Raw genomic sequence first — 144179 nt, forward strand, 5'->3', positions numbered from 1 at the left:
TGATACAATAGGCCAAAAGCCTGAAGACTGAAGCTCAGCTTTGTACAGTGAAGGACAACAGAAGGGAGCGGCAGAGACCGTTAGTAGGCCTCAACCAAAATAGTAGGGCAACTGCACTGTTATATTAACAACAACTACTTAATGAGAGCCTGAAGATTTAAGCTCTGGCAAGTAAACCAGGAGAACACCTTGGAGCGGCAGACACCGTTAGTAGGCCCCAACCACACATATTAACAACAACTACTGAATGAGAGCCTGAAGATTGAAGCTCAAGAAAACCAAACAGGAGAAAACCCAGGAGCGGCAGACACCGTTAGTAGGGCCCAACCAGACAAGTAGGCCAAATGCAGTTTAATATCTGATACTATAGGCCGAAAGCCTGAAGACTGAAGCTCAGCTTTGTACAGTGAAGGACAACACAAGGGAGCGGCAGACACCTTTAGTAGGCCCCAAGCAAACTAGTAGGCCAACTGCACTGTTATATTAACAACAACTACTTAATGAGAGCCTGAAGATTGAAGCTCAGGCAATTAAACATGGAGAACACCTTGTAGCGGCAGACACCGTTAGTAGGCCCCAACCACACTAGTAGGCCAACAGCAGTGTTATATTAACAACAACTACTTAATGAGAGCCTGAAGATTGAAGCTCAGGCTAGCAAACCTGGAGAACACCTTGGAGCGGCAGACACCGTTAGTAGGCCCCAACCACACATATTAACAACAACTACTTAATAAGAGCCTGAAGATTGAAGCTCAGCTTTGTGCAGTGGAGGCCAAACCAGGGAGCTGCAGAGACCGTTAGTAGGCCCCAACCAAACTAGTAGGCCAACTGCACTGTTATATTAACAACAACTACTTAATGAGAGCCTGAAGATTGAAGCTCAGGCAAGTAAACCAGGAGAACACCTTGGAGCGGCAGACACCGTTAGTAGGCCCCAACCACACATATTAACAACAACTACTGAATGAGAGCCTGAAGATTGAAGCTCAAGAAAACCAAACAGGAGAAAACCCAGGAGCGGCATACACCTTTAGTAGGGCCCAAACTAACTAGTAGGCCAACTGCACTGTTATATTAACAACAACTACTTAATGAGAGCCTGAAGATTGAAGCTCAGGCAAGTAAACACGGAGAACACCTTGTAGCGGCAGACACCGTTAGTAGGCCCCAACCACACATATTAACAACAACTACTGAATGAGAGCCTGAAGATTGAAGCTCAGATTTGTGCAGTGGAGGCCAAACCAGGGAGCTGCAGAGACCGTTAGTAGGCTCCAACCAAACTAGTAGGCCAACTGCACTGTTATATTAACAACAACTACTTAATGAGAGCCTGAAGATTGAAGCTCAGGCAAGTAAACCAGGAGAACACCTTGGAGCGGCAGACACCGTTAGTAGGCCCCAACCACACATATTAACAACAACTACTGAATGAGAGCCTGAAGATTGAAAGATTGAAGCTCAGATTTGTGCAGTGGAGGCCAAACCAGGGAGCGGCAGAGACCGCTATTAGGCCCCAACCAAAATAGTAGGGCAACTGCACTGTTATATTAACAACAACTACTTAATGAGAGCCTGAAGATTGAAGCTCAGGCAAGTAAACCAGGAGAACACCTTGTAGTGGCAGACACCGTTAGTAGGCCCCAACCACACATATTAGCAACAACTACTTAATGAGAGCCTGAAGATTTAAGCTCAGGCAAGTAAACAAGGAGAACACCTTGGAGCGGCATACACCATTAGTAGGCCCCAACCACACATATTAACAACAACTACTGAATGAGAGCCTGAAGATTGAAGCTCAAGGAAACCAAACAGGAGAAAACCCAGGAGCGGCAGACACCGTTAGTAGGGCCCAACCAGACAAGTAGGCCAAATGCAGTTTAATATCTGATACAATAGGCCAAAAGCCTGAAGACTGAAGCTCAGCTTTGTACAGTGAAGGACAACAGAAGGGAGCGGCAGAGACCGTTAGTAGGCCTCAACCAAAATAGTAGGGCAACTGCACTGTTATATTAACAACAACTACTTAATGAGAGCCTGAAGATTTAAGCTCTAGCAAGTAAACCAGGAGAACACCTTGGAGCGGCAGACACCGTTAGTAGGCCCCAACCACACATATTAACAACAACTACTGAATGAGAGCCTGAAGATTGAAGCTCAAGAAAACCAAACAGGAGAAAACCCAGGAGCGGCAGACACCGTTAGTAGGGCCCAACCAGACAAGTAGGCCAAATGCAGTTTAATATCTGATACTATAGGCCGAAAGCCTGAAGACTGAAGCTCAGCTTTGTACAGTGAAGGACAACACAAGGGAGCGGCAGACACCTTTAGTAGGCCCCAAGCAAACTAGTAGGCCAACTGCACTGTTATATTAACAACAACTACTTAATGAGAGCCTGAAGATTGAAGCTCAGGCAAGTAAACATGGAGAACACCTTGTAGCGGCAGACACCGTTAGTAGGCCCCAACCACACTAGTAGGCCAACAGCAGTGTTATATTAACAACAACTACTTAATGAGAGCCTGAAGATTGAAGCTCAGGCTAGCAAACCTGGAGAACACCTTGGAGCGGCAGACACCGTTAGTAGGCCCCAACCACACATATTAACAACAACTACTTAATAAGAGCCTGAAGATTGAAGCTCAGCTTTGTGCAGTGGAGGCCAAACCGGGGAGCTGCAGAGACCGTTAGTAGGCCCCAACCAAACTAGTAGGCCAACTGCACTGTTATATTAACAACAACTACTTAATGAGAGCCTGAAGATTGAAGCTCAGGCAAGTAAACCAGGAGAACACCTTGGAGCGGCAGACACCGTTAGTAGGCCCCAACCACACATATTAACAACAACTACTGAATGAGAGCCTGAAGATTGAAGCTCAGATTTGTGCAGTGGAGGCCAAACCAGGGAGCGGCAGAGACCGTTAGTAGGCCCCAACCAAAATAGTAGGGCAACTGCACTGTTATATTAACAACAACTACTTAATGAGAGCCTGAAGATTGAAGCTCAGGCAAGTAAACCAGGAGAACACCTTGTAGAGGCAGACACCGTTAGTAGGCCCCAACCACACATATTAGCAACAACTACTTAATGAGAGCCTGAAGATTTAAGCTCAGGCAAGTAAACCAGGAGAACACCTTGGAGCGGCAGACACCATTAGTAGGCCCCAACCACACATATTAACAACAACTACTGAATGAGAGCCTGAAGATTGAAGCTCAAGAAAACCAAACAGGAGAAAACCCAGGAGCGTCATACACCTTTAGTAGGGCCCAAACTAACTAGTAGGCCAACTGCACTGTTATATTAACAACAACTACTTAATGAGAGCCTGAAGATTGAAGCTCAGGCAAGTAAACACGGAGAACACCTTGTAGCGGCAGACACCGTTAGTAGGCCCCAACCACACTAGTAGGCCAACAGCAGTGTTATATTAACAACAACTACTTAATGAGAGCCTGAAGATTGAAGCTCAGGCAAGTAAACCAGGAGAACACCTTGGAGCGGCAGACACCGTTAGTAGGCCCCAACCACACATATTAACAACAACTACTGAATTAGAGCCTGAAGATTGAAGCTCAGATTTGTGCAGTGGAGGCCAAACCACGGAGCGGCAGAGACCGTTAGTAGGCCCCAACCAAAATAGTAGGGCAACTGCACTGTTATATTAACAACAACTACTTAATGAGAGCCTGAAGATTGAAGCTCAGGCAAGTAAACATGGAGAACACCTTGGAGCGGCAGACACCGTTAGTAGGCCCCAACCACACTAGTAGGCCAACAGCAGTGTTATATTAACAACAACTACTTAATGAGAGCCTGAAGATTGAAGGTCAGGCAAGTAAACCTGGAGAACACCTTGGAGCGACAGACACCGTTAGTAGGCCCCAACCACACATATTAACAACAACTACTTAATGAGAGCCTGAAGATTGAAGCTCAGCTTTGTGCAGTGGAGGCCAAACCAGGGAGCGGCAGAGACCGTTAGTAGGCCCCAACCAAACTAGTAGGCCAACTGCACTGTTATATTAACAACAACTACTTAATGAGAGCCTGAAGATTGAAGCTCAGGCAAGTAAACCAGGAGAACACCTTGGAGCGGCAGACACCGTTAGTAGGCCCCAACCACACATATTAACAACAACTACTGAATGAGAGCCTGAAGATTGAAGCTCAGATTTGTGCAGTGGAGGCTAAACCAGGGAGCGGCAGAGACCGTTAGTAGGCCCCAACCAAAATAGTAGGGCAACTGCACTGTTATATTAACAACAACTACTTAATGAGAGCCTGAAGATTGAAGCTCAGGCAAGTAAACCAGGAGAACACCTTGGAGCGGCAGACACCGTTAGTAGGCCCCAACCACACATATTAGCAACAACTACTTAATGAGAGCCTGAAGATTTAAGCTCTGGCAAGTAAACCAGGAGAACACCTTGGAGCGGCAGACACAGTTAGTAGGCCCCAACCACACATATTAACAACAACTACTGAATGAGAGCCTGAAGATTGTAGCTCAAGAAAACCAAACAGGAGAAAACCCAGGAGCGGCAGACACCGTTAGTAGGGCCCAACCAGACAAGTAGGCCAAATGCAGTTTAATATCTGATACAATAGGCCAAAAGCCTGAAGACTGAAGCTCAGCTTTGTACACTGAAGGACAACAGAAGGGAGCGGCAGACACCATTAGTAGGCCCCAAACAAACTAGTAGGCCAACTGCTCTGTTATATTAACAACAACTACTTAATGAGAGCCTGAAGATTGAAGCTCAGGCAAGAAAACAAGGAGAACACCTTGGAGCGGCAGACACCGTTAGTAGGCCCCAACCACACATATTAACAACAACTACTGAATGAGAGCCTGAAGATTGAAGCTCAGATTTGTGCAGTGGAGGCTAAACCAGGGAGCGGCAGAGACCGTTAGTAGGCCCCAACCAAAATAGTAGGGCAACTGCACTGTTATATTAACAACAACTACTTAATGAGAGCCTGAAGATTGAAGCTCAGGCAAGTAAACCAGGAGAACACCTTGTAGTGGCAGACACCGTTAGTAGGCCCCAACCACACATATTAGCAACAACTACTTAATGAGAGCCTGAAGATTTAAGCTCAGGCAAGTAAACAAGGAGAACACCTTGGAGCGGCAGACACCATTAGTAGGCCCCAACCACACATATTAACAACAACTACTGAATGAGAGCCTGAAGATTGAAGCTCAAGAAAACCAAACAGGAGAAAACCCAGGAGCGGCATACACCTTTAGTAGGGCCCAAACTAACTAGTAGGCCAACTGCACTGTTATATTAACAACAACTACTTAATGAGAGCCTGAAGATTGAAGCTCAGGCAAGTAAACACGGAGAACACCTTGTAGCGGCAGACACCGTTAGTAGGCCCCAACCACACTAGTAGGCCAACAGCAGTGTTATATTAACAACAACTACTTAATGAGAGCCTGAAGATTGAAGCTCAGGCAAGTAAACCAGGAGAACACCTTGGAGCGGCAGACACCGTTAGTAGGCCCCAACCACACATATTAACAACAACTACTGAATTAGAGCCTGAAGATTGAAGCTCAGATTTGTGCAGTGGAGGCCAAACCAGGGAGCGGCAGAGACCGTTAGTAGGCCCCAACCAAAATAGTAGGGCAACTGCACTGTTATATTAACAACAACTACTTAATGAGAGCCTGAAGATTGAAGCTCAGGCAAGTAAACATGGAGAACACCTTGTAGCGGCAGACACCGTTAGTAGGCCCCAACCACACATATTAACAACAACTACTTAATGAGAGCCTGAAGATTGAAGCTCAGCTTTGTGCAGTGGAGGCCAAACCAGGGAGCGGCAGAGACCGTTAGTAGGCCCCAACCAAACTAGTAGGCCAACTGCACTGTTATATTAACAACAACTACTTAATGAGAGCCTGAAGATTGAAGCTCAGGCAAGTAAACCAGGAGAACACCTTGGAGCGGCAGACACCGTTAGTAGGCCCCAACCACACATATTAACAACAACTACTGAATGAGAGCCTGAAGATTGAAGCTCAGATTTGTGCAGTGGAGGCTAAACCAGGGAGCGGCAGAGACCGTTAGTAGGCCCCAACCAAAATAGTAGGGCAACTGCACTGTTATATTAACAACAACTACTTAATGAGAGCCTGAAGATTGAAGCTCAGGCAAGTAAACCAGGAGAACACCTTGGAGCGGCAGACACCGTTAGTAGGCCCCAACCACACATATTAACAACAACTACTGAATGAGAGCCTGAAGATTGAAGCTCAAGAAAACCAAACAGGAGAAAACCCAGGAGCGGCAGACACCGTTAGTAGGGCCCAACCAGACAAGTAGGCCAAATGCAGTTTAATATCTGATACAATAGGCCAAAAGCCTGAAGACTGAAGCTCAGCTTTGTACAGTGAAGGACAACAGAAGGGAGCGGCAGACACCGTTAGTAGGCCCCAAACAAACTAGTAGGCCAACTGCTCTGTTATATTAACAACAACTACTTAATGAGAGCCTGAAGATTGAAGCTCAGGCAAGTAAACATGGAGAACACCTTGTAGCGGCAGACACCGTTAGTAGGCCCCAACCACACTTGTAGGCCAACAGCAGTGTTATATTAACAACAAATACTTAATGAGAGCCTGAAGATTGAAGCTCAGGCAAGTAAACCTGGAGAACACCTTGGAGCGACAGACACCGTTAGTAGGCCCCAACCACACATATTAACAACAACTACTTAATGAGAGCCTGAAGATTGAAGCTCAGCTTTGTGCAGTGGAGGCCAAACCAGGGAGCGGCAGAGACCGTTAGTAGGGCCCAACCAGACAAGTAAGCCAAATGCAGTTTAATATCTGATACAATAGGCCAAAAGCCTGAAGACTGAAGCTCAGCTTTGTATAGTGAAGGACAACACAAGGGAGCGGCAGAGACCGTTAGTAGGCCTCAACCAAAATAGTAGGGCAACTGCACTGTTATATTAACAACAACTACTTAATGAGAGCCTGAAGATTTAAGCTCTGGCAAGTAAACCAGGAGAACACCTTGGAGCGGCAGACACCGTTAGTAGGCCCCAACCACACATATTAACAACAACTACTGAATGAGAGCCTGAAGATTGAAGCTCAAGAAAACCAAACAGGAGAAAACCCAGGAGCGGCAGACACCGTTAGTAGGGCCCAACCAGACAAGTAGGCCAAATGCAGTTTAATATCTGATACAATAGGCCAAAAGCCTGAAGACTGAAGCTCAGCTTTGTACAGTGAAGGACAACAGAAGGGAGCGGCAGACACCGTTAGTAGGCCCCAAACAAACTAGTAGGCCAACTGCTCTGTTATATTAACAACAACTACTTAATGAGAGCCTGAAGATTGAAGCTCAGGCAAGTAAACATGGAGAACACCTTGTAGCGGCAGACACCGTTAGTAGGCCCCAACCACACTTGTAGGCCAACAGCAGTGTTATATTGACAACAAATACTTAATGAGAGCCTGAAGATTGAAGCTCAGGCAAGTAAACCTGGAGAACACCTTGGAGCGACAGACACCGTTAGTAGGCCCCAACCACACATATTAACAACAACTACTTAATGAGAGCCTGAAGATTGAAGCTCAGCTTTGTGCAGTGGAGGCCAAACCAGGGAGCGGCAGAGACCGTTAGTAGGGCCCAACCAGACAAGTAAGCCAAATGCAGTTTAATATCTGATACAATAGGCCAAAAGCCTGAAGACTGAAGCTCAGCTTTGTATAGTGAAGGACAACACAAGGGAGCGGCAGAGACCGTTAGTAGGCCCCAACCAAAATAGTAGGGCAACTGCACTGTTATATTAACAACAACTACTTAATGAGAGCCTGAAGATTGAAGCTCAGGCAAGTAAACCAGGAGAACACCTTGTAGAGGCAGACACCGTTAGTAGGCCCCAACCACACATATTAGCAACAACTACTTAATGAGAGCCTGAAGATTTAAGCTCAGGCAAGTAAACCAGGAGAACACCTTGGAGCGGCAGACACCATTAGTAGGCCCCAACCACACATATTAACAACAACTACTGAATGAGAGCCTGAAGATTGAAGCTCAAGAAAACCAAACAGGAGAAAACCCAGGAGCGGCATACACCTTTAGTAGGGCCCAAACTAACTAGTAGGCCAACTGCACTGTTATATTAACAACAACTACTTAATGAGAGCCTGAAGATTGAAGCTCAGGCAAGTAAACACGGAGAACACCTTGTAGCGGCAGACACCGTTAGTAGGCCCCAACCACACTAGTAGGCCAACAGCAGTGTTATATTAACAACAACTACTTAATGAGAGCCTGAAGATTGAAGCTCAGGCAAGTAAACCAGGAGAACACCTTGGAGCGGCAGACACCGTTAGTAGGCCCCAACCACACATATTAACAACAACTACTGAATTAGAGCCTGAAGATTGAAGCTCAGATTTGTGCAGTGGAGGCCAAACCACGGAGTGGCAGAGACCGTTAGTAGGCCCCAACCAAAATAGTAGGGCAACTGCACTGTTATATTAACAACAACTACTTAATGAGAGCCTGAAGATTGAAGCTCAGGCAAGTAAACATGGAGAACACCTTGGAGCGGCAGACACCGTTAGTAGGCCCCAACCACACTAGTAGGCCAACAGCAGTGTTATATTAACAACAACTACTTAATGAGAGCCTGAAGATTGAAGGTCAGGCAAGTAAACCTGGAGAACACCTTGGAGCGACAGACACAGTTAGTAGGCCCCAACCACACATATTAACAACAACTACTTAATGAGAGCCTGAAGATTGAAGCTCAGCTTTGTGCAGTGGAGGCCAAACCAGGGAGCGGCAGAGACCGTTAGTAGGCCCCAACCAAACTAGTAGGCCAACTGCACTGTTATATTAACAACAACTACTTAATGAGAGCCTGAAGATTGAAGCTCAGGCAAGTAAACCAGGAGAACACCTTGGAGCGGCAGACACCGTTAGTAGGCCCCAACCACACATATTAACAACAACTACTGAATGAGAGCCTGAAGATTGAAGCTCAGATTTGTGCAGTGGAGGCTAAACCAGGGAGCGGCAGAGACCGTTAGTAGGCCCCAACCAAAATAGTAGGGCAACTGCACTGTTATATTAACAACAACTACTTAATGAGAGCCTGAAGATTGAAGCTCAGGCAAGTAAACCAGGAGAACACCTTGGAGCGGCAGACACCGTTAGTAGGCCCCAACCACACATATTAGCAACAACTACTTAATGAGAGCCTGAAGATTTAAGCTCTGGCAAGTAAACCAGGAGAACACCTTGGAGCGGCAGACACCGTTAGTAGGCCCCAACCACACATATTAACAACAACTACTGAATGAGAGCCTGAAGATTGTAGCTCAAGAAAACCAAACAGGAGAAAACCCAGGAGCGGCAGACACCGTTAGTAGGGCCCAACCAGACAAGTAGGCCAAATGCAGTTTAATATCTGATACAATAGGCCAAAAGCCTGAAGACTGAAGCTCAGCTTTGTACACTGAAGGACAACAGAAGGGAGCGGCAGACACCATTAGTAGGCCCCAAACAAACTAGTAGGCCAACTGCTCTGTTATATTAACAACAACTACTTAATGAGAGCCTGAAGATTGAAGCTCAGGCAAGTAAACATGGAGAACACCTTGTAGCGCCAGACACCGTTAGTAGGTCCCAACCACACTAGTAGGCCAACAGCAGTGTTATATTAACAACAACTACTTAATGAGAGCCTGAAGATTGAAGCTCAGGCAAGTAAATCTGGAGAACACCTTGGAGCGACAGACACCGTTAGTAGGCCCCAACCACACATATTAACAACAACTACTTAATGAGAGCCTGAAGATTGAAGCTCAGCTTTGTGCAGTGGAGGCCAAACCAGGGAGCGGCAGAGACCGTTAGTAGGCCCCAACCAAACTAGTAGGCCAACTGCACTGTTATATTAACAACAACTACTTAATGAGAGCCTGAAGATTGAAGCTCAGGCAAGAAAACAAGGAGAACACCTTGGAGCGGCAGACACCGTTAGTAGGCCCCAACCACACATATTAACAACAACTACTGAATGAGAGCCTGAAGATTGAAGCTCAGATTTGTGCAGTGGAGGCTAAACCAGGGAGCGGCAGAGACCGTTACTAGGCCCCAACCAAATAGTAGGGCAACTGCACTGTTATATTAACAACAACTACTTAATGAGAGCCTGAAGATTGAAGCTCAGGCAAGTAAACATGGAGAACACCTTGTAGCGGCAGACACCGTTAGTAGGCCCCAACCACACTTGTAGGCCAACAGCAGTGTTATATTAACAACAAATACTTAATGAGAGCCTGAAGATTGAAGCTCAGGCAAGTAAACCTGGAGAACACCTTGGAGCGACAGACACCGTTAGTAGGCCCCAACCACACATATTAACAACAACTACTTAATGAGAGCCTGAAGATTGAAGCTCAGCTTTGTGCAGTGGAGGCCAAACCAGGGAGCGGCAGAGACCGTTAGTAGGGCCCAACCAGACAAGTAAGCCAAATGCAGTTTAATATCTGATACAATAGGCCAAAAGCCTGAAGACTGAAGCTCAGCTTTGTATAGTGAAGGACAACACAAGGGAGCGGCAGAGACCGTTAGTAGGCCTCAACCAAAATAGTAGGGCAACTGCACTGTTATATTAACAACAACTACTTAATGAGAGCCTGAAGATTTAAGCTCTGGCAAGTAAACCAGGAGAACACCTTGGAGCGGCAGACACCGTTAGTAGGCCCCAACCACACATATTAACAACAACTACTGAATGAGAGCCTGAAGATTGAAGCTCAAGAAAACCAAACAGGAGAAAACCCAGGAGCGGCAGACACCGTTAGTAGGGCCCAACCAGACAAGTAGGCCAAATGCAGTTTAATATCTGATACAATAGGCCAAAAGCCTGAAGACTGAAGCTCAGCTTTGTACACTGAAGGACAACAGAAGGGAGCGGCAGACACCATTAGTAGGCCCCAAACAAACTAGTAGGCCAACTGCTCTGTTATATTAACAACAACTACTTAATGAGAGCCTGAAGATTGAAGCTCAGGCAAGTAAACATGGAGAACACCTTGTAGCGCCAGACACCGTTAGTAGGTCCCAACCACACTAGTAGGCCAACAGCAGTGTTATATTAACAACAACTACTTAATGAGAGCCTGAAGATTGAAGCTCAGGCAAGTAAATCTGGAGAACACCTTGGAGCGACAGACACCGTTAGTAGGCCCCAACCACACATATTAACAACAACTACTTAATGAGAGCCTGAAGATTGAAGCTCAGCTTTGTGCAGTGGAGGCCAAACCAGGGAGCGGCAGAGACCGTTAGTAGGCCCCAACCAAACTAGTAGGCCAACTGCACTGTTATATTAACAACAACTACTTAATGAGAGCCTGAAGATTGAAGCTCAGGCAAGAAAACAAGGAGAACACCTTGGAGCGGCAGACACCGTTAGTAGGCCCCAACCACACATATTAACAACAACTACTGAATGAGAGCCTGAAGATTGAAGCTCAGATTTGTGCAGTGGAGGCTAAACCAGGGAGCGGCAGAGACCGTTACTAGGCCCCAACCAAATAGTAGGGCAACTGCACTGTTATATTAACAACAACTACTTAATGAGAGCCTGAAGATTGAAGCTCAGGCAAGTAAACATGGAGAACACCTTGTAGCGGCAGACACCGTTAGTAGGCCCCAACCACACTTGTAGGCCAACAGCAGTGTTATATTAACAACAAATACTTAATGAGAGCCTGAAGATTGAAGCTCAGGCAAGTAAACCTGGAGAACACCTTGGAGCGACAGACACCGTTAGTAGGCCCCAACCACACATATTAACAACAACTACTTAATGAGAGCCTGAAGATTGAAGCTCAGCTTTGTGCAGTGGAGGCCAAACCAGGGAGCGGCAGAGACCGTTAGTAGGGCCCAACCAGACAAGTAAGCCAAATGCAGTTTAATATCTGATACAATAGGCCAAAAGCCTGAAGACTGAAGCTCAGCTTTGTATAGTGAAGGACAACACAAGGGAGCGGCAGAGACCGTTAGTAGGCCTCAACCAAAATAGTAGGGCAACTGCACTGTTAAATTAACAACAACTACTTAATGAGAGCCTGAAGATTTAAGCTCTGGCAAGTAAACCAGGAGAACACCTTGGAGCGGCAGACACCGTTAGTAGGCCCCAACCACACATATTAACAACAACTACTGAATGAGAGCCTGAAGATTGAAGCTCAAGAAAACCAAACAGGAGAAAACCCAGGAGCGGCAGACACCGTTAGTAGGGCCCAACCAGACAAGTAGGCCAAATGCAGTTTAATATCTGATACAATAGGCCAAAAGCCTGAAGACTGAAGCTCAGCTTTGTACAGTGAAGGACAACAGAAGGGAGCGGCAGACACCGTTAGTAGGCCCCAAACAAACTAGTAGGCCAACTGCTCTGTTATATTAACAACAACTACTTAATGAGAGCCTGAAGATTGAAGCTCAGGCAAGTAAACATGGAGAACACCTTGTAGCGGCAGACACCGTTAGTAGGCCCCAACCACACTTGTAGGCCAACAGCAGTGTTATATTGACAACAAATACTTAATGAGAGCCTGAAGATTGAAGCTCAGGCAAGTAAACCTGGAGAACACCTTGGAGCGACAGACACCGTTAGTAGGCCCCAACCACACATATTAACAACAACTACTTAATGAGAGCCTGAAGATTGAAGCTCAGCTTTGTGCAGTGGAGGCCAAACCAGGGAGCGGCAGAGACCGTTAGTAGGGCCCAACCAGACAAGTAAGCCAAATGCAGTTTAATATCTGATACAATAGGCCAAAAGCCTGAAGACTGAAGCTCAGCTTTGTATAGTGAAGGACAACACAAGGGAGCGGCAGAGACCGTTAGTAGGCCTCAACCAAAATAGTAGGGCAACTGCACTGTTATATTAACAACAACTACTTAATGAGAGCCTGAAGATTTAAGCTCTGGCAAGTAAACCAGGAGAACACCTTGGAGCGGCAGACACCGTTAGTAGGCCCCAACCACACATATTAACAACAACTACTGAATGAGAGCCTGAAGATTGAAGCTCAAGAAAACCAAACAGGAGAAAACCCAGGAGCGGCAGACACCGTTAGTAGGGCCCAACCAGACAAGTAGGCCAAATGCAGTTTAATATCTGATACTATAGGCCGAAAGCCTGAAGACTGAAGCTCAGCTTTGTACAGTGAAGGACAACACAAGGGAGCGGCAGACACCTTTAGTAGGCCCCAAGCAAACTAGTAGGCCAACTGCACTGTTATATTACAACAACTACTTAATGAGAGCCTGAAGATTGAAGCTCAGGCAAGTAAACATGGAGAACACCTTGTAGCGGCAGACACCGTTAGTAGGCCCTAACCACACTAGTAGGCCAACAGCAGTGTTATATTAACAACAACTACTTAATGAGAGCCTGAAGATTGAAGCTCAGGCTAGCAAACCTGGAGAACACCTTGGAGCGGCAGACACCGTTAGTAGGCCCCAACCACACATATTAACAACAACTACTTAATAAGAGCCTGAAGATTGAAGCTCAGCTTTGTGCAGTGGAGGCCAAACCAGGGAGCTGCAGAGACCGTTAGTAGGCCCCAACCAAACTAGTAGGCCAACTGCACTGTTATATTAACAACAACTACTTAATGAGAGCCTGAAGATTGAAGCTCAGGCAAGTAAACCAGGAGAACACCTTGGAGCGGCAGACACCGTTAGTAGGCCCCAACCACACATATTAACAACAACTACTGAATGAGAGCCTGAAGATTGAAGCTCAGATTTGTGCAGTGGAGGCCAAACCAGGGAGCGGCAGAGACCGTTAGTAGGCCCCAACCAAAATAGTAGGGCAACTGCACTGTTATATTAACAACAACTACTTAATGAGAGCCTGAAGATTTAAGCTCAGGCAAGTAAACAAGGAGAACACCTTGGAGCGGCAGACACCATTAGTAGGCCCCAACCACACATATTAACAACAACTACTGAATGAGAGCCTGAAGATTGAAGCTCAAGAAAACCAAACAGGAGAAAACCCAGGAGCGGCATACACCTTTAGTAGGGCCCAAACTAACTAGTAGGCCAACTGCACTGTTATATTAACCCCTTAGTGATGGAGCCAAATTTTTTAAATCTGACCAATGTCATTTTATGTGGTAATAACTCTGGAACGCTTCAACAAATCCCAGTGATTTTGAGGCTGTTTTTTCGTGACACATTATACTTTATGATAATGGTAAATTTAGGTCGATATATTTTGTGTTTATTTATAAAAAATATCAGAAATTTGAGAAAAAATAAAAAAAATTAGCAATTTTCAAACTTTGAATGATTATCCCTTTAATTCAGATAGTCATGCCACAGAAAAACGTTAATAAATAACATTTCCCTCATGTCGGCTTTACATCAGCACCATTTGTAAAATGTTATTTTATTTTGTTAGCATTTTAGGAAGTTTAAAAATGTAGCAGTAATTTTTCATTTTTTCAAGGAAATGTACAAAATTTATTTTTTTAGGGACTTATCCATGTTTGAAGTGACTTTACGGGTCCCATATATTGGGAAACCCCCAAAAGTTATACTATTTTAAAAACAGCACCCCCTGACATACTGAAAACTGCAGTCAGGTAGTTTATTAACCCTTCAGGTGCTTTTCAGGAATTAATTCCAAGTGGCGTGACAGAAATGAAAATGTGTATTTTTACCACCTAAATGTCACTAACTTCTGAATAGGTTACAACAGCCGTCATACTCTGAGGCCGCTATTTGGTTGTGAACTGCCATGACAAACATCAGGACCACACAATCATGATCTGAGGGCTCCAATTGGGATAAAGAGGAAGCCCTGTCATGATCTCCATGGCCAGAGAACTAGCATAAGCCTCTATAGGAACAAGCTCTTGGAAGATGTAACTATACTGACCATGAACTAAACCTACCGCATCATCTAGAAGTAGCCAGGTAGCATGTCCTACTTTTTATCCCTATATGCCCAGCGCCGGCCGGAGAACTAAATAATGCTAGCAGAGGGAAATATAAGACCTGACTCACCTCTAGAGAAATGCCCAAAAAAAAGGAGACAGAAGCCCCCCACATATATTGGCGGTGATATGAGATGAAACAACAAACGCAGCAGGAAAATAGTTTTAGCAAATTTGAGGTCCGCTTTCTAGATAGCAGAAGACAGAAAGCATACTTTCATGGTCAGTAGAAAACCCTAACAAAACACATCCAGAAATTACTTTAGGACTCTGGCATTAACTCATAATACCAGAGTGGCAATTCCTGATCAACAAGAGCTTTCCAGACACAGTAACGAAACTGCAGCTGTGAACTGGAACCAAAATACAAAAACAAAACATGGACGAATGTCCAACTTATCTAGTAGATGTCTGGGAGCAGGAACAAGCACAGAGAGGCTTCTGATAACATTGTTGACCGGCAAGCATCTAACAGAGAAGCCAGGTTATATAGCGACACCCAGATCTAATCAGAACAGGTGAACAGGGAAGATGATGTCACAAGTTCAATTCCACCAGTAGCCACCGGGGGAGCCCAGAATCCAAATTCACAACAGTACCCCCCCCTCAAGGAGGGGGCACCGAACCCTCACCAGAACCACCAGGGCGATCAGGATGGGCCCTATGAAAGGCACGAACCAGATCAGAGGCATGAACATCAGATGCAGTGACCCAAGAATTATCCTCCTGGCCATATCCCTTCCACTTGACCAGATACTGGAGTCTCCGTCTGGAAACACGGGAGTCTAGGATTTTTTCCACAACGTACTCCAACTCACCCTCAACCAACACCGGAGCAGGAGGCTCAACGGAAGGCACAACCGGTGCCTCATACCTGCGCAATAACGACCGATGAAAAACGTTATGAATAGAAAAGGATGCAGGGAGGTCCAAACGGAAGGAAACAGGGTTAAGAATCTCCAATATTTTATACGGACCGATGAACCGAGGCTTAAACTTAGGAGATGAGACCCTCATAGGGACAAAACGAGAAGACAACCACACCAAATCTCCAACACAAAGCCGAGGACCAACACGACGGTGACGGTTGGCAAAAAGCTGAGTCTTCTCCTGGGACAACTTTAAATTGTCCATCACCTGCCCCCAGATATGATGCAACCTCTCCACCACAGCATCCACTCCAGGACAATCCGAGGATTCCATCTGACCGGAGGAAAATCGAGGATGGAACCCCGAATTACAGAAAAACGGGGAAACCAAGGTGGCAGAGCTGGCCCGATTATTGAGGGCGAACTCCGCCAATGGCAAAAAAGCAACCCAATCATCCTGGTCAGCAGACACAAAACACCTCAGATATGTCTCCAGGGTCTGATTAGTCCGCTCGGTCTGGCCATTAGTCTGAGGGTGAAAAGCAGACGAAAAAGACAAATCTATGCCCATCCTAGCACAAAATGCCCGCCAAAATCTAGACACAAATTGGGTTCCTCTGTCAGAAACGATATTCTCAGGAATACCATGCAAACGAACAACATTTTGAAAAAACAGGGGCACCAACTCGGAAGAAGAAGGCAATTTGGGCAGGGGAACCAAATGAACCATCTTAGAAAAACGGTCACACACCACCCAGATGACAGACATCTTCTGAGAAACAGGCAGATCTGAAATAAAATCCATCGAGATGTGTGTCCAAGGCCTCTTAGGAATAGGCAAGGGCAACAATAATCCACTAGCCCGAGAACAACAAGGCTTGGCCCGAGCACAAACGTCACAAGACTGCACAAAGCCTCGCACATCTCGTGACAGGGAAGGCCACCAGAAGGATCTTGCCACCAAATCCCTGGTACCAAAAATTCCAGGATGACCTGCCAACGCAGAAGAATGCACCTCAGAGATGACTTTACTGGTCCAATCATCAGGAACAAACAGCCTATCAGGCGGACAACGATCCGGTCTATCCGCCTGAAACTCCTGCAAGGCCCGCCGCAGGTCTGGAGAAACGGCTGACAAGATAACTCCCTCCTTAAGAATACCTGTGGGGTCAGAGTTGCCAGGTGAATCAGGCTCAAAACTCCTAGAAAGGGCATCCGCCTTAACATTCTTAGAACCTGGTAGGTACGATACCACAAAATTAAACCGAGAAAAAAATAATGACCAGCGCGCCTGTCTAGGATTCAGGCGCCTGGCGGTCTCAAGATAAATCAAATTTTTGTGGTCAGTCAATACCACCACCTGATGTCTGGCCCCCTCGAGCCAATGGCGCCACTCCTCAAACGCCCACTTCATGGCCAAAAGCTCCCGATTCCCAACATCATAATTCCGCTCAGCGGGCGAAAATTTACGGGAAAAGAAGGCACAAGGCCTCATCACGGCGCAGTCAGAACTTTTCTGCGACAACACTGCCCCAGCTCCGATCTCAGAAGCGTCGACCTCAACCTGAAAAGGAAGAGTCACATCAGGCTGACGCAACACAGGGGCAGAAGAAAAACAGCGCTTAAGCTCCTGAAAGGCCTCCACAGCATCAGGGGACCAATTAGCAACATCAGCACCCTGTCTAGTCAAATCGGTCAATGGCTTAACGACATCCGAAAAACCAGAAATAAATCGACGATAAAAGTTGGCAAAGCCCAAAAATTTCTGAAGACTTTTAAGAGAAGAGGGCTGCGTCCAATCACAAATAGCTTGAACCTTGACAGGATCCATCTCAATGGAAGAGGGAGAAAAAATATATCCCAAAAAGGAAATTCTCTGAACCCCAAAAACGCACTTAGAACCCTTGACACACAGAGAATTAGACCGCAAAACCTGAAAAACCCTCTTAACTTGCCGGACATGAGAGTCCCAGTCATCCGAAAAAATCAGAATATCATCCAGATACACTATCATAAATTTATCCAAAAAATCGCGGAAAATATCATGCATAAAGGACTGGAAGACTGAAGGGGCATTAGAAAGACCAAAAGGCATCACCAAATACTCAAAGTGGCCCTCGGGCGTATTAAATGCGGTTTTCCACTCATCCCCCTGCCTGATCCGCACCAAATTATACGCCCCACGGAGATCAATCTTAGAGAACCACTTGGCCCCCTTTATGCGAGCAAACAAATCAGTCAGCAACGGCAATGGGTATTGATATTTTACAGTGATTTTATTCAAAAGCCGATAATCGATACATGGTCTCAAAGAGCCGTCTTTTTTTGACACAAAGAAAAAACCGGCTCCTAAGGGAGATGACGATGGACGAATATGTCCCTTTTCCAAGGACTCCTTTATATATTCTCGCATAGCAGTATGTTCAGGCACAGACAGATTAAATAAACGACCCTTTGGGTATTTACTACCCGGAATTAAATCTATAGCACAATCGCACTCACGGTGCGGAGGTAGTGAACCAAGCTTGGGTTCTTCAAAGACGTCACGATAGTCAGACAGGAACTCAGGGATTTCAGAGGGGATAGATGATGAAATGGACACCAAAGGTACATCCCCATGAGCCCCCTTACATCCCCAGCTCAACACAGACATAGCTCTCCAGTCAAGGACTGGGTTGTGAGACTGCAGCCATGGCAATCCCAGCACCAAATCCTCATGTAGATTATACAGCACTAGAATACGAATAGTCTCCTGGTGATCCGGATTAATACACATAGTCACTTGTGTCCAGTATTGTGGTTTATTATTAGCCAATGGGGTGGAGTCAATCCCCTTCAGAGGAATAAGAGTTTCCAAAGGCTCTAAATCATACCCACAACGATTGGCAAAGGACCAATCCATAAGACTCAAAGCGGCGCCAGAGTCGATATAGGCGTCAGTAGTAATAGATGACAAAGAGCAAATCAGGGTCACAGACAAAATAAATTTAGACTGTAAAGTGCCAATGGAAACAGATTTATCAAGCTTTTTAGTACGTTTAGAGCATGCTGATATAACATGAGTAGAATCCCCACAATAGAAACACAACCCATTTTTCCGTCTAAAATTCTGCCGCTCGCTTCTGGACAGAATTCTATCACACTGCATGCTTTCTGGCGTCTTCTCAGTGGACACCGCCAGATGGTGCACTGGTTTGCGCTCCCGCAGACGCCTATCGATCTGAATGGCCATTGTCATGGACTCATTCAGACCCGCAGGCACAGGGAACCCCACCATAACATCCTTAATGGCATCAGAGAGACCCTCTCTGAAAGTAGCCGCCAAGGCACACTCATTCCACTGAGTAAGCACAGACCATTTACGGAATCTTTGGCAGTAAATTTCAGCTTCATCTTGCCCCTGCGATAGGGACATCAAAGTTTTTTCTGCCTGAAGTTCCAAATGAGGTTCCTCATACAGCAAGCCCAAGGCCAAAAAAAACGCATCCACATTGCGCAACGCAGGATCCCCTGGTGCCAATGCAAAAGCCCAGTCTTGAGGGTCGCCGCGGAGCAAGGAAATCACAATCCCAACCTGCTGTGCAGGGTCTCCAGCAGAACGAGATTTCAGGGACAAAAATAGCTTACAATTATTTCTAAAATTCTGAAAGCTAGATCTATTCCCTGAGAAGAATTCCGGCAAAGGAATTCTCGGCTCAGATACCGGAGCATGAATAATAAAATCTTGCAAATTTTGTACTTTCGTGGTGAGATTATTCAAACCTGCAGTTACACTCTGAAGATCCATTATTAACAGGTGAACACAAAGCCATTCAAAGATTATAAGGAGAGAGAAAAAAAAGAAAGACTGCAGCATAGACAGACTGGCAAGTGATCCAATTAAGAGCACAGAAAAAAAAAAAAAAAAAAACTCTCAGCAGACTTCTTATTTCTCTCCTTTCTCAGCCAAGGATTTTAACCCTTTAGTTGGCCGGTCAAACTGTCATGATCTCCATGGCCAGAGAACTAGCATAAGCCTCTATAGGAACAAGCTCTTGGAAGATGTAACTATACTGACCATGAACTAAACCTACCGCATCATCTAGAAGTAGCCAGGTAGCATGTCCTACTTTTTATCCCTATATGCCCAGCGCCGGCCGGAGAACTAAATAATGCTAGCAGAGGGAAATATAAGACCTGACTCACCTCTAGAGAAATGCCCAAAAAAAAGGAGACAGAAGCCCCCCACATATATTGGCGGTGATATGAGATGAAACAACAAACGCAGCAGGAAAATAGTTTTAGCAAATTTGAGGTCCGCTTTCTAGATAGCAGAAGACAGAAAGCATACTTTCATGGTCAGTAGAAAACCCTAACAAAACACATCCAGAAATTACTTTAGGACTCTGGCATTAACTCATAATACCAGAGTGGCAATTCCTGATCAACAAGAGCTTTCCAGACACAGTAACGAAACTGCAGCTGTGAACTGGAACCAAAATACAAAAACAAAACATGGACGAATGTCCAACTTATCTAGTAGATGTCTGGGAGCAGGAACAAGCACAGAGAGGCTTCTGATAACATTGTTGACCGGCAAGCATCTAACAGAGAAGCCAGGTTATATAGCGACACCCAGATCTAATCAGAACAGGTGAACAGGGAAGATGATGTCACAAGTTCAATTCCACCAGTAGCCACCGGGGGAGCCCAGAATCCAAATTCACAACAAAGCCCCCACACTCTGTTAACCATTTATAATGATGTAGTCACTATTGACAGCAGCATCTATGGGGTTAAAAAGATTTGGACAGTGCCAACACTGATTGTGGATGATGCAGCAAGTTGTCAGCTATAGTGGACAGCTGACAGCTGCTGGATTGTCACCTGTATGGGGAGGCTATTCTCTTATATCTCAGGTCAGTTAAAAGACGTATTGGCGGTCATTAAGGGGTTAACAACAACTACTTAATGAGAGCCTGAAGATTGAAGCTCAGGCAAGTAAACACGGAGAACACCTTGTAGCGGCAGACACCGTTAGTAGGCCCCAACCACACATATTAACAACAACTACTGAATGAGAGCCTGAAGATTGAAGCTCAGATTTGTGCAGTGGAGGCCAAACCAGGGAGCTGCAGAGACCGTTAGTAGGCCCCAACCAAACTAGTAGGCCAACTGCACTGTTATATTAACAACAACTACTTAATGAGAGCCTGAAGATTGAAGCTCAGGCAAGTAAACCAGGAGAACACCTTGGAGCGGCAGACACCGTTAGTAGGCCCCAACCACACATATTAGCAACAACTACTTAATGAGAGCCTGAAGATTTAAGCTCAGGCAAGTAAACAAGGAGAACACCTTGGAGCGGCAGACACCATTAGTAGGCCCCAACCACACATATTAACAACAACTACTGAATGAGAGCCTGAAGATTGAAGCTCAAGAAAACCAAACAGGAGAAAACCCAGGAGCGGCAGACACCGTTAGTAGGGCCCAACCAGACAAGTAGGCCAAATGCAGTTTAATATCTGATACAATAGGCCAAAAGCCTGAAGACTGAAGCTCAGCTTTGTACAGTGAAGGACAACAGAAGGGAGCGGCAGAGACCGTTAGTAGGCCTCAACCAAAATAGTAGGGCAACTGCACTGTTATATTAACAACAACTACTTAATGAGAGCCTGAAGATTTAAGCTCTGGCAAGTAAACCAGGAGAACACCTTGGAGCGGCAGACACCGTTAGTAGGCCCCAACCACACATATTAACAACAACTACTGAATGAGAGCCTGAAGATTGAAGCTCAAGAAAACCAAACAGGAGAAAACCCAGGAGCGGCAGACACCGTTAGTAGGGCCCAACCAGACAAGTAGGCCAAATGCAGTTTAATATCTGATACTATAGGCCGAAAGCCTGAAGACTGAAGCTCAGCTTTGTACAGTGAAGGACAACACAAGGGAGCGGCAGACACCTTTAGTAGGCCCCAAGCAAACTAGTAGGCCAACTGCACTGTTATATTAACAACAACTACTTAATGAGAGCCTGAAGATTGAAGCTCAGGCAATTAAACATGGAGAACACCTTGTAGCGGCAGACACCGTTAGTAGGCCCCAATCACACTAGTAGGCCAACAGCAGTGTTATATTAACAACAACTACTTAATGAGAGCCTGAAGATTGAAGCTCAGGCTAGCAAACCTGGAGAACACCTTGGAGCGGCAGACACCGTTAGTAGGCCCCAACCACACATATTAACAACAACTACTTAATAAGAGCCTGAAGATTGAAGCTCAGCTTTGTGCAGTGGAGGCCAAACCAGGGAGCTGCAGAGACCGTTAGTAGGCCCCAACCAAACTAGTAGGCCAACTGCACTGTTATATTAACAACAACTACTTAATGAGAGCCTGAAGATTGAAGCTCAGGCAAGTAAACCAGGAGAACACCTTGGAGCGGCAGACACCGTTAGTAGGCCCCAACCACACATATTAACAACAACTACTGAATGAGAGCCTGAAGATTGAAGCTCAAGAAAACCAAACAGGAGAAAACCCAGGAGCGGCATACACCTTTAGTAGGGCCCAAACTAACTAGTAGGCCAACTGCACTGTTATATTAACAACAACTACTTAATGAGAGCCTGAAGATTGAAGCTCAGGCAAGTAAACACGGAGAACACCTTGTAGCGGCAGACACCGTTAGTAGGCCCCAACCACACATATTAACAACAACTACTGAATGAGAGCCTGAAGATTGAAGCTCAGATTTGTGCAGTGGAGGCCAAACCAGGGAGCTGCAGAGACCGTTAGTAGGCTCCAACCAAACTAGTAGGCCAACTGCACTGTTATATTAACAACAACTACTTAATGAGAGCCTGAAGATTGAAGCTCAGGCTAGCAAACCTGGAGAACACCTTGGAGCGGCAGACACCGTTAGTAGGCCCCAACCACACATATTAACAACAACTACTTAATAAGAGCCTGAAGATTGAAGCTCAGCTTTGTGCAGTGGAGGCCAAACCAGGGAGCTGCAGAGACCGTTAGTAGGCCCCAACCAAACTAGTAGGCCAACTGCACTGTTATATTAACAACAACTACTTAATGAGAGCCTGAAGATTGAAGCTCAGGCAAGTAAACCAGGAGAACACCTTGGAGCGGCAGACACCGTTAGTAGGCCCCAACCACACATATTAACAACAACTACTGAATGAGAGCCTGAAGATTGAAGCTCAAGAAAACCAAACAGGAGAAAACCCAGGAGCGGCATACACCTTTAGTAGGGCCCAAACTAACTAGTAGGCCAACTGCACTGTTATATTAACAACAACTACTTAATGAGAGCCTGAAGATTGAAGCTCAGGCAAGTAAACACGGAGAACACCTTGTAGCGGCAGACACCGTTAGTAGGCCCCAACCACACATATTAACAACAACTACTGAATGAGAGCCTGAAGATTGAAGCTCAGATTTGTGCAGTGGAGGCCAAACCAGGGAGCTGCAGAGACCGTTAGTAGGCTCCAACCAAACTAGTAGGCCAACTGCACTGTTATATTAACAACAACTACTTAATGAGAGCCTGAAGATTGAAGCTCAGGCAAGTAAACCAGGAGAACACCTTGGAGCGGCAGACACCGTTAGTAGGCCCCAACCACACATATTAACAACAACTACTGAATGAGAGCCTGAAGATTGAAAGATTGAAGCTCAGATTTGTGCAGTGGAGGCCAAACCAGGGAGCGGCAGAGACCGCTAGTAGGCCCCAACCAAAATAGTAGGGCAACTGCACTGTTATATTAACAACAACTACTTAATGCGAGCCTGAAGATTGAAGCTCAGGCAAGTAAACCAGGAGAACACCTTGTAGTGGCAGACACCGTTAGTAGGCCCCAACCACACATATTAGCAACAACTACTTAATGAGAGCCTGAAGATTTAAGCTCAGGCAAGTAAACAAGGAGAACACCTTGGAGCGGCAGACACCATTAGTAGGCCCCAACCACACATATTAACAACAACTACTGAATGAGAGCCTGAAGATTGAAGCTCAAGGAAACCAAACAGGAGAAAACCCAGGAGCGGCAGACACCGTTAGTAGGGCCCAACCAGACAAGTAGGCCAAATGCAGTTTAATATCTGATACAATAGGCCAAAAGCCTGAAGACTGAAGCTCAGCTTTGTACAGTGAAGGACAACAGAAGGGAGCGGCAGAGACCGTTAGTAGGCCTCAACCAAAATAGTAGGGCAACTGCACTGTTATATTAACAACAACTACTTAATGAGAGCCTGAAGATTTAAGCTCTAGCAAGTAAACCAGGAGAACACCTTGGAGCGGCAGACACCGTTAGTAGGCCCCAACCACACATATTAACAACAACTACTGAATGAGAGCCTGAAGATTGAAGCTCAAGAAAACCAAACAGGAGAAAACCCAGGAGCGGCAGACACCGTTAGTAGGGCCCAACCAGACAAGTAGGCCAAATGCAGTTTAATATCTGATACTATAGGCCGAAAGCCTGAAGACTGAAGCTCAGCTTTGTACAGTGAAGGACAACACAAGGGAGCGGCAGACACCTTTAGTAGGCCCCAAGCAAACTAGTAGGCCAACTGCACTGTTATATTAACAACAACTACTTAATGAGAGCCTGAAGATTGAAGCTCAGGCAAGTAAACATGGAGAACACCTTGTAGCGGCAGACACCGTTAGTAGGCCCCAACCACACTAGTAGGCCAACAGCAGTGTTATATTAACAACAACTACTTAATGAGAGCCTGAAGATTGAAGCTCAGGCTAGCAAACCTGGAGAACACCTTGGAGCGGCAGACACCGTTAGTAGGCCCCAACCACACATATTAACAACAACTACTTAATAAGAGCCTGAAGATTGAAGCTCAGCTTTGTGCAGTGGAGGCCAAACCAGGGAGCTGCAGAGACCGTTAGTAGGCCCCAACCAAACTAGTAGGCCAACTGCACTGTTATATTAACAACAACTACTTAATGAGAGCCTGAAGATTGAAGCTCAGGCAAGTAAACCAGGAGAACACCTTGGAGCGGCAGACACCGTTAGTAGGCCCCAACCACACATATTAACAACAACTACTGAATGAGAGCCTGAAGATTGAAGCTCAGATTTGTGCAGTGGAGGCCAAACCAGGGAGCGGCAGAGACCGTTAGTAGGCCCCAACCAAAATAGTAGGGCAACTGCACTGTTATATTAACAACAACTACTTAATGAGAGCCTGAAGATTGAAGCTCAGGCAAGTAAACCAGGAGAACACCTTGTAGAGGCAGACACCGTTAGTAGGCCCCAACCACACATATTAGCAACAACTACTTAATGAGAGCCTGAAGATTTAAGCTCAGGCAAGTAAACCAGGAGAACACCTTGGAGCGGCAGACACCATTAGTAGGCCCCAACCACACATATTAACAACAACTACTGAATGAGAGCCTGAAGATTGAAGCTCAAGAAAACCAAACAGGAGAAAACCCAGGAGCGGCATACACCTTTAGTAGGGCCCAAACTAACTAGTAGGCCAACTGCACTGTTATATTAACAACAACTACTTAATGAGAGCCTGAAGATTGAAGCTCAGGCAAGTAAACACGGAGAACACCTTGTAGCGGCAGACACCGTTAGTAGGCCCCAACCACACTAGTAGGCCAACAGCAGTGTTATATTAACAACAACTACTTAATGAGAGCCTGAAGATTGAAGCTCAGGCAAGTAAACCAGGAGAACACCTTGGAGCGGCAGACACCGTTAGTAGGCCCCAACCACACATATTAACAACAACTACTGAATTAGAGCCTGAAGATTGAAGCTCAGATTTGTGCAGTGGAGGCCAAACCACGGAGTGGCAGAGACCGTTAGTAGGCCCCAACCAAAATAGTAGGGCAACTGCACTGTTATATTAACAACAACTACTTAATGAGAGCCTGAAGATTGAAGCTCAGGCAAGTAAACATGGAGAACACCTTGGAGCGGCAGACACCGTTAGTAGGCCCCAACCACACTAGTAGGCCAACAGCAGTGTTATATTAACAACAACTACTTAATGAGAGCCTGAAGATTGAAGGTCAGGCAAGTAAACCTGGAGAACACCTTGGAGCGACAGACACCGTTAGTAGGCCCCAACCACACATATTAACAACAACTACTTAATGAGAGCCTGAAGATTGAAGCTCAGCTTTGTGCAGTGGAGGCCAAACCAGGGAGCGGCAGAGACCGTTAGTAGGCCCCAACCAAACTAGTAGGCCAACTGCACTGTTATATTAACAACAACTACTTAATGAGAGCCTGAAGATTGAAGCTCAGGCAAGTAAACCAGGAGAACACCTTGGAGCGGCAGACACCGTTAGTAGGCCCCAACCACACATATTAACAACAACTACTGAATGAGAGCCTGAAGATTGAAGCTCAGATTTGTGCAGTGGAGGCTAAACCAGGGAGCGGCAGAGACCGTTAGTAGGCCCCAACCAAAATAGTAGGGCAACTGCACTGTTATATTAACAACAACTACTTAATGAGAGCCTGAAGATTGAAGCTCAGGCAAGTGAACCAGGAGAACACCTTGGAGCGGCAGACACCGTTAGTAGGCCCCAACCACACATATTAGCAACAACTACTTAATGAGAGCCTGAAGATTTAAGCTCTGGCAAGTAAACCAGGAGAACACCTTGGAGCGGCAGACACCGTTAGTAGGCCCCAACCACACATATTAACAACAACTACTGAATGAGAGCCTGAAGATTGTAGCTCAAGAAAACCAAACAGGAGAAAACCCAGGAGCGGCAGACACCGTTAGTAGGGCCCAACCAGACAAGTAGGCCAAATGCAGTTTAATATCTGATACAATAGGCCAAAAGCCTGAAGACTGAAGCTCAGCTTTGTACACTGAAGGACAACAGAAGGGAGCGGCAGACACCATTAGTAGGCCCCAAACAAACTAGTAGGCCAACTGCTCTGTTATATTAACAACAACTACTTAATGAGAGCCTGAAGATTGAAGCTCAGGCAAGTAAACATGGAGAACACCTTGTAGCGCCAGACAACGTTAGTAGGTCCCAACCACACTAGTAGGCCAACAGCAGTGTTATATTAACAACAACTACTTAATGAGAGCCTGAAGATTGAAGCTCAGGCAAGTAAATCTGGAGAACACCTTGGAGCGACAGACACCGTTAGTAGGCCCCAACCACACATATTAACAACAACTACTTAATGAGAGCCTGAAGATTGAAGCTCAGCTTTGTGCAGTGGAGGCCAAACCAGGGAGCGGCAGAGACCGTTAGTAGGCCCCAACCAAACTAGTAGGCCAACTGCACTGTTATATTAACAACAACTACTTAATGAGAGCCTGAAGATTGAAGCTCAGGCAAGAAAACAAGGAGAACACCTTGGAGCGGCAGACACCGTTAGTAGGCCCCAACCACACATATTAACAACAACTACTGAATGAGAGCCTGAAGATTGAAGCTCAGATTTGTGCAGTGGAGGCTAAACCAGGGAGCGGCAGAGACCGTTACTAGGCCCCAACCAAATAGTAGGGCAACTGCACTGTTATATTAACAACAACTACTTAATGAGAGCCTGAAGATTGAAGCTCAGGCAAGTAAACCAGGAGAACACCTTGGAGCGGCAGACACCGTTAGTAGGCCCCAACCACACATATTAGCAACAACTACTTAATGAGAGCCTGAAGATTTAAGCTCTGGCAAGTAAACCAGGAGAACACCTTGGAGCGGCAGACACTGTTAGTAGGCCCCAACCACACATATTAACAACAACTACTGAATGAGAGCCTGAAGATTGTAGCTCAAGAAAACCAAACAGGAGAAAACCCAGGAGCGGCAGACATCGTTAGTAGGGCCCAACCAGACAAGTAGGCCAAATGCAGTTTAATATCTGATACTATAGACCGAAAGCCTGAAGACTGAAGCTCAGCTTTGTACAGTGAAGGACAACACAAGGGAGCGGCAGACACCTTTAGTAGGCCCCAAACAAACTAGTAGGCCAACTGCACTGTTATATTAACAACAACTACTTAATGAGAGCCTGAAGATTGAAGCTCAGGCAAGTAAACCTGGAGAACACCTTGGAGCGACAGACACCGTTAGTAGGCCCCAACCACACATATTAACAACAACTACTTAATGAGAGCCTGAAGATTGAAGCTCAGCTTTGTGCAGTGGAGGCCAAACCAGGGAGCGGCAGAGACCGTTAGTAGGGCCCAACCAGACAAGAAGGCCAAATGCAGTTTAATATCTGATACAATAGGCCAAAAGACTGAAGACTGAAGCTCAGCTTTGTACAGTGAAGGACAACACAAGGGAGCGGCAGAGACCGTTAGTAGGCCTCAACCAAAATAGTAGGGCAACTGCACTGTTATATTAACAACAACTACTTAATGAGAGCCTGAAGATTGAAGCTCAGGCAAGCAAACATGGAGAACACCTTGTAGTGGCAGACACCGTTAGTAGGCCCCAACCACACTAGTATGCCAACAGCAGTGTTATATTAACAACAACTACTTAATGAGAGCCTGAAGATTGAAGCTCAGGCTAGCAAACCTGGAGAACACCTTGGAGCGGCAGACACCGTTAGTAGGCCCCAACCACACATATTAACAACAACTACTTAATAAGAGCCTGAAGATTGAAGCTCAGCTTTGTGCAGTGGAGGCCAAACCAGGGAGCTGCAGAGACCATTAGTAGGCCCCAACCAAACTAGTAGGCCAACTGCACTGTTATATTAACAACAACTACTTAATGAGAGCCTGAAGATTGAAGCTCAGGCAAGTAAACCAGGAGAACACCTTGGAGCGGCAGACACCATTAGTAGGCCCCAACCACACATATTAACAACAACTACTGAATGAGAGCCTGAAGATTGAAGCTCAGATTTGTGCAGTGGAGGCCAAACCAGGGAGCGGCAGAGACCGTTAGTAGGCCCCAACCAAAATAGTAGGGCAACTGCACTGTTATATTAACAACAACTACTTAATGAGAGCCTGAAGATTGAAGCTCAGGCAAGTAAACCAGGAGAACACCTTGTAGTGGCAGACACCGTTAGTAGGCCCCAACCACACATATTAGCAACAACTACTTAATGAGAGCCTGAAGATTTAAGCTCAGGCAAGTAAACAAGGAGAACACCTTGGAGCGGCAGACACCATTAGTAGGCCCCAACCACACATATTAACAACAACTACTGAATGAGAGCCTGAAGATTGAAGCTCAAGAAAACCAAACAGGAGAAAACCCAGGTGCGGCATACACCTTTAGTATGGCCCAAACTAACTAGTAGGCCAACTGCACTGTTATATTAACAACAACTACTTAATGAGAGCCTGAAGATTGAAGCTCAGGCAAGTAAACCAGGAGAACACCTTGGAGCGGCAGACACCGTTAGTAGGCCCCAACCACACATATTAACAACAACTACTGAATGAGAGCCTGAAGATTGAAAGATTGAAGCTCAGATTTGTGCAGTGGAGGCCAAACCAGGGAGCGGCAGAGACCGTTAGTAGGCCCCAACCAAAATAGTAGGGCAACTGCACTGTTATATTAACAACAACTACTTAATGAGAGCCTGAAGATTGAAGCTCAGGCAAGTAAACCAGGAGAACACCTTGTAGTGGCAGACACCGTTAGTAGGCCCCAACCACACATATTAGCAACAACTACTTAATGAGAGCCTGAAGATTTAAGCTCAGGCAAGTAAACAAGGAGAACACCTTGGAGCGGCAGACACCATTAGTAGGCCCCAACCACACATATTAACAACAACTACTGAATGAGAGCCTGAAGATTGAAGCTCAAGAAAACCAAACAGGAGAAAACCCAGGAGCGGCAGACACCGTTGGTAGGGCCCAACCAGACAAGTAGGCCAAATGCAGTTTAATATCTGATACAATAGGCCAAAAGCCTGAAGACTGAAGCTCAGCTTTGTACAGTGAAGGACAACACAAGGGAGCGGCAGAGACCGTTAGTAGGCCTCAACCAAAATAGTAGGGCAACTGCACTGTTATATTAACAACAACTACTTAATGAGAGCCTGAAGATTTAAGCTCTGGCAAGTAAACCAGGAGAACACCTTGGAGCGGCAGACACCGTTAGTAGGCCCCAACCACACATATTAACAACAACTACTGAATGAGAGCCTGAAGATTGAAGCTCAAGAAAACCAAACAGGAGAAAACCCAGGAGCGACAGACACCGTTAGTAGGGCCCAACCAGACAAGTAGGCCAAATGCAGTTTAATATCTGATACTATAGGCCGAAAGCCTGAAGACTGAAGCTCAGTTTTGTACAGTGAAGGACAACACAAGGGAGCGGCAGACACCTTTAGTAGGCCCCAAGCAAACTAGTAGGCCAACTGCACTGTTATATTAACAACAACTACTTAATGAGAGCCTGAAGATTGAAGCTCAGGCAAGTAAACATGGAGAACACCTTGTAGCGGCAGACACCGTTAGTAGGCCCCAACCACACTAGTAGGCCAACAGCAGTGTTATATTAACAACAACTACTTAATGAGAGCCTGAAGATTGAAGCTCAGGCTAGCAAACCTGGAGAACACCTTGGAGCGGCAGACACCGTTAGTAGGCCCCAACCACACATATTAACAACAACTACTTAATAAGAGCCTGAAGATTGAAGCTCAGCTTTGTGCAGTGGAGGCCAAACCAGGGAGCTGCAGAGACCGTTAGTAGGCCCCAACCAAACTAGTAGGCCAACTGCACTGTTATATTAACAACAACTACTTAATGAGAGCCTGAAGATTGAAGCTCAGGCAAGTAAACCAGGAGAACACCTTGGAGCGGCAGACACCGTTAGTAGGCCCCAACCACACATATTAACAACAACTACTGAATGAGAGCCTGAAGATTGAAGCTCAGATTTGTGCAGTGGAGGCCAAACCAGGGAGCGGCAGAGACCGTTAGTAGGCCCCAACCAAAATAGTAGGGCAACTGCACTGTTATATTAACAACAACTACTTAATGAGAGCCTGAAGATTGAAGCTCAGGCAAGTAAACCAGGAGAACACCTTGTAGTGGCAGACACCGTTAGTAGGCCCCAACCACACATATTAGCAACAACTACTTAATGAGAGCCTGAAGATTTAAGCTCAGGCAAGTAAACAAGGAGAACACCTTGGAGCGGCAGACACCATTAGTAGGCCCCAACTACACATATTAACAACAACTACTGAATGAGAGCCTGAAGATTGAAGCTCAAGAAAACTAAACAGGAGAAAACCCAGGAGCGGCATACACCTTTAGTAGGGCCCAAACTAACTAGTAGGCCAACTTCACTGTTATATTAACAACAACTACTTAATGAGAGCCTGAAGATTGAAGCTCAGGCAAGTAAACACGGAGAACACCTTGTAGCGGCAGACACCGTTAGTAGGCCCCAACCACACATATTAACAACAACTACTGAATGAGAGCCTGAAGATTGAAGCTCAGATTTGTGCAGTGGAGGCCAAACCAGGGAGCTGCAGAGACCGTTAGTAGGCCCCAACCAAACTAGTAGGCCAACTGCACTGTTATATTAACAACAACTACTTAATGAGAGCCTGAAGATTGAAGCTCAGGCAAGTAAACCAGGAGAACACCTTGTAGTGGCAGACACCGTTAGTAGGCCCCAACCACACATATTAGCAACAACTACTTAATGAGAGCCTGAAGATTTAAGCTCAGGCAAGTAAACAAGGAGAACACCTTGGAGCGGCACACACCATTAGTAGGCCCCAACCACACATATTAACAACAACTACTGAATGAGAGCCTGAAGATTGAAGCTCAAGAAAACCAAACAGGAGAAAACCCAGGAGCGGCATACACCTTTAGTAGGGCCCAAACTAACTAGTAGGCTGTCATGATCTCCATGGCCAGAGAACTAGCATAAGCCTCAATAGGAACAAGCTCTTGGAAGATGTAACTATACTGACCATGAACTAAACCTACCGCATCATCTAGAAGTAGCCAGGTAGCATGTCCTACTTTTTATCCCTATATGCCCAGCGCCGGCCGGAGAACTAAATAATGCTAGCAGAGGGAAATATAAGACCTGACTCACCTCTAGAGAAATGCCCAAAAAGGAGACAGAAGCCCCCCACATATATTGGCGGTGATATGAGATGAAACAACAAACGCAGCAGGAAAATAGTTTTAGCAAATTTGAGGTCCGCTTTCTAGATAGCAGAAGACAGAAAGCATACTTTCATGGTCAGTAGAAAACCCTAACAAAACACATCCAGAAATTACTTTAGGACTCTGGCATTAACTCATAATACCAGAGTGGCAATTCCTGATCAACAAGAGCTTTCCAGACACAGTAACGAAACTGCAGCTGTGAACTGGAACCAAAATACAAAAACAAAACATGGACGAATGTCCAACTTATCTAGTAGATGTCTGGGAGCAGGAACAAGCACAGAGAGGCTTCTGATAACATTGTTGACCGGCAAGCATCTAACAGAGAAGCCAGGTTATATAGCGACACCCAGATCTAATCAGAACAGGTGAACAGGGAAGATGATGTCACAAGTTCAATTCCACCAGTAGCCACCGGGGGAGCCCAGAATCCAAATTCACAACAGTACCCCCCCCTCAAGGAGGGGGCACCGAACCCTCACCAGAACCACCAGGGCGATCAGGATGGGCCCTATGAAAGGCACGAACCAGATCAGAGGCATGAACATCAGATGCAGTGACCCAAGAATTATCCTCCTGGCCGTATCCCTTCCACTTGACCAGATACTGGAGTCTCCGTCTGGAAACACGGGAGTCTAGGATTTTTTCCACAACGTACTCCAACTCACCCTCAACCAACACCGGAGCAGGAGGACCAACACGACGGTGACGGTTGGCAAAAAGCTGAGTCTTCTCCTGGGACAACTTTAAATTGTCCATCACCTGCCCCCAGATATGATGCAATCTCTCCACCACCGCATCCACTCCAGGACAATCCGAGGATTCCATCTGACCGGAGGAAAATCGAGGGTGGAACCCCGAATTACAGAAAAACGGGGACACCAAAGTGGCAGAGCTGGCCCGATTATTGAGGGCGAACTCCGCCAATGGCAAAAAAGCAACCCAATCATCCTGGTCAGCAGACACAAAACACCTCAGATATGTCTCCAGGGTCTGATTAGTCCGCTCGGTCTGGCCATTAGTCTGAGGGTGAAAAGCAGACGAAAAAGACAAATCTATGCCCATCCTAGCACAGAATGCCCGCCAAAATCTAGACACAAATTGGGTTCCTCTGTCAGAAACGATATTCTCAGGAATACCATGCAAACGAACAACATTTTGAAAAAACAGGGGCACCAACTCGGAAGAAGAAGGCAATTTGGGCAGGGGAACCAAATGGACCATCTTAGAAAAACGGTCACACACCACCCAGATGACAGACATCTTCTGAGAAACAGGCAGATCTGAAATAAAATCCATCGAGATGTGTGTCCAAGGCCTCTTAGGAATAGGCAAGGGCAACAATAATCCACTAGCCCGAGAACAACAAGGCTTGGCCCGAGCACAAACGTCACAAGACTGCACAAAGCCTCGCACATCTCGTGACAGGGAAGGCCACCAGAAGGATCTTGCCACCAAATCCCTGGTACCAAAAATTCCAGGATGACCTGCCAATGCAGAAGAATGTACCTCAGAGATGACTCTACTGGTCCAATCATCAGGAACAAACAACCTATCAGGCGGACAACGATCCGGTCTATCCGCCTGAAACTCCTGCAAGGCCCGCCGCAGGTCTGGAGAAACGGCTGACAAGATAACTCCCTCCTTAAGAATACCTGTGGGGTCAGAGTTGCCGGGTGAATCAGGCTCAAAACTCCTAGAAAGGGCATCCGCCTTAACATTCTTAGAACCCGGTAGGTACGATACCACAAAATTAAACCGAGAGAAAAATAATGACCAGCGCGCCTGTCTAGGATTCAGGCGCCTGGCGGTCTCAAGATAGATCAAATTTTTGTGGTCAGTCAATACCACCACCTGATGTCTGGCCCCCTCGAGCCAATGGCGCCACTCCTCAAACGCCCACTTCATGGCCAAAAGCTCCCGATTCCCAACATCATAATTCCGCTCAGCGGGCGAAAATTTACGGGAAAAGAAGGCACAAGGCCTCATCACGGCGCAGTCAGAACTTTTCTGCGACAACACTGCCCCAGCCCCGATCTCAGAAGCGTCGACCTCAACCTGAAAAGGAAGAGTCACATCAGGCTGACGCAACACAGGGGCAGAAGAAAAACGGCGCTTAAGCTCCTGAAAGGCCTCCACAGCATCAGGGGACCAATTAGCAACATCAGCACCCTGTCTAGTCAAATCGGTCAATGGCTTAACGACATCCGAAAAACCAGAAATAAATCGACGATAAAAGTTGGCAAAGCCCAAAAATTTCTGAAGACTTTTAAGAGAAGAGGGCTGCGTCCAATCACAAATAGCTTGAACCTTGACAGGATCCATCTCAATGGAAGAGGGAGAAAAAATATATCCCAAAAAGGAAATTCTCTGAACCCCAAAAACGCACTTAGAACCCTTGACACACAGAGAATTAGACCGCAAAACCTGAAAAACCCTCTTAACTTGCCGGACATGAGAGTCCCAATCATCCGAAAAAATCAGAATATCATCCAGATACACTATCATAAATTTATCCAAAAAATCGCGGAAAATATCATGCATAAAGGACTGGAAGACTGAAGGGGCATTAGAAAGACCAAAAGGCATCACCAAATACTCAAAGTGGCCCTCGGGCGTATTAAATGCGGTTTTCCACTCATCCCCCTGCCTGATCCGCACCAAATTATACGCCCCACGGAGATCAATCTTAGAGAACCACTTGGCCCCCTTTATGCGAGCAAACAAATCAGTCAGCAACGGCAATGGGTATTGATATTTAACCGTGATTTTATTCAAAAGCCGATAATCAATACATGGTCTCAAAGAGCCGTCTTTTTTTGACACAAAGAAAAAACCGGCTCCTAAGGGAGATGACGATGGACGAATATGTCCCTTTTCCAAGGACTCCTTTATATATTCTCGCATAGCAGTATGTTCAGGCACAGACAGATTAAATAAACGACCCTTTGGGTATTTACTACCCGGAATTAAATCTATAGCACAATCGCACTCACGGTGCGGAGGTAGTGAACCCAGCTTGGGTTCTTCAAAGACGTCACGATAATCAGACAGGAACTCAGGGATTTCAGAGGGAATAGATGATGAAATGGACACCAAAGGTACGTCCCCATGAGTCCCCTTACATCCCCAGCTCAACACAGACATAGCTCTCCAGTCAAGGACTGGGTTGTGAGACTGCAGCCATGGCAATCCCAGCACCAAATCATCATGTAGATTATACAGCACCAGAAAACGAATAGTCTCCTGGTGATCCGGATTAATACACATAGTCACTTGTGTCCAGTATTGTGGTTTATTATTAGCCAATGGGGTGGAGTCAATCCCCTTCAGAGGAATAAGAGTCTCCAAAGGCTCTAAATCATACCCACAACGATTGGCAAAGGACCAATCCATAAGACTCAAAGCGGCGCCAGAGTCGATATAGGCGTCCGTAGTAATAGATGACAAAGAGCAAATCAGGGTCACAGACAAAATAAACTTAGACTGTAAAGTGCCAATGGGAACGGATTTATCAAGCTTTTTAGTGCGCTTAGAGCATGCTGATATAACATGAGTAGAATCCCCACAATAGAAACACAACCCATTTTTCCGTCTAAAATTCTGCCGCTCGCTTCTGGACAGAATTCTATCACACTGCATGTTTTCTGGCGTCTTCTCAGTGGACACCGCCAGATGGTGCACTGGTTTGCGCTCCCGCAGACGCCTATCGATCTGAATGGCCATTGTCATGGACTCATTCAGACCCGCAGGCACAGGGAACCCCACCATAACATCCTTAATGGCATCAGAGAGACCCTCTCTGAAAGTAGCCGCCAAGGCACACTCATTCCACTGAGTAAGCACAGACCATTTACGGAATTTTTGGCAGTAAATTTCAGCTTCATCTTGCCCCTGCGATAGGGACATCAAAGTTTTTTCTGCCTGAAGTTCCAAATGAGGTTCCTCATACAGCAAGCCCAAGGCCAGAAAAAACGCATCCACATTGAGCAACGCAGGATCCCCTGGTGCCAATGCAAAAGCCCAATCTTGAGGGTCGCCGCGGAGCAAGGAAATCACAATCCCAACCTGCTGTGCAGGGTCTCCAGCAGAACGAGATTTCAGGGACAAAAATAACTTACAATTATTTCTAAAATTCTGAAAGCTAGATCTATTCCCTGAGAAGAATTCCGGCAAAGGAATTCTCGGCTCTGATACCGGAGCATGAACAACAAAATCTTGCAAACTTTGTACTTTCGTGGCGAGATTATTCAAACCTGCAGTTACACTCTGTAGATCCATTATAGACAGGTGAACATAGAGCCATTCAAAGATTAGAAGGAGAGAGAAAAAAAAGAAAGACTGCAGCATAGACAGACTGGCAAGTGATCCAATTAAGAGCACACTAACTACTAGAGAAAAAAAAAAAAAAAAAAAAAAAATTTTCAGCAGACTTCTTATTTCTCTCCTTTCTCAGCCAAGGATTTTAACCCTTTAGTGGGCCGGTCAAACTGTCATGATCTCCATGGCCAGAGAACTAGCATAAGCCTCAATAGGAACAAGCTCTTGGAAGATGTAACTATACTGACCATGAACTAAACCTACCGCATCATCTAGAAGTAGCCAGGTAGCATGTCCTACTTTTTATCCCTATATGCCCAGCGCCGGCCGGAGAACTAAATAATGCTAGCAGAGGGAAATATAAGACCTGACTCACCTCTAGAGAAATGCCCAAAAAGGAGACAGAAGCCCCCCACATATATTGGCGGTGATATGAGATGAAACAACAAACGCAGCAGGAAAATAGTTTTAGCAAATTTGAGGTCCGCTTTCTAGATAGCAGAAGACAGAAAGCATACTTTCATGGTCAGTAGAAAACCCTAACAAAACACATCCAGAAATTACTTTAGGACTCTGGCATTAACTCATAATACCAGAGTGGCAATTCCTGATCAACAAGAGCTTTCCAGACACAGTAACGAAACTGCAGCTGTGAACTGGAACCAAAATACAAAAACAAAACATGGACGAATGTCCAACTTATCTAGTAGATGTCTGGGAGCAGGAACAAGCACAGAGAGGCTTCTGATAACATTGTTGACCGGCAAGCATCTAACAGAGAAGCCAGGTTATATAGCGACACCCAGATCTAATCAGAACAGGTGAACAGGGAAGATGATGTCACAAGTTCAATTCCACCAGTAGCCACCGGGGGAGCCCAGAATCCAAATTCACAACAGTAGGCCAACTGCACTGTTATATTAACAACAACTACTTAATGAGAGCCTGAAGATTGAAGCTCAGGCAAGTAAACACGGAGAACACCTTGTAGCGGCAGACACCGTTAGTAGGCCCCAACCACACATATTAACAACAACTACTGAATGAGAGCCTGAAGATTGAAGCTCAGATTTGTGCAGTGGAGGCCAAACCAGGGAGCGGCAGAGACCGTTAGTAGGCCCCAACCAAAATAGTAGGGCAACTGCACTGTTATATTAACAACAACTACTTAATGAGAGCCTGAAGATTGAAGCTTAGGCAAGTAAACCAGGAGAACACCTTGTAGTGGCAGACACCGTTAGTAGGCCCCAACCACACATATTAGCAACAACTACTTAATGAGAGCCTGAAGATTTAAGCTCAGGCAAGTAAACAAGGAGAACACCTTGGAGCGGCACACACCATTAGTAGGCCCCAACCACACATATTAACAACAACTACTGAATGAGAGCCTGAAGATCGAAGCTCAAGAAAACCAAACAGGAGAAAACCCAGGAGCGGCATACACCTTTAGCACGGCCCAAACTAACTAGTAGGCCAACTGCACTGTTATATTAACAACAACTACTTAATGAGAGCCTGAAGATTGAAGCTCAGACAAGTAAACACGGAGAACACCTTGTAGCGGCAGACACCGTTAGTAGGCCCCAACCACACTAGTAGGCCAACAGCAGTGTTATATTAACAACAACTACTTAATGAGAGCCTGAAGATTGAAGCTCAGGCAAGTAAACCAGGAGAACACCTTGGAGCGGCAGACACCGTTAGTAGGCCCCAACCACACATATTAACAACAACTACTGAATTAGAGCCTGAAGATTGAAGCTCAGATTTGTGCAGTGGAGGCCAATCCAGGGAGCGGCAGAGACCGTTAGTAGGTCCCAACCAAAATAGTAGGGCAACTGCACTGTTATATTAACAACAACTACTTAATGAGAGCCTGAAGATTGAAGCTCAGGCAAGTAAACATGGAGAACACCTTGTAGCGGCAGACACCGTTAGTAGGCCCCAACCACACTAGTAGGCCAACAGCAGTGTTATATTAACAACAACTACTTAATGAGAGCCTGAAGATTGAAGCTCAGGCAAGTAAACGTGGAGAACACCTTGGAGCGACAGACACCGTTAGTAAGCCCCAACCACACATATTAACAACAACTACTTAATGAGAGCCTGAAGATTGAAGCTCAGCTTTGTGCAGTGGAGGCCAAACCAGGGAGCGGCAGACACCGTTAGTAGGCCCCAAACAAACTAGTAGGCCAACTGCACTGTTATATTAACAACAACTACTTAATGAGAGCCTGAAGATTGAAGCTCAGGCAAGTAAACCAGGAGAACACCTTGGAGCGGCAGACACCGTTAGTAGGCCCCAACCACACATATTAACAACAACTACTGAATGAGAGCCTGAAGATTGAAGCTCACATTTGTGCAGTGGAGGCTAAACCAGGGAGCGGCAGAGACCGTTAGTAGGCCCCAACCAAAATAGTAGGGCAACTGCACTGTTATATTAACAACAACTACTTAATGAGAGCCTGAAGATTGAAGCTCAGGCAAGTAAACCAGGAGAACACCTTGGAGCGGCAGACACCGTTAGTAGGCCCCAACCACACATATTAGCAACAACTACTTAATGAGAGCCTTAAGATTTAAGCTCTGGCAAGTAAACCAGGAGAACACCTTGGAGCGGCAGACACCGTTAGTAGGCCCCAACCACACATATTAACAACAACTACTGAATGAGAGCCTGAAGATTGTAGCTCAAGAAAACCAAACAGGAGAAAACCCAGGAGCGGCAGACACCGTTAGTAGGGCCCAACCAGACAAAAAGGCCAAATGCAGTTTAATATCTGATACTATAGGCCGAAAGCCTGAAGACTGAAGCTCAGCTTTGTACAGTGAAGGACAACACAAGGGAGCGGCAGACACCTTTAGTAGGCCCCAAACAAACTAGTAGGCCAAATGCACTGTTATATTAACAACAACTACTTAATGAGAGCCTGAAGATTGAAGCTCAGGCAAGTAAACATGGAGAACACCTTGTAGCGGCAGACACCGTTAGTAGGCCCCGACCGCACTAGTAGGCCAACAGCAGTGTTATATTAACAACAACTACTTAATGAGAGCCTGAAGATTGAAGCTCAGGCAAGTAAACCTGGAGAACACCTTGGAGCGGCAGACACCGTTAGTAGGCCCCAACCACACATATTAACAACAACTACTGAATGAGAGCCTGAAGATTGAAGCTCAAGAAAACCAAACAGGAGAAAACCCAGGAGCGGCAGACACCGTTAGTAGGGCCCAACCAGACAAGTAGGCCAAATGCAGTTTAATATCTGATACAAAAGGCCAAAAGCCTGAAGACTGAAGCTCAGCTTTGTACAGTGAAGGACAACAGAAGGGAGCGGCAGACACCGTTAGTAGGCCCCAAACAAACTAGTAGGCCAACTGCTCTGTTATATTAACAACAACTACTTAATGAGAGCCTGAAGATTGAAGCTCAGGCAAGTAAACATGGAGAACACCTTGTAGCGGCAGACACCGTTAGTAGGCCCCAACCACACTTGAAGGCCAACAGCAGTGTTATATTAACAACAACTACTTAATGAGAGCCTGAAGATTGAAGCTCAGGCAAGTAAACCTGGAGAACACCTTGGAGCGACAGACACCGTTAGTAGGCCCCAACCACACATATTAACAACAACTACTTAATGAGAGCCTGAAGATTGAAGCTCAGCTTTGTGCAGTGGAGGCCAAACCAGGGAGCGGCAGAGACCGTTAGTAGCGCCCAACCAGACAAGTAGGCCAAATGCAGTTTAATATCTGATACAATAGGCCAAAAGCCTGAAGACTGAAGCTCAGCTTTGTACAGTGAAGGACAACACAAGGGAGCGGCAGAGACCGTTAGTAGGCCTCAACCAAAATAGTAGGGCAACTGCACTGTTATATTAACAACAACTACTTAATGAGAGCCTGAAGATTTAAGCTCTGGCAAGTAAACCAGGAGAACACCTTGGAGCGGCAGACACCGTTAGTAGGCCCCAACCACACATATTAACAACAACTACTGAATGAGAGCCTGAAGATTGAAGCTCAAGAAAACCAAACAGGAGAAAACCCAGGAGCGGCAGACACCGTTAGTAGGGCCCAACCAGACAAGTAGGCCAAATGCAGTTAAATATCTGATACTATAGGCCGAAAGCCTGAAGACTGAAGCTCAGCTTTGTACAGTGAAGGACAACACAAGGGAGCGGCAGACACCTTTAGTAGGCCCCAAGCAAAATAGTAGGCCAACTGCACTGTTATATTAACAACAACTACTTAATGAGAGCCTGAAGATTGAAGCTCAGGCAAGTAAATATGGAGAACACCTTGTAGCGGCAGACACCGTTAGTAGGCCCCAACCACACTAGTAGGCCAACAGCAGTGTTATATTAACAACAACTACTTAATGAGAGCCTGAAGATTGAAGCTCAGGCTAGCAAACCTGGAGAACACCTTGGAGCGGCAGACACCGTTAGTAGGCCCCAACCACACATATTAACAACAACTACTTAATAAGAGCCTGAAGATTGAAGCTCAGCTTTGTGCAGTGGAGGCCAAACCAGGGAGCGGCAGAGACCGTTAGTAGGCCCCAACCAAACTAGTAGGCCAACTGCACTGTTATATTAACAACAACTACTTAATGAGAGCCTGAAGATTGAAGCTCAGGCAAGTAAACCAGGAGAACACCTTGGAGCGGCAGACACCGTTAGTAGGCCCCAACCACACATATTAACAACAACTACTGAATGAGAGCCTGAAGATTGAAGCTCAGATTTGTGCAGTGGAGGCCAAACCAGGGAGCGGCAGAGACCGTTAGTAGGCCCCAACCAAAATAGTAGGGCAACTGCACTGTTATATTAACAACAACTACTTAATGAGAGCCTGAAGATTGAAGCTCAGGCAAGTAAACCAGGAGAACACCTTGTAGAGGCAGACACCGTTAGTAGGCCCCAACCACACATATTAGCAACAACTACTTAATGAGAGCCTGAAGATTTAAGCTCAGGCAAGTAAACAAGGAGAACACCTTGGAGCGGCAGACACCATTAGTAGGCCCCAACCACACATATTAACAACAACTACTGAATGAGAGCCTGAAGATTGAAGCTCAAGAAAACCAAACAGGAGAAAACCCAGGAGCGGCATACACCTTTAGTAGGGCCCAAACTAACTAGTAGGCCAACTGCACTGTTATATTAACAACAACTACTTAATGAGAGCCTGAAGATTGAAGCTCAGGCAAGTAAACACGGAGAACACCTTGTAGCGGCAGACACCGTTAGTAGGCCCCAACCACACATATTAACAACAACTACTGAATGAGAGCCTGAAGATTGAAGCTCAGATTTGTGCAGTGGAGGCCAAACCAGGGAGCTGCAGAGACCGTTAGTAGGCCCCAACCAAACTAGTAGGCCAACTGCACTGTTATATTAACAACAACTACTTAATGAGAGCCTGAAGATTGAAGCTCAGGCAAGTAAACCAGGAGAACACCTTGGAGCGGCAGACACCGTTAGTAGGCCCCAACCACACATATTAACAACAACTACTGAATGAGAGCCTGAAGATTGAAGCTCAGATTTGTGCAGTGGAGGCCAAACCAGGGAGCGGCAGAGACCGTTAGTAGGCCCCAACCAAAATAGTAGGGCAACTGCACTGTTATATTAACAACAACTACTTAATGAGAGCCTGAAGATTGAAGCTCAGGCAAGTAAACCAGGAGAACACCTTGTAGTGGCAGACACCGTTAGTAGGCCCCAACCACACATATTAGCAACAACTACTTAATGAGAGCCTGAAGATTTAAGCTCAGGCAAGTAAACAAGGAGAACACCTTGGAGCGGCAGACACCATTAGTAGGCCCCAACCACACATATTAACAACAACTACTGAATGAGAGCCTGAAGATTGAAGCTCAAGAAAACCAAACAGGAGAAAACCCAGGAGCGGCATACACCTTTAGTAGGGCCCAAACTAACTAGTAGGCCAACTGCACTGTTATATTAACAACAACTACGTAATGAGAGCCTGAAGATTGAAGCTCAGGCAAGTAAACACGGAGAACACCTTGTAGCGGCAGACACCGTTAGTAGGCCCCAACCACACTAGTAGGCCAACAGCAGTGTTATATTAACAACAACTACTTAATGAGAGCCTGAAGATTGAAGCTCAGGCAAGTAAACCAGGAGAACACCTTGGAGCGGCAGACACCGTTAGTAGGCCCCAACCACACATATTAACAACAACTACTGAATTAGAGCCTGAAGATTGAAGCTCAGATTTGTGCAGTGGAGGCCAAACCAGGGAGCGGCAGAGACCGTTAGTAGGCCCCAACCAAAATAGTAGGGCAACTGCACTGTTATATTAACAACAACTACTTAATGAGAGCCTGAAGATTGAAGCTCAGGCAAGTAAACATGGAGAACACCTTGTAGCGGCAGACACCGTTAGTAGGCCCTACCACACTAGTAGGCCAACAGCAGTGTTATATTAACAACAACTACTTAATGAGAGCCTGAAGATTGAAGGTCAGGAAAGTAAACCTGGAGAACACCTTGGAGCGACAGACACCGTTAGTAGGCCCCAACCACACATATTAACAACAACTACTTAATGAGAGCCTGAAGATTGAAGCTCAGCTTTGTGCAGTGGAGGCCAAACCAGGGAGCGGCAGAGACCGTTAGTAGGCCCCAACCAAACTAGTAGGCCAACTGCACTGTTATATTAACAACAACTACTTAATGAGAGCCTGAAGATTGAAGCTCAGGCAAGTAAACCAGGAGAACACCTTGGAGCGGCAGACACCGTTAGTAGGCCACAACCACACATATTAACAACAACTACTGAATGAGAGCCTGAAGATTGAAGCTCAGATTTGTGCAGTGGAGGCTAAACCAGGGAGCGGCAGAGACCGTTACTAGGCCCCAACCAAAATAGTAGGGCAACTGCACTGTTATATTAACAACAACTACTTAATGAGAGCCTGAAGATTGAAGCTCAGGCAAGTAAACCAGGAGAACACCTTGGAGCGGCAGACACCGTTAGTAGGCCCCAACCACACATATTAGCAACAACTACTTAATCAGAGCCTGAAGATTTAAGCTCTGGCAAGTAAACCAGGAGAACACCTTGGAGCGGCAGACACCGTTAGTAGGCCCCAACCACACATATTAACAACAACTACTGAATGAGAGCCTGAAGATTGTAGCTCAAGAAAACCAAACAGGAGAAAACCCAGGAGCGGCAGACACCGTTATTAGGGCCCAACCAGACAAGTAGGCCAAATGCAGTTTAATATCTGATACAATAGGCCAAAAGCCTGAAGACTGAAGCTCAGCTTTGTACACTGAAGGACAACAGAAGGGAGCGGCAGACACCATTAGTAGGCCCCAAACAAACTGGTAGGCCAACTGCTCTGTTATATTAACAACAACTACTTAATGAGAGCCTGAAGATTGAAGCTCAGGCAAGTAAACATGGAGAACACCTTGTAGCGCCAGACACCGTTAGTAGGTCCCAACCACACTAGTAGGCCAACAGCAGTGTTATATTAACAACAACTACTTAATGAGAGCCTGAAGATTGAAGCTCAGGCAAGTAAATCTGGAGAACACCTTGGAGCGACAGACACCGTTAGTAGGCCCCAACCACACATATTAACAACAACTACTTAATGAGAGCCTGAAGATTGAAGCTCAGCTTTGTGCAGTGGAGGCCAAACCAGGGAGCGGCAGAGACCGTTAGTAGGCCCCAACCAACCTAGTAGGCCAACTGCACTGTTATATTAACAACAACTACTTAATGAGAGCCTGAAGATTGAAGCTCAGGCAAGTAAACCAGGAGAACACCTTGGAGCGGCAGACACCGTTAGTAGGCCCCAACCACACATATTAACAACAACTACTGAATGAGAGCCTGAAGATTGAAGCTCAGATTTGTGCAGTGGAGGCTAAACCAGGGAGCGGCAGAGACCGTTACTAGGCCCCAACCAAAATAGTAGGGCAACTGCACTGTTATATTAACAACAACTACTTAATGAGAGCCTGAAGATTGAAGCTCAGGCAAGTAAACCAGGAGAACACCTTGGAGCGGCAGACACCGTTAGTAGGCCCCAACCACACATATTAGCAACAACTACTTAATGAGAGCCTGAAGATTTAAGCTCTGGCAAGTAAACCAGGAGAACACCTTGGAGCGGCAGACACCGTTAGTAGGCCCCAACCACACATATTAACAACAACTACTGAATGAGAGCCTGAAGATTGTAGCTCAAGAAAACCAAACAGGAGAAAACCCAGGAGCGGCAGACATCGTTAGTAGGGCCCAACCAGACAAGTAGGCCAAATGCAGTTTAATATCTGATACTATAGACCGAAAGCCTGAAGACTGAAGCTCAGCTTTGTACAGTGAAGGACAACACAAGGGAGCGGCAGAGACCGTTAGTAGGCCTCAACCAAAATAGTAGGGCAACTGCACTGTTATATTAACAACAACTACTTAATGAGAGCCTGAAGATTGAAGCTCAGGCAAGTAAACCTGGAGAACACCTTTGAGCGACAGACACCGTTAGTAGGCCCCAACCACACATATTAACAACAACTACTTAATGAGAGCCTGAAGATTGAAGCTCAGCTTTGTGCAGTGGAGGCCAAACCAGGGAGCGGCAGAGACCGTTAGTAGGGCCCAACCAGACAAGTAGGCCAAATGCAGTTTAATATCTGATACAATAGGCCAAAAGACTGAAGACTGAAGCTCAGCTTTGTACAGTGAAGGACAACACAAGGGAGCGGCAGAGACCGTTAGTAGGCCCCAAACAAACTAGTAGGCCAACTGCACTGTTATATTAACAACAACTACTTAATGAGAGCCTGAAGATTGAAGCTCAGGCAAGTAAACCTGGAGAACACCTTGGAGCGACAGACACCGTTAGTAGGCCCCAACCACACATATTAACAACAACTACTTAATGAGAGCCTGAAGATTGAAGCTCAGCTTTGTGCAGTGGAGGCCAAACCAGGGAGCGGCAGAGACCGTTAGTAGGGCCCAACCAGACAAGTAGGCCAAATGCAGTTTAATATCTGATACAATAGGCCAAAAGACTGAAGACTGAAGCTCAGCTTTGTACAGTGAAGGACAACACAAGGGAGCGGCAGAGACCGTTAGTAGGCCTCAACCAAAATAGTAGGGCAACTGCACTGTTATATTAACAACAACTACTTAATGAGAGCCTGAAGATTGAAGCTCAGGCAAGCAAACATGGAGAACACCTTGTAGCGGCAGACACCGTTAGTAGGCCCCAACCACACTAGTAGGCCAACAGCAGTGTTATATTAACAACAACTACTTAATGAGAGCCTGAAGATTGAAGCTCAGGCTAGCAAACCTGGAGAACACCTTGGAGCGGCAGACACCGTTAGTAGGCCCCAACCACACATATTAGCAACAACTACTTAATAAGAGCCTGAAGATTGAAGCTCAGCTTTGTGCAGTGGAGGCCAAACCAGGGAGCTGCAGAGACCGTTAGTAGGCCCCAACCAAACTAGTAGGCCAACTGCACTGTTATATTAACAACAACTACTTAATGAGAGCCTGAAGATTGAAGCTCAGGCAAGTAAACCAGGAGAACACCTTGGAGCGGCAGACACCGTTAGTAGGCCCCAACCACACATATTAACAACAACTACTGAATGAGAGCCTGAAGATTGAAGCTCAGATTTGTGCAGTGGAGGCCAAACCAGGGAGCGGCAGAGACCGTTAGTAGGCCCCAACCAAAATAGTAGGGCAGCTGCACTGTTATATTAACAACAACTACTTAATGAGAGCCTGAAGATTGAAGCTCAGGCAAGTAAACCAGGATAACACCTTGTAGTGGCAGACACCGTTAGTAGGCCCCAACCACACATATTAGCAACAACTACTTAATGAGAGCCTGAAGATTTAAGCTCAGGCAAGTAAACAAGGAGAACACCTTGGAGCGGCAGACACCATTAGTAGGCCCCAACCACACATATTAACAACAACTACTGAATGAGAGCCTGAAGATTGAAGCTCAAGAAAACCAAACAGGAGAAAACCCAGGAGCGGCATACACCTTTAGTATGGCCCAAACTAACTAGTAGGCCAACTGCACTGTTATATTAACAACAACTACTTAATGAGAGCCTGAAGATTGAAGCTCAGGCAAGTAAACATGGAGAACACCTTGTAGCGGCAGACACCGTTAGTAGGCCCCAACCACACATATTAACAACAACTACTGAATGAGAGCCTGAAGATTGAAGCTCAGATTTGTGCAGTGGAGGCCAAACCAGGGAGCTGCAGAGACCGTTAGTAGGCCCCAACCAAACTAGTAGGCCAACTGCACTGTTATATTAACAACAACTACTTAAAGAGAGCCTGAAGATTGAAGCTCAGGCAAGTAAACCAGGAGAACACCTTGGAGCGGCAGACACCGTTAGTAGGCCCCAACCACACATATTAACAACAACTACTGAATGAGAGCCTGAAGATTGAAAGATTGAAGCTCAGATTTGTGCAGTGGAGGCCAAACCAGGGAGCGGCAGAGACCGTTAGTAGGCCCCAACCAAAATAGTAGGGCAACTGCAATGTTATATTAACAACAACTACTTAATGAGAGCCTGAAGATTGAAGCTCAGGCAAGTAAACCAGGAGAACACCTTGTAGTGGCAGACACCGTTAGTAGGCCCCAACCACACATATTAGCAACAACTACTTAATGAGAGCCTGAAGATTTAAGCTCAGGCAAGTAAACAAGGAGAACACCTTGGAGCGGCAGACACCATTAGTAGGCCCCAACCACACATATTAACAACAACTACTGAATGAGAGCCTGAAGATTGAAGCTCAAGAAAACCAAACAGGAGAAAACCCAGGAGCGGCAGACACCGTTAGTAGGGCCCAACCAGACAAGTAGGCCAAATGCAGTTTAATATCTGATACAATAGGCCAAAAGCCTGAAGACTGAAGCTCAGCTTTGTACAGTGAAGGACAACACAAGGGAGCGGCAGAGACCGTTAGTAGGCCTCAACCAAAATAGTAGGGCAACTGCACTGTTATATTAACAACAACTACTTAATGAGAGCCTGAAGATTTAAGCTCTGGCAAGTAAACCAGGAGAACACCTTGGAGCGGCAGACACCGTTAGTAGGCCCCAACCACACATATTAACAACAACTACTGAATGAGAGCCTGAAGATTGAAGCTCAAGAAAACCAAACAGGAGAAAACCCAGGAGCGGCAGACACCGTTAGTAGGGCCCAACCAGACAAGTAGGCCAAATGCAGTTAAATATCTGATACTATAGGCCGAAAGCCTGAAGACTGAAGCTCAGCTTTGTACAGTGAAGGACAACACAAGGGAGCGGCAGACACCTTTAGTAGGCCCCAAGCAAAATAGTAGGCCAACTGCACTGTTATATTAACAACAACTACTTAATGAGAGCCTGAAGATTGAAGCTCAGGCAAGTAAATATGGAGAACACCTTGTAGCGGCAGACACCGTTAGTAGGCCCCAACCACACTAGTAGGCCAACAGCAGTGTTATATTAACAACAACTACTTAATGAGAGCCTGAAGATTGAAGCTCAGGCTAGCAAACCTGGAGAACACCTTGGAGCGGCAGACACCGTTAGTAGGCCCCAACCACACATATTAACAACAACTACTTAATAAGAGCCTGAAGATTGAAGCTCAGCTTTGTGCAGTGGAGGCCAAACCAGGGAGCGGCAGAGACCGTTAGTAGGCCCCAACCAAACTAGTAGGCCAACTGCACTGTTATATTAACAACAACTACTTAATGAGAGCCTGAAGATTGAAGCTCAGGCAAGTAAACCAGGAGAACACCTTGGAGCGGCAGACACCGTTAGTAGGCCCCAACCACACATATTAACAACAACTACTGAATGAGAGCCTGAAGATTGAAGCTCAGATTTGTGCAGTGGAGGCCAAACCAGGGAGCGGCAGAGACCGTTAGTAGGCCCCAACCAAAATAGTAGGGCAACTGCACTGTTATATTAACAACAACTACTTAATGAGAGCCTGAAGATTGAAGCTCAGGCAAGTAAACCAGGAGAACACCTTGGAGCGGCAGACACCGTTAGTAGGCCCCAACCACACATATTAGCAACAACTACATAATGAGAGCCTGAAGATTTAAGCTCTGGCAAGTAAACCAGGAGAACACCTTGGAGCGGCAGACACCGTTAGTAGGCCCCAACCACACATATTAACAACAACTACTGAATGAGAGCCTGAAGATTGTAGCTCAAGAAAACCAAACAGGAGAAAACCCAGGAGCGGCAGACATCGTTAGTAGGGCCCAACCAGACAAGTAGGCCAAATGCAGTTTAATATCTGATACTATAGACCGAAAGCCTGAAGACTGAAGCTCAGCTTTGTACAGTGAAGGACAACACAAGGGAGCGGCAGAGACCGTTAGTAGGCCTCAACCAAAATAGTAGGGCAACTGCACTGTTATATTAACAACAACTACTTAATGAGAGCCTGAAGATTGAAGCTCAGGCAAGTAAACCTGGAGAACACCTTTGAGCGACAGACACCGTTAGTAGGCCCCAACCACACATATTAACAACAACTACTTAATGAGAGCCTGAAGATTGAAGCTCAGCTTTGTGCAGTGGAGGCCAAACCAGGGAGCGGCAGAGACCGTTAGTAGGGCCCAACCAGACAAGTAGGCCAAATGCAGTTTAATATCTGATACAATAGGCCAAAAGACTGAAGACTGAAGCTCAGCTTTGTACAGTGAAGGACAACACAAGGGAGCGGCAGAGACCGTTAGTAGGCCCCAAACAAACTAGTAGGCCAACTGCACTGTTATATTAACAACAACTACTTAATGAGAGCCTGAAGATTGAAGCTCAGGCAAGTAAACCTGGAGAACACCTTGGAGCGACAGACACCGTTAGTAGGCCCCAACCACACATATTAACAACAACTACTTAATGAGAGCCTGAAGATTGAAGCTCAGCTTTGTGCAGTGGAGGCCAAACCAGGGAGCGGCAGAGACCGTTAGTAGGGCCCAACCAGACAAGTAGGCCAAATGCAGTTTAATATCTGATACAATAGGCCAAAAGACTGAAGACTGAAGCTCAGCTTTGTACAGTGAAGGACAACACAAGGGAGCGGCAGAGACCGTTAGTAGGCCTCAACCAAAATAGTAGGGCAACTGCACTGTTATACTAACAACAACTACTTAATGAGAGCCTGAAGATTGAAGCTCAGGCAAGCAAACCTGGAGAACACCTTGGAGCGGCAGACACCGTTAGTAGGCCCCAACCACACTAGTAGGCCAACAGCAGTGTTATATTAACAACAACTACTTAATGAGAGCCTGAAGATTGAAGCTCAGGCTAGCAAACCTGGAGAACACCTTGGAGCGGCAGACACCGTTAGTAGGCCCCAACCACACATATTAGCAACAACTACTTAATAAGAGCCTGAAGATTGAAGCTCAGCTTTGTGCAGTGGAGGCCAAACCAGGGAGCTGCAGAGACCGTTAGTAGGCCCCAACCAAACTAGTAGGCCAACTGCACTGTTATATTAACAACAACTACTTAATGAGAGCCTGAAGATTGAAGCTCAGGCAAGTAAACCAGGAGAACACCTTGGAGCGGCAGACACCGTTAGTAGGCCCCAACCACACATATTAACAACAACTACTGAATGAGAGCCTGAAGATTGAAGCTCAGATTTGTGCAGTGGAGGCCAAACCAGGGAGCGGCAGAGACCGTTAGTAGGCCCCAACCAAAATAGTAGGGCAACTGCACTGTTATATTAACAACAACTACTTAATGAGAGCCTGAAGATTGAAGCTCAGGCAAGTAAACCAGGAGAACACCTTGTAGTGGCAGACACCGTTAGTAGGCCCCAACCACACATATTAGCAACAACTACTTAATGAGAGCCTGAAGATTTAAGCTCAGGCAAGTAAACAAGGAGAACACCTTGGAGCGGCAGACACCATTAGTAGGCCCCAACCACACATATTAACAACAACTACTGAATGAGAGCCTGAAGATTGAAGCTCAAGAAAACCAAACAGGAGAAAACCCAGGAGCGGCATACACCTTTAGTATGGCCCAAACTAACTAGTAGGCCAACTGCACTGTTATATTAACAACAACTACTTAATGAGAGCCTGAAGATTGAAGCTCAGGCAAGTAAACATGGAGAACACCTTGTAGCGGCAGACACCGTTAGTAGGCCCCAACCACACATATTAACAACAACTACTGAATGAGAGCCTGAAGATTGAAGCTCAGATTTGTGCAGTGGAGGCCAAACCAGGGAGCTGCAGAGACCGTTAGTAGGCCCCAACCAAACTAGTAGGCCAACTGCACTGTTATATTAACAACAACTACTTAAAGAGAGCCTGAAGATTGAAGCTCAGGCAAGTAAACCAGGAGAACACCTTGGAGCGGCAGACACCGTTAGTAGGCCCCAACCACACATATTAACAACAACTACTGAATGAGAGCCTGAAGATTGAAAGATTGAAGCTCAGATTTGTGCAGTGGAGGCCAAACCAGGGAGCGGCAGAGACCGTTAGTAGGCCCCAACCAAAATAGTAGGGCAACTGCAATGTTATATTAACAACAACTACTTAATGAGAGCCTGAAGATTGAAGCTCAGGCAAGTAAACCAGGAGAACACCTTGTAGTGGCAGACACCGTTAGTAGGCCCCAACCACACATATTAGCAACAACTACTTAATGAGAGCCTGAAGATTTAAGCTCAGGCAAGTAAACAAGGAGAACACCTTGGAGCGGCAGACACCATTAGTAGGCCCCAACCACACATATTAACAACAACTACTGAATGAGAGCCTGAAGATTGAAGCTCAAGAAAACCAAACAGGAGAAAACCCAGGAGCGGCAGACACCGTTAGTAGGGCCCAACCAGACAAGTAGGCCAAATGCAGTTTAATATCTGATACAATAGGCCAAAAGCCTGAAGACTGAAGCTCAGCTTTGTACAGTGAAGGACAACACAAGGGAGCGGCAGAGACCGTTAGTAGGCCTCAACCAAAATAGTAGGGCAACTGCACTGTTATATTAACAACAACTACTTAATGAGAGCCTGAAGATTTAAGCTCTGGCAAGTAAACCAGGAGAACACCTTGGAGCGGCAGACACCGTTAGTAGGCCCCAACCACACATATTAACAACGACTACTGAATGAGAGCCTGAAGATTGAAGCTCAAGAAAACCAAACAGGAGAAAACCCAGGAGCGGCAGACACCGTTAGTAGGGCCCAACCAGACAAGTAGGCCAAATGCAGTTAAATATCTGATACTATAGGCCGAAAGCCTGAAGACTGAAGCTCAGCTTTGTACAGTGAAGGACAACACAAGGGAGCGGCAGACACCTTTAGTAGGCCCCAAGCAAAATAGTAGGCCAACTGCACTGTTATATTAACAACAACTACTTAATGAGAGCCTGAAGATTGAAGCTCAGGCAAGTAAATATGGAGAACACCTTGTAGCGGCAGACACCGTTAGTAGGCCCCAACCACACTAGTAGGCCAACAGCAGTGTTATATTAACAACAACTACTTAATGAGAGCCTGAAGATTGAAGCTCAGGCTAGCAAACCTGGAGAACACCTTGGAGCGGCAGACACCGTTAGTAGGCCCCAACCACACATATTAACAACAACTACTTAATAAGAGCCTGAAGATTGAAGCTCAGCTTTGTGCAGTGGAGGCCAAACCAGGGAGCGGCAGAGACCGTTAGTAGGCCCCAACCAAACTAGTAGGCCAACTGCACTGTTATATTAACAACAACTACTTAATGAGAGCCTGAAGATTGAAGCTCAGGCAAGTAAACCAGGAGAACACCTTGGAGCGGCAGACACCGTTAGTAGGCCCCAACCACACATATTAACAACAACTACTGAATGAGAGCCTGAAGATTGAAAGATTGAAGCTCAGATTTGTGCAGTGGAGGCCAAACCAGGGAGCGGCAGAGACCGTTAGTAGGCCCCAACCAAAATAGTAGGGCAACTGCAATGTTATATTAACAACAACTACTTAATGAGAGCCTGAAGATTGAAGCTCAGGCAAGTAAACCAGGAGAACACCTTGTAGTGGCAGACACCGTTAGTAGGCCCCAACCACACATATTAGCAACAACTACTTAATGAGAGCCTGAAGATTTAAGCTCAGGCAAGTAAACAAGGAGAACACCTTGGAGCGGCAGACACCATTAGTAGGCCCCAACCACACATATTAACAACAACTACTGAATGAGAGCCTGAAGATTGAAGCTCAAGAAAACCAAACAGGAGAAAACCCAGGAGCGGCAGACACCGTTAGTAGGGCCCAACCAGACAAGTAGGCCAAATGCAGTTTAATATCTGATACAATAGGCCAAAAGCCTGAAGACTGAAGCTCAGCTTTGTACAGTGAAGGACAACACAAGGGAGCGGCAGAGACCGTTAGTAGGCCTCAACCAAAATAGTAGGGCAACTGCACTGTTATATTAACAACAACTACTTAATGAGAGCCTGAAGATTTAAGCTCTGGCAAGTAAACCAGGAGAACACCTTGGAGCGGCAGACACCGTTAGTAGGCCCCAACCACACATATTAACAACAACTACTGAATGAGAGCCTGAAGATTGAAGCTCAAGAAAACCAAACAGGAGAAAACCCAGGAGCGGCAGACACCGTTAGTAGGGCCCAACCAGACAAGTAGGCCAAATGCAGTTAAATATCTGATACTATAGGCCGAAAGCCTGAAGACTGAAGCTCAGCTTTGTACAGTGAAGGACAACACAAGGGAGCGGCAGACACCTTTAGTAGGCCCCAAGCAAAATAGTAGGCCAACTGCACTGTTATATTAACAACAACTACTTAATGAGAGCCTGAAGATTGAAGCTCAGGCAAGTAAATATGGAGAACACCTTGTAGCGGCAGACACCGTTAGTAGGCCCCAACCACACTAGTAGGCCAACAGCAGTGTTATATTAACAACAACTACTTAATGAGAGCCTGAAGATTGAAGCTCAGGCTAGCAAACCTGGAGAACACCTTGGAGCGGCAGACACCGTTAGTAGGCCCCAACCACACATATTAACAACAACTACTTAATAAGAGCCTGAAGATTGAAGCTCAGCTTTGTGCAGTGGAGGCCAAACCAGGGAGCGGCAGAGACCGTTAGTAGGCCCCAACCAAACTAGTAGGCCAACTGCACTGTTATATTAACAACAACTACTTAATGAGAGCCTGAAGATTGAAGCTCAGGCAAGTAAACCAGGAGAACACCTTGGAGCGGCAGACACCGTTAGTAGGCCCCAACCACACATATTAACAACAACTACTGAATGAGAGCCTGAAGATTGAAGCTCAGATTTGTGCAGTGGAGGCCAAACCAGGGAGCGGCAGAGACCGTTAGTAGGCCCCAACCAAAATAGTAGGGCAACTGCACTGTTATATTAACAACAACTACTTAATGAGAGCCTGAAGATTGAAGCTCAGGCAAGTAAACCAGGAGAACACCTTGTAGAGGCAGACACCGTTAGTAGGCCCCAACCACACATATTAGCAACAACTACTTAATGAGAGCCTGAAGATTTAAGCTCAGGCAAGTAAACAAGGAGAACACCTTGGAGCGGCAGACACCATTAGTAGGCCCCAACCACACATATTAACAACAACTACTGAATGAGAGCCTGAAGATTGAAGCTCAAGAAAACCAAACAGGAGAAAACCCAGGAGCGGCATACACCTTTAGTAGGGCCCAAACTAACTAGTAGGCTAACTGCACTGTTATATTAACAACAACTACTTAATGAGAGCCTGAAGATTGAAGCTCAGGCAAGTAAACACGGAGAACACCTTGTAGCGGCAGACACCGTTAGTAGGCCCCAACCACACATATTAACAACAACTACTGAATGAGAGCCTGAAGATTGAAGCTCAGATTTGTGCAGTGGAGGCCAAACCAGGGAGCTGCAGAGACCGAGAGTAGGCCCCAACCAAACTAGTAGGCCAACTGCACTGTTATATTAACAACAACTACTTAATGAGAGCCTGAAGATTGAAGCTCAGGCAACTAAACCAGGAGAACACCTTGGAGCGGCAGACACCGTTAGTAGGCCCCAACCACACATATTAACAACAACTACTGAATGAGAGCCTGAAGATTGAAGCTCAGATTTGTGCAGTGGAGGCCAAACCAGGGAGCGGCAGAGACCGTTAGTAGGCCCCAACCAAAATAGTAGGGCAACTGCACTGTTATATTAACAACAACTACTTAATGAGAGCCTGAAGATTGAAGCTCAGGCAAGTAAACATGGAGAACACCTTGTAGCGGCAGACACCGTTAGTAGGCCCTACCACACTAGTAGGCCAACAGCAGTGTTATATTAACAACAACTACTTAATGAGAGCCTGAAGATTGAAGGTCAGGAAAGTAAACCTGGAGAACACCTTGGAGCGACAGACACCGTTAGTAGGCCCCAACCACACATATTAACAACAACTACTTAATGAGAGCCTGAAGATTGAAGCTCAGCTTTGTGCAGTGGAGGCCAAACCAGGGAGCGGCAGAGACCGTTAGTAGGCCCCAACCAAACTAGTAGGCCAACTGCACTGTTATATTAACAACAACTACTTAATGAGAGCCTGAAGATTGAAGCTCGGGCAAGTAAACCAGGAGAACACCTTGGAGCGGCAGACACCGTTAGTAGGCCCCAACCACACATATTAACAACAACTACTGAATGAGAGCCTGAAGATTGAAGCTCAGATTTGTGCAGTGGAGGCTAAACCAGGGAGCGGCAGAGACCGTTACTAGGCCCCAACCAAAATAGTAGGGCAACTGCACTGTTATATTAACAACAACTACTTAATGAGAGCCTGAAGATTGAAGCTCAGGCAAGTAAACCAGGAGAACACCTTGGAGCGGCAGACACCGTTAGTAGGCCCCAACCACACATATTAGCAACAACTACTTAATGAGAGCCTGAAGATTTAAGCTCTGGCAAGTAAACCAGGAGAACACCTTGGAGCGGCAGACACCGTTAGTAGGCCCCAACCACACATATTAACAACAACTACTGAATGAGAGCCTGAAGATTGAAGCTCAGATTTGTGCAGTGGAGGCCAAACCAGGGAGCTGCAGAGACCGTTAGTAGGCCCCAACCAAACTAGTAGGCCAACTGCACTGTTATATTAACAACAACTACTTAAAGAGAGCCTGAAGATTGAAGCTCAGGCAAGTAAACCAGGAGAACACCTTGGAGCGGCAGACACCGTTAGTAGGCCCCAACCACACATATTAACAACAACTACTGAATGAGAGCCTGAAGATTGAAAGATTGAAGCTCAGATTTGTGCAGTGGAGGCCAAACCAGGGAGCGGCAGAGACCGTTAGTAGGCCCCAACCAAAATAGTAGGGCAACTGCAATGTTATATTAACAACAACTACTTAATGAGAGCCTGAAGATTGAAGCTCAGGCAAGTAAACCAGGAGAACACCTTGTAGTGGCAGACACCGTTAGTAGGCCCCAACCACACATATTAGCAACAACTACTTAATGAGAGCCTGAAGATTTAAGCTCAGGCAAGTAAACAAGGAGAACACCTTGGAGCGGCAGACACCATTAGTAGGCCCCAACCACACATATTAACAACAACTACTGAATGAGAGCCTGAAGATTGAAGCTCAAGAAAACCAAACAGGAGAAAACCCAGGAGCGGCAGACACCGTTAGTAGGGCCCAACCAGACAAGTAGGCCAAATGCAGTTTAATATCTGATACAATAGGCCAAAAGCCTGAAGACTGAAGCTCAGCTTTGTACAGTGAAGGACAACACAAGGGAGCGGCAGAGACCGTTAGTAGGCCTCAACCAAAATAGTAGGGCAACTGCACTGTTATATTAACAACAACTACTTAATGAGAGCCTGAAGATTTAAGCTCTGGCAAGTAAACCAGGAGAACACCTTGGAGCGGCAGACACCGTTAGTAGGCCCCAACCACACATATTAACAACAACTACTGAATGAGAGCCTGAAGATTGAAGCTCAAGAAAACCAAACAGGAGAAAACCCAGGAGCGGCAGACACCGTTAGTAGGGCCCAACCAGACAAGTAGGCCAAATGCAGTTAAATATCTGATACTATAGGCCGAAAGCCTGAAGACTGAAGCTCAGCTTTGTACAGTGAAGGACAACACAAGGGAGCGGCAGACACCTTTAGTAGGCCCCAAGCAAAATAGTAGGCCAACTGCACTGTTATATTAACAACAACTACTTAATGAGAGCCTGAAGATTGAAGCTCAGGCAAGTAAATATGGAGAACACCTTGTAGCGGCAGACACCGTTAGTAGGCCCCAACCACACTAGTAGGCCAACAGCAGTGTTATATTAACAACAACTACTTAATGAGAGCCTGAAGATTGAAGCTCAGGCTAGCAAACCTGGAGAACACCTTGGAGCGGCAGACACCGTTAGTAGGCCCCAACCACACATATTAACAACAACTACTTAATAAGAGCCTGAAGATTGAAGCTCAGCTTTGTGCAGTGGAGGCCAAACCAGGGAGCGGCAGAGACCGTTAGTAGGCCCCAACCAAACTAGTAGGCCAACTGCACTGTTATATTAACAACAACTACTTAATGAGAGCCTGAAGATTGAAGCTCAGGCAAGTAAACCAGGAGAACACCTTGGAGCGGCAGACACCGTTAGTAGGCCCCAACCACACATATTAACAACAACTACTGAATGAGAGCCTGAAGATTGAAGCTCAGATTTGTGCAGTGGAGGCCAAACCAGGGAGCGGCAGAGACCGTTAGTAGGCCCCAACCAAAATAGTAGGGCAACTGCACTGTTATATTAACAACAACTACTTAATGAGAGCCTGAAGATTGAAGCTCAGGCAAGTAAACCAGGAGAACACCTTGGAGCGGCAGACACCGTTAGTAGGCCCCAACCACACATATTAGCAACAACTACTTAATGAGAGCCTGAAGATTTAAGCTCTGGCAAGTAAACCAGGAGAACACCTTGGAGCGGCAGACACCGTTAGTAGGCCCCAACCACACATATTAACAACAACTACTTAATGAGAGCCTGAAGATTGAAGCTCAGCTTTGTGCAGTGGAGGCCAAACCAGGGAGCGGCAGAGACCGTTAGTAGGGCCCAACCAGACAAGTAGGCCAAATGCAGTTTAATATCTGATACAATAGGCCAAAAGACTGAAGACTGAAGCTCAGCTTTGTACAGTGAAGGACAACACAAGGGAGCGGCAGAGACCGTTAGTAGGCCCCAAACAAACTAGTAGGCCAACTGCACTGTTATATTAACAACAACTACTTAATGAGAGCCTGAAGATTGAAGCTCAGGCAAGTAAACCTGGAGAACACCTTGGAGCGACAGACACCGTTAGTAGGCCCCAACCACACATATTAACAACAACTACTTAATGAGAGCCTGAAGATTGAAGCTCAGCTTTGTGCAGTGGAGGCCAAACCAGGGAGCGGCAGAGACCGTTAGTAGGGCCCAACCAGACAAGTAGGCCAAATGCAGTTTAATATCTGATACAATAGGCCAAAAGACTGAAGACTGAAGCTCAGCTTTGTACAGTGAAGGACAACACAAGGGAGCGGCAGAGACCGTTAGTAGGCCTCAACCAAAATAGTAGGGCAACTGCACTGTTATACTAACAACAACTACTTAATGAGAGCCTGAAGATTGAAGCTCAGGCAAGCAAACATGGAGAACACCTTGTAGCGGCAGACACCGTTAGTAGGCCCCAACCACACTAGTAGGCCAACAGCAGTGTTATATTAACAACAACTACTTAATGAGAGCCTGAAGATTGAAGCTCAGGCTAGCAAACCTGGAGAACACCTTGGAGCGGCAGACACCGTTAGTAGGCCCCAACCACACATATTAGCAACAACTACTTAATAAGAGCCTGAAGATTGAAGCTCAGCTTTGTGCAGTGGAGGCCAAACCAGGGAGCTGCAGAGACCGTTAGTAGGCCCCAACCAAACTAGTAGGCCAACTGCACTGTTATATTAACAACAACTACTTAATGAGAGCCTGAAGATTGAAGCTCAGGCAAGTAAACCAGGAGAACACCTTGGAGCGGCAGACACCGTTAGTAGGCCCCAACCACACATATTAACAACAACTACTGAATGAGAGCCTGAAGATTGAAGCTCAGATTTGTGCAGTGGAGGCCAAACCAGGGAGCGGCAGAGACCGTTAGTAGGCCCCAACCAAAATAGTAGGGCAACTGCACTGTTATATTAACAACAACTACTTAATGAGAGCCTGAAGATTGAAGCTCAGGCAAGTAAACCAGGAGAACACCTTGTAGTGGCAGACACCGTTAGTAGGCCCCAACCACACATATTAGCAACAACTACTTAATGAGAGCCTGAAGATTTAAGCTCAGGCAAGTAAACAAGGAGAACACCTTGGAGCGGCAGACACCATTAGTAGGCCCCAACCACACATATTAACAACAACTACTGAATGAGAGCCTGAAGATTGAAGCTCAAGAAAACCAAACAGGAGAAAACCCAGGAGCGGCATACACCTTTAGTATGGCCCAAACTAACTAGTAGGCCAACTGCACTGTTATATTAACAACAACTACTTAATGAGAGCCTGAAGATTGAAGCTCAGGCAAGTAAACATGGAGAACACCTTGTAGCGGCAGACACCGTTAGTAGGCCCCAACCACACATATTAACAACAACTACTGAATGAGAGCCTGAAGATTGAAGCTCAGATTTGTGCAGTGGAGGCCAAACCAGGGAGCTGCAGAGACCGTTAGTAGGCCCCAACCAAACTAGTAGGCCAACTGCACTGTTATATTAACAACAACTACTTAAAGAGAGCCTGAAGATTGAAGCTCAGGCAAGTAAACCAGGAGAACACCTTGGAGCGGCAGACACCGTTAGTAGGCCCCAACCACACATATTAACAACAACTACTGAATGAGAGCCTGAAGATTGAAAGATTGAAGCTCAGATTTGTGCAGTGGAGGCCAAACCAGGGAGCGGCAGAGACCGTTAGTAGGCCCCAACCAAAATAGTAGGGCAACTGCAATGTTATATTAACAACAACTACTTAATGAGAGCCTGAAGATTGAAGCTCAGGCAAGTAAACCAGGAGAACACCTTGTAGTGGCAGACACCGTTAGTAGGCCCCAACCACACATATTAGCAACAACTACTTAATGAGAGCCTGAAGATTTAAGCTCAGGCAAGTAAACAAGGAGAACACCTTGGAGCGGCAGACACCATTAGTAGGCCCCAACCACACATATTAACAACAACTACTGAATGAGAGCCTGAAGATTGAAGCTCAAGAAAACCAAACAGGAGAAAACCCAGGAGCGGCAGACACCGTTAGTAGGGCCCAACCAGACAAGTAGGCCAAATGCAGTTTAATATCTGATACAATAGGCCAAAAGCCTGAAGACTGAAGCTCAGCTTTGTACAGTGAAGGACAACACAAGGGAGCGGCAGAGACCGTTAGTAGGCCTCAACCAAAATAGTAGGGCAACTGCACTGTTATATTAACAACAACTACTTAATGAGAGCCTGAAGATTTAAGCTCTGGCAAGTAAACCAGGAGAACACCTTGGAGCGGCAGACACCGTTAGTAGGCCCCAACCACACATATTAACAACAACTACTGAATGAGAGCCTGAAGATTGAAGCTCAAGAAAACCAAACAGGAGAAAACCCAGGAGCGGCAGACACCGTTAGTAGGGCCCAACCAGACAAGTAGGCCAAATGCAGTTAAATATCTGATACTATAGGCCGAAAGCCTGAAGACTGAAGCTCAGCTTTGTACAGTGAAGGACAACACAAGGGAGCGGCAGACACCTTTAGTAGGCCCCAAGCAAAATAGTAGGCCAACTGCACTGTTATATTAACAACAACTACTTAATGAGAGCCTGAAGATTGAAGCTCAGGCAAGTAAATATGGAGAACACCTTGTAGCGGCAGACACCGTTAGTAGGCCCCAACCACACTAGTAGGCCTACAGCAGTGTTATATTAACAACAACTACTTAATGAGAGCCTGAAGATTGAAGCTCAGGCTAGCAAACCTGGAGAACACCTTGGAGCGGCAGACACCGTTAGTAGGCCCCAACCACACATATTAACAACAACTACTTAATAAGAGCCTGAAGATTGAAGCTCAGCTTTGTGCAGTGGAGGCCAAACCAGGGAGCGGCATAGACCGTTAGTAGGCCCCAACCAAACTAGTAGGCCAACTGCACTGTTATATTAACAACAACTACTTAATGAGAGCCTGAAGATTGAAGCTCAGGCAAGTAAACCAGGAGAACACCTTGGAGCGGCAGACACCGTTAGTAGGCCCCAACCACACATATTAACAACAACTACTGAATGAGAGCCTGAAGATTGAAAGATTGAAGCTCAGATTTGTGCAGTGGAGGCCAAACCAGGGAGCGGCAGAGACCGTTAGTAGGCCCCAACCAAAATAGTAGGGCAACTGCAATGTTATATTAACAACAACTACTTAATGAGAGCCTGAAGATTGAAGCTCAGGCAAGTAAACCAGGAGAACACCTTGTAGTGGCAGACACCGTTAGTAGGCCCCAACCACACATATTAGCAACAACTACTTAATGAGAGCCTGAAGATTTAAGCTCAGGCAAGTAAACAAGGAGAACACCTTGGAGCGGCAGACACCATTAGTAGGCCCCAACCACACATATTAACAACAACTACTGAATGAGAGCCTGAAGATTGAAGCTCAAGAAAACCAAACAGGAGAAAACCCAGGAGCGGCAGACACCGTTAGTAGGGCCCAACAAGACAAGTAGGCCAAATGCAGTTTAATATCTGATACAATAGGCCAAAAGCCTGAAGACTGAAGCTCAGCTTTGTACAGTGAAGGACAACACAAGGGAGCGGCAGAGACCGTTAGTAGGCCTCAACCAAAATAGTAGGGCAACTGCACTGTTATATTAACAACAACTACTTAATGAGAGCCTGAAGATTTAAGCTCTGGCAAGTAAACCAGGAGAACACCTTGGAGCGGCAGACACCGTTAGTAGGCCCCAACCACACATATTAACAACAACTACTGAATGAGAGCCTGAAGATTGAAGCTCAAGAAAACCAAACAGGAGAAAACCCAGGAGCGGCAGACACCGTTAGTAGGGCCCAACCAGACAAGTAGGCCAAATGCAGTTAAATATCTGATACTATAGGCCGAAAGCCTGAAGACTGAAGCTCAGCTTTGTACAGTGAAGGACAACACAAGGGAGCGGCAGACACCTTTAGTAGGCCCCAAGCAAAATAGTAGGCCAACTGCACTGTTATATTAACAACAACTACTTAATGAGAGCCTGAAGATTGAAGCTCAGGCAAGTAAATATGGAGAACACCTTGTAGCGGCAGACACCGTTAGTAGGCCCCAACCACACTAGTAGGCCAACAGCAGTGTTATATTAACAACAACTACTTAATGAGAGCCTGAAGATTGAAGCTCAGGCTAGCAAACCTGGAGAACACCTTGGAGCGGCAGACACCGTTAGTAGGCCCCAACCACACATATTAACAACAACTACTTAATAAGAGCCTGAAGATTGAAGCTCAGCTTTGTGCAGTGGAGGCCAAACCAGGGAGCGGCAGAGACCGTTAGTAGGCCCCAACCAAACTAGTAGGCCAACTGCACTGTTATATTAACAACAACTACTTAATGAGAGCCTGAAGATTGAAGCTCAGGCAAGTAAACCAGGAGAACACCTTGGAGCGGCAGACACCGTTAGTAGGCCCCAACCACACATATTAACAACAACTACTGAATGAGAGCCTGAAGATTGAAGCTCAGATTTGTGCAGTGGAGGCCAAACCAGGGAGCGGCAGAGACCGTTAGTAGGCCCCAACCAAAATAGTAGGGCAACTGCACTGTTATATTAACAACAACTACTTAATGAGAGCCTGAAGATTGAAGCTCAGGCAAGTAAACCAGGAGAACACCTTGTAGAGGCAGACACCGTTAGTAGGCCCCAACCACACATATTAGCAACAACTACTTAATGAGAGCCTGAAGATTTAAGCTCAGGCAAGTAAACAAGGAGAACACCTTGGAGCGGCAGACACCATTAGTAGGCCCCAACCACACATATTAACAACAACTACTGAATGAGAGCCTGAAGATTGAAGCTCAAGAAAACCAAACAGGAGAAAACCCAGGAGCGGCATACACCTTTAGTAGGGCCCAAACTAACTAGTAGGCCAACTGCACTGTTATATTAACAACAACTACTTAATGAGAGCCTGAAGATTGAAGCTCAGGCAAGTAAACACGGAGAACACCTTGTAGCGGCAGACACCGTTAGTAGGCCCCAACCACACATATTAACAACAACTACTGAATGAGAGCCTGAAGATTGAAGCTCAGATTTGTGCAGTGGAGGCCAAACCAGGGAGCTGCAGAGACCGTTAGTAGGCCCCAACCAAACTAGTAGGCCAACTGCACTGTTATATTAACAACAACTACTTAATGAGAGCCTGAAGATTGAAGCTCAGGCAAGTAAACCAGGAGAACACCTTGGAGCGGCAGACACCGTTAGTAGGCCCCAACCACACATATTAACAACAACTACTGAATGAGAGCCTGAAGATTGAAGCTCAGATTTGTGCAGTGGAGGCCAAACCAGGGAGCGGCAGAGACCGTTAGTAGGCCCCAACCAAAATAGTAGGGCAACTGCACTGTTATATTAACAACAACTACTTAATGAGAGCCTGAAGATTGAAGCTCAGGCAAGTAAACATGGAGAACACCTTGTAGCGGCAGACACCGTTAGTAGGCCCTACCACACTAGTAGGCCAACAGCAGTGTTATATTAACAACAACTACTTAATGAGAGCCTGAAGATTGAAGGTCAGGAAAGTAAACCTGGAGAACACCTTGGAGCGACAGACACCGTTAGTAGGCCCCAACCACACATATTAACAACAACTACTTAATGAGAGCCTGAAGATTGAAGCTCAGCTTTGTGCAGTGGAGGCCAAACCAGGGAGCGGCAGAGACCGTTAGTAGGCCCCAACCAAACTAGTAGGCCAACTGCACTGTTATATTAACAACAACTACTTAATGAGAGCCTGAAGATTGAAGCTCGGGCAAGTAAACCAGGAGAACACCTTGGAGCGGCAGACACCGTTAGTAGGCCCCAACCACACATATTAACAACAACTACTGAATGAGAGCCTGAAGATTGAAGCTCAGATTTGTGCAGTGGAGGCTAAACCAGGGAGCGGCAGAGACCGTTACTAGGCCCCAACCAAAATAGTAGGGCAACTGCACTGTTATATTAACAACAACTACTTAATGAGAGCCTGAAGATTGAAGCTCAGGCAAGTAAACCAGGAGAACACCTTGGAGCGGCAGACACCGTTAGTAGGCCCCAACCACACATATTAGCAACAACTACTTAATGAGAGCCTGAAGATTTAAGCTCTGGCAAGTAAACCAGGAGAACACCTTGGAGCGGCAGACACCGTTAGTAGGCCCCAACCACACATATTAACAACAACTACTGAATGAGAGCCTGAAGATTGTAGCTCAAGAAAACCAAACAGGAGAAAACCCAGGAGCGGCAGACACCGTTAGTAGGGCCCAACCAGACAAGTAGGCCAAATGCAGTTTAATATCTGATACAATAGGCCAAAAGCCTGAAGACTGAAGCTCAGCTTTGTACACTGAAGGACAACAGAAGGGAGCGGCAGACACCATTAGTAGGCCCCAAACAAACTGGTAGGCCAACTGCTCTGTTATATTAACAACAACTACTTAATGAGAGCCTGAAGATTGAAGCTCAGGCAAGTAAACATGGAGAACACCTTGTAGCGCCAGACACCGTTAGTAGGTCCCAACCACACTAGTAGGCCAACAGCAGTGTTATATTAACAACAACTACTTAATGAGAGCCTGAAGATTGAAGCTCAGGCAAGTAAATCTGGAGAACACCTTGGAGCGACAGACACCGTTAGTAGGCCCCAACCACACATATTAACAACAACTACTTAATGAGAGCCTGAAGATTGAAGCTCAGCTTTGTGCAGTGGAGGCCAAACCAGGGAGCGGCAGAGACCGTTAGTAGGCCCCAACCAACCTAGTAGGCCAACTGCACTGTTATATTAACAACAACTACTTAATGAGAGCCTGAAGATTGAAGCTCAGGCAAGTAAACCAGGAGAACACCTTGGAGCGGCAGACACCGTTAGTAGGCCCCAACCACACATATTAACAACAACTACTGAATGAGAGCCTGAAGATTGAAGCTCAGATTTGTGCAGTGGAGGCTAAACCAGGGAGCGGCAGAGACCGTTACTAGGCCCCAACCAAAATAGTAGGGCAACTGCACTGTTATATTAACAACAACTACTTAATGAGAGCCTGAAGATTGAAGCTCAGGCAAGTAAACCAGGAGAACACCTTGGAGCGGCAGACACCGTTAGTAGGCCCCAACCACACATATTAGCAACAACTACTTAATGAGAGCCTGAAGATTTAAGCTCTGGCAAGTAAACCAGGAGAACACCTTGGAGCGGCAGACACCGTTAGTAGGCCCCAACCACACATATTACCAACAACTACTGAATGAGAGCCTGAAGATTGTAGCTCAAGAAAACCAAACAGGAGAAAACCCAGGAGCGGCAGACATCGTTAGTAGGGCCCAACCAGACAAGTAGGCCAAATGCAGTTTAATATCTGATACTATAGACCGAAAGCCTGAAGACTGAAGCTCAGCTTTGTACAGTGAAGGACAACACAAGGGAGCGGCAGAGACCGTTAGTAGGCCTCAACCAAAATAGTAGGGCAACTGCACTGTTATATTAACAACAACTACTTAATGAGAGCCTGAAGATTGAAGCTCAGGCAAGTAAACCTGGAGAACACCTTTGAGCGACAGACACCGTTAGTAGGCCCCAACCACACATATTAACAACAACTACTTAATGAGAGCCTGAAGATTGAAGCTCAGCTTTGTGCAGTGGAGGCCAAACCAGGGAGCGGCAGAGACCGTTAGTAGGGCCCAACCAGACAAGTAGGCCAAATGCAGTTTAATATCTGATACAATAGGCCAAAAGACTGAAGACTGAAGCTCAGCTTTGTACAGTGAAGGACAACACAAGGGAGCGGCAGAGACCGTTAGTAGGCCCCAAACAAACTAGTAGGCCAACTGCACTGTTATATTAACAACAACTACTTAATGAGAGCCTGAAGATTGAAGCTCAGGCAAGTAAACCTGGAGAACACCTTGGAGCGACAGACACCGTTAGTAGGCCCCAACCACACATATTAACAACAACTACTTAATGAGAGCCTGAAGATTGAAGCTCAGCTTTGTGCAGTGGAGGCCAAACCAGGGAGCGGCAGAGACCGTTAGTAGGGCCCAACCAGACAAGTAGGCCAAATGCAGTTTAATATCTGATACAATAGGCCAAAAGACTGAAGACTGAAGCTCAGCTTTGTACAGTGAAGGACAACACAAGGGAGCGGCAGAGACCGTTAGTAGGCCTCAACCAAAATAGTAGGGCAACTGCACTGTTATATTAACAACAACTACTTAATGAGAGCCTGAAGATTGAAGCTCAGGCAAGCAAACATGGAGAACACCTTGTAGCGGCAGACACCGTTAGTAGGCCCCAACCACACTAGTAGGCCAACAGCAGTGTTATATTAACAACAACTACTTAATGAGAGCCTGAAGATTGAAGCTCAGGCTAGCAAACCTGGAGAACACCTTGGAGCGGCAGACACCGTTAGTAGGCCCCAACCACACATATTAGCAACAACTACTTAATAAGAGCCTGAAGATTGAAGCTCAGCTTTGTGCAGTGGAGGCCAAACCAGGGAGCTGCAGAGACCGTTAGTAGGCCCCAACCAAACTAGTAGGCCAACTGCACTGTTATATTAACAACAACTACTTAATGAGAGCCTGAAGATTGAAGCTCAGGCAAGTAAACCAGGAGAACACCTTGTAGTGGCAGACACCGTTAGTAGGCCCCAACCACACATATTAGCAACAACTACTTAATGAGAGCCTGAAGATTTAAGCTCAGGCAAGTAAACAAGGAGAACACCTTGGAGCGGCAGACACCATTAGTAGGCCTCAACCACACATATTAACAACAACTACTGAATGAGAGCCTGAAGATTGAAGCTCAAGAAAACCAAACAGGAGAAAACCCAGGAGCGGCATACACCTTTAGTATGGCCCAAACTAACTAGTAGGCCAACTGCACTGTTATATTAACAACAACTACTTAATGAGAGCCTGAAGATTGAAGCTCAGGCAAGTAAACATGGAGAACACCTTGTAGCGGCAGACACCGTTAGTAGGCCCCAACCACACATATTAACAACAACTACTGAATGAGAGCCTGAAGATTGAAGCTCAGATTTGTGCAGTGGAGGCCAAACCAGGGAGCTGCAGAGACCGTTAGTAGGCCCCAACCAAACTAGTAGGCCAACTGCACTGTTATATTAACAACAACTACTTAAAGAGAGCCTGAAGATTGAAGCTCAGGCAAGTAAACCAGGAGAACACCTTGGAGCGGCAGACACCGTTAGTAGGCCCCAACCACACATATTAACAACAACTACTGAATGAGAGCCTGAAGATTGAAAGATTGAAGCTCAGATTTGTGCAGTGGAGGCCAAACCAGGGAGCGGCAGAGACCGTTAGTAGGCCCCAACCAAAATAGTAGGGCAACTGCAATGTTATATTAACAACAACTACTTAATGAGAGCCTGAAGATTGAAGCTCAGGCAAGTAAACCAGGAGAACACCTTGTAGTGGCAGACACCGTTAGTAGGCCCCAACCACACATATTAGCAACAACTACTTAATGAGAGCCTGAAGATTGAAGCTCAAGAAAACCAAACAGGAGAAAACCCAGGAGCGGCAGACACCGTTAGTAGGGCCCAACCAGACAAGTAGGCCAAATGCAGTTTAATATCTGATACAATAGGCCAAAAGCCTGAAGACTGAAGCTCAGCTTTGTACAGTGAAGGACAACACAAGGGAGCGGCAGAGACCGTTAGTAGGCCTCAACCAAAATAGTAGGGCAACTGCACTGTTATATTAACAACAACTACTTAATGAGAGCCTGAAGATTTAAGCTCTGGCAAGTAAACCAGGAGAACACCTTGGAGCGGCAGACACCGTTAGTAGGCCCCAACCACACATATTACCAACAACTACTGAATGAGAGCCTGAAGATTGTAGCTCAAGAAAACCAAACAGGAGAAAACCCAGGAGCGGCAGACATCGTTAGTAGGGCCCAACCAGACAAGTAGGCCAAATGCAGTTTAATATCTGATACTATAGACCGAAAGCCTGAAGACTGAAGCTCAGCTTTGTACAGTGAAGGACAACACAAGGGAGCGGCAGAGACCGTTAGTAGGCCTCAACCAAAATAGTAGGGCAACTGCACTGTTATATTAACAACAACTACTTAATGAGAGCCTGAAGATTGAAGCTCAGGCAAGTAAACCTGGAGAACACCTTTGAGCGACAGACACCGTTAGTAGGCCCCAACCACACATATTAGCAACAACTACTTAATGAGAGCCTGAAGATTTAAGCTCTGGCAAGTAAACCAGGAGAACACCTTGGAGCGGCAGACACCGTTAGTAGGCCCCAACCACACATATTACCAACAACTACTGAATGAGAGCCTGAAGATTGTAGCTCAAGAAAACCAAACAGGAGAAAACCCAGGAGCGGCAGACATCGTTAGTAGGGCCCAACCAGACAAGTAGGCCAAATGCAGTTTAATATCTGATACTATAGACCGAAAGCCTGAAGACTGAAGCTCAGCTTTGTACAGTGAAGGACAACACAAGGGAGCGGCAGAGACCGTTAGTAGGCCTCAACCAAAATAGTAGGGCAACTGCACTGTTATATTAACAACAACTACTTAATGAGAGCCTGAAGATTGAAGCTCAGGCAAGTAAACCTGGAGAACACCTTTGAGCGACAGACACCGTTAGTAGGCCCCAACCACACATATTAACAACAACTACTTAATGAGAGCCTGAAGATTGAAGCTCAGCTTTGTGCAGTGGAGGCCAAACCAGGGAGCGGCAGAGACCGTTAGTAGGGCCCAACCAGACAAGTAGGCCAAATGCAGTTTAATATCTGATACAATAGGCCAAAAGACTGAAGACTGAAGCTCAGCTTTGTACAGTGAAGGACAACACAAGGGAGCGGCAGAGACCGTTAGTAGGCCCCAAACAAACTAGTAGGCCAACTGCACTGTTATATTAACAACAACTACTTAATGAGAGCCTGAAGATTGAAGCTCAGGCAAGTAAACCTGGAGAACACCTTGGAGCGACAGACACCGTTAGTAGGCCCCAACCACACATATTAACAACAACTACTTAATGAGAGCCTGAAGATTGAAGCTCAGCTTTGTGCAGTGGAGGCCAAACCAGGGAGCGGCAGAGACCGTTAGTAGGGCCCAACCAGACAAGTAGGCCAAATGCAGTTTAATATCTGATACAATAGGCCAAAAGACTGAAGACTGAAGCTCAGCTTTGTACAGTGAAGGACAACACAAGGGAGCGGCAGAGACCGTTAGTAGGCCTCAACCAAAATAGTAGGGCAACTGCACTGTTATATTAACAACAACTACTTAATGAGAGCCTGAAGATTGAAGCTCAGGCAAGCAAACATGGAGAACACCTTGTAGCGGCAGACACCGTTAGTAGGCCCCAACCACACTAGTAGGCCAACAGCAGTGTTATATTAACAACAACTACTTAATGAGAGCCTGAAGATTGAAGCTCAGGCTAGCAAACCTGGAGAACACCTTGGAGCGGCAGACACCGTTAGTAGGCCCCAACCACACATATTAGCAACAACTACTTAATAAGAGCCTGAAGATTGAAGCTCAGCTTTGTGCAGTGGAGGCCAAACCAGGGAGCTGCAGAGACCGTTAGTAGGCCCCAACCAAACTAGTAGGCCAACTGCACTGTTATATTAACAACAACTACTTAATGAGAGCCTGAAGATTGAAGCTCAGGCAAGTAAACCAGGAGAACACCTTGTAGTGGCAGACACCGTTAGTAGGCCCCAACCACACATATTAGCAACAACTACTTAATGAGAGCCTGAAGATTTAAGCTCAGGCAAGTAAACAAGGAGAACACCTTGGAGCGGCAGACACCATTAGTAGGCCTCAACCACACATATTAACAACAACTACTGAATGAGAGCCTGAAGATTGAAGCTCAAGAAAACCAAACAGGAGAAAACCCAGGAGCGGCATACACCTTTAGTATGGCCCAAACTAACTAGTAGGCCAACTGCACTGTTATATTAACAACAACTACTTAATGAGAGCCTGAAGATTGAAGCTCAGGCAAGTAAACATGGAGAACACCTTGTAGCGGCAGACACCGTTAGTAGGCCCCAACCACACATATTAACAACAACTACTGAATGAGAGCCTGAAGATTGAAGCTCAGATTTGTGCAGTGGAGGCCAAACCAGGGAGCTGCAGAGACCGTTAGTAGGCCCCAACCAAACTAGTAGGCCAACTGCACTGTTATATTAACAACAACTACTTAAAGAGAGCCTGAAGATTGAAGCTCAGGCAAGTAAACCAGGAGAACACCTTGGAGCGGCAGACACCGTTAGTAGGCCCCAACCACACATATTAACAACAACTACTGAATGAGAGCCTGAAGATTGAAAGATTGAAGCTCAGATTTGTGCAGTGGAGGCCAAACCAGGGAGCGGCAGAGACCGTTAGTAGGCCCCAACCAAAATAGTAGGGCAACTGCAATGTTATATTAACAACAACTACTTAATGAGAGCCTGAAGATTGAAGCTCAGGCAAGTAAACCAGGAGAACACCTTGTAGTGGCAGACACCGTTAGTAGGCCCCAACCACACATATTAGCAACAACTACTTAATGAGAGCCTGAAGATTGAAGCTCAAGAAAACCAAACAGGAGAAAACCCAGGAGCGGCAGACACCGTTAGTAGGGCCCAACCAGACAAGTAGGCCAAATGCAGTTTAATATCTGATACAATAGGCCAAAAGCCTGAAGACTGAAGCTCAGCTTTGTACAGTGAAGGACAACACAAGGGAGCGGCAGAGACCGTTAGTAGGCCTCAACCAAAATAGTAGGGCAACTGCACTGTTATATTAACAACAACTACTTAATGAGAGCCTGAAGATTTAAGCTCTGGCAAGTAAACCAGGAGAACACCTTGGAGCGGCAGACACCGTTAGTAGGCCCCAACCACACATATTACCAACAACTACTGAATGAGAGCCTGAAGATTGTAGCTCAAGAAAACCAAACAGGAGAAAACCCAGGAGCGGCAGACATCGTTAGTAGGGCCCAACCAGACAAGTAGGCCAAATGCAGTTTAATATCTGATACTATAGACCGAAAGCCTGAAGACTGAAGCTCAGCTTTGTACAGTGAAGGACAACACAAGGGAGCGGCAGAGACCGTTAGTAGGCCTCAACCAAAATAGTAGGGCAACTGCACTGTTATATTAACAACAACTACTTAATGAGAGCCTGAAGATTGAAGCTCAGGCAAGTAAACCTGGAGAACACCTTTGAGCGACAGACACCGTTAGTAGGCCCCAACCACACATATTAGCAACAACTACTTAATGAGAGCCTGAAGATTTAAGCTCTGGCAAGTAAACCAGGAGAACACCTTGGAGCGGCAGACACCGTTAGTAGGCCCCAACCACACATATTACCAACAACTACTGAATGAGAGCCTGAAGATTGTAGCTCAAGAAAACCAAACAGGAGAAAACCCAGGAGCGGCAGACATCGTTAGTAGGGCCCAACCAGACAAGTAGGCCAAATGCAGTTTAATATCTGATACTATAGACCGAAAGCCTGAAGACTGAAGCTCAGCTTTGTACAGTGAAGGACAACACAAGGGAGCGGCAGAGACCGTTAGTAGGCCTCAACCAAAATAGTAGGGCAACTGCACTGTTATATTAACAACAACTACTTAATGAGAGCCTGAAGATTGAAGCTCAGGCAAGTAAACCTGGAGAACACCTTTGAGCGACAGACACCGTTAGTAGGCCCCAACCACACATATTAACAACAACTACTTAATGAGAGCCTGAAGATTGAAGCTCAGCTTTGTGCAGTGGAGGCCAAACCAGGGAGCGGCAGAGACCGTTAGTAGGGCCCAACCAGACAAGTAGGCCAAATGCAGTTTAATATCTGATACAATAGGCCAAAAGACTGAAGACTGAAGCTCAGCTTTGTACAGTGAAGGACAACACAAGGGAGCGGCAGAGACCGTTAGTAGGCCTCAACCAAAATAGTAGGGCAACTGCACTGTTATATTAACAACAACTACTTAATGAGAGCCTGAAGATTGAAGCTCAGGCAAGCAAACATGGAGAACACCTTGTAGCGGCAGACACCGTTAGTAGGCCCCAACCACACTAGTAGGCCAACAGCAGTGTTATATTAACAACAACTACTTAATGAGAGCCTGAAGATTGAAGCTCAGGCTAGCAAACCTGGAGAACACCTTGGAGCGGCAGACACCGTTAGTAGGCCCCAACCACACATATTAGCAACAACTACTTAATAAGAGCCTGAAGATTGAAGCTCAGCTTTGTGCAGTGGAGGCCAAACCAGGGAGCTGCAGAGACCGTTAGTAGGCCCCAACCAAACTAGTAGGCCAACTGCACTGTTATATTAACAACAACTACTTAATGAGAGCCTGAAGATTGAAGCTCAGGCAAGTAAACCAGGAGAACACCTTGTAGTGGCAGACACCGTTAGTAGGCCCCAACCACACATATTAGCAACAACTACTTAATGAGAGCCTGAAGATTTAAGCTCAGGCAAGTAAACAAGGAGAACACCTTGGAGCGGCAGACACCATTAGTAGGCCTCAACCACACATATTAACAACAACTACTGAATGAGAGCCTGAAGATTGAAGCTCAAGAAAACCAAACAGGAGAAAACCCAGGAGCGGCATACACCTTTAGTATGGCCCAAACTAACTAGTAGGCCAACTGCACTGTTATATTAACAACAACTACTTAATGAGAGCCTGAAGATTGAAGCTCAGGCAAGTAAACATGGAGAACACCTTGTAGCGGCAGACACCGTTAGTAGGCCCCAACCACACATATTAACAACAACTACTGAATGAGAGCCTGAAGATTGAAGCTCAGATTTGTGCAGTGGAGGCCAAACCAGGGAGCTGCAGAGACCGTTAGTAGGCCCCAACCAAACTAGTAGGCCAACTGCACTGTTATATTAACAACAACTACTTAAAGAGAGCCTGAAGATTGAAGCTCAGGCAAGTAAACCAGGAGAACACCTTGGAGCGGCAGACACCGTTAGTAGGCCCCAACCACACATATTAACAACAACTACTGAATGAGAGCCTGAAGATTGAAAGATTGAAGCTCAGATTTGTGCAGTGGAGGCCAAACCAGGGAGCGGCAGAGACCGTTAGTAGGCCCCAACCAAAATAGTAGGGCAACTGCAATGTTATATTAACAACAACTACTTAATGAGAGCCTGAAGATTGAAGCTCAGGCAAGTAAACCAGGAGAACACCTTGTAGTGGCAGACACCGTTAGTAGGCCCCAACCACACATATTAGCAACAACTACTTAATGAGAGCCTGAAGATTGAAGCTCAAGAAAACCAAACAGGAGAAAACCCAGGAGCGGCAGACACCGTTAGTAGGGCCCAACCAGACAAGTAGGCCAAATGCAGTTTAATATCTGATACAATAGGCCAAAAGCCTGAAGACTGAAGCTCAGCTTTGTACAGTGAAGGACAACACAAGGGAGCGGCAGAGACCGTTAGTAGGCCTCAACCAAAATAGTAGGGCAACTGCACTGTTATATTAACAACAACTACTTAATGAGAGCCTGAAGATTTAAGCTCTGGCAAGTAAACCAGGAGAACACCTTGGAGCGGCAGACACCGTTAGTAGGCCCCAACCACACATATTACCAACAACTACTGAATGAGAGCCTGAAGATTGTAGCTCAAGAAAACCAAACAGGAGAAAACCCAGGAGCGGCAGACATCGTTAGTAGGGCCCAACCAGACAAGTAGGCCAAATGCAGTTTAATATCTGATACTATAGACCGAAAGCCTGAAGACTGAAGCTCAGCTTTGTACAGTGAAGGACAACACAAGGGAGCGGCAGAGACCGTTAGTAGGCCTCAACCAAAATAGTAGGGCAACTGCACTGTTATATTAACAACAACTACTTAATGAGAGCCTGAAGATTGAAGCTCAGGCAAGTAAACCTGGAGAACACCTTTGAGCGACAGACACCGTTAGTAGGCCCCAACCACACATATTAGCAACAACTACTTAATGAGAGCCTGAAGATTTAAGCTCTGGCAAGTAAACCAGGAGAACACCTTGGAGCGGCAGACACCGTTAGTAGGCCCCAACCACACATATTACCAACAACTACTGAATGAGAGCCTGAAGATTGTAGCTCAAGAAAACCAAACAGGAGAAAACCCAGGAGCGGCAGACATCGTTAGTAGGGCCCAACCAGACAAGTAGGCCAAATGCAGTTTAATATCTGATACTATAGACCGAAAGCCTGAAGACTGAAGCTCAGCTTTGTACAGTGAAGGACAACACAAGGGAGCGGCAGAGACCGTTAGTAGGCCTCAACCAAAATAGTAGGGCAACTGCACTGTTATATTAACAACAACTACTTAATGAGAGCCTGAAGATTGAAGCTCAGGCAAGTAAACCTGGAGAACACCTTTGAGCGACAGACACCGTTAGTAGGCCCCAACCACACATATTAACAACAACTACTTAATGAGAGCCTGAAGATTGAAGCTCAGCTTTGTGCAGTGGAGGCCAAACCAGGGAGCGGCAGAGACCGTTAGTAGGGCCCAACCAGACAAGTAGGCCAAATGCAGTTTAATATCTGATACAATAGGCCAAAAGACTGAAGACTGAAGCTCAGCTTTGTACAGTGAAGGACAACACAAGGGAGCGGCAGAGACCGTTAGTAGGCCCCAAACAAACTAGTAGGCCAACTGCACTGTTATATTAACAACAACTACTTAATGAGAGCCTGAAGATTGAAGCTCAGGCAAGTAAACCTGGAGAACACCTTGGAGCGACAGACACCGTTAGTAGGCCCCAACCACACATATTAACAACAACTACTTAATGAGAGCCTGAAGATTGAAGCTCAGCTTTGTGCAGTGGAGGCCAAACCAGGGAGCGGCAGAGACCGTTAGTAGGGCCCAACCAGACAAGTAGGCCAAATGCAGTTTAATATCTGATACAATAGGCCAAAAGACTGAAGACTGAAGCTCAGCTTTGTACAGTGAAGGACAACACAAGGGAGCGGCAGAGACCGTTAGTAGGCCTCAACCAAAATAGTAGGGCAACTGCACTGTTATATTAACAACAACTACTTAATGAGAGCCTGAAGATTGAAGCTCAGGCAAGCAAACATGGAGAACACCTTGTAGCGGCAGACACCGTTAGTAGGCCCCAACCACACTAGTAGGCCAACAGCAGTGTTATATTAACAACAACTACTTAATGAGAGCCTGAAGATTGAAGCTCAGGCTAGCAAACCTGGAGAACACCTTGTAGCGGCAGACACCGTTAGTAGGCCCCAACCACACATATTAGCAACAACTACTTAATAAGAGCCTGAAGATTGAAGCTCAGCTTTGTGCAGTGGAGGCCAAACCAGGGAGCTGCAGAGACCGTTAGTAGGCCCCAACCAAACTAGTAGGCCAACTGCACTGTTATATTAACAACAACTACTTAATGAGAGCCTGAAGATTGAAGCTCAGGCAAGTAAACCAGGAGAACACCTTGTAGTGGCAGACACCGTTAGTAGGCCCCAACCACACATATTAGCAACAACTACTTAATGAGAGCCTGAAGATTTAAGCTCAGGCAAGTAAACAAGGAGAACACCTTGGAGCGGCAGACACCATTAGTAGGCCCCAACCACACATATTAGCAACAACTACTTAATGAGAGCCTGAAGATTGAAGCTCAAGAAAACCAAACAGGAGAAAACCCAGGAGCGGCAGACACCGTTAGTAGGGCCCAACCAGACAAGTAGGCCAAATGCAGTTTAATATCTGATACAATAGGCCAAAAGCCTGAAGACTGAAGCTCAGCTTTGTACAGTGAAGGACAACACAAGGGAGCGGCAGAGACCGTTAGTAGGCCTCAACCAAAATAGTAGGGCAACTGCACTGTTATATTAACAACAACTACTTAATGAGAGCCTGAAGATTTAAGCTCTGGCAAGTAAACCAGGAGAACACCTTGGAGCGGCAGACACCGTTAGTAGGCCCCAACCACACATATTACCAACAACTACTGAATGAGAGCCTGAAGATTGTAGCTCAAGAAAACCAAACAGGAGAAAACCCAGGAGCGGCAGACATCGTTAGTAGGGCCCAACCAGACAAGTAGGCCAAATGCAGTTTAATATCTGATACTATAGACCGAAAGCCTGAAGACTGAAGCTCAGCTTTGTACAGTGAAGGACAACACAAGGGAGCGGCAGAGACCGTTAGTAGGCCTCAACCAAAATAGTAGGGCAACTGCACTGTTATATTAACAACAACTACTTAATGAGAGCCTGAAGATTGAAGCTCAGGCAAGTAAACCTGGAGAACACCTTTGAGCGACAGACACCGTTAGTAGGCCCCAACCACACATATTAGCAACAACTACTTAATGAGAGCCTGAAGATTTAAGCTCTGGCAAGTAAACCAGGAGAACACCTTGGAGCGGCAGACACCGTTAGTAGGCCCCAACCACACATATTACCAACAACTACTGAATGAGAGCCTGAAGATTGTAGCTCAAGAAAACCAAACAGGAGAAAACCCAGGAGCGGCAGACATCGTTAGTAGGGCCCAACCAGACAAGTAGGCCAAATGCAGTTTAATATCTGATACTATAGACCGAAAGCCTGAAGACTGAAGCTCAGCTTTGTACAGTGAAGGACAACACAAGGGAGCGGCAGAGACCGTTAGTAGGCCTCAACCAAAATAGTAGGGCAACTGCACTGTTATATTAACAACAACTACTTAATGAGAGCCTGAAGATTGAAGCTCAGGCAAGTAAACCTGGAGAACACCTTTGAGCGACAGACACCGTTAGTAGGCCCCAACCACACATATTAACAACAACTACTTAATGAGAGCCTGAAGATTGAAGCTCAGCTTTGTGCAGTGGAGGCCAAACCAGGGAGCGGCAGAGACCGTTAGTAGGGCCCAACCAGACAAGTAGGCCAAATGCAGTTTAATATCTGATACAATAGGCCAAAAGACTGAAGACTGAAGCTCAGCTTTGTACAGTGAAGGACAACACAAGGGAGCGGCAGAGACCGTTAGTAGGCCCCAAACAAACTAGTAGGCCAACTGCACTGTTATATTAACAACAACTACTTAATGAGAGCCTGAAGATTGAAGCTCAGGCAAGTAAACCTGGAGAACACCTTGGAGCGACAGACACCGTTAGTAGGCCCCAACCACACATATTAACAACAACTACTTAATGAGAGCCTGAAGATTGAAGCTCAGCTTTGTGCAGTGGAGGCCAAACCAGGGAGCGGCAGAGACCGTTAGTAGGGCCCAACCAGACAAGTAGGCCAAATGCAGTTTAATATCTGATACAATAGGCCAAAAGACTGAAGACTGAAGCTCAGCTTTGTACAGTGAAGGACAACACAAGGGAGCGGCAGAGACCGTTAGTAGGCCTCAACCAAAATAGTAGGGCAACTGCACTGTTATATTAACAACAACTACTTAATGAGAGCCTGAAGATTGAAGCTCAGGCAAGCAAACATGGAGAACACCTTGTAGCGGCAGACACCGTTAGTAGGCCCCAACCACACTAGTAGGCCAACAGCAGTGTTATATTAACAACAACTACTTAATGAGAGCCTGAAGATTGAAGCTCAGGCTAGCAAACCTGGAGAACACCTTGGAGCGGCAGACACCGTTAGTAGGCCCCAACCACACATATTAGCAACAACTACTTAATAAGAGCCTGAAGATTGAAGCTCAGCTTTGTGCAGTGGAGGCCAAACCAGGGAGCTGCAGAGACCGTTAGTAGGCCCCAACCAAACTAGTAGGCCAACTGCACTGTTATATTAACAACAACTACTTAATGAGAGCCTGAAGATTGAAGCTCAGGCAAGTAAACCAGGAGAACACCTTGTAGTGGCAGACACCGTTAGTAGGCCCCAACCACACATATTAGCAACAACTACTTAATGAGAGCCTGAAGATTTAAGCTCAGGCAAGTAAACAAGGAGAACACCTTGGAGCGGCAGACACCATTAGTAGGCCCCAACCACACATATTAACAACAACTACTGAATGAGAGCCTGAAGATTGAAGCTCAAGAAAACCAAACAGGAGAAAACCCAGGAGCGGCATACACCTTTAGTATGGCCCAAACTAACTAGTAGGCCAACTGCACTGTTATATTAACAACAACTACTTAATGAGAGCCTGAAGATTGAAGCTCAGGCAAGTAAACATGGAGAACACCTTGTAGCGGCAGACACCGTTAGTAGGCCCCAACCACACATATTAACAACAACTACTGAATGAGAGCCTGAAGATTGAAGCTCAGATTTGTGCAGTGGAGGCCAAACCAGGGAGCTGCAGAGACCGTTAGTAGGCCCCAACCAAACTAGTAGGCCAACTGCACTGTTATATTAACAACAACTACTTAAAGAGAGCCTGAAGATTGAAGCTCAGGCAAGTAAACCAGGAGAACACCTTGGAGCGGCAGACACCGTTAGTAGGCCCCAACCACACATATTAACAACAACTACTGAATGAGAGCCTGAAGATTGAAAGATTGAAGCTCAGATTTGTGCAGTGGAGGCCAAACCAGGGAGCGGCAGAGACCGTTAGTAGGCCCCAACCAAAATAGTAGGGCAACTGCAATGTTATATTAACAACAACTACTTAATGAGAGCCTGAAGATTGAAGCTCAGGCAAGTAAACACGGAGAACACCTTGTAGCGGCAGACACCGTTAGTAGGCCCCAACCACACATATTAGCAACAACTACTTAATGAGAGCCTGAAGATTGAAGCTCAAGAAAACCAAACAGGAGAAAACCCAGGAGCGGCAGACACCGTTAGTAGGGCCCAACCAGACAAGTAGGCCAAATGCAGTTTAATATCTGATACAATAGGCCAAAAGCCTGAAGACTGAAGCTCAGCTTTGTACAGTGAAGGACAACACAAGGGAGCGGCAGAGACCGTTAGTAGGCCTCAACCAAAATAGTAGGGCAACTGCACTGTTATATTAACAACAACTACTTAATGAGAGCCTGAAGATTTAAGCTCTGGCAAGTAAACCAGGAGAACACCTTGGAGCGGCAGACACCGTTAGTAGGCCCCAACCACACATATTAACAACAACTACTGAATGAGAGCCTGAAGATTGAAGCTCAAGAAAACCAAACAGGAGAAAACCCAGGAGCGGCAGACACCGTTAGTAGGGCCCAACCAGACAAGTAGGCCAAATGCAGTTTAATATCTGATACTATAGGCCGAAAGCCTGAAGACTGAAGCTCAGCTTTGTACAGTGAAGGACAACACAAGGGAGCGGCAGACACCTTTAGTAGGCCCCAAGCAAACTAGTAGGCCAACTGCACTGTTATATTAACAACAACTACTTAATGAGAGCCTGAAGATTGAAGCTCAGGCAAGTAAACATGGAGAACACCTTGTAGCGGCAGACACCGTTAGTAGGCCCCAACCACACTAGTAGGCCAACAGCAGTGTTATATTAACAACAACTACTTAATGAGAGCCTGAAGATTGAAGCTCAGGCTAGCAAACCTGGAGAACACCTTGGAGCGGCAGACACCGTTAGTAGGCCCCAACCACACATATTAACAACAACTACTTAATAAGAGCCTGAAGATTGAAGCTCAGCTTTGTGCAGTGGAGGCCAAACCAGGGAGCTGCAGAGACCGTTAGTAGGCCCCAACCAAACTAGTAGGCCAACTGCACTGTTATATTAACAACAACTACTTAATGAGAGCCTGAAGATTGAAGCTCAGGCAAGTAAACCAGGAGAACACCTTGGAGCGGCAGACACCGTTAGTAGGCCCCAACCACACATATTAACAACAACTACTGAATGAGAGCCTGAAGATTGAAGCTCAGATTTGTGCAGAGGAGGCCAAACCAGGGAGCGGCAGAGACCGTTAGTAGGCCCCAACCAAAATAGTAGGGCAACTGCACTGTTATATTAACAACAACTACTTAATGAGAGCCTGAAGATTGAAGCTCAGGCAAGTAAACCAGGAGAACACCTTGTAGTGGCAGACACCGTTAGTAGGCCCCAACCACACATATTAGCAACAACTACTTAATGAGAGCCTGAAGATTTAAGCTCAGGCAAGTAAACAAGGAGAACACCTTGGAGCAGCAGACACCATTAGTAGGCCCCAACTACACATATTAACAACAACTACTGAATGAGAGCCTGAAGATTGAAGCTCAAGAAAACCAAACAGGAGAAAACCCAGGAGCGGCATACACCTTTAGTAGGGCCCAAACTAACTAGTAGGCCAACTGCACTGTTATATTAACAACAACTACTTAATGAGAGCCTGAAGATTGAAGCTCAGGCAAGTAAACACGGAGAACACCTTGTAGCGGCAGACACCGTTAGTAGGCCCCAACCACACTAGTAGGCCAACAGCAGTGTTATATTAACAACAACTACTTAATGAGAGCCTGAAGATTGAAGCTCAGGCAAGTAAACCAGGAGAACACCTTGGAGCGGCAGACACCGTTAGTAGGCCCCAACCACACATATTAACAACAACTACTGAATTAGAGCCTGAAGATTGAAGCTCAGATTTGTGCAGTGGAGGCCAAACCAGGGAGCGGCAGAGACCGTTAGTAGGCCCCAACCAAAATAGTAGGGCAACTGCACTGTAATATTAACAACAACTACTTAATGAGAGCCTGAAGATTGAAGCTCAGGCAAGTAAACATGGAGAACACCTTGGAGCGACAGACACCGTTAGTAGGCCCCAACCACACATATTAACAACAACTACTTAATGAGAGCCTGAAGATTGAAGCTCAGCTTTGTGCAGCGGACGCCAAACCAGGGAGCGGCAGAGACCGTTAGTAGGCCCCAACCAAACTAGTAGGCCAACTGCACTGTTATATTAACAACAACTACTTAATGAGAGCCTGAAGATTGAAGCTCAGGCAAGTAAACCAGGAGAACACCTTGGAGCGGCAGAAACCGTTAGTAGGCCCCAACCACACATATTAACAACAACTACTGAATGAGAGCCTGAAGATTGAAGCTCAGATTTGTGCAGTGGAGGCTAAACCAGGGAGCGGCAGAGACCGTTAGTAGGCCCCAACCAAAATAGTAGGGCAACTGCACTGTTATATTAACAACAACTACTTAATGAGAGCCTGAAGATTGAAGCTCAGGCAAGTAAACCAGGAGAACACCTTGGAGCGGCAGACACCGTTAGTAGGCCCCAACCACACATATTAGCAACAACTACTTAATGAGAGCCTGAAGATTTAAGCTCTGGCAAGTAAACCAGGAGAACACCTTGGAGCGGCAGACACCGTTAGTAGGCCCCAACCACACATATTAACAACAACTACTGAATGAGAGCCTGAAGATTGTAGCTCAAGAAAACCAAACAGGAGAAAACCCAGGAGCGGCAGACACCGTTAGTAGGGCCCAACCAGACAAAATGGCCAAATGCAGTTTAATATCTGATACTATAGGCCGAAAGCCTGAAGACTGAAGCTCAGCTTTGTACAGTGAAGGACAACACAAGGGAGCGGCAGACACCTTTAGTAGGCCCCAAACAAACTAGTAGGCCAACTGCACTGTTATATTAACAACAACTACTTAATGAGAGCCTGAAGATTGAAGCTCAGGCAAGTAAACATGGAAAACACCTTGTAGCGGCAGACACCGTTAGTAGGCCCCAACCACACTAGTAGGCCAACAGCAGTGTTATATTAACAACAACTACTTAATGAGAGCCTGAAGATTGAAGCTCAGGCAAGTAAACCTGGAGAACACCTTGGAGCGGCAGACACCGTTAGTAGGCCCCAACCACACATATTAACAACAACTACTGAATGAGAGCCTGAAGATTGAAGCTCAATGAAACCAAACAGGAGAAAACCCAGGAGCGGCAGACACCGTTAGTAGGGCCCAACCAGACAAGTAGGCCAAATGCAGTTTAATATCTGATACAATAGGCCAAAAGCCTGAAGACTGAAGCTCAGCTTTGTACAGTGAAGGATAACAGAAGGGAGCGGCAGACACCGTTAGTAGGCCCCAAACAAACTAGTAGGCCAACTGCTCTGTTATATTAACAACAACTACTTAATGAGAGCCTGAAGATTGAAGCTCAGGCAAGTAAACATGGAGAACACCTTGTAGCGGCAGACACCGTTAGTAGGCCCCAACCACACTTGTAGGCCAACTGCTCTGTTATATTAACAACAACTACTTAATGAGAGCCTGAAGATTGAAGCTCAGGCAAGTAAACCTGGAGAACACCTTGGAGCGACAGACACCGTTAGTAGGCCCCAACCACACATATTAACAACAACTACTTAATGAGAGCCTGAAGATTGAAGCTCAGCTTTGTGCAGTGGAGGCCAAACCAGGGAGCGGCAGAGACCGTTAGTAGGGCCCAACCAGACAAGTAGGCCAAATGCAGTTTAATATCTGATACAATAGGCCAAAAGCCTGAAGACTGAAGCTCAGCTTTGTACAGTGAAGGACAACACAAGGGAGCGGCTGACACCTTTAGTAGGCCCTAAGCAAACTAGTAGGCCAACTGCACTGTTATATTAACAACAACTACTTAATGAGAGCCTGAAGATTGAAGCTCAGGCAAGTAAATATGGAGAACACCTTGTAGCGGCAGACACCGTTAGTAGGCCCCAACCACACTAGTAGGCCAACAGCAGTGTTATATTAACAACAACTACTTAATGAGAGCCTGAAGATTGAAGCTCAGGCTAGCAAACCTGGAGAACACCTTGGAGCGGCAGACACCGTTAGTAGGCCCCAACCACACATATTAACAACAACTACTTAATAAGAGCCTGAAGATTGAAGCTCAGCTTTGTGCAGTGGAGGCCAAACCAGGGAGCTGCAGAGACCGTTAGTAGGCCCCAACCAAACTAGTAGGCCAACTGCACTGTTATATTAACAACAACTACTTAATGAGAGCCTGAAGATTGAAGCTCAGGCAAGTAAACCAGGAGAACACCTTGGAGCGGCAGACACCGTTAGTAGGCCCCAAGCACACATATTAACAACAACTACTGAATGAGAGCCTGAAGATTGAAGCTCAGATTTGTGCAGTGGAGGCCAAACCAGGGAGCGGCAGAGACCGTTAGTAGGCCCCAACCAAAATAGTAGGGCAACTGCACTGTTATATTAACAACAACTACTTAATGAGAGCCTGAAGATTGAAGCTCAGGCAAGTAAACCAGGAGAACACCTTGTAGAGGCAGACACCGTTAGTAGGCCCCAACCACACATATTAGCAACAACTACTTAATGAGAGCCTGAAGATTTAAGCTCAGGCAAGTAAACAAGGAGAACACCTTGGAGCGGCAGACACCATTAGTAGGCCCCAACCACACATATTAACAACAACTACTGAATGAGAGCCTGAAGATTGAAGCTCAAGAAAACCAAACAGGAGAAAACCCAGGAGCGGCATACACCTTTAGTAGGGCCCAAACTAACTAGTAGGCCAACTGCACTGTTATATTAACAACAACTACTTAATGAGAGCCTGAAGATTGAAGCTCAGGCAAGTAAACACGGAGAACACCTTGTAGCGGCAGACACCGTTAGTAGGCCCCAACCACACATATTAACAACAACTACTGAATGAGAGCCTGAAGATTGAAGCTCAGATTTGTGCAGTGGAGGCCAAACCAGGGAGCTGCAGAGACCGTTAGTAGGCCCCAACCAAACTAGTAGGCCAACTGCACTGTTATATTAACAACAACTACTTAATGAGAGCCTGAAGATTGAAGCTCAGGCAAGTAAACCAGGAGAACACCTTGGAGCGGCAGACACCGTTAGTAGGCCCCAACCACACATATTAACAACAACTACTGAATGAGAGCCTGAAGATTGAAAGATTGAAGCTCAGATTTGTGCAGTGGAGGCCAAACCAGGGAGCGGCAGAGACCGTTAGTAGGCCCCAACCAAAATAGTAGGGCAACTGCACTGTTATATTAACAACAACTACTTAATGAGAGCCTGAAGATTGAAGCTCAGGCAAGTAAACCAGGAGAACACCTTGTAGTGGCAGACACCGTTAGTAGGCCCCAACCACACATATTAGCAACAACTACTTAATGAGAGCCTGAAGATTTAAGCTCAGGCAAGTAAACAAGGAGAACACCTTGGAGCGGCAGACACCATTAGTAGGCCCCAACCACACATATTAACAACAACTACTGAATGAGAGCCTGAAGATTGAAGCTCAAGAAAACCAAACAGGAGAAAACCCAGGAGCGGCAGACACCGTTAGTAGGGCCCAACCAGACAAGTAGGCCAAATGCAGTTTAATATCTGATACAATAGGCCAAAAGCCTGAAGACTGAAGCTCAGCTTTGTACAGTGAAGGACAACAGAAGGGAGCGGCAGAGACCGTTAGTACGCCTCAACCAAAATAGTAGGGCAACTGCACTGTTATATTAACAACAACTACTTAATGAGAGCCTGAAGATTGAAGCTCAAGAAAACCAAACAGGAGAAAACCCAGGAGCGGCATACACCTTTAGTAGGGCCCAAACTAACTAGTAGGCCAACTGCACTGTTATATTAACAACAACTACTTAATGAGAGCCTGAAGATTGAAGCTCAGGCAAGTAAACACGGAGAACACCTTGTAGCGGCAGACACCGTTAGTAGGCCCCAACCACACTAGTAGGCCAACAGCAGTGTTATATTAACAACAACTACTTAATGAGAGCCTGAAGATTGAAGCTCAGGCAAGTAAACCAGGAGAACACCTTGGAGCGGCAGACACCGTTAGTAGGCCCCAACCACACATATTAACAACAACTACTGAATTAGAGCCTGAAGATTGAAGCTCAGATTTGTGCAGTGGAGGCCAAACCAGGGAGCGGCAGAGACCGTTAGTAGGCCCCAACCAAAATAGTAGGGCAACTGCACTGTAATATTAACAACAACTACTTAATGAGAGCCTGAAGATTGAAGCTCAGGCAAGTAAACATGGAGAACACCTTGGAGCGACAGACACCGTTAGTAGGCCCCAACCACACATATTAACAACAACTACTTAATGAGAGCCTGAAGATTGAAGCTCAGCTTTGTGCAGCGGACGCCAAACCAGGGAGCGGCAGAGACCGTTAGTAGGCCCCAACCAAACTAGTAGGCCAACTGCACTGTTATATTAACAACAACTACTTAATGAGAGCCTGAAGATTGAAGCTCAGGCAAGTAAACCAGGAGAACACCTTGGAGCGGCAGAAACCGTTAGTAGGCCCCAACCACACATATTAACAACAACTACTGAATGAGAGCCTGAAGATTGAAGCTCAGATTTGTGCAGTGGAGGCTAAACCAGGGAGCGGCAGAGACCGTTAGTAGGCCCCAACCAAAATAGTAGGGCAACTGCACTGTTATATTAACAACAACTACTTAATGAGAGCCTGAAGATTGAAGCTCAGGCAAGTAAACCAGGAGAACACCTTGGAGCGGCAGACACCGTTAGTAGGCCCCAACCACACATATTAGCAACAACTACTTAATGAGAGCCTGAAGATTTAAGCTCTGGCAAGTAAACCAGGAGAACACCTTGGAGCGGCAGACACCGTTAGTAGGCCCCAACCACACATATTAACAACAACTACTGAATGAGAGCCTGAAGATTGTAGCTCAAGAAAACCAAACAGGAGAAAACCCAGGAGCGGCAGACACCGTTAGTAGGGCCCAACCAGACAAAATGGCCAAATGCAGTTTAATATCTGATACTATAGGCCGAAAGCCTGAAGACTGAAGCTCAGCTTTGTACAGTGAAGGACAACACAAGGGAGCGGCAGACACCTTTAGTAGGCCCCAAACAAACTAGTAGGCCAACTGCACTGTTATATTAACAACAACTACTTAATGAGAGCCTGAAGATTGAAGCTCAGGCAAGTAAACATGGAAAACACCTTGTAGCGGCAGACACCGTTAGTAGGCCCCAACCACACTAGTAGGCCAACAGCAGTGTTATATTAACAACAACTACTTAATGAGAGCCTGAAGATTGAAGCTCAGGCAAGTAAACCTGGAGAACACCTTGGAGCGGCAGACACCGTTAGTAGGCCCCAACCACACATATTAACAACAACTACTGAATGAGAGCCTGAAGATTGAAGCTCAAGAAAACCAAACAGGAGAAAACCCAGGAGCGGCAGACACCGTTAGTAGGGCCCAACCAGACAAGTAGGCCAAATGCAGTTTAATATCTGATACAATAGGCCAAAAGCCTGAAGACTGAAGCTCAGCTTTGTACAGTGAAGGATAACAGAAGGGAGCGGCAGACACCGTTAGTAGGCCCCAAACAAACTAGTAGGCCAACTGCTCTGTTATATTAACAACAACTACTTAATGAGAGCCTGAAGATTGAAGCTCAGGCAAGTAAACATGGAGAACACCTTGTAGCGGCAGACACCGTTAGTAGGCCCCAACCACACTTGTAGGCCAACTGCTCTGTTATATTAACAACAACTACTTAATGAGAGCCTGAAGATTGAAGCTCAGGCAAGTAAACCTGGAGAACACCTTGGAGCGACAGACACCGTTAGTAGGCCCCAACCACACATATTAACAACAACTACTTAATGAGAGCCTGAAGATTGAAGCTCAGCTTTGTGCAGTGGAGGCCAAACCAGGGAGCGGCAGAGACCGTTAGTAGGGCCCAACCAGACAAGTAGGCCAAATGCAGTTTAATATCTGATACAATAGGCCAAAAGCCTGAAGACTGAAGCTCAGCTTTGTACAGTGAAGGACAACACAAGGGAGCGGCAGAGACCGTTAGTAGGCCTCAACCAAAATAGTAGGGCAACTGCACTGTTATATTAACAACAACTACTTAATGAGAGCCTGAAGATTTAAGCTCTGGCAAGTAAACCAGGAGAACACCTTGGAGCGGCAGACACCGTTAGTAGGCCCCAACCACACATATTAACAACAACTACTGAATGAGAGCCTGAAGATTGAAGCTCAAGAAAACCAAACAGGAGAAAACCCAGGAGCGGCAGACACCGTTAGTAGGGCCCAACCAGACAAGTAGGCCAAATGCAGTTTAATATCTGATACTATAGGCCGAAAGCCTGAAGACTGAAGCTCAGCTTTGTACAGTGAAGGACAACACAAGGGAGCGGCTGACACCTTTAGTAGGCCCCAAGCAAACTAGTAGGCCAACTGCAATGTTATATTAACAACAACTACTTAATGAGAGCCTGAAGATTGAAGCTCAGGCAAGTAAACATGGAGAACACCTTGTAGCGGCAGACACCGTTAGTAGGCCCCAACCACACATATTAACAACAACTACTGAATGAGAGCCTGAAGATTGAAGCTCAGATTTGTGCAGTGGAGGCCAAACCAGGGAGCTGCAGAGACCGTTAGTAGGCCCCAACCAAACTAGTAGGCCAACTGCACTGTTATATTAACAACAACTACTTAAAGAGAGCCTGAAGATTGAAGCTCAGGCAAGTAAACCAGGAGAACACCTTGGAGCGGCAGACACCGTTAGTAGGCCCCAACCACACATATTAACAACAACTACTGAATGAGAGCCTGAAGATTGAAAGATTGAAGCTCAGATTTGTGCAGTGGAGGCCAAACCAGGGAGCGGCAGAGACCGTTAGTAGGCCCCAACCAAAATAGTAGGGCAACTGCAATGTTATATTAACAACAACTACTTAATGAGAGCCTGAAGATTGAAGCTCAGGCAAGTAAACCAGGAGAACACCTTGTAGTGGCAGACACCGTTAGTAGGCCCCAACCACACATATTAGCAACAACTACTTAATGAGAGCCTGAAGATTGAAGCTCAAGAAAACCAAACAGGAGAAAACCCAGGAGCGGCAGACACCGTTAGTAGGGCCCAACCAGACAAGTAGGCCAAATGCAGTTTAATATCTGATACAATAGGCCAAAAGCCTGAAGACTGAAGCTCAGCTTTGTACAGTGAAGGACAACACAAGGGAGCGGCAGAGACCGTTAGTAGGCCTCAACCAAAATAGTAGGGCAACTGCACTGTTATATTAACAACAACTACTTAATGAGAGCCTGAAGATTTAAGCTCTGGCAAGTAAACCAGGAGAACACCTTGGAGCGGCAGACACCGTTAGTAGGCCCCAACCACACATATTAACAACAACTACTGAATGAGAGCCTGAAGATTGAAGCTCAAGAAAACCAAACAGGAGAAAACCCAGGAGCGGCAGACACCGTTAGTAGGGCCCAACCAGACAAGTAGGCCAAATGCAGTTTAATATCTGATACTATAGGCCGAAAGCCTGAAGACTGAAGCTCAGCTTTGTACAGTGAAGGACAACACAAGGGAGCGGCAGACACCTTTAGTAGGCCCCAAGCAAACTAGTAGGCCAACTGCACTGTTATATTAACAACAACTACTTAATGAGAGCCTGAAGATTGAAGCTCAGGCAAGTAAACATGGAGAACACCTTGTAGCGGCAGACACCGTTAGTAGGCCCCAACCACACTAGTAGGCCAACAGCAGTGTTATATTAACAACAACTACTTAATGAGAGCCTGAAGATTGAAGCTCAGGCTAGCAAACCTGGAGAACACCTTGGAGCGGCAGACACCGTTAGTAGGCCCCAACCACACATATTAACAACAACTACTTAATAAGAGCCTGAAGATTGAAGCTCAGCTTTGTGCAGTGGAGGCCAAACCAGGGAGCTGCAGAGACCGTTAGTAGGCCCCAACCAAACTAGTAGGCCAACTGCACTGTTATATTAACAACAACTTTTTAATGAGAGCCTGAAGATTGAAGCTCAGGCAAGTAAACCAGGAGAACACTTTGGAGCGGCAGACACCGTTAGTAGGCCCCAACCACACATATTAACAACAACTACTGAATGAGAGCCTGAAGATTGAAGCTCAGATTTGTGCAGAGGAGGCCAAACCAGGGAGCGGCAGAGACCGTTAGTAGGCCCCAACCAAAATAGTAGGGCAACTGCACTGTTATATTAACAACAACTACTTAATGAGAGCCTGAAGATTGAAGCTCAGGCAAGTAAACCAGGAGAACACCTTGTAGTGGCAGACACCGTTAGTAGGCCCCAACCACACATATTAGCAACAACTACTTAATGAGAGCCTGAAGATTTAAGCTCAGGCAAGTAAACAAGGAGAACACCTTGGAGCAGCAGACACCATTAGTAGGCCCCAACTACACATATTAACAACAACTACTGAATGAGAGCCTGAAGATTGAAGCTCAAGAAAACCAAACAGGAGAAAACCCAGGAGCGGCATACACCTTTAGTAGGGCCCAAACTAACTAGTAGGCCAACTGCACTGTTATATTAACAACAACTACTTAATGAGAGCCTGAAGATTGAAGCTCAGGCAAGTAAACACGGAGAACACCTTGTAGCGGCAGACACCGTTAGTAGGCCCCAACCACACTAGTAGGCCAACAGCAGTGTTATATTAACAACAACTACTTAATGAGAGCCTGAAGATTGAAGCTCAGGCAAGTAAACCAGGAGAACACCTTGGAGCGGCAGACACCGTTAGTAGGCCCCAACCACACATATTAACAACAACTACTGAATTAGAGCCTGAAGATTGAAGCTCAGATTTGTGCAGTGGAGGCCAAACCAGGGAGCGGCAGAGACCGTTAGTAGGCCCCAACCAAAATAGTAGGGCAACTGCACTGTAATATTAACAACAACTACTTAATGAGAGCCTGAAGATTGAAGCTCAGGCAAGTAAACATGGAGAACACCTTGGAGCGACAGACACCGTTAGTAGGCCCCAACCACACATATTAACAACAACTACTTAATGAGAGCCTGAAGATTGAAGCTCAGCTTTGTGCAGCGGACGCCAAACCAGGGAGCGGCAGAGACCGTTAGTAGGCCCCAACCAAACTAGTAGGCCAACTGCACTGTTATATTAACAACAACTACTTAATGAGAGCCTGAAGATTGAAGCTCAGGCAAGTAAACCAGGAGAACACCTTGGAGCGGCAGAAACCGTTAGTAGGCCCCAACCACACATATTAACAACAACTACTGAATGAGAGCCTGAAGATTGAAGCTCAGATTTGTGCAGTGGAGGCTAAACCAGGGAGCGGCAGAGACCGTTAGTAGGCCCCAACCAAAATAGTAGGGCAACTGCACTGTTATATTAACAACAACTACTTAATGAGAGCCTGAAGATTGAAGCTCAGGCAAGTAAACCAGGAGAACACCTTGGAGCGGCAGACACCGTTAGTAGGCCCCAACCACACATATTAGCAACAACTACTTAATGAGAGCCTGAAGATTTAAGCTCTGGCAAGTAAACCAGGAGAACACCTTGGAGCGGCAGACACCGTTAGTAGGCCCCAACCACACATATTAACAACAACTACTGAATGAGAGCCTGAAGATTGTAGCTCAAGAAAACCAAACAGGAGAAAACCCAGGAGCGGCAGACACCGTTAGTAGGGCCCAACCAGACAAAATGGCCAAATGCAGTTTAATATCTGATACTATAGGCCGAAAGCCTGAAGACTGAAGCTCAGCTTTGTACAGTGAAGGACAACACAAGGGAGCGGCAGACACCTTTAGTAGGCCCCAAACAAACTAGTAGGCCAACTGCACTGTTATATTAACAACAACTACTTAATGAGAGCCTGAAGATTGAAGCTCAGGCAAGTAAACATGGAAAACACCTTGTAGCGGCAGACACCGTTAGTAGGCCCCAACCACACTTGTAGGCCAACTGCTCTGTTATATTAACAACAACTACTTAATGAGAGCCTGAAGATTGAAGCTCATGCAAGTAAACCTGGAGAACACCTTGGAGCGACAGACACCGTTAGTAGGCCCCAACCACACATATTAACAACAACTACTTAATGAGAGCCTGAAGATTGAAGCTCAGCTTTGTGCAGTGGAGGCCAAACCAGGGAGCGGCAGAGACCGTTAGTAGGGCCCAACCAGACAAGTAGGCCAAATGCAGTTTAATATCTGATACAATAGGCCAAAAGCCTGAAGACTGAAGCTCAGCTTTGTACAGTGAAGGACAACACAAGGGAGCGGCTGACACCTTTAGTAGGCCCCAAGCAAACTAGTAGGCCAACTGCACTGTTATATTAACAACAACTACTTAATGAGAGCCTGAAGATTGAAGCTCAGGCAAGTAAATATGGAGAACACCTTGTAGCGGCAGACACCGTTAGTAGGCCCCAACCACACTAGTAGGCCAACAGCAGTGTTATATTAACAACAACTACTTAATGAGAGCCTGAAGATTGAAGCTCAGGCTAGCAAACCTGGATAACACCTTGGAGCGGCAGACACCGTTAGTAGGCCCCAACCACACATATTAACAACAACTACTTAATAAGAGCCTGAAGATTGAAGCTCAGCTTTGTGTAGTGGAGGCCAAACCAGGGAGCTGCAGAGACCGTTAGTAGGCCCCAACCAAACTAGTAGGCCAACTGCACTGTTATATTAACAACAACTACTTAATGAGAGCCTGAAGATTGAAGCTCAGGCAAGTAAACCAGGAGAACACCTTGGAGCGGCAGACACCGTTAGTAGGCCCCAAGCACACATATTAACAACAACTACTGAATGAGAGCCTGAAGATTGAAGCTCAGATTTGTGCAGTGGAGGCCAAACCAGGGAGCGGCAGAGACCGTTAGTAGGCCCCAACCAAAATAGTAGGGCAACTGCACTGTTATATTAACAACAACTACTTAATGAGAGCCTGAAGATTGAAGCTCAGGCAAGTAAACCAGGAGAACACCTTGTAGAGGCAGACACCGTTAGTAGGCCCCAACCACACATATTAGCAACAACTACTTAATGAGAGCCTGAAGATTTAAGCTCAGGCAAGTAAACAAGGAGAACACCTTGGAGCGGCAGACACCATTAGTAGGCCCCAACCACACATATTAACAACAACTACTGAATGAGAGCCTGAAGATTGAAGCTCAAGAAAACCAAACAGGAGAAAACCCAGGAGCGGCATACACCTTTAGTAGGGCCCAAACTAACTAGTAGGCCAACTGCACTGTTATATTAACAACAACTACTTAATGAGAGCCTGAAGATTGAAGCTCAGGCAAGTAAACACGGAGAACACCTTGTAGCGGCAGACACCGTTAGTAGGCCCCAACCACACATATTAACAACAACTACTGAATGAGAGCCTGAAGATTGAAGCTCAGATTTGTGCAGTGGAGGCCAAACCAGGGAGCTGCAGAGACCGTTAGTAGGCCCCAACCAAACTAGTAGGCCAACTGCACTGTTATATTAACAACAACTACTTAATGAGAGCCTGAAGATTGAAGCTCAGGCAAGTAAACCAGGAGAACACCTTGGAGCGGCAGACACCGTTAGTAGGCCCCAACCACACATATTAACAACAACTACTGAATGAGAGCCTGAAGATTGAAAGATTGAAGCTCAGATTTGTGCAGTGGAGGCCAAACCAGGGAGCGGCAGAGACCGTTAGTAGGCCCCAACCAAAATAGTAGGGCAACTGCACTGTTATATTAACAACAACTACTTAATGAGAGCCTGAAGATTGAAGCTCAGGCAAGTAAACCAGGAGAACACCTTGTAGTGGCAGACACCGTTAGTAGGCCCCAACCACACATATTAGCAACAACTACTTAATGAGAGCCTGAAGATTTAAGCTCAGGCAAGTAAACAAGGAGAACACCTTGGAGCGGCAGACACCATTAGTAGGCCCCAACCACACATATTAACAACAACTACTGAATGAGAGCCTGAAGATTGAAGCTCAAGAAAACCAAACAGGAGAAAACCCAGGAGCGGCAGACACCGTTAGTAGGGCCCAACCAGACAAGTAGGCCAAATGCAGTTTAATATCTGATACAATAGGCCAAAAGTCTGAAGACTGAAGCTCAGCTTTGTACAGTGAAGGACAACAGAAGGGAGCGGCAGAGACCGTTAGTACGCCTCAACCAAAATAGTAGGGCAACTGCACTGTTATATTAACAACAACTACTTAATGAGAGCCTGAAGATTGAAGCTCAAGAAAACCAAACAGGAGAAAACCCAGGAGCGGCATACACCTTTAGTAGGGCCCAAACTAACTAGTAGGCCAACTGCACTGTTATATTAACAACAACTACTTAATGAGAGCCTGAAGATTGAAGCTCAGGCAAGTAAACACGGAGAACACCTTGTAGCGGCAGACACCGTTAGTAGGCCCCAACCACACTAGTAGGCCAACAGCAGTGTTATATTAACAACAACTACTTAATGAGAGCCTGAAGATTGAAGCTCAGGCAAGTAAACCAGGAGAACACCTTGGAGCGGCAGACACCGTTAGTAGGCCCCAACCACACATATTAACAACAACTACTGAATTAGAGCCTGAAGATTGAAGCTCAGATTTGTGCAGTGGAGGCCAAACCAGGGAGCGGCAGAGACCGTTAGTAGGCCCAACCAAAATAGTAGGGCAACTGCACTGTAATATTAACAACAACTACTTAATGAGAGCCTGAAGATTGAAGCTCAGGCAAGTAAACATGGAGAACACCTTGGAGCGACAGACACCGTTAGTAGGCCCCAACCACACATATTAACAACAACTACTTAATGAGAGCCTGAAGATTGAAGCTCAGCTTTGTGCAGCGGACGCCAAACCAGGGAGCGGCAGAGACCGTTAGTAGGCCCCAACCAAACTAGTAGGCCAACTGCACTGTTATATTAACAACAACTACTTAATGAGAGCCTGAAGATTGAAGCTCAGGCAAGTAAACCAGGAGAACACCTTGGAGCGGCAGAAACCGTTAGTAGGCCCCAACCACACATATTAACAACAACTACTGAATGAGAGCCTGAAGATTGAAGCTCAGATTTGTGCAGTGGAGGCTAAACCAGGGAGCGGCAGAGACCGTTAGTAGGCCCCAACCAAAATAGTAGGGCAACTGCACTGTTATATTAACAACAACTACTTAATGAGAGCCTGAAGATTGAAGCTCAGGCAAGTAAACCAGGAGAACACCTTGGAGCGGCAGACACCGTTAGTAGGCCCCAACCACACATATTAGCAACAACTACTTAATGAGAGCCTGAAGATTTAAGCTCTGGCAAGTAAACCAGGAGAACACCTTGGAGCGGCAGACACCGTTAGTAGGCCCCAACCACACATATTAACAACAACTACTGAATGAGAGCCTGAAGATTGTAGCTCAAGAAAACCAAACAGGAGAAAACCCAGGAGCGGCAGACACCGTTCGTAGGGCCCAACCAGACAAAATGGCCAAATGCAGTTTAATATCTGATACTATAGGCCGAAAGCCTGAAGACTGAAGCTCAGCTTTGTACAGTGAAGGACAACACAAGGGAGCGGCAGACACCTTTAGTAGGCCCCAAACAAACTAGTAGGCCAACTGCACTGTTATATTAACAACAACTACTTAATGAGAGCCTGAAGATTGAAGCTCAGGCAAGTAAACATGGAAAACACCTTGTAGCGGCAGACACCGTTAGTAGGCCCCAACCACACTAGTAGGCCAACAGCAGTGTTATATTAACAACAACTACTTAATGAGAGCCTGAAGATTGAAGCTCAGGCAAGTAAACCTGGAGAACACCTTGGAGCGGCAGACACCGTTAGTAGGCCCCAACCACACATATTAACAACAACTACTGAATGAGAGCCTGAAGATTGAAGCTCAAGAAAACCAAACAGGAGAAAACCCAGGAGCGGCAGACACCGTTAGTAGGGCCCAACCAGACAAGTAGGCCAAATGCAGTTTAATATCTGATACAATAGGCCAAAAGCCTGAAGACTGAAGCTCAGCTTTGTACAGTGAAGGATAACAGAAGGGAGCGGCAGACACCGTTAGTAGGCCCCAAACAAACTAGTAGGCCAACTGCTCTGTTATATTAACAACAACTACTTAATGAGAGCCTGAAGATTGAAGCTCAGGCAAGTAAACATGGAGAACACCTTGTAGCGGCAGACACCGTTAGTAGGCCCCAACCACACTTGTAGGCCAACTGCTCTGTTATATTAACAACAACTACTTAATGAGAGCCTGAAGATTGAAGCTCAGGCAAGTAAACCTGGAGAACACCTTGGAGCGACAGACACCGTTAGTAGGCCCCAACCACACATATTAACAACAACTACTTAATGAGAGCCTGAAGATTGAAGCTCAGCTTTGTGCAGTGGAGGCCAAACCAGGGAGCGGCAGAGACCGTTAGTAGGGCCCAACCAGACAAGTAGGCCAAATGCAGTTTAATATCTGATACAATAGGCCAAAAGCCTGAAGACTGAAGCTCAGCTTTGTACAGTGAAGGACAACACAAGGGAGCGGCAGAGACCGTTAGTAGGCCTCAACCAAAATAGTAGGGCAACTGCACTGTTATATTAACAACAACTACTTAATGAGAGCCTGAAGATTTAAGCTCTGGCAAGTAAACCAGGAGAACACCTTGGAGCGGCAGACACCGTTAGTAGGCCCCAACCACACATATTAAAAACAACTACTGAATGAGAGCCTGAAGATTGAAGCTCAAGAAAACCAAACAGGAGAAAACCCAGGAGCGGCAGACACCGTTAGTAGGGCCCAACCAGACAAGTAGGCCAAATGCAGTTTAATATCTGATACTATAGGCCGAAAGCCTGAAGACTGAAGCTCAGCTTTGTACAGTGAAGGACAACACAAGGGAGCGGCTGACACCTTTAGTAGGCCCCAAGCAAACTAGTAGGCCAACTGCAATGTTATATTAACAACAACTACTTAATGAGAGCCTGAAGATTGAAGCTCAGGCAAGTAAATATGGAGAACACCTTGTAGCGGCAGACACCGTTAGTAGGCCCCAACCACACTAGTAGGCCAACAGCAGTGTTATATTAACAACAACTACTTAATGAGAGCCTGAAGATTGAAGCTCAGGCTAGCAAACCTGGAGAACACCTTGGAGCGGCAGACACCGTTAGTAGGCCCCAACCACACATATTAACAACAACTACTTAATAAGAGCCTGAAGATTGAAGCTCAGCTTTGTGCAGTGGAGGCCAAACCAGGGAGCTGCAGAGACCGTTAGTAGGCCCCAACCAAACTAGTAGGCCAACTGCACTGTTATATTAACAACAACTACTTAATGAGAGCCTGAAGATTGAAGCTCAGGCAAGTAAACCAGGAGAACACCTTGGAGCGGCAGACACCGTTAGTAGGCCCCAAGCACACATATTAACAACAACTACTGAATGAGAGCCTGAAGATTGAAGCTCAGATTTGTGCAGTGGAGGCCAAACCAGGGAGCGGCAGAGACCGTTAGTAGGCCCCAACCAAAATAGTAGGGCAACTGCACTGTTATATTAACAACAACTACTTAATGAGAGCCTGAAGATTGAAGCTCAGGCAAGTAAACCAGGAGAACACCTTGTAGAGGCAGACACCGTTAGTAGGCCCCAACCACACATATTAGCAACAACTACTTAATGAGAGCCTGAAGATTTAAGCTCAGGCAAGTAAACAAGGAGAACACCTTGGAGCGGCAGACACCATTAGTAGGCCCCAACCACACATATTAACAACAACTACTGAATGAGAGCCTGAAGATTGAAGCTCAAGAAAACCAAACAGGAGAAAACCCAGGAGCGGCATACACCTTTAGTAGGGCCCAAACTAACTAGTAGGCCAACTGCACTGTTATATTAACAACAACTACTTAATGAGAGCCTGAAGATTGAAGCTCAGGCAAGTAAACACGGAGAACACCTTGTAGCGGCAGACACCGTTAGTAGGCCCCAACCACACATATTAACAACAACTACTGAATGAGAGCCTGAAGATTGAAGCTCAGATTTGTGCAGTGGAGGCCAAACCAGGGAGCTGCAGAGACCGTTAGTAGGCCCCAACCAAACTAGTAGGCCAACTGCACTGTTATATTAACAACAACTACTTAATGAGAGCCTGAAGATTGAAGCTCAGGCAAGTAAACCAGGAGAACACCTTGGAGCGGCAGACACCGTTAGTAGGCCCCAACCACACATATTAACAACAACTACTGAATGAGAGCCTGAAGATTGAAAGATTGAAGCTCAGATTTGTGCAGTGGAGGCCAAACCAGGGAGCGGCAGAGACCGTTAGTAGGCCCCAACCAAAATAGTAGGGCAACTGCACTGTTATATTAACAACAACTACTTAATGAGAGCCTGAAGATTGAAGCTCAGGCAAGTAAACCAGGAGAACACCTTGTAGTGGCAGACACCGTTAGTAGGCCCCAACCACACATATTAGCAACAACTACTTAATGAGAGCCTGAAGATTTAAGCTCAGGCAAGTAAACAAGGAGAACACCTTGGAGCGGCAGACACCATTAGTAGGCCCCAACCACACATATTAACAACAACTACTGAATGAGAGCCTGAAGATTGAAGCTCAAGAAAACCAAACAGGAGAAAACCCAGGAGCGGCAGACACCGTTAGTAGGGCCCAACCAGACAAGTAGGCCAAATGCAGTTTAATATCTGATACAATAGGCCAAAAGCCTGAAGACTGAAGCTCAGCTTTGTACAGTGAAGGACAACAGAAGGGAGCGGCAGAGACCGTTAGTACGCCTCAACCAAAATAGTAGGGCAACTGCACTGTTATATTAACAACAACTACTTAATGAGAGCCTGAAGATTTAAGCTCTGGCAAGTAAACCAGGAGAACACCTTGGAGCGGCAGACACCGTTAGTAGGCCCCAACCACACATATTAACAACAACTACTGAATGAGAGCCTGAAGATTGAAGCTCAAGAAAACCAAACAGGAGAAAACCCAGGAGCGGCAGACACCGTTAGTAGGGCCCAACCAGACAAGTAGGCCAAATGCAGTTTAATATCTGATACTATAGGCCGAAAGCCTGAAGACTGAAGCTCAGCTTTGTACAGTGAAGGACAACACAAGGGAGCGGCAGACACCTTTAGTAGGCCCCAAACAAACTAGTAGGCCAACTGCACTGTTATATTAACAACAACTACTTAATGAGAGCCTGAAGATTGAAGCTCAGGCAAGTAAACATGGAGAACACCTTGTAGCGGCAGACACCGTTAGTAGGCCCCAACCACACTAGTAGGCCAACAGCAGTGTTATATTAACAACAACTACTTAATGAGAGCCTGAAGATTGAAGTTCAGGCTAGCAAACCTGGAGAACACCTTGGAGCGGCAGACACCGTTAGTGGGCCCCAACCACACATATTAACAACAACTACTTAATAAGAACCTGAAGATTGAAGCTCAGCTTTGTGCAGTGGAGGCCAAACCAGGGAGCTGCAGAGACCGTTAGTAGGCCCCAACCAAACTAGTAGGCCAACTGCACTGTTATATTAACAACAACTACTTAATGAGAGCCTGAAGATTGAAGCTCAGGCAAGTAAACCAGGAGAACACCTTGGAGCGGCAGACACCGTTAGTAGGCCCCAACCACACATATTAACAACAACTACTGAATGAGAGCCTGAAGATTGAAGCTCAGATTTGTGCAGTGGAGGCCAAACCAGGGAGCGGCAGAGACCGTTAGTAGGCCCCAACCAAAATAGTAGGGCAACTGCACTGTTATATTAACAACAACTACTTAATGAGAGCCTGAAGATTGAAGCTCAGGCAAGTAAACCAGGAGAACACCTTGTAGTGGCAGACACCGTTAGTAGGCCCCAACCACACATATTAGCAACAACTACTTAATGAGAGCCTGAAGATTTAAGCTCAGGCAAGTAAACAAGGAGAACACCTTGGAGCGGCAGACACCATTAGTAGGCCCCAACTACACATATTAACAACAACTACTGAATGAGAGCCTGAAGATTGACGCTCAAGAAAACCAAACAGGAGAAAACCCAGGAGCGGCATACACCTTTAGTAGGGCCCAAACTAACTAGTAGGCCAACTGCACTGTTATATTAACAACAACTACTTAATGAGAGCCTGAAGATTGAAGCTCAGGCAAGTAAACACGGAGAACACCTTGTAGCGGCAGACACCGTTAGTAGGCCCCAACCACACATATTAACAACAACTACTGAATGAGAGCCTGAAGATTGAAGCTCAGATTTGTGCAGTGGAGGCCAAACCAGGGAGCTGCAGAGACCGTTAGTAGGCCCCAACCAAACTAGTAGGCCAACTGCACTGTTATATTAACAACAACTACTTAATGAGAGCCTGAAGATTGAAGCTCAGGCAAGTAAACCAGGAGAACACCTTGGAGCGGCAGACACCGTTAGTAGGCCCCAACCACACATATTAACAACAACTACTGAATGAGAGCCTGAAGATTGAAGCTCAGATTTGTGCAGTGGAGGCCAAACCAGGGAGCGGCAGAGACCGTTAGTAGGCCCCAACCAAAATAGTAGGGCAACTGCACTGTTATATTAACAACAACTACTTAATGAGAGCCTGAAGATTGAAGCTCAGGCAAGTAAACCAGGAGAACACCTTGTAGTGGCAGACACCGTTAGTAGGCCCCAACCACACATATTAGCAACAACTACTTAATGAGAGCCTGAAGATTTAAGCTCAGGCAAGTAAACAAGGAGAACACCTTGGAGCGGCAGACACCATTAGTAGGCCCCAACCACACATATTAACAACAACTACTGAATGAGAGCCTGAAGATTGAAGCTCAAGAAAACCATACAGGAGAAAACCCAGGAGCGGCATACACCTTTAGTAGGGCCCAAACTAACTAGTAGGCCAACTGCACTGTTATATTAACAACAACTACTTAATGAGAGCCTGAAGATTGAAGCTCAGGCAAGTAAACACGGAGAACACCTTGTAGCGGCAGACACCGTTAGTAGGCCCCAACCACACTAGTAGGCCAACAGCAGTGTTATATTAACAACAACTACTTAATGAGAGCCTGAAGATTGAAGCTCAGGCAAGTAAACCAGGAGAACACCTTGGAGCGGCAGACACCGTTAGTAGGCCCCAACCACACATATTAACAACAACTACTGAATTAGAGCCTGAAGATTGAAGCTCAGATTTGTGCAGTGGAGGCCAAACCAGGGAGCGGCAGAGACCGTTAGTAGGCCCCAACCAAAATAGTAGGGCAACTGCACTGTTATATTAACAACAACTACTTAATGAGAGCCTGAAGATTGAATCTCAGGCAAGTAAACATGGAGAACACCTTGTAGCGGCAGACACCGTTAGTAGGCCCCAACCACACTAGTAGGCCAACAGCAGTGTTATATTAACAACAACTACTTAATGAGAGCCTGAAGATTGAAGCTCAGGCAAGTAAACCTGGAGAACACCTTGGAGCGACAGACACCGTTAGTAGGCCCCAACCACACATATTAACAACAACTACTTAATGAGAGCCTGAAGATTGAAGCTCAGCTTTGTGCAGTGGAGGCCAAACCAGGGAGCGGCAGAGACCGTTAGTAGGCCCCAACCAAACTAGTAGGCCAACTGCACTGTTATATTAACAACAACTACTTAATGAGAGCCTGAAGATTGAAGCTCAGGCAAGTAAACCAGGAGAACACCTTGGAGCGGCAGACACCGTTAGTAGGCCCCAACCACACATATTAACAACAACTACTGAATGAGAGCCTGAAGATTGAAGCTCAGATTTGTGCAGTGGAGGCTAAACCAGGGAGCGACAGAGACCGTTAGTAGGCCCCAACCAAAATAGTAGGGCAACTGCACTGTTATATTAACAACAACTACTTAATGAGAGCCTGAAGATTGAAGCTCAGGCAAGTAAACCAGGAGAACACCTTGGAGCGGCAGACACCGTTAGTAGGCCCCAACCACACATATTAGCAACAACTACTTAATGAGAGCCTGAAGATTTAAGCTCTGGCAAGTAAACCAAGAGAACACCTTGGAGCGGCAGACACCGTTAGTAGGCCCCAACCACACATATTAACAACAACTACTGAATGAGAGCCTGAAGATTGTAGCTCAAGAAAACCAAACAGGAAAAAACCCAGGAGCGGCAGACACCGTTAGTAGGGCCCAACCAGACAAGTAGGCCAAATGCAGTTTAATATCTGATACAATAGGCCAAAAGCCTGAAGACTGAAGCTCAGCTTTGTACACTGAAGGACAACAGAAGGGAGCGGCAGACACCATTAGTAGGCCCCAAACAAACTAGTAGGCCAACTGCTCTGTTATATTAACAACAACTACTTAATGAGAGCCTGAAGATTGAAGCTCAGGCAAGTAAACCAGGAGAACACCTTGTAGTCGCAGACACCGTTAGTAGGCCCCAACCACACATATTAGCAACAACTACTTAATGAGAGCCTGAAGATTTAAGCTCAGGCAAGTAAACAAGGAGAACACCTTGGAGCGGCAGACACCATTAGTAGGCCCCAACTACACATATTAACAACAACTACTGAATGAGAGCCTGAAGATTGAAGCTCAAGAAAACCAAACAGGAGAAAACCCAGGAGCGGCATACACCTTTAGTAGGGCCCAAACTAACTAGTAGGCCAACTGCACTGTTATATTAACAACAACTACTTAATGAGAGCCTGAAGATTGAAGCTCAGGCAAGTAAACACGGAGAACACCTTGTAGCGGCAGACACCGTTAGTAGGCCCCAACCACACATATTAACAACAACTACTGAATGAGAGCCTGAAGATTGAAGCTCAGATTTGTGCAGTGGAGGCCAAACCAGGGAGCTGCAGAGACCGTTAGTAGGCCCCAACCAAACTAGTAGGCCAACTGCACTGTTATATTAACAACAACTACTTAATGAGAGCCTGAAGATTGAAGCTCAGGCAAGTAAACCAGGAGAACACCTTGGAGCGGCAGACACCGTTAGTAGGCCCCAACCACACATATTAACAACAACTACTGAATGAGAGCCTGAAGATTGAAGCTCAGATTTGTGCAGTGGAGGCCAAACCAGGGAGCGGCAGAGACCGTTAGTAGGCCCCAACCAAAATAGTAGGGCAACTGCACTGTTATATTAACAACAACTACTTAATGAGAGCCTGAAGATTGAAGCTCAGGCAAGTAAACCAGGAGAACACCTTGTAGTGGCATACACCGTTAGTAGGCCCCAACCACACATATTAGCAACAACTACTTAATGAGAGCCTGAAGATTTAAGCTCAGGCAAGTAAACAAGGAGAACACCTTGGAGCGGCAGACACCATTAGTAGGCCCCAACCACACATATTAACAACAACTACTGAATGAGAGCCTGAAGATTGAAGCTCAAGAAAACCATACAGGAGAAAACCCAGGAGCGGCATACACCTTTAGTAGGGCCCAAACTAACTAGTAGGCCAACTGCACTGTTATATTAACAACAACTACTTAATGAGAGCCTGAAGATTGAAGCTCAGGCAAGTAAACACGGAGAACACCTTGGAGCGGCAGACACCGTTAGTAGGCCCCAACCACACATATTAACAACAACTACTGAATTAGAGCCTGAAGATTGAAGCTCAGATTTGTGCAGTGGAGGCCAAACCAGGGAGCGGCAGAGACCGTTAGTAGGCCCCAACCAAAATAGTAGGGCAACTGCACTGTTATATTAACAACAACTACTTAATGAGAGCCTGAAGATTGAATCTCAGGCAAGTAAACATGGAGAACACCTTGTAGCGGCAGACACCGTTAGTAGGCCCCAACCACACTAGTAGGCCAACAGCAGTGTTATATTAACAACAACTACTTAATGAGAGCCTGAAGATTGAAGCTCAGGCAAGTAAACCTGGAGAACACCTTGGAGCGACAGACACCGTTAGTAGGCCCCAACCACACATATTAACAACAACTACTGAATTAGAGCCTGAAGATTGAAGCTCAGATTTGTGCAGTGGAGGCCAAACCAGGGAGCGGCAGAGACCGTTAGTAGGCCCCAACCAAAATAGTAGGGCAACTGCACTGTTATATTAACAACAACTACTTAATGAGAGCCTGAAGATTGAATCTCAGGCAAGTAAACATGGAGAACACCTTGTAGCGGCAGACACCGTTAGTAGGCCCCAACCACACTAGTAGGCCAACAGCAGTGTTATATTAACAACAACTACTTAATGAGAGCCTGAAGATTGAAGCTCAGGCAAGTAAACCTGGAGAACACCTTGGAGCGACAGACACCGTTAGTAGGCCCCAACCACACATATTAACAACAACTACTTAATGAGAGCCTGAAGATTGAAGCTCAGCTTTGTGCAGTGGAGGCCAAACCAGGGAGCGGCAGAGACCGTTAGTAGGCCCCAACCAAACTAGTAGGCCAACTGCACTGTTATATTAACAACAACTACTTAATGAGAGCCTGAAGATTGAAGCTCAGGCAAGTAAACCAGGAGAACACCTTGGAGCGGCAGACACCGTTAGTAGGCCCCAACCACACATATTAACAACAACTACTGAATGAGAGCCTGAAGATTGAAGCTCAGATTTGTGCAGTGGAGGCTAAACCAGGGAGCGACAGAGACCGTTAGTAGGCCCCAACCAAAATAGTAGGGCAACTGCACTGTTATATTAACAACAACTACTTAATGAGAGCCTGAAGATTGAAGCTCAGGCAAGTAAACCAGGAGAACACCTTGGAGCGGCAGACACCGTTAGTAGGCCCCAACCACACATATTAGCAACAACTACTTAATGAGAGCCTGAAGATTTAAGCTCTGGCAAGTAAACCAAGAGAACACCTTGGAGCGGCAGACACCGTTAGTAGGCCCCAACCACACATATTAACAACAACTACTGAATGAGAGCCTGAAGATTGTAGCTCAAGAAAACCAAACAGGAGAAAACCCAGGAGCGGCAGACACCGTTAGTAGGGCCCAACCAGACAAGTAGGCCAAATGCAGTTTAATATCTGATACAATAGGCCAAAAGCCTGAAGACTGAAGCTCAGCTTTGTACACTGAAGGACAACAGAAGGGAGCGGCAGACACCATTAGTAGGCCCCAAACAAACTAGTAGGCCAACTGCTCTGTTATATTAACAACAACTACTTAATGAGAGCCTGAAGATTGAAGCTCAGGCAAGTAAACATGGAGAACACCTTGTAGCGCCAGACACCGTTAGTAGGTCCCAACCACACTAGTAGGCCAACAGCAGTGTTATATTAACAACAACTACTTAATGAGAGCCTGAAGATTGAAGCTCAGGCAAGTAAATCTGGAGAACACCTTGGAGCGACAGACACCGTTAGTAGGCCCCAACCACACATATTAACAACAACTACTTAATGAGAGCCTGAAGATTGAAGCTCAGCTTTGTGCAGTGGAGGCCAAACCAGGGAGCGGCAGAGACCGTTAGTAGGCCCCAATCAAACTAGTAGGCCAACTGCACTGTTATATTAACAACAACTACTTAATGAGAGCCTGAAGATTGAAGCTCAGGCAAGTAAACCAGGAGAACACCTTGGAGCGGCAGACACCGTTAGTAGGCCCCAACCACACATATTAACAACAACTACTGAATGAGAGCCTGAAGATTGAAGCTCAGATTTGTGCAGTGGAGGCTAAACCAGGGAGCGGCAGAGACCGTTACTAGTCCCCAACCAAAATAGTAGGGCAACTGCACTGTTATATTAACAACAACTACTTAATGAGAGCCTGAAGATTGAAGCTCAGGCAAGTAAACCAGGAGAACACCTTGGAGCGGCAGACACCGTTAGTAGGCCCCAACCACACATATTAGCAACAACTACTTAATGAGAGCCTGAAGATTTAAGCTCTGGCAAGTAAACCAGGAGAACACCTTGGAGCGGCAGACACCGTTAGTAGGCCCCAACCACACATATTAACAACAACTACTGAATGAGAGCCTGAAGATTGTAGCTCAAGAAAACCAAACAGGAGAAAACCCAGGAGCGGCAGACATCGTTAGTAGGGCCCAACCAGACAAGTAGGCCAAATGCAGTTTAATATCTGATACTATAGACCGAAAGCCTGAAGACTGAAGCTCAGCTTTGTACAGTGAAGGACAACACAAGGGAGCGGCAGACACCTTTAGTAGGCCCCAAACAAACTAGTAGGCCAACTGCACTGTTATAATAACAACAACTACTTAATGAGAGCCTGAAGATTGAAGCTCAGGCAAGTAAACCTGGAGAACACCTTGGAGCGACAGACACCGTTATTAGGCCCCAACCACACATATTAACAACAACTACTTAATGAGAGCCTGAAGATTGAAGCTCAGCTTTGTGCAGTGGAGGCCAAACCAGGGAGCGGCAGAGACCGTTAGTAGGGCCCAACCAGACAAGTAGGCAAAAATGCAGTTTAATATTTGATACAATAGGCCAAAAGACTGAAGACTGAAGCTCAGCTTTGTACAGTGAAGGACAACACAAGGGAGCGGCAGAGACCGTTAGTAGGCCTCAACCAAAATAGTAGGGCAACTGCACTGTTATATTAACAACAACTACTTAATGAGAGCCTGAAGATTGAAGCTCAGGCAAGTAAACATGGAGAACACCTTGTAGCGGCAGACACCGTTAGTAGGCCCCAACCACACTAGTAGGCCAACAGCAGTGTTATATTAACAACAACTACTTAATGAGAGCCTGAAGATTGAAGCTCAGGCAAGTAAACCAGGAGAACACCTTGGAGCGGCAGACACCGTTAGTAGGCCCCAACCACACATATTAGCAACAACTACTTAATGAGAGCCTGAAGATTTAAGCTCTGGCAAGTAAACCAAGAGAACACCTTGGAGCGGCAGACACCGTTAGTAGGCCCCAACCACACATATTAACAACAACTACTGAATGAGAGCCTGAAGATTGTAGCTCAAGAAAACCAAACAGGAGAAAACCCAGGAGCGGCAGACACCGTTAGTAGGGCCCAACCAGACAAGTAGGCCAAATGCAGTTTAATATCTGATACAATAGGCCAAAAGCCTGAAGACTGAAGCTCAGCTTTGTACACTGAAGGACAACAGAAGGGAGCGGCAGACACCATTAGTAGGCCCCAAACAAACTAGTAGGCCAACTGCTCTGTTATATTAACAACAACTACTTAATGAGAGCCTGAAGATTGAAGCTCAGGCAAGTAAACATGGAGAACACCTTGTAGCGCCAGACACCGTTAGTAGGTCCCAACCACACTAGTAGGCCAACAGCAGTGTTATATTAACAACAACTACTTAATGAGAGCCTGAAGATTGAAGCTCAGGCAAGTAAATCTGGAGAACACCTTGGAGCGACAGACACCGTTAGTAGGCCCCAACCACACATATTAACAACAACTACTTAATGAGAGCCTGAAGATTGAAGCTCAGCTTTGTGCAGTGGAGGCCAAACCAGGGAGCGGCAGAGACCGTTAGTAGGCCCCAACCAAACTAGTAGGCCAACTGCACTGTTATATTAACAACAACTACTTAATGAGAGCCTGAAGATTGAAGCTCAGGCAAGTAAACCAGGAGAACACCTTGGAGCGGCAGACACCGTTAGTAGGCCCCAACCACACATATTAACAACAACTACTGAATGAGAGCCTGAAGATTGAAGCTCAGATTTGTGCAGTGGAGGCTAAACCAGGGAGCGGCAGAGACCGTTACTAGTCCCCAACCAAAATAGTAGGGCAACTGCACTGTTATATTAACAACAACTACTTAATGAGAGCCTGAAGATTGAAGCTCAGGCAAGTAAACCAGGAGAACACCTTGGAGCGGCAGACACCGTTAGTAGGCCCCAACCACACATATTAGCAACAACTACTTAATGAGAGCCTGAAGATTTAAGCTCTGGCAAGTAAACCAGGAGAACACCTTGGAGCGGCAGACACCGTTAGTAGGCCCCAACCACACATATTAACAACAACTACTGAATGAGAGCCTGAAGATTGTAGCTCAAGAAAACCAAACAGGAGAAAACCCAGGAGCGGCAGACATCGTTAGTAGGGCCCAACCAGACAAGTAGGCCAAATGCAGTTTAATATCTGATACTATAGACCGAAAGCCTGAAGACTGAAGCTCAGCTTTGTACAGTGAAGGACAACACAAGGGAGCGGCAGACACCTTTAGTAGGCCCCAAACAAACTAGTAGGCCAACTGCACTGTTATAATAACAACAACTACTTAATGAGAGCCTGAAGATTGAAGCTCAGGCAAGTAAACCTGGAGAACACCTTGGAGCGACAGACACCGTTATTAGGCCCCAACCACACATATTAACAACAACTACTTAATGAGAGCCTGAAGATTGAAGCTCAGCTTTGTGCAGTGGAGGCCAAACCAGGGAGCGGCAGAGACCGTTAGTAGGGCCCAACCAGACAAGTAGGCAAAAATGCAGTTTAATATTTGATACAATAGGCCAAAAGACTGAAGACTGAAGCTCAGCTTTGTACAGTGAAGGACAACACAAGGGAGCGGCAGAGACCGTTAGTAGGCCTCAACCAAAATAGTAGGGCAACTGCACTGTTATATTAACAACAACTACTTAATGAGAGCCTGAAGATTGAAGCTCAGGCAAGTAAACATGGAGAACACCTTGTAGCGGCAGACACCGTTAGTAGGCCCCAACCACACTAGTAGGCCAACAGCAGTGTTATATTAACAACAACTACTTAATGAGAGCCTGAAGATTGAAGCTCAGGCAAGTAAACCAGGAGAACACCTTGGAGCGGCAGACACCGTTAGTAGGCCCCAACCACACATATTAACAACAACTACTGAATGAGAGCCTGAATATTGAAGCTCAGATTTGTGCAGTGGAGGCCAAACCAGGGAGCGGCAGAGACCGTTAGTAGGCCCCAACCAAAATAGTAGGGCAACTGCACTGTTATGTTAACAACAACTACTTAATGAGAGCCTGAAGATTGAAGCTCAGGCAAGTAAACCAGGAGAACACCTTGTAGTGGCAGACACCGTTAGTAGGCCCCAACCACACATATTAGCAACAACTACTTAATGAGAGCCTGAAGATTTAAGCTCAGGCAAGTAAACAAGGAGAACACCTTGGAGCGGCAGACACCATTAGTAGACCCCAACCACACATATTAACAACAACTACTGAATGAGAGCCTGAAGATTGAAGCTCAAGAAAACCAAACAGGAGAAAACACAGGAGCGGCAGACACCGTTAGTAGGGCCCAACCAGACAAGTAGGCCAAATGCAGTTTAATATCTGATACAATAGGCCAAAAGCCTGAAGACTGAAGCTCAGCTTTGTACAGTGAAGGACAACACAAGGGAGCGGCAGAGACCGTTAGTAGGCCTCAACCAAAATAGTAGGGCAACTGCACTGTTATATTAACAACAACTACTTAATGAGAGCCTGAAGATTTAAGCTCTGGCAAGTAAACCAGGACAACACCTTGGAGCGGCAGACACCGTTAGTAGGCCCCAACCACACATATTAACAACAACTACTGAATGAGAGCCTGAAGATTGAAGCTCAAGAAAACCAAACAGGAGAAAACCCAGGAGCGGCAGACACCGTTAGTAGGGCCCAACCAGACAAGTAGGCCAAATGCAGTTTAATATCTGATACTATAGGCCGAAAGCCTGAAGACTGAAGCTCAGCTTTGTACAGTGAAGGACAACACAAGGGAGCGGCAGACACCTTTAGTAGGCCCCAAGCAAACTAGTAGGCCAACTGCACTGTTATATTAACAACAACTACTTATTGAGAGCCTGAAGATTGAAGCTCAGGCAAGTAAACATGGAGAACACCTTGTAGCGGCAGACACCGTTAGTAGGCCCCAACCACACTAGTAGGCCAACAGCAGTGTTATATTAACAACAACTACTTAATGAGAGCCTGAAGATTGAAGCTCAGGCTAGCAAACCTGGAGAACACCTTGGAGCGGCAGACACCGTTAGTAGGCCCCAACCACACATATTAACAACAACTACTGAATGAGAGCCTGAAGATTGAAGCTCAGATTTGTGCAGTGGAGGCCAAACCAGGGAGCGGCAGAGACCGTTAGTAGGCCCCAACCAAAATAGTAGGGCAACTGCACTGTTATATTAACAACAACTACTTAATGACAGCCTGAAGATTGAAGCTCAGGCAAGTAAACCAGGAGAACACCTTGTAGTGGCAGACACCGTTAGTAGGCCCCAACCACACATATTAGCAACAACTACTTAATGAGAGCCTGAAGATTTAAGCTCAGGCAAGTAAACAAGGAGAACACCTTGGAGCGGCAGACACCATTAGTAGGCCCCAACCACACATATTAACAACAACTACTGAATGAGAGCCTGAAGATTGAAGCTCAAGAAAACCAAACAGGAGAAAACCCAGGAGCGGCATACACCGTTAGTATGGCCCAAACTAACTAGTAGGCCAACTGCACTGTTATATTAACAACAACTACTTAATGAGAGCCTGAAGATTGAAGCTCAGGCAAGTAAACACGGAGAACACCTTGTAGCGGCAGACACCGTTAGTAGGCCCCAACCACACATATTAACAACAACTACTGAATGAGAGCCTGAAGATTGAAGCTCAGATTTGTGCAGTGGAGGCCAAACCAGGGAGCTGCAGAGACCGTTAGTAGGCCCCAACCAAACTAGTAGGCCAACTGCACTGTTATATTAACAACAACTACTTAATGAGAGCCTGAAGATTGAAGCTCAGGCAAGTAAACCAGGAGAACACCTTGGAGCGGCAGACACCGTTAGTAGGCCCCAACCACACATATTAACAATAACTACTGAATGAGAGCCTGAAGATTGAAGCTCAGATTTGTGCAGTGGAGGCTAAACCAGGGAGCGTCAGAGACCGTTAGTAGGCCCCAACCAAAATAGTAGGGCAACTGCACTGTTATATTAACAACAACTACTTAATGAGAGCCTGAAGATTGAAGCTCAGGCAAGTAAACCAGGAGAACACCTTGGAGCGGCAGACACCGTTAGTAGGCCCCAACCACACATATTAGCAACAACTACTTAATGAGAGCCTGAAGATTTAAGCTCTGGCAAGTAAACCAGGAGAACACCTTGGAGCGGCAGACACCGTTAGTAGGCCCCAACCACACATATTAACAACAACTACTGAATGAGAGCCTGAAGATTGTAGCTCAAGAAAACCAAACAGGATTAAACCCAGGAGCGGCAGACACCGTTAGTAGGGCCCAACCAGACAAGTAGGCCAAATGCAGTTTAATATCTGATACAATAGGCCAAAAGCCTGAAGACTGAAGCTCAGCTTTGTACACTGAAGGACAACAGAAGGGAGCGGCAGACACCATTAGTAGGCCCCAAACAAACTAGTAGGCCAACTGCTCTGTTATATTAACAACAACTACTTAATGAGAGCCTGAAGATTGAAGCTCAGGCAAGTAAACATGAAGAACACCTTGTAGCGCCAGACACCGTTAGTAGGTCCCAACCACACTAGTAGGCCAACAGCAGTGTTATATTAACAACAACTACTTAATGAGAGCCTGAAGATTGAAGCTCAGGCAAGTAAATCTGGAGAACACCTTGGAGCGACAGACACCGTTAGTAGGCCCCAACCACACATATTAACAACAACTACTTAATGAGAGCCTGAAGATTGAAGCTCAGCTTTGTGCAGTGGAGGCCAAACCAGGGAGCTGCAGAGACCGTTAGTAGGCCCCAACCAAACTAGTAGGCCAACTGCACTGTTATATTAACAACAACTACTTAATGAGAGCCTGAAGATTGAAGCTCAGGCAAGTAAACCAGGAGAACACCTTGGAGCGGCAGACACCGTTAGTAGGCCCCAACCACACATATTAACAACAACTACTGAATGAGAGCCTGAAGATTGAAGCTCAGATTTGTGCAGTGGAGGCTAAACCAGGGAGCGGCAGAGACCGTTAGTAGGCCCCAACCAAAATAGTAGGGCAACTGCACTGTTATATTAACAACAACTACTTAATGAGAGCCTGAAGATTGAAGCTCAGGCAAGTAAACCAGGAAAACACCTTGGAGCGGCAGACACCGTTAGTAGGCCCCAACCACACATATTAGCAACAACTACTTAATGAGAGCCTGAAGATTTAAGCTCTGGCAAGTAAACCAGGAGAACACCTTGGAGCGGCAGACACCGTTAGTAGGCCCCAACTACACATATTAACAAAAACTACTGAATGAGAGCCTGAAGATTGTAGCTCAAGAAAACCAAACAGGATTAAACCCAGGAGCGGCAGACACCGTTAGTAGGGCCCAACCAGACAAGTAGGCCAAATGCAGTTTAATATCTGATACAATAGGCCAAAAGCCTGAAGACTGAAGCTCAGCTTTGTACACTGAAGGACAACAGAAGGGAGCGGCAGACACCATTAGTAGGCCCCAAACAAACTAGTAGGCCAACTGCTCTGTTATATTAACAACAACTACTTAATGAGAGCCTGAAGATTGAAGCTCAGGCAAGTAAACATGAAGAACACCTTGTAGCGCCAGACACCGTTAGTAGGTCCCAACCACACTAGTAGGCCAACAGCAGTGTTATATTAACAACAACTACTTAATGAGAGCCTGAAGATTGAAGCTCAGGCAAGTAAATCTGGAGAACACCTTGGAGCAACAGACACCGTTAGTTGGCCCCAACCACACATATTAACAACAACTACTTAATGAGAGCCTGAAGATTTAAGCTCAGGCAAGTAAACAAGGAGAACACCTTGGAGCGGCAGACACCATTAGTAGGCCCCAACCACACATATTAACAACAACTACTGAATGAGAGCCTGAAGATTGAAGCTCAAGAAAACCAAACAGGAGAAAACCCAGGAGCGGCATACACCTTAAGTAGGGCCCAAACTAACTAGTAGGCCAACTGCACTGTTATATTAACAACAACTACTTAATGAGAGCCTGAAGATTGAAGCTCAGGCAAGTAAACACGGAGAACACCTTGTAGCGGCAGACACCGTTAGTAGGCCCCAACCACACATATTAACAACAACTACTGAATGAGAGCCTGAAGATTGAAGCTCAGATTTGTGCAGTGGAGGCCAAACCAGGGAGCTGCAGAGACCGTTAGTAGGCCCCAACCAAACTAGTAGGCCAACTGCACTGTTATATTAACAACAACTACTTAATGAGAGCCTGAAGATTGAAGCTCAGGCAAGTAAACCAGGAGAACACCTTGGAGCGGCAGACACCGTTAGTAGGCCCCAACCACACATATTAACAACAACTACTGAATGAGAGCCTGAAGATTGAAGCTCAGATTTGTGCAGTGGAGGCTAAACCAGGGAGCGGCAGAGACCGTTAGTAGGCCCCAACCAAAATAGTAGGGCAACTGCACTGTTATATTAACAACAACTACTTAATGAGAGCCTGAAGATTGAAGCTCAGGCAAGTAAACCAGGAGAACACCTTGGAGCGGCAGACACCGTTAGTAGGCCCCAACCACACATATTAGCAACAACTACTTAATGAGAGCCTGAAGATTTAAGCTCTGGCAAGTAAACCAGGAGAACACCTTGGAGCGGCAGACACCGTTAGTAGGCCCCAACCACACATATTAACAACAACTACTGAATGAGAGCCTGAAGATTGTAGCTCAAGAAAACCAAACAGGATTAAACCCAGGAGCGGCAGACACCGTTAGTAGGGCCCAACCAGACAAGTAGGCCAAATGCAGTTTAATATCTGATACAATAGGCCAAAAGCCTGAAGACTGAAGCTCAGCTTTGTACACTGAAGGACAACAGAAGGGAGCGGCAGACACCATTAGTAGGCCCCAAACAAACTAGTAGGCCAACTGCTCTGTTATATTAACAACAACTACTGAATGAGAGCCTGAAGATTGAAGCTCAGCTTTGTGCAGTGGAGGCCAAACCAGGGAGCGGCAGAGACCGTTAGTAGGCCCCAACCAAACTAGTAGGCCAACTGCACTGTTATATTAACAACAACTACTTAATGAGAGCCTGAAGATTGAAGCTCAGGCAAGTAAACCAGGAGAACACCTTGGAGCGGCAGACACCGTTAGTAGGCCCCAACCACACATATTAACAACAACTACTGAATGAGAGCCTGAAGATTGAAGCTCAGATTTGTGCAGTGGAGGCTAAACCAGGGAGCGGCAGAGACCGTTACTAGGCCCCAACCAAAATAGTAGGGCAACTGCACTGTTATATTAACAACAACTACTTAATGAGAGCCTGAAGATTGAAGCTCGGGCAAGTAAACCAGGAGAACACCTTGGAGCGGCAGACACCGTTAGTAGGCCCCAACCACACATATTAACAACAACTACTGAATGAGAGCCTGAAGATTGTAGCTCAAGAAAACCAAACAGGAGAAAACCCAGGAGCGGCAGACACCGTTAGTAGGGCCCAACCAGACAAGTAGGCCAAATGCAGTTTAATATCTGATACAATAGGCCAAAAGCCTGAAGACTGAAGCTCAGCTTTGTACACTGAAGGACAACAGAAGGGAGCGGCAGACACCATTAGTAGGCCCCAAACAAACTAGTAGGCCAACTGCTCTGTTATATTAACAACAACTACTTAATGAGAGCCTGAAGATTGAAGCTCAGGCAAGTAAACCAGGAGAACACCTTGGAGCGGCAGACACCGTTAGTAGGCCCCAACCACACATATTAGCAACAACTACTTAATGAGAGCCTGAAGATTTAAGCTCTGGCAAGTAAACCAGGAGAACACCTTGGAGCGGCAGACACCGTTAGTAGGCCCCAACCACACATATTAACAACAACTACTGAATGAGAGCCTGAAGATTGTAGCTCAAGAAAACCAAACAGGAGAAAACCCAGGAGCGGCAGACATCGTTAGTAGGGCCCAACCAGACAAGTAGGCCAAATGCAGTTTAATATCTGATACTATAGACCGAAAGCCTGAAGACTGAAGCTCAGCTTTGTACAGTGAAGGACAACACAAGGGAGCGGCAGACACCTTTAGTAGGCCCCAAACAAACTAGTAGGCCAACTGCACTGTTATAATAACAACAACTACTTAATGAGAGCCTGAAGATTGAAGCTCAGGCAAGTAAACCTGGAGAACACCTTGGAGCGACAGACACCGTTATTAGGCCCCAACCACACATATTAACAACAACTACTTAATGAGAGCCTGAAGATTGAAGCTCAGCTTTGTGCAGTGGAGGCCAAACCAGGGAGCGGCAGAGACCGGTAGTAGGGCCCAACCAGACAAGTAGGCAAAAATGCAGTTTAATATTTGATACAATAGGCCAAAAGACTGAAGACTGAAGCTCAGCTTTGTACAGTGAAGGACAACACAAGGGAGCGGCAGAGACCGTTAGTAGGCCTCAACCAAAATAGTAGGGCAACTGCACTGTTATATTAACAACAACTACTTAATGAGAGCCTGAAGATTGAAGCTCAGGCAAGTAAACATGGAGAACACCTTGTAGCGGCAGACACCGTTAGTAGGCCCCAACCACACTAGTAGGCCAACAGCAGTGTTATATTAACAACAACTACTTAATGAGAGCCTGAAGATTGAAGCTCAGGCAAGTAAACCAGGAGAACACCTTGGAGCGGCAGACACCGTTAGTAGGCCCCAACCACACATATTAACAAAACTACTGAATGAGAGCCTGAATATTGAAGCTCAGATTTGTGCAGTGGAGGCCAAACCAGGGAGCGGCAGAGACCGTTAGTAGGCCCCAACCAAAATAGTAGGGCAACTGCACTGTTATGTTAAGAACAACTACTTAATGAGAGCCTGAAGATTGAAGCTCAGGCAAGTAAACCAGGAGAACACCTTGTAGTGGCAGACACCGTTAGTAGGCCCCAACCACACATATTAGCAACAACTACTTAATGAGAGCCTGAAGATTTAAGCTCAGGCAAGTAAACAAGGAGAACACCTTGGAGCGGCAGACACCATTAGTAGACCCCAACCACACATATTAACAACAACTACTGAATGAGAGCCTGAAGATTGAAGCTCAAGAAAACCAAACAGGAGAAAACACAGGAGCGGCAGACACCGTTAGTAGGGCCCAACCAGACAAGTAGGCCAAATGCAGTTTAATATCTGATACAATAGGCCAAAAGCCTGAAGACTGAAGCTCAGCTTTGTACAGTGAAGGACAACACAAGGGAGCGGCAGAGACCGTTAGTAGGCCTCAACCAAAATAGTAGGGCAACTGCACTGTTATATTAACAACAACTACTTAATGAGAGCCTGAAGATTTAAGCTCTGGCAAGTAAACCAGGACAACACCTTGGAGCGGCAGACACCGTTAGTAGGCCCCAACCACACATATTAACAACAACTACTGAATGAGAGCCTGAAGATTGAAGCTCAAGAAAACCAAACAGGAGAAAACCCAGGAGCGGCAGACACCGTTAGTAGGGCCCAACCAGACAAGTAGGCCAAATGCAGTTTAATATCTGATACTATAGGCCGAAAGCCTGAAGACTGAAGCTCAGCTTTGTACAGTGAAGGACAACACAAGGGAGCGGCAGACACCTTTAGTAGGCCCCAAGCAAACTAGTAGGCCAACTGCACTGTTATATTAACAACAACTACTTATTGAGAGCCTGAAGATTGAAGCTCAGGCAAGTAAACATGGAGAACACCTTGTAGCGGCAGACACCGTTAGTAGGCCCCAACCACACTAGTAGGCCAACAGCAGTGTTATATTAACAACAACTACTTAATGAGAGCCTGAAGATTGAAGCTCAGGCTAGCAAACCTGGAGAACACCTTGGAGCGGCAGACACCGTTAGTAGGCCCCAACCACACATATTAACAACAACTACTGAATGAGAGCCTGAAGATTGAAGCTCAGATTTGTGCAGTGGAGGCCAAACCAGGGAGCGGCAGAGACCGTTAGTAGGCCCCAACCAAAATAGTAGGGCAACTGCACTGTTATATTAACAACAACTACTTAATGACAGCCTGAAGATTGAAGCTCAGGCAAGTAAACCAGGAGAACACCTTGTAGTGGCAGACACCGTTAGTAGGCCCCAACCACACATATTAGCAACAACTACTTAATGAGAGCCTGAAGATTTAAGCTCAGGCAAGTAAACAAGGAGAACACCTTGGAGCGGCAGACACCATTAGTAGGCCCCAACCACACATATTAACAACAACTACTGAATGAGAGCCTGAAGATTGAAGCTCAAGAAAACCAAACAGGAGAAAACCCAGGAGCGGCATACACCGTTAGTATGGCCCAAACTAACTAGTAGGCCAACTGCACTGTTATATTAACAACAACTAGTTAATGAGAGCCTGAAGATTGAAGCTCAGGCAAGTAAACACGGAGAACACCTTGTAGCGGCAGACACCGTTAGTAGGCCCCAACCACACATATTAACAACAACTACTGAATGAGAGCCTGAAGATTGAAGCTCAGATTTGTGCAGTGGAGGCCAAACCAGGGAGCTGCAGAGACCGTTAGTAGGCCCCAACCAAACTAGTAGGCCAACTGCACTGTTATATTAACAACAACTACTTAATGAGAGCCTGAAGATTGAAGCTCAGGCAAGTAAACCAGGAGAACACCTTGGAGCGGCAGACACCGTTAGTAGGCCCCAACCACACATATTAACAATAACTACTGAATGAGAGCCTGAAGATTGAAGCTCAGATTTGTGCAGTGGAGGCTAAACCAGGGAGCGTCAGAGACCGTTAGTAGGCCCCAACCAAAATAGTAGGGCAACTGCACTGTTATATTAACAACAACTACTTAATGAGAGCCTGAAGATTGAAGCTCAGGCAAGTAAACCAGGAGAACACCTTGGAGCGGCAGACACCGTTAGTAGGCCCCAACCACACATATTAGCAACAACTACTTAATGAGAGCCTGAAGATTTAAGCTCTGGCAAGTAAACCAGGAGAACACCTTGGAGCGGCAGACACCGTTAGTAGGCCCCAACCACACATATTAACAACAACTACTGAATGAGAGCCTGAAGATTGTAGCTCAAGAAAACCAAACAGGATTAAACCCAGGAGCGGCAGACACCGTTAGTAGGGCCCAACCAGACAAGTAGGCCAAATGCAGTTTAATATCTGATACAATAGGCCAAAAGCCTGAAGACTGAAGCTCAGCTTTGTACACTGAAGGACAACAGAAGGGAGCGGCAGACACCATTAGTAGGCCCCAAACAAACTAGTAGGCCAACTGCTCTGTTATATTAACAACAACTACTTAATGAGAGCCTGAAGATTGAAGCTCAGGCAAGTAAACATGAAGAACACCTTGTAGCGCCAGACACCGTTAGTAGGTCCCAACCACACTAGTAGGCCAACAGCAGTGTTATATTAACAACAACTACTTAATGAGAGCCTGAAGATTGAAGCTCAGGCAAGTAAATCTGGAGAACACCTTGGAGCGACAGACACCGTTAGTAGGCCCCAACCACACATATTAACAACAACTACTTAATGAGAGCCTGAAGATTGAAGCTCAGCTTTGTGCAGTGGAGGCCAAACCAGGGAGCTGCAGAGACCGTTAGTAGGCCCCAACCAAACTAGTAGGCCAACTGCACTGTTATATTAACAACAACTACTTAATGAGAGCCTGAAGATTGAAGCTCAGGCAAGTAAACCAGGAGAACACCTTGGAGCGGCAGACACCGTTAGTAGGCCCCAACCACACATATTAACAACAACTACTGAATGAGAGCCTGAAGATTGAAGCTCAGATTTGTGCAGTGGAGGCTAAACCAGGGAGCGGCAGAGACCGTTAGTAGGCCCCAACCAAAATAGTAGGGCAACTGCACTGTTATATTAACAACAACTACTTAATGAGAGCCTGAAGATTGAAGCTCAGGCAAGTAAACCAGGAGAACACCTTGGAGCGGCAGACACCGTTAGTAGGCCCCAACCACACATATTAGCAACAACTACTTAATGAGAGCCTGAAGATTTAAGCTCTGGCAAGTAAACCAGGAGAACACCTTGGAGCGGCAGACACCGTTAGTAGGCCCCAACTACACATATTAACAAAAACTACTGAATGAGAGCCTGAAGATTGTAGCTCAAGAAAACCAAACAGGATTAAACCCAGGAGCGGCAGACACCGTTAGTAGGGCCCAACCAGACAAGTAGGCCAAATGCAGTTTAATATCTGATACAATAGGCCAAAAGCCTGAAGACTGAAGCTCAGCTTTGTACACTGAAGGACAACAGAAGAGAGCGGCAGACACCGTTAGTAGGCCCCAAACAAACTAGTAGGCCAACTGCTCTGTTATATTAACAACAACTACTTAATGAGAGCCTGAAGATTGAAGCTCAGGCAAGTAAACATGAAGAACACCTTGTAGCGCCAGACACCGTTAGTAGGTCCCAACCACACTAGTAGGCCAACAGCAGTGTTATATTAACAACAACTACTTAATGAGAGCCTGAAGATTGAAGCTCAGGCAAGTAAATCTGGAGAACACCTTGGAGCAACAGACACCGTTAGTTGGCCCCAACCACACATATTAACAACAACTACTTAATGAGAGCCTGAAGATTTAAGCTCAGGCAAGTAAACAAGGAGAACACCTTGGAGCGGCAGACACCATTAGTAGGCCCCAACCACACATATTAACAACAACTACTGAATGAGAGCCTGAAGATTGAAGCTCAAGAAAACCAAACAGGAGAAAACCCAGGAGCGGCATACACCTTAAGTAGGGCCCAAACTAACTAGTAGGCCAACTGCACTGTTATATTAACAACAACTACTTAATGAGAGCCTGAAGATTGAAGCTCAGGCAAGTAAACACGGAGAACACCTTGTAGCGGCAGACACCGTTAGTAGGCCCCAACCACACATATTAACAACAACTACTGAATGAGAGCCTGAAGATTGAAGCTCAGATTTGTGCAGTGGAGGCCAAACCAGGGAGCTGCAGAGACCGTTAGTAGGCCCCAACCAAACTAGTAGGCCATCTGCACTGTTATATTAACAACAACTACTTAATGAGAGCCTGAAGATTGAAGCTCAGGCAAGTAAACCAGGAGAACACCTTGGAGCGGCAGACACCGTTAGTAGGCCCCAACCACACATATTAACAACAACTACTGAATGAGAGCCTGAAGATTGAAGCTCAGATTTGTGCAGTGGAGGCTAAACCAGGGAGCGGCAGAGACCGTTAGTAGGCCCCAACCAAAATAGTAGGGCAACTGCACTGTTATATTAACAACAACTACTTAATGAGAGCCTGAAGATTGAAGCTCAGGCAAGTAAACCAGGAGAACACCTTGGAGCGGCAGACACCGTTAGTAGGCCCCAACCACACATATTAGCAACAACTACTTAATGAGAGCCTGAAGATTTAAGCTCTGGCAAGTAAACCAGGAGAACACCTTGGAGCGGCAGACACCGTTAGTAGGCCCCAACCACACATATTAACAACAACTACTGAATGAGAGCCTGAAGATTGTAGCTCAAGAAAACCAAACAGGATTAAACCCAGGAGCGGCAGACACCGTTAGTAGGGCCCAACCAGACAAGTAGGCCAAATGCAGTTTAATATCTGATACAATAGGCCAAAAGCCTGAAGACTGAAGCTCAGCTTTGTACACTGAAGGACAACAGAAGGGAGCGGCAGACACCATTAGTAGGCCCCAAACAAACTAGTAGGCCAACTGCTCTGTTATATTAACAACAACTACTGAATGAGAGCCTGAAGATTGAAGCTCAGCTTTGTGCAGTGGAGGCCAAACCAGGGAGCGGCAGAGACCGTTAGTAGGCCCCAACCAATCTAGTAGGCCAACTGCACTGTTATATTAACAACAACTACTTAATGAGAGCCTGAAGATTGAAGCTCAGGCAAGTAAACCAGGAGAACACCTTGGAGCGGCAGACACCGTTAGTAGGCCCCAACCACACATATTAACAACAACTACTGAATGAGAGCCTGAAGATTGAAGCTCAGATTTGTGCAGTGGAGGCTAAACCAGGGAGCGGCAGAGACCGTTACTAGGCCCCAACCAAAATAGTAGGGCAACTGCACTGTTATATTAACAACAACTACTTAATGAGAGCCTGAAGATTGAAGCTCGGGCAAGTAAACCAGGAGAACACCTTGGAGCGGCAGACACCGTTAGTAGGCCCCAACCACACATATTAGCAACAACTACTTAATGAGAGCCTGAAGATTTAAGCTCTGGCAAGTAAACCAGGAGAACACCTTGGAGCGGCAGACACCGTTAGTAGGCCCCAACCACACATATTAACAACAACTACTGAATGAGAGCCTGAAGATTGTAGCTCAAGAAAACCAAACAGGAGAAAACCCAGGAGCGGCAGACATCGTTAGTAGGGCCCAACCAGACAAGTAGGCCAAATGCAGTTTAATATCTGATACTATAGACCGAAAGCCTGAAGACTAAAGCTCAGCTTTGTACAGTGAAGGACAACACAAGGGAGCGACAGACACCTTTAGTAGGCCCCAAACAAACTAGTAGGCCAACTGCACTGTTATATTAACAACAACTACTTAATGAGAGCCTGAAGATTGAAGCTCAGGCAAGTAAACCTGGAGAACACCTTGGAGCGACAGACACCGTTAGTAGGCCCCAACCACACATATTAACAACAACTACTTAATGAGAGCCTGAAGATTGAAGCTCAGCTTTGTGCAGTGGAGGCCAAACCAGGGAGCGGCAGAGACCGTTAGTAGGGCCCAACCAGACAAGTAGGCCAAATGCAGTTTAATATCTGATACAATAGGCCAAAAGACTGAAGACTGAAGCTCAGCTCTGTACAGTGAAGGACAACACAAGGGAGCGGCAGAGACCGTTAGTAGGCCTCAACCAAAATAGTAGGGCAACTGCACTGTTATATTAACAACAACTACTTAATGAGAGCCTGAAGATTTAAGCTCTGGCAAGTAAACCAGGAGAACACCTTGGAGTGGCAGACACCGTTAGTAGGCCCCAACCACACATATTAACAACAACTACTGAATGAGAGCCTGAAGATTGAAGCTCAAGAAAACCAAACAGGAGAAAACCCAGGAGCGGCAGACACCGTTAGTAGGGCCCAACCAGACAAGTAGGCCAAATGCAGTTTAATATCTGATACTATAGGCCGAAAGCCTGAAGACTGAAGCTCAGCTTTGTACAGTGAAGGACAACACAAGGGAGCGGCAGACACCTTTAGTAGGCCCCAAGCAAACTAGTAGGCCAACTGCACTGTTATATTAACAACAACTACTTAATGAGAGCCTGAAGATTGAAGCTCAGGCAAGTAAGCATGGAGAACACCTTGTAGCGGCAGACACCGTTAGTAGGCCCCAACCACACTAGTAGGCCAACAGCAGTGTTATATTAACAACAACTACTTAATGAGAGCCTGAAGATTGAAGCTCAGGCTAGCAAACCTGGAGAACACCTTGGAGCGGCAGACACCGTTAGTAGGCCCCAACCACACATATTAACAACAACTACTTAATAAGAGCCTGAAGATTGAAGCTCAGCTTTGTGCAGTGGAGGCCAAACCAGGGAGCTGCAGAGACCGTTAGTAGGCCCCAACCAAACTAGTAGGCCAACTGCACTGTTATATTAACAACAACTACTTAATGAGAGCCTGAAGATTGAAGCTCAGGCAAGTAAACCAGGAGAACACCTTGGAGCAGCAGACACCGTTAGTAGGCCCCAACCACACATATTAACAACAACTACTGAATGAGAGCCTGAAGATTGAAGCTCAGATTTGTGCAGTGGAGGCCAAACCAGGGAGCGGCAGAGACCGTTAGTAGGCCCCAACCAAAATAGTAGGGCAACTGCACTGTTATATTAACAACAACTACTTAATGAGAGCCTGAAGATTGAAGCTCAGGCAAGTAAACCAGGAGAACACCTTGTAGTGGCAGACACCGTTAGTAGGCCCCAACCACACATATTAGCAACAACTACTTAATGAGAGCCTGAAGATTTAAGCTCAGGCAAGTAAACAAGGAGAACACCTTGGAGCGGCAGACACCATTAGTAGGCCCCAACCACACATATTAACAACAACTACTGAATGAGAGCCTGAAGATTGAAGCTCAAGAAAACCAAACAGGAGAAAACCCAGGAGCGGCATACACCGTTAGTATGGCCCAAACTAACTAGTAGGCCAACTGCACTGTTATATTAACAACAACTACTTAATGAGAGCCTGAAGATTGAAGCTCAGGCAAGTAAACACGGAGAACACCTTGTAGCGGCAGACACCGTTAGTAGGCCCCAACCACACATATTAACAACAACTACTGAATGAGAGCCTGATGATTGAAGCTCAGATTTGTGCAGTGGAGGCCAAACCAGGGAGCTGCAGAGACCGTTAGTAGGCCCCAACCAAACTAGTAGGCCAACTGCACTGTTATATTAACAACAACTACTTAAAGAGAGCCTGAAGATTGAAGCTCAGGCAAGTAAACCAGGAGAACACCTTGGAGCGGCAGACACCGTTAGTAGGCCCCAACCACACATATTAACAACAACTACTGAATGAGAGCCTGAAGATTGAAAGATTGAAGCTCAGATTTGTGCAGTGGAGGCCAAACCAGGGAGCGGCAGAGACCGTTAGTAGGCCCCAACCAAAATAGTAGGGCAACTGCACTGTTATATTAACAACAACTACTTAATGAGAGCCTGAAGATTGAAGCTCAGGCAAGTAAACCAGGAGAACACCTTGTAGTGGCAGACACCGTTAGTAGGCCCCAACCACACATATTAGCAACAACTACTTAATGAGAGCCTGAAGATTTAAGCTCAGGCAAGTAAACAAGGAGAACACCTTGGAGCGGCAGACACCATTAGTAGACCCCAACCACACATATTAACAACAACTACTGAATGAGAGCCTGAAGATTGAAGCTCAAGAAAACCAAACAGGAGAAAACACAGGAGTGGCAGACACCGTTAGTAGGGCCCAACCAGACAAGTAGGCCAAATGCAGTTTAATATCTGATACAATAGGCCAAAAGCCTGAAGACTGAAGCTCAGCTTTGTACAGTGAAGGACAACACAAGGGAGCGGCAGAGACCGTTAGTAGGCCTCAACCAAAATGGTAGGGCAACTGCACTGTTATATTAACAACAACTACTTAATGAGAGCCTGAAGATTTAAGCTCTGGCAAGGAAACCAGGAGAACACCTTGGAGCGGCAGACACCGTTAGTAGGCCCCAACCACACATATTAACAACAACTACTGAATGAGAGCCTGAAGATTGAAGCTCAAGAAAACCAAACAGGAGAAAACCCAGGAGCGGCAGACACCGTTATTAGGGCCCAACCAGACAAGTAGGCCAAATGCAGTTTAATATCTGATACTATAGGCCGAAAGCCTGAAGACTGAAGCTCAGCTTTGTACAGTGAAGGACAACACAAGGGAGCGGCAGACACTTTTAGTAGGCCCCAAGCAAACTAGTAGGCCAACTGCACTGTTATATTAACAACAACTACTTAATGAGAGCCTGAAGATTGAAGCTCAGGCAAGTAAACATGGAGAACACCTTGTAGCGGCAGACACCGTTAGTAGGCCCCAACCACACTAGTAGGCCAACAGCAGTGTTATATTAACAACAACTACTTAATAAGAGCCTGAAGATTGAAGCTCAGGCTAGCAAACCTGGAGAACACCTTGGAGCGGCAGACACCGTTAGTAGGCCCCAACCACACATATTAACAACAACTACTGAATGAGAGCCTGAAGATTGAAGCTCAGATTTGTGCAGTGGAGGCCAAACCAGGGAGCGGCAGAGACCGTTAGTAGGCCCCAACCAAAATAGTAGGGCAACTGCACTGTTATATTAACAACAACTACTTAATGAGAGCCTGAAGATTGAAGCTCAGGCAAGTAAACCAGGAGAACACCTTGTAGTGGCAGACACCGTTAGTAGGCCCCATCCACACATATTAGCAACAACTACTTAATGAGAGCCTGAAGATTTAAGCTCAGGCAAGTAAACAAGGAGAACACCTTGGAGCGGCAGACACCATTAGTAGGCCCCAACCACACATATTAACAACAACTACTGAATGAAAGCCTGAAGATTGAAGCTCAAGAAAACCAAACAGGAGAAAACCCAGGAGCGGCATACACCTTAAGTAGGGCCCAAACTAACTAGTAGGCCAACTGCACTGTTATATTAACAACAACTACTTAATGAGAGCCTGAAGATTGAAGCTCAGGCAAGTAAACACGGAGAACACATTGTAGCGGCAGACACCGTTAGTAGGCCCCAACCACACATATTAACAACAACTACTGAATGAGAGCCTGAAGATTGAAGCTCAGATTTGTGCAGTGGAGGCCAAACCAGGGAGCTGCAGAGACCGTTAGTAGGCCCCAACCAAACTAGTAGGCCAACTGCACTGTTATATTAACAACAACTACTTAATGAGAGCCTGAAGATTGAAGCTCAGGCAAGTAAACCAGGAGAACACCTTGGAGCGGAAGACACCGTTAGTAGGCCCCAACCACACATATTAACAACAACTACTGAATGAGAGCCTGAAGATTGAAGCTCAGATTTGTGCAGTGGAGGCCAAACCAGGGAGCGGCAGAGACCGTTAGTAGGCCCCAACCAAAATAGTAGGGCAAATGCACTGTTATATTAACAACAACTACTTAATGAGAGCCTGAAGATTGAAGCTCAGGCAAGTAAACCAGGAGAACACCTTGTAGTGGCAGACACCGTTAGTAGGCCCCAACCACACATATTAGCAACAACTACTTAATGAGAGCCTGAAGATTTAAGCTCAGGCAAGTAAACAAGGAGAACACCTTGGAGCGGCAGACACCATTAGTAGGCCCCAACCACACATATTAACAACAACTACTGAATGAGAGCCTGAAGATTGAAGCTCAAGAAAACCAAACAGGAGAAAACCCAGGAGCGGCATACACCTTTAGTAGGGCCCAAACTAACTAGTAGGCCAACTGCACTGTTATATTAACAACAACTACTTAATGAGAGCCTGAAGATTAAAGCTCAGGCAAGTAAACACGGAGAACACCTTGTAGCGGCAGACACCGTTAGTAGGCCCCAACCACACATATTAACAACAACTACTGAATGAGAGCCTGAAGATTGAAGCTCAGATTTGTGCAGTGGAGGCCAAACCAGGGAGCTGCAGAGACCGTTAGTAGGCCCCAACCAAACTAGTAGGCCAACTGCACTGTTATATTAACAACAACTACTTAATGAGAGCCTGAAGATTGAAGCTCAGGCAAGTAAACCAGGAGAACACCTTGGAGCGGCAGACACCGTTAGTAGGCCCCAACCACACATATTAACAACAACTACTTAATGAGAGCCTGAAGATTGAAGCTCAGGCAAGTAAACCAGGAGAACACCTTGTAGTGGCAGACACCGTTAGTAGGCCACAACCACACATATTAGCAACAACTACTTAATGAGAGCCTGAAGATTTAAGCTCAGGCAAGTAAACAAGGAGAACACCTTGGAGCGGCAGACACCATTAGTAGGCCCCAACCACACATATTAACAACAACTACTGAATGAGAGCCTGAAGATTGAAGCTCAAGAAAACCAAACAGGAGAAAACCCAGGAGCGGCATACACCTTTAGTAGGGCCCAAACTAACTAGTAGGCCAACTGCACTGTTATATTAACAACAACTACTTAATGAGAGCCTGAAGATTGAAGCTCAGGCAAGTAAACACGGAGAACAGCTTGTAGCGGCAGACACTGATAGTAGGCCCCAACCACACTAGTAGGCCAACAGCAGTGTTATATTAACAACAACTACTTAATGAGAGCCTGAAGATTGAAGCTCAGGCAAGTAAACCAGGAGAACACCTTGGAGCGGCAGACACCGTTAGTAGGCCCCAACCACACATATTAACAACAACTACTGAATTAGAGCCTGAAGATTGAAGCTCAGATTTGTGCAGTGGAGGCGAAACCAGGGAGCGGCGGAGACCATTAGTAGGCCCCAACCAAAATAGTAGGCCAACAGCAGTGTTATATTAACAACAACTACTTAATGAGAGCCTGAAGATTGAAGCTCAGGCAAGTAAACCAGGAGAACACCTTGGAGCGGCAGACACCGTTAGTAGGCCCCAACCACACATATTAACAACAACTACTGAATGAGAGCCTGAAGATTGAAGCTCAAGAAAACCAAACAGGAGAAAACCCAGGAGCGGCAGACACCGTTAGTAGGGCCCAACCAGACAAGTAGGCCAAAAGCAGTTTAATATCTGATACTATCGGCCGAAAGCCTGAAGACTGAAGCTCAGCTTTGTACAGTGAAAGACAACACAAGGGAGCGGCAGACACCTTTAGTAGGCCCCAAACAAACTAGTAGGCCAACTGCACTGTTATATTAACAACAATTACTTAATGAGAGCCTGAAGATTGAAGCTCAGGCAAGTAAACCTGGAGAACACCTTGGAGCGGCAGACACCGTTAGTAGGCCCCAACCACACATATTAACAACAACTACTTAATGAGAGCCTGAAGATTGAAGCTCAGCTTTGTGCAGTGGAGGCCAAACCAGGGAGCGGCAGAGACCGTTAGTAGGCCCCAACCAAACTAGTAGGCCAACTGCACTGTTATATTAACAACAACTACTTAATGAGAGCCTGAAGATTGAAGCTCAGGCAAGTAAACCAGGAGAACACCTTGGAGCGGCAGACACCGTTAGTAGGCCCCAACCACACATATTAACAACAACTACTGAATGAGAGCCTGAAGATTGAAGCTCAAGAAAACCAAATAGAAGAAAACCCAGGAGCGGCAGACATAGTTAGTAGGGCCCAACCAGACAAGTAAGCCAAATGCAGTTTAATATCTGATACTATAGGCCGAAAGCCTGAAGACTGAAGCTCAGCTTTGTACAGTGAAGGACAACACAAGGGAGCGGCAGACACCGTTAGTAGGCCCCAAACAAACTAGTAGGCCAACTGCTCTGTTATATTAACAACAACTACTTAATGAGAGCCTGAAGATTGAAGCTCAGGCAAGTAAACATGGAGAACACCTTGTAGCGGCAGACACCGTTAGTAGGCCCCAACCACACATATTAACAACAACTACTGAATGAGAGCCTGAAGATTGAAGCTCAAGAAAACCAAACAGGAGAAAACCCAGGAGCGGCAGACACCGTTAGTAGGGCCCAAAAAGACAAGTAGGCCAAATGCAGTTTAATATCTGATACAATAGGCCAAAAGACTGAAGACTGAAGCTCAGCTTTGTACAGTGAAGGACAACACAATGGAGCGGCAGACACCGTTAGTAGGCCCCAAACAAACTAGTAGGCCAACTGCTCTGTTAAATTAACAACAACTACTTAATGAGAGCCTGAAGATTGAAGCTCAGGCAAGTAAACATGGAGAACACCTTGTAGCGGCAGACACCGTTAGTAGGCCCCAACCACACTAGTAGGCCAACAGCAGTGTTATATTAACAACAACTACTTAATGAGAGCCTGAAGATTGATGCTCAGGCAAGTAAACCTGGAGAACACCTTGGAGCGACAGACACCGTTAATAGGCCCCAACCACACATATTAACAACAACTACTTAATGAGAGCCTGAAGATTGAAGCTCAGCTTTGTGCAGTGGAGGCCAAACCAGGGAGCGGCAGAGACCGTTAGTAGGCCCCAACCAAACTAGTATGCCAACTGCACTGTTATATTAACAACAACTACTTAATGAGAGCCTGAAGATTGAAGCTCAGGCAAGTAAACCAGGAGAACACCTTGGAGCGGCAGACACCGTTAGTAGGCCCCAACCACACTAGTAGGCCAACAGCAGTGATATATTAACAACAACTACTTAATGAGAGCCTGAAGATTGAAGCTCAGGAAATAAACCTGGAGAACACCTTGGAGCGGCAGACACCGTTAGTAGGCCCCAACCACACATATTAACAACAACTACTGAATGAGAGCCTGAAGATTGAAGCTCAAGAAAACCAAACAGGAGAAAACCCAGGAGCGGCAGACACCGTTAGTAGGGCCCAACCAGACAAGTAGGCCAAATGCAGTTTAATATCTGATACAATAGGCCAAAAGCCTGAAGACTGAAGCTCAGCTTTGTACACTGAAGGACAACAGAAGAGAGCGGCAGACACCGTTAGTAGGCCCCAAACAAACTAGTAGGCCAACTGCACTGTTATATTAACAACAACTACTTAATGAGAGCCTGAAGATTGAAGCTCAGGCAAGTAAATATGGAGAACACCTTGTAGCGGCAGACACCGTTAGTAGGCCCCAACCACACTAGTAGGCCAACAGCAGTGATATATTAACAACAACTACTTAATGAGAGCCTGAAGATCGAAGCTCAGGAAATAAACCTGGAGAACACCTTGGAGCGGCAGACACCGTTAGTAGGCCCCAACCACACATATTAACAACAACTACTGAATGAGAGCCTGAAGATTGAAGCTCAAGAAAACCAAACAGGAGAAAACCCAGGAGCGGCAGACACCGTTAGTAGGGCCCAACCAGACAAGTAGGCCAAATGCAGTTTAATATCTGATACAATAGGCCAAAAGCCTGAAGACTGAAGCTCAGCTTTGTACACTGAAGGACAACAGAAGGGAGCGGCAGACACCGTTAGTAGGCCCCAAACAAACTAGTAGGCCAACTGCTCTGTTATATTAACAACAACTACTTAATGAGAGCCTGAAGATTGAAGCTCAGGCAAGTAAACATGGAGAACACCTTGTAGCGCCAGACACCGTTAGTAGGTCCCAACCACACTAGTAGGCCAACAGCAGTGTTATATTAACAACAACTACTTAATGAGAGCCTGAAGATTTAAGCTCAGGCAAGTAAACAAGGAGAACACCTTGGAGCGGCAGACACCATTAGTAGGCCCCAACCACACATATTAACAACAACTACTGAATGAGAGCCTGAAGATTGAAGCTCAAGAAAACCAAACAGGAGAAAACCCAGGAGCGGCATACACCTTAAGTAGGGCCCAAACTAACTAGTAGGCCAACTGCACTGTTATATTAACAACAACTACTTAATGAGAGCCTGAAGATTGAAGCTCAGGCAAGTAAACACGGAGAACACCTTGTAGCGGCAGACACCGTTAGTAGGCCCCAACCACACATATTAACAACAACTACTGAATGAGAGCCTGAAGATTGAAGCTCAGATTTGTGCAGTGGAGGCCAAACCAGGGAGCTGCAGAGACCGTTAGTAGGCCCCAACCAAACTAGTAGGCCAACTGCACTGTTATATTAACAACAACTACTTAATGAGAGCCTGAAGATTGAAGCTCAGGCAAGTAAACCAGGAGAACACCTTGGAGCGGCATACACCGTTAGTAGGCCCCAACCACACATATTAACAACAACTACTGAATGAGAGCCTGAAGATTGAAGCTCAGATTTGTGCAGTGGAGGCCAAACCAGGGAGCGGCAGAGACCGTTAGTAGGCCCCAACCAAAATAGTAGGGCAACTGCACTGTTATATTAACAACAACTACTTAATGAGAGCCTGAAGATTGAAGCTCAGGCAAGTAAACCAGGAGAACACCTTGTAGTGGCAGACACCGTTAGTAGGCCCCAACCACACATATTAGCAACAACTACTTAATGAGAGCCTGAAGATTTAAGCTCAGGCAAGTAAACAAGGAGAACACCTTGGAGCGGCAGACACCATTAGTAGGCCCCAACCACACATATTAACAACAACTACTGAATGAGAGCCTGAAGATTGAAGCTCAAGAAAACCAAACAGGAGAAAACCCAGGAGCGGCATACACCTTTAGTAGGGCCAAAACTAACTAGTAGGCCAACTGCACTGTTATATTAACAACAACTACTTAATGAGAGCCTGAAGATTGAAGCTCAGGCAAGTAAACACGGAGAACACCTTGTAGCGGCAGACACCGTTAGTAGGCCCCAACCACACATATTAACAACAACTACTGAATGAGAGCCTGAAGATTGAAGCTCAGATTTGTGCAGTGGAGGCCAAACCAGGGAGCTGCAGAGACCGTTAGTAGGCCCCAACCAAACTAGTAGGCCAACTGCACTGTTATATTAACAACAACTACTTAATGAGAGCCTGAAGATTGAAGCTCAGGCAAGTAAACCAGGAGAACACCTTGGAGCGGCAGACACCGTTAGTAGGCCCCAACCACACATATTAACAACAACTACTTAATGAGAGCCTGAAGATTGAAGCTCAGGCAAGTAAACCAGGAGAACACCTTGTAGTGGCAGACACCGTTAGTAGGCCCCAACCACACATATTAGCAACAACTACTTAATGAGAGCCTGAAGATTTAAGCTCAGGCAAGTAAACAAGGAGAACACCTTGGAGCGGCAGACACCATTAGTAGACCCCAACCACACATATTAACAACAACTACTGAATGAGAGCCTGAAGATTGAAGCTCAAGAAAACCAAACAGGAGAAAACACAGGAGTGGCAGACACCGTTAGTAGGGCCCAACCAGACAAGTAGGCCAAATGCAGTTTAATATCTGATACAATAGGCCAAAAGCCTGAAGACTGAAGCTCAGCTTTGTACAGTGAAGGACAACACAAGGGAGCGGCAGAGACCGTTAGTAGGCCTCAACCAAAATGGTAGGGCAACTGCACTGTTATATTAACAACAACTACTTAATGAGAGCCTGAAGATTTAAGCTCTGGCAAGGAAACCAGGAGAACACCTTGGAGCGGCAGACACCGTTAGTAGGCCCCAACCACACATATTAACAACAACTACTGAATGAGAGCCTGAAGATTGAAGCTCAAGAAAACCAAACAGGAGAAAACCCAGGAGCGGCAGACACCGTTATTAGGGCCCAACCAGACAAGTAGGCCAAATGCAGTTTAATATCTGATACTATAGGCCGAAAGCCTGAAGACTGAAGCTCAGCTTTGTACAGTGAAGGACAACACAAGGGAGCGGCAGACACTTTTAGTAGGCCCCAAGCAAACTAGTAGGCCAACTGCACTGTTATATTAACAACAACTACTTAATGAGAGCCTGAAGATTGAAGCTCAGGCAAGTAAACATGGAGAACACCTTGTAGCGGCAGACACCGTTAGTAGGCCCCAACCACACTAGTAGGCCAACAGCAGTGTTATATTAACAACAACTACTTAATAAGAGCCTGAAGATTGAAGCTCAGGCTAGCAAACCTGGAGAACACCTTGGAGCGGCAGACACCGTTAGTAGGCCCCAACCACACATATTAACAACAACTACTGAATGAGAGCCTGAAGATTGAAGCTCAGATTTGTGCAGTGGAGGCCAAACCAGGGAGCGGCAGAGACCGTTAGTAGGCCCCAACCAAAATAGTAGGGCAACTGCACTGTTATATTAACAACAACTACTTAATGAGAGCCTGAAGATTGAAGCTCAGGCAAGTAAACCAGGAGAACACCTTGTAGTGGCAGACACCGTTAGTAGGCCCCATCCACACATATTAGCAACAACTACTTAATGAGAGCCTGAAGATTTAAGCTCAGGCAAGTAAACAAGGAGAACACCTTGGAGCGGCAGACACCATTAGTAGGCCCCAACCACACATATTAACAACAACTACTGAATGAAAGCCTGAAGATTGAAGCTCAAGAAAACCAAACAGGAGAAAACCCAGGAGCGGCATACACCTTAAGTAGGGCCCAAACTAACTAGTAGGCCAACTGCACTGTTATATTAACAACAACTACTTAATGAGAGCCTGAAGATTGAAGCTCAGGCAAGTAAACACGGAGAACACATTGTAGCGGCAGACACCGTTAGTAGGCCCCAACCACACATATTAACAACAACTACTGAATGAGAGCCTGAAGATTGAAGCTCAGATTTGTGCAGTGGAGGCCAAACCAGGGAGCTGCAGAGACCGTTAGTAGGCCCCAACCAAACTAGTAGGCCAACTGCACTGTTATATTAACAACAACTACTTAATGAGAGCCTGAAGATTGAAGCTCAGGCAAGTAAACCAGGAGAACACCTTGGAGCGGAAGACACCGTTAGTAGGCCCCAACCACACATATTAACAACAACTACTGAATGAGAGCCTGAAGATTGAAGCTCAGATTTGTGCAGTGGAGGCCAAACCAGGGAGCGGCAGAGACCGTTAGTAGGCCCCAACCAAAATAGTAGGGCAAATGCACTGTTATATTAACAACAACTACTTAATGAGAGCCTGAAGATTGAAGCTCAGGCAAGTAAACCAGGAGAACACCTTGTAGTGGCAGACACCGTTAGTAGGCCCCAACCACACATATTAGCAACAACTACTTAATGAGAGCCTGAAGATTTAAGCTCAGGCAAGTAAACAAGGAGAACACCTTGGAGCGGCAGACACCATTAGTAGGCCCCAACCACACATATTAACAACAACTACTGAATGAGAGCCTGAAGATTGAAGCTCAAGAAAACCAAACAGGAGAAAACCCAGGAGCGGCATACACCTTTAGTAGGGCCCAAACTAACTAGTAGGCCAACTGCACTGTTATATTAACAACAACTACTTAATGAGAGCCTGAAGATTAAAGCTCAGGCAAGTAAACACGGAGAACACCTTGTAGCGGCAGACACCGTTAGTAGGCCCCAACCACACATATTAACAACAACTACTGAATGAGAGCCTGAAGATTGAAGCTCAGATTTGTGCAGTGGAGGCCAAACCAGGGAGCTGCAGAGACCGTTAGTAGGCCCCAACCAAACTAGTAGGCCAACTGCACTGTTATATTAACAACAACTACTTAATGAGAGCCTGAAGATTGAAGCTCAGGCAAGTAAACCAGGAGAACACCTTGGAGCGGCAGACACCGTTAGTAGGCCCCAACCACACATATTAACAACAACTACTTAATGAGAGCCTGAAGATTGAAGCTCAGGCAAGTAAACCAGGAGAACACCTTGTAGTGGCAGACACCGTTAGTAGGCCACAACCACACATATTAGCAACAACTACTTAATGAGAGCCTGAAGATTTAAGCTCAGGCAAGTAAACAAGGAGAACACCTTGGAGCGGCAGACACCATTAGTAGGCCCCAACCACACATATTAACAACAACTACTGAATGAGAGCCTGAAGATTGAAGCTCAAGAAAACCAAACAGGAGAAAACCCAGGAGCGGCATACACCTTTAGTAGGGCCCAAACTAACTAGTAGGCCAACTGCACTGTTATATTAACAACAACTACTTAATGAGAGCCTGAAGATTGAAGCTCAGGCAAGTAAACACGGAGAACAGCTTGTAGCGGCAGACACTGATAGTAGGCCCCAACCACACTAGTAGGCCAACAGCAGTGTTATATTAACAACAACTACTTAATGAGAGCCTGAAGATTGAAGCTCAGGCAAGTAAACCAGGAGAACACCTTGGAGCGGCAGACACCGTTAGTAGGCCCCAACCACACATATTAACAACAACTACTGAATTAGAGCCTGAAGATTGAAGCTCAGATTTGTGCAGTGGAGGCGAAACCAGGGAGCGGCGGAGACCGTTAGTAGGCCCCAACCAAAATAGTAGGCCAACAGCAGTGTTATATTAACAACAACTACTTAATGAGAGCCTGAAGATTGAAGCTCAGGCAAGTAAACCAGGAGAACACCTTGGAGCGGCAGACACCGTTAGTAGGCCCCAACCACACATATTAACAACAACTACTGAATGAGAGCCTGAAGATTGAAGCTCAAGAAAACCAAACAGGAGAAAACCCAGGAGCGGCAGACACCGTTAGTAGGGCCCAACCAGACAAGTAGGCCAAAAGCAGTTTAATATCTGATACTATCGGCCGAAAGCCTGAAGACTGAAGCTCAGCTTTGTACAGTGAAAGACAACACAAGGGAGCGGCAGACACCTTTAGTAGGCCCCAAACAAACTAGTAGGCCAACTGCACTGTTATATTAACAACAATTACTTAATGAGAGCCTGAAGATTGAAGCTCAGGCAAGTAAACCTGGAGAACACCTTGGAGCGGCAGACACCGTTAGTAGGCCCCAACCACACATATTAACAACAACTACTTAATGAGAGCCTGAAGATTGAAGCTCAGCTTTGTGCAGTGGAGGCCAAACCAGGGAGCGGCAGAGACCGTTAGTAGGCCCCAACCAAACTAGTAGGCCAACTGCACTGTTATATTAACAACAACTACTTAATGAGAGCCTGAAGATTGAAGCTCAGGCAAGTAAACCAGGAGAACACCTTGGAGCGGCAGACACCGTTAGTAGGCCCCAACCACACATATTAACAACAACTACTGAATGAGAGCCTGAAGATTGAAGCTCAAGAAAACCAAATAGAAGAAAACCCAGGAGCGGCAGACATAGTTAGTAGGGCCCAACCAGACAAGTAAGCCAAATGCAGTTTAATATCTGATACTATAGGCCGAAAGCCTGAAGACTGAAGCTCAGCTTTGTTCAGTGAAGGACAACACAAGGGAGCGGCAGACACCGTTAGTAGGCCCCAAACAAACTAGTAGGCCAACTGCTCTGTTATATTAACAACAACTACTTAATGAGAGCCTGAAGATTGAAGCTCAGGCAAGTAAACATGGAGAACACCTTGTAGCGGCAGACACCGTTAGTAGGCCCCAACCACACATATTAACAACAACTACTGAATGAGAGCCTGAAGATTGAAGCTCAAGAAAACCAAACAGGAGAAAACCCAGGAGCGGCAGACACCGTTAGTAGGGCCCAACCAGACAAGTAGGCCAAATGCAGTTTAATATCTGATACAATAGGCCAAAAGACTGAAGACTGAAGCTCAGCTTTGTACAGTGAAGGACAACACAATGGAGCGGCAGACACCGTTAGTAGGCCCCAAACAAACTAGTAGGCCAACTGCTCTGTTAAATTAACAACAACTACTTAATGAGAGCCTGAAGATTGAAGCTCAGGCAAGTAAACATGGAGAACACCTTGTAGCGGCAGACACCGTTAGTAGGCCCCAACCACACTAGTAGGCCAACAGCAGTGTTATATTAACAACAACTACTTAATGAGAGCCTGAAGATTGATGCTCAGGCAAGTAAACCTGGAGAACACCTTGGAGCGACAGACACCGTTAATAGGCCCCAACCACACATATTAACAACAACTACTTAATGAGAGCCTGAAGATTGAAGCTCAGCTTTGTGCAGTGGAGGCCAAACCAGGGAGCGGCAGAGACCGTTAGTAGGCCCCAACCAAACTAGTATGCCAACTGCACTGTTATATTAACAACAACTACTTAATGAGAGCCTGAAGATTGAAGCTCAGGCAAGTAAACCAGGAGAACACCTTGGAGCGGCAGACACCGTTAGTAGGCCCCAACCACACTAGTAGGCCAACAGCAGTGATATATTAACAACAACTACTTAATGAGAGCCTGAAGATTGAAGCTCAGGAAATAAACCTGGAGAACACCTTGGAGCGGCAGACACCGTTAGTAGGCCCCAACCACACATATTAACAACAACTACTGAATGAGAGCCTGAAGATTGAAGCTCAAGAAAACCAAACAGGAGAAAACCCAGGAGCGGCAGACACCGTTAGTAGGGCCCAACCAGACAAGTAGGCCAAATGCAGTTTAATATCTGATACAATAGGCCAAAAGCCTGAAGACTGAAGCTCAGCTTTGTACACTGAAGGACAACAGAAGAGAGCGGCAGACACCGTTAGTAGGCCCCAAACAAACTAGTAGGCCAACTGCACTGTTATATTAACAACAACTACTTAATGAGAGCCTGAAGATTGAAGCTCAGGCAAGTAAATATGGAGAACACCTTGTAGCGGCAGACACCGTTAGTAGGCCCCAACCACACTAGTAGGCCAACAGCAGTGATATATTAACAACAACTACTTAATGAGAGCCTGAAGATCGAAGCTCAGGAAATAAACCTGGAGAACACCTTGGAGCGGCAGACACCGTTAGTAGGCCCCAACCACACATATTAACAACAACTACTGAATGAGAGCCTGAAGATTGAAGCTCAAGAAAACCAAACAGGAGAAAACCCAGGAGCGGCAGACACCGTTAGTAGGGCCCAACCAGACAAGTAGGCCAAATGCAGTTTAATATCTGATACAATAGGCCAAAAGCCTGAAGACTGAAGCTCAGCTTTGTACACTGAAGGACAACAGAAGGGAGCGGCAGACACCGTTAGTAGGCCCCAAACAAACTAGTAGGCCAACTGCTCTGTTATATTAACAACAACTACTTAATGAGAGCCTGAAGATTGAAGCTCAGGCAAGTAAACATGGAGAACACCTTGTAGCGCCAGACACCGTTAGTAGGTCCCAACCACACTAGTAGGCCAACAGCAGTGTTATATTAACAACAACTACTTAATGAGAGCCTGAAGATTTAAGCTCAGGCAAGTAAACAAGGAGAACACCTTGGAGCGGCAGACACCATTAGTAGGCCCCAACCACACATATTAACAACAACTACTGAATGAGAGCCTGAAGATTGAAGCTCAAGAAAACCAAACAGGAGAAAACCCAGGAGCGGCATACACCTTAAGTAGGGCCCAAACTAACTAGTAGGCCAACTGCACTGTTATATTAACAACAACTACTTAATGAGAGCCTGAAGATTGAAGCTCAGGCAAGTAAACACGGAGAACACCTTGTAGCGGCAGACACCGTTAGTAGGCCCCAACCACACATATTAACAACAACTACTGAATGAGAGCCTGAAGATTGAAGCTCAGATTTGTGCAGTGGAGGCCAAACCAGGGAGCTGCAGAGACCGTTAGTAGGCCCCAACCAAACTAGTAGGCCAACTGCACTGTTATATTAACAACAACTACTTAATGAGAGCCTGAAGATTGAAGCTCAGGCAAGTAAACCAGGAGAACACCTTGGAGCGGCAGACACCGTTAGTAGGCCCCAACCACACATATTAACAACAACTACTGAATGAGAGCCTGAAGATTGAAGCTCAGATTTGTGCAGTGGAGGCCAAACCAGGGAGCGGCAGAGACCGTTAGTAGGCCCCAACCAAAATAGTAGGGCAACTGCACTGTTATATTAACAACAACTACTTAATGAGAGCCTGAAGATTGAAGCTCAGGCAAGTAAACCAGGAGAACACCTTGTAGTGGCAGACACCGTTAGTAGGCCCCAACCACACATATTAGCAACAACTACTTAATGAGAGCCTGAAGATTTAAGCTCAGGCAAGTAAACAAGGAGAACACCTTGGAGCGGCAGACACCATTAGTAGGCCCCAACCACACATATTAACAACAACTACTGAATGAGAGCCTGAAGATTGAAGCTCAAGAAAACCAAACAGGAGAAAACCCAGGAGCGGCATACACCTTTAGTAGGGCCAAAACTAACTAGTAGGCCAACTGCACTGTTATATTAACAACAACTACTTAATGAGAGCCTGAAGATTGAAGCTCAGGCAAGTAAACACGGAGAACACCTTGTAGCGGCAGACACCGTTAGTAGGCCCCAACCACACATATTAACAACAACTACTGAATGAGAGCCTGAAGATTGAAGCTCAGATTTGTGCAGTGGAGGCCAAACCAGGGAGCTGCAGAGACCGTTAGTAGGCCCCAACCAAACTAGTAGGCCAACTGCACTGTTATATTAACAACAACTACTTAATGAGAGCCTGAAGATTGAAGCTCAGGCAAGTAAACCAGGAGAACACCTTGGAGCGGCAGACACCGTTAGTAGGCCCCAACCACACATATTAACAACAACTACTTAATGAGAGCCTGAAGATTGAAGCTCAGGCAAGTAAACCAGGAGAACACCTTGTAGTGGCAGACACCGTTAGTAGGCCCCAACCACACATATTAGCAACAACTACTTAATGAGAGCCTGAAGATTTAAGCTCAGGCAAGTAAACAAGGAGAACACCTTGGAGCGGCAGGCACCATTAGTAGGCCCCAACCACACATATTAACAACAACTACTGAATGAGAGCCTGAAGATTGAAGCTCAAGAAAACCAAACAGGAGAAAACCCAGGAGCGGCATACACCTTTAGTAGGGCCCAAACTAACTAGTAGGCCAACTGCACTGTTATATTAACAACAACTACTTAATGAGAGCCTGAAGATTGAAGCTCAGGCAAGTAAACACGGAGAACACCTTGTAGCGGCAGACACCGTTAGTAGGCCCCAACCACACTAGTAGGCCAACAGCAGTGTTATATTAACAACAACTACTTAATGAGAGCCTGAAGATTGAAGCTCAGGCAAGTAAACCAGGAGAACACCTTGGAGCGGCAGACACCGTTAGTAGGCCCCAACCACACATATTAACAACAACTACTGAATTAGAGCCTGAAGATTGAAGCTCAGATTTGTGCAGTGGAGGCCAAACCAGGGAGCGGCGGAGACCGTTAGTAGGCCCCAACCAAAATAGTAGGCCAACAGCAGTGTTATATTAACAACAACTACTTAATGAGAGCCTGAAGATTGAAGCTCAGGCAAGTAAACCAGGAGAACACCTTGGAGCGGCAGACACCGTTAGTAGGCCCCAACCACACATATTAACAACAACTACTGAATGAGAGCCTGAAGATTGAAGCTCAAGAAAACCAAACAGGAGAAAACCCAGGAGCGGCAGACACCGTTAGTAGGGCCCAACCAGACAAGTAGGCCAAATGCAGTTTAATATCTGATACTATAGGCCGAAAGCCTGAAGACTGAAGCTCAGCTTTGTACAGTGAAAGACAACACAAGGGAGCGGCAGACACCTTTAGTAGGCCCCAAACAAACTAGTAGGCCAACTGCACTGTTATATTAACAACAACTACTTAATGAGAGCCTGAAGATTGAAGCTCAAGCAAGTAAACCTGGAGAACACCTTGGAGCGGCAGACACCGTTAGTAGGCCCCAACCACACATATTAACAACAACTACTTAATGAGAGCCTGAAAATTGAAGCTCAGCTTTGTGCAGTGGAGGCCAAACCAGGGAGCGGCAGAGACCGTTAGTAGGCCCCAACCAAACTAGTATGCCAACTGCACTGTTATATTAACAACAACTACTTAATGAGAGCCTGAAGATTGAAGCTCAGGCAAGTAAACCAGGAGAACACCTTGGAGCGGCAGACACCGTTAGTAGGCCCCAACCACACTAGTAGGCCAACAGCAGTGATATATTAACAACAACTACTTAATGAGAGCCTGAAGATTGAAGCTCAGGAAATAAACCTGGAGAACACCTTGGAGCGGCAGACACCGTTAGTAGGCCCCAACCACACATATTAACAACAACTACTGAATGAGAGCCTGAAGATTGAAGCTCAAGAAAACCAAACAGGAGAAAACCCAGGAGCGGCAGACACCGTTAGTAGGGCCCAACCAGACAAGTAGGCCAAATGCAGTTTAATATCTGATACAATAGGCCAAAAGCCTGAAGACTGAAGCTCAGCTTTGTACACTGAAGGACAACAGAAGGGAGCGGCAGACACCGTTAGTAGGCCCCAAACAAACTAGTAGGCCAACTGCACTGTTATATTAACAACAACTACTTAATGAGAGCCTGAAGATTGAAGCTCAGGCAAGTAAATATGGAGAACACCTTGTAGCGGCAGACACCGTTAGTAGGCCCCAACCACACTAGTAGGCCAACAGCAGTGATATATTAACAACAACTACTTAATGAGAGCCTGAAGATTGAAGCTCAGGAAATAAACCTGGAGAACACCTTGGAGCGGCAGACACCGTTAGTAGGCCCCAACCACACATATTAACAACAACTACTGAATGAGAGCCTGAAGATTGAAGCTCAAGAAAACCAAACAGGAGAAAACCCAGGAGCGGCAGACACCGTTAGTAGGGCCCAACCAGACAAGTAGGCCAAATGCAGTTTAATATCTGATACAATAGGCCAAAAGCCTGAAGACTGAAGCTCAGCTTTGTACACTGAAGGACAACAGAAGGGAGCGGCAGACACCGTTAGTAGGCCCCAAACAAACTAGTAGGCCAACTGCTCTGTTATATTAACAACAACTACTTAATGAGAGCCTGAAGATTGAAGCTCAGGCAAGTAAACATGGAGAACACCTTGTAGCGCCAGACACCGTTAGTAGGTCCCAACCACACTAGTAGGCCAACAGCAGTGTTATATTAACAACAACTACTTAATGAGAGCCTGAAGATTTAAGCTCAGGCAAGTAAACAAGGAGAACACCTTGGAGCGGCAGACACCATTAGTAGGCCCCAACCACACATATTAACAACAACTACTGAATGAGAGCCTGAAGATTGAAGCTCAAGAAAACCAAACAGGAGAAAACCCAGGAGCGGCATACACCTTAAGTAGGGCCCAAACTAACTAGTAGGCCAACTGCACTGTTATATTAACAACAACTACTTAATGAGAGCCTGAAGATTGAAGCTCAGGCAAGTAAACACGGAGAACACCTTGTAGCGGCAGACACCGTTAGTAGGCCCCAACCACACATATTAACAACAACTACTGAATGAGAGCCTGAAGATTGAAGCTCAGATTTGTGCAGTGGAGGCCAAACCAGGGAGCTGCAGAGACCGTTAGTAGGCCCCAACCAAACTAGTAGGCCAACTGCACTGTTATATTAACAACAACTACTTAATGAGAGCCTGAAGATTGAAGCTCAGGCAAGTAAACCAGGAGAACACCTTGGAGCGGCAGACACCGTTAGTAGGCCCCAACCACACATATTAACAACAACTACTGAATGAGAGCCTGAAGATTGAAGCTCAGATTTGTGCAGTGGAGGCCAAACCAGGGAGCGGCAGAGACCGTTAGTAGGCCCCAACCAAAATAGTAGGGCAACTGCACTGTTATATTAACAACAACTACTTAATGAGAGCCTGAAGATTGAAGCTCAGGCAAGTAAACCAGGAGAACACCTTGTAGTGGCAGACACCGTTAGTAGGCCCCAACCACACATATTAGCAACAACTACTTAATGAGAGCCTGAAGATTTAAGCTCAGGCAAGTAAACAAGGAGAACACCTTGGAGCGGCAGACACCATTAGTAGGCCCCAACCACACATATTAACAACAAATACTGAATGAGAGCCTGAAGATTGAAGCTCAAGAAAACCAAACAGGAGAAAACCCAGGAGCGGCATACACCTTTAGTAGGGCCAAAACTATCTAGTAGGCCAACTGCACTGTTATATTAACAACAACTACTTAATGAGAGCCTGAAGATTGAAGCTCAGGCAAGTAAACACGGAGAACACCTTGTAGCGGCAGACACCGTTAGTAGGCCCCAACCACACATATTAACAACAACTACTGAATGAGAGCCTGAAGATTGAAGCTCAGAGTTGTGCAGTGGAGGCCAAACCAGGGAGCTGCAGAGACCGTTAGTAGGCCCCAACCAAACTAGTAGGCCAACTGCACTGTTATATTAACAACAACTACTTAATGAGAGCCTGAAGATTGAAGCTCAGGCAAGTAAACCAGGAGAACACCTTGGAGCGGCAGACACCGTTAGTAGGCCCCAACCACACATATTAACAACAACTACTTAATGAGAGCCTGAAGATTGAAGCTCAGGCAAGTAAACCAGGAGAACACCTTGTAGTGGCAGACACCGTTAGTAGGCCCCAACCACACATATTAGCAACAACTACTTAATGAGAGCCTGAAGATTTAAGCTCAGGCAAGTAAACAAGGAGAACACCTTGGAGCGGCAGACACCATTAGTAGGCCCCAACCACACATATTAACAACAACTACTGAATGAGAGCCTGAAGATTGAAGCTCAAGAAAACCAAACAGGAGAAAACCCAGGAGCGGCATACACCTTTAGTAGGGCCCAAACTAACTAGTAGGCCAACTGCACTGTTATATTAACAACAACTACTTAATGAGAGCCTGAAGATTGAAGCTCAGGCAAGTAAACACGGAGAACACCTTGTAGCGGCAGACACCGTTAGTAGGCCCCAACCACACTAGTAGGCCAACAGCAGTGTTATATTAACAACAACTACTTAATGAGAGCCTGAAGATTGAAGCTCAGGCAAGTAAACCAGGAGAACACCTTGGAGCGGCAGACACCGTTAGTAGGCCCCAACCACACATATTAACAACAACTACTGAATTAGAGCCTGAAGATTGAAGCTCAGATTTGTGCAGTGGAGGCCAAACCAGGGAGCGGCGGAGACCGTTAGTAGGCCCCAACCAAAATAGTAGGCCAACAGCAGTGTTATATTAACAACAACTACTTAATGAGAGCCTGAAGATTGAAGCTCAGGCAAGTAAACCAGGAGAACACCTTGGAGCGGCAGACACCGTTAGTAGGCCCCAACCACACATATTAACAACAACTACTGAATGAGAGCCTGAAGATTGAAGCTCAAGAAAACCAAACAGGAGAAAACCCAGGAGCGGCAGACACCGTTAGTAGGGCCCAACCAGACAAGTAGGCCAAATGCAGTTTAATATCTGATACTATAGGCCGAAAGCCTGAAGACTGAAGCTCAGCTTTGTACAGTGAAAGACAACACAAGGGAGCGGCAGACACCTTTAGTAGGCCCCAAACAAACTAGTAGGCCAACTGCACTGTTATATTAACAACAACTACTTAATGAGAGCCTGAAGATTGAAGCTCAGGCAAGTAAACCTGGAGAACACCTTGGAGCGGCAGACACCGTTAGTAGGCCCCAACCACACATATTAACAACAACTACTTAATGAGAGCCTGAAAATTGAAGCTCAGCTTTGTGCAGTGGAGGCCAAACCAGGGAGCGGCAGAGACCGTTAGTAGGCCCCAACCAAACTAGTAGGCCAACTGCACTGTTATATTAACAACAACTACTTAATGAGAGCCTGAAGATTGAAGCTCAGGCAAGTAAACCAGGAGAACACCTTGGAGCGGCAGACACCGTTAGTAGGCCCCAACCACACATATTAACAACAACTACTGAATGAGAGCCTGAAGATTGAAGCTCAGATTTGTGCAGTGGAGGCCAAACCAGGGAGCGGCAGAGACCGTTAGTAGGCCCCAACCAAACTAGTAGGCCAACTGCACTGTTATATTAACAACAACTACTTAATGAGAGCCTGAAGATTTAAGCTCTGGCAAGTAAACCAGGAGAACACCTTGGAGCGGCAGACACCGTTAGTAGGCCCCAACCACACATATTAACAACAACTACTGAATGAGAGCCTGAAGATTGAAGCTCAAGAAAACCAAACAGGAGAAAACCCAGGAGCGGCATACATTTTTAGTAGGGCCAACCAGACAAGTAAGCCAAATGCAGTTTAATATCTGATACTATAGGCCGAAAGCCTGAAGACTGAAGCTCAGCTTTGTACAGTGAAGGACAACACAAGGGAGCGGCAGACACCGTTAGTAGGCCCCAAACAAACTAGTAGGCCAACTGCTCTGTTATATTAACAACAACTACTTAATGAGAGCCTGAAGATTGAAGCTCAGGCAAGTAAACATGGAGAACACCTTGTAGCGGCAGACACCGTTAGTAGGCCCCAACCACACATATTAACAACAACTACTGAATGAGAGCCTGAAGATTGAAGCTCAAGAAAACCAAACAGGAGAAAACCCAGGAGCGGCAGACACCGTTAGTAGGGCCCAAAAAGACAAGTAGGCCAAATGCAGTTTAATATCTGATACAATAGGCCAAAAGACTGAAGACTGAAGCTCAGCTTTGTACAGTGAAGGACAACACAAGGGAGCGGCAGACACCGTTAGTAGGCCCCAAACAAACTAGTAGGCCAACTGCTCTGTTAAATTAACAACAACTACTTAATGAGAGCCTGAAGATTGAAGCTCAGGCAAGTAAACATGGAGAACACCTTGTAGCGGCAGACACCGTTAGTAGGCCCCAACCACACTAGTAGGCCAACAGCAGTGTTATATTAACAACAACTACTTAATGAGAGCCTGAAGATTGAAGCTCAGACAAGTAAACCTGGAGAACACCTTGGAGCGACAGACACCGTTAGTAGGCCCCAACCACACATATTAACAACAACTACTTAATGAGAGCCTGAAGATTGAAGCTCAGCTTTGTGCAGTGGAGGCCAAACCAGGGAGCGGCAGAGACCGTTAGTAGGCCCCAACCAAACTAGTAGGCCAACTGCACTGTTATATTAACAACAACTACTTAATGAGAGCCTGAAGATTGAAGCTCAGGCAAGTAAACCAGGAGAACACCTTGGAGCGGCAGACACCGTTAGTAGGCCCCAACCACACATATTAGCAACAACTACTTAATGAGAGCCTGAAGATTTAAGCTCTGGCAAGTAAACCAGGAGAACACCTTGGAGCGGCAGACACCGTTAGTAGGCCCCAACCACACATATTAACAACAACTACTGAATGAGAGCCTGAAGATTGAAGCTCAGGCAAGTAAACATGGAGAACACCTTGTAGCGGCAGACACCGTTAGTAGGCCCCAACCACACTAGTAGGCCAACTGCACTGTTATATTAACAACAACTACTTAATGAGAGCCTGAAGATTGAAGCTCAGGCAAGTAAACACGGAGAACACCTTGTAGCGGCAGACACCGTTAGTAGGCCCCAACCACACTAGTAGGCCAACAGCAGTGATATATTAACAACAACTACTTAATGAGAGCCTGAAGATTGAAGCTCAGGAAATAAACCTGGAGAACACCTTGGAGCGGCAGACACCGTTAGTAGGCCCCAACCACACATATTAACAACAACTACTGAATGAGAGCCTGAAGATTGAAGCTCAAGAAAACCAAACAGGAGAAAACCCAGGA

The sequence above is a fragment of the Ranitomeya variabilis genome, chromosome 1 (genome assembly GCF_051348905.1).
Source record: "Ranitomeya variabilis isolate aRanVar5 chromosome 1, aRanVar5.hap1, whole genome shotgun sequence".
NCBI lineage: Eukaryota > Metazoa > Chordata > Amphibia > Anura > Dendrobatidae > Ranitomeya > Ranitomeya variabilis.